This window comes from Chroicocephalus ridibundus, chromosome 1, assembly GCF_963924245.1.
Source record: "Chroicocephalus ridibundus chromosome 1, bChrRid1.1, whole genome shotgun sequence".
NCBI lineage: Eukaryota > Metazoa > Chordata > Aves > Charadriiformes > Laridae > Chroicocephalus > Chroicocephalus ridibundus.
This window is the reverse complement of record NC_086284.1, coordinates 34,123,275-34,251,683: the sequence shown is the minus strand read 5'-3', so window position 1 is coordinate 34,251,683 and position 128,409 is coordinate 34,123,275. Positions and strand designations below refer to the sequence as shown.

General features: G+C 42.2%; 1 protein-coding gene and 2 long non-coding RNA genes across 4 annotated transcripts; 2 read left to right on the top strand and 1 right to left on the bottom strand.

The window, feature by feature from the left end:
- Positions 1-6,713: 6,713 nt before the first annotated feature.
- Positions 6,714-43,415, bottom strand: HTR2A (5-hydroxytryptamine receptor 2A). 2 transcript variants are annotated; one of them, XM_063334471.1, is made up of 4 exons: positions 42,979-43,415; positions 41,836-42,509; positions 36,406-36,606; positions 6,714-11,922 (listed from the first exon to the last, which is right to left on the bottom strand). In XM_063334471.1, exons 2-4 carry the CDS (start codon positions 42,248-42,250, stop codon positions 11,123-11,125), a joined length of 1,416 nt encoding a protein of 471 aa, XP_063190541.1. In that variant the 5' UTR covers positions 42,251-42,509; positions 42,979-43,415; the 3' UTR covers positions 6,714-11,122. The 2 variants fall into 2 exon arrangements, with proteins under 2 accessions (XP_063190541.1, XP_063190532.1); XM_063334462.1 differs by having other exon boundaries at positions 41,836-42,491.
- Positions 43,416-45,451: 2,036 nt separating this feature from the next.
- Positions 45,452-55,641, top strand: LOC134515474 (uncharacterized). Its single transcript, XR_010071021.1, has 5 exons — positions 45,452-45,605; positions 46,290-46,603; positions 47,030-47,225; positions 50,009-50,129; positions 53,959-55,641. It is a non-coding gene; the product is annotated as an uncharacterized LOC134515474 (long non-coding RNA).
- Positions 55,642-66,868: 11,227 nt separating this feature from the next.
- LOC134518827 (uncharacterized) lies at positions 66,869-94,214 on the top strand. The gene is made up of 5 exons (XR_010072071.1): positions 66,869-67,051; positions 84,949-85,329; positions 89,494-89,585; positions 91,734-91,964; positions 93,206-94,214. It is a non-coding gene; the product is annotated as an uncharacterized LOC134518827 (long non-coding RNA).
- The last annotated feature ends 34,195 nt before the right edge of the window (positions 94,215-128,409 follow it).

Below are 128,409 nucleotides of genomic sequence, written 5' to 3'. Positions count from 1 at the left end.
GAGCTAGGCTTTTCTGTAGGTCTGAGGGAATAAGTTATGATCAGCAACATCAGCTGGCATTCTTAGGATTTCTCAATCCCTATATGAGCCTTGAAGTAATACAAGTACAGTGGACTTTCCTTCTTGGTCTTGGGGTGCAATTCAGGCCACAGGCTTGAAGTCATTTGTGAAATTTAGGATCAAAATAGTAGAAAGAATCTTTAAGTTGTGTATCATAAACTATTCTTGTGAGGACTGTTTAAATCTGTTGTCTGTAATGATGCAAGATGAAGAGTCATGCAAAATTACGATACATGAGGTTGCCTCTGCTCTGTATTTAAAAGATTAACTTTATTTAAAAGATTAAACAGTGTGGCTTTTAAAAATGCTGAGGAAAAAGCAGTATTTTATTGCTGTCAAAGATTGGGTATGATAACATGCGTGGATGGCTTTTGGAAAAACTGATGAGATCTCCATCAGGAAGAACATTTATTTCGATAATATATATGGTTCCTAGAGGAAGTACAAGTAGTGAAAGAGCCAGAAGATTCCAAACGTCATTTAAGATGAAAAAGTAAAAGTAGATGCTCACGTTGCCCAAAGAGAAATGGCAAGACACTTGATTGATCGGAATTTTAACAGAAGATAGTGGTATTCTGAATGTCCTCATTTAATTTGATTCAGGCCGAGTAACTGAAATCACAGAAAAGAATAAACCTTGAAGGGAACACATTTTCACTCAATAATATGTAGGATTATTTACTTATAATTTTGCCTAAAAGTGAGCAAAAGAAATGATGTCGCAACCCTGGGCTTCAGGAGGGGATATAGAGGTTATCCAATGGGAGACTGCCCTGGCAGGCAAAGGAGAGCCCAGGAGAGCTGGTTGTTCTTCAAGGATAACCTCCTCAGAGTACAAGAAGAGTCCATTCATTTTGCAGAAAATTGAGCACGGGCCAGCATGGATGACGAAGACTCCTGACTGGGCCAAATGCAAAAAGGAAGCCTACAGAAAGTGGAAGTGGGGATGGGCTACCTCAGAAGAATATAGAAACATCTCTAAAGCATGCAAGGATGGAGGTAGGAAAGCCAAAGCTCAGCTGGGACTAAAACTAGACGTGTTGTGAAGAGCAACACAAAAGCTTTCTTTATGAACGTTGACAGCAAAAGGAAAGCTGATGAGAATGTGAGCCCACTGCGCAATGAGACAGGGCAGCTACTGACAAGGAACATGGAAAAGAACAAGGTACTCAGTGCCTTTATTTTGCCTCAATTTTCACTGATAAAGTTGGCCTGTCAGGTGAGTATTAGCCAGAAGAGAGGACAATGGTTGGGAGCGCTTAACTCATGCGGATATGTACAAGTCTATGGAACCAGATGGGATGCATTAAGTGGTGCTGAGAGAACAGGTCGATGTCATTGCAAGGCCATTTTCTATCATGTTTAGAAGGTCAGGACAAACCAGAAGGTCTTACTGATGTTTGGGAAAAGGTAGATGTGACAACCACATTCAAGAAGGGCATGAAGGAGGATCAAGCAAACTAAAGGCAGGTCAGCCTTACCACTACATCTGGTAATGGAACAAATCCTCCTGGAAGCCATTTCCAGGTACAGAAAGAACAAGAAGGTGATTTGAAATAGCCACCATGGATTTACCAAGAGCACAGCACACCTGGCCAGTCTGATTGCCTTCTGATGAGAAGTCTGCCTCAATGGACGAGACAAGAGCAGTGAAGTTGTATAGCTTGGCTTTAGCAAGGGCTTTGCAACAACTTCTCTCAGTCTCCTTGTCTCCTGTTAGTGAGATTGGTGAAACACGGGCTCGATTAATGGACAATAAGGTGGGTGGAAAATTGGCTGGATTATTGCTGGCCTAGGGGGTATGGATCAGCAGTACAGAGTCCAGCTGGCAGAGTGACACTCCTCAGGGATCGATACGAGGGACAAGACTGTTTAGTGTCTTTATTAATGACCTGGATGATGGGATGGAGTGCTATCCGAGATATATAGTTTAAGGAAAAAACAGATTATTATATTTCCTGCAGAGAGAAAGAATAATAGATCTTTGTGAAAAGAGCTTCAGTTCAGAAACATATTTTGGAGTTTAGAAAAAAATCTAAGTTGCAGTAAAGAAGGGAGATGCTATTCTGCACTATTGATAATATAGGTCGTTGAGAAAAAAGGAAAAAGCTTACTGCCATTGACAGTGACCAGATCCACAATGCAAAGCACTGTACAAAATCCTATTGAAGCAAACCTTGTGACTTGAAGGGTTCACTGTCTACAAGAGAAAAAGGAGAAAAAAAAGTATTTTCTACACTGCACATGTGGAGAATGGAGATACAGATTTCCTGAGTTCAGCCATGATGAGTATTGCTTCAGTGGAAACTTCATCCATGACTTTATGCATAGTTATATGCAGCAATTCAAAATACTTTGGTGGAGTATCTGTTGGACTAGTCTGCTTCTAAATCCTGACGTTTTCTACCTTCATTTGACCCTGAATAGTTCCATCTCTTTCACAAGCCAATTTCTGAAGCAGATATCCTGCCTTGGATTAATTTTCAGGGCCCTGTGTGCTGCTTCCCAGATGACTACCATTTCTTTCTCATGGGAGGTATCAAGGAGAAACTTGGGGATAATCTGCCTTTTTTTGGGTCAATCAGGGTCTGACGACTGCTGTAATTCAGCTCAGAAAGTGCGTTTATAAACTGCTTTTGCTTCCTAGTTTTTTCGTTCCTCAAACTTAAAGTAGGTAGACCTGACGCATTTCAAACATGCAAATCTCAGCTGCATTGCTAGAGATTTTTTCATGTGTCAGTAGGAAGTGCAGATTCCCAAATGTCCGCTGGAAATCTCTGTTCCCTCAGTACTGGGAAGTAGAGGCTTAGAGGGATGGGACCCTCACCCACATGGGTTTAAGTTCTGGGTTCCACTCCTGGCTCACTGAGTGGCTTCTTTTGCTGATTTTATCTCACTGTACTTCAGTTGCCCATCGGCAAATAGGTCCCAGCAGTAATTGCCTTTTTCTCAAAAGAATTGTAAGGATAAATAAATATGAATGTAGCCTGACAATGACTGCAGTGATCTGTTTAACATGTTTCTTTTTCCCCCTTTTTTTCCTTTAGATGTAAGTCTGTAAGGTGAAATGTCACTTCAAATGGCACCTCTTTCATCAGACACCCGCTTCTGGGGCAGATCAGAAGGTCGCACAGTTCAATCTTTTCACCTTCTCCCAGGTGATTTTTGCTTAAAAAACCCATTGAGCGAATAATCTGTGTTCTCCCTCAAGGACCCCAAATGTAACTGTTAATAGTTCTCTTACTGTGGGAAGTTTATCCCCTATACCCCATCTCCAGGCTTAGAGTTAGCCCCATCAGCCCCAAGTATTTCGTTTTGAAAAGCAATGTTATGTGGCTACATTATAGCTGCTGTTCCTTGTGAATAAAGCTATTTTATACTCATGGGGTTTGAAGGCTGGGATTTTCTTCAGTAGGCAGTTCCAAAGGGTGATTCTTTCCACTTGCCTTAAATAGTCATTTGAGGCAGCCTCTCTTTCTTCATTGCCTCTAGGAAGTGGGTCATCTGGACCCTTAGACCTGGACACTTAACCAGCAGACCCCTAGCAGTTCCCAGACTAAATGACTCAATGAAAAATGAGTTTTTCAACCCATAGTCCTTTTGTTTTGCTTTTTTTCTGCGAAGAGACAGGGATCATTCAGACATCTTTGCCATGTCAAATTATTCGCTGCAGAGACTTTACAAAACAAGCATGTCATAAATTTGCTTGGAAACTCAGCAACCATCATTTGAACTATTGTTTTCTTCGCTTCCATTTCCTGTGGCAATTGTGTGGTTGCAAGATCATAATTTTTATTACTGGGTTCCTGAGAGCAGTGAAGAAGTGTTTAAGGATTTTCAGACTATCAATCTTTTATATTGCTACAGAACACTTATCCTATAACAGGAAGAATAACAGTGAACTCACAAAATACTAATATTTGTGTTGTCACTGAATTGTGACCTAAGAATTTACAAATTAACTCCTTGAGATTTTTTAGCTTAATTGCAAATGCACTTGCAGAAATATTTATGGAAGAGCAGGAACAGAAAAATGGGGAATTGCTTCATTAAATTCATATACAGATCACTTTTTCATTTGCAATCTAACAGAAGAGCAGCTGTACTTGTGCAGATCAAAGGTCCCAACACCTCATTTGGAAGATGAACTGTAGCAGAAACTGGTAGAAGGAAGAGCACAAGCATTTGGCAGCAGCTCCAGAGAGCACTCGCTAACATCTAGCAGCCCGAGATCCCTTCAGTTCTCTGGCTAGAAATGCCTATTAAGTCTATCTTAAAGAGCTCTCTTTGGCTTCATGAATTTGCCCACTCTTTTGAGAGTCCTAATCTATTTAGATATTTACCTGTATCGAAAACATCCTATAATTTTGATTGTCCTTGTTGCCTTTCTCTGCACAATTACCCTCAAATGCGTTCTTAACTACTGCTGACCATTTTTTTCACAGTACCATAACACAAAGATCTCATTCCCACGTAGTAACGGTCAGTTTAGAACATATTATTCTGTATGTAAAGCTAGGGTTGATTTTTTTCCCTCCAAAATGCATCACCTTACGTTTTCTACTTTGAATTTCATCTACCGTTTCCAGAGCCATCACAGAGTATCATGTGGTCTTTGCAATCAGTTCTCCACTATGCACGCTGTGACTTTTGATACCTTTTTTTTTTTCTTTCTAGAGGCCCCTGTAGGACTTGCTGGTGTCCTGCCTTGAAGGTGAAGACTGATTATTCTGTCTTGCCTGTTTCCTACCTCCAGGGGTTCTTTCACCATGCAAGAACCTTCTGCCTTAACTTGGGGTTAGTTTCTCTTGAGCCTTTGACGAGGGACCGTGGTGATGCACATACATGCTGACGCCCTTCGGAGAATACATCCACAGATTGGTTTATGTTGTTTACAGAAACTCTGTATGATTTTCTCTTTTGTTTCATTATCTTTTTACTGACAATTTGATTTGAGGCAAATCTTCTGACACTTCCTTATGACCATAAGGAAGCCTGCTGACAAAGGACCATCCCCAAGTGTCCTCAGTGTGAACACAGATTTTAAAAAAAAAAGCTTTTCTGCTAAATTTTTCCCAAGGAAAGGTCCCAGGTCTGATTCTCTGCACACTCTGTTCACACCCAGGGTGGCAAAGTAGTGATATTTAAAATATATTACCTTGCACATTTTAGCTAAAACCCAGAAAAATCCAGCACTTGAAAAATTACAGTGCCTGGCCACAATGAACTCTAATTGTTTTCCAGAACCACCTGAAATTCTTTGTTTGCATTAGGTTTTGATTTTCCATTCTGATAGGAATTTGATAGTTAAAATGTTAACACAACTAGAACCATCACCTATTTTGCATGGCTTTGTAGTGGTTACACAGTGATATAACCCAAAGCAACTGAGATACAGTCACTCGCAACTGATGTTCTGCCAACACTAAGAATATGAGTAACTTTACACATGTAAACTAACACACTGAATTTGAATAAAAATATTGAGTTTGTCAGCCTTTCTTTATCCTACAATGAAGATTTCAATCCGACTGAAAAATGTTAAGCTTTTATATAGTCAAATAACTTTGGAAATAATTAATTACGGTTTGCAGAACCATTGTTAGAACTGTTTTCAGGGCCAGATAACGTGGTATGTCTGCGATTAAATTACATCAAACATAGTAAGATTCAGTCAAGGAATTTGAATTGCTGTGCCTATTTGCGAGGTCTCACATGTCAAAGCTGCAGTTATAGCAAAGAACTGAACTGCATTATATAAAATTTACGAAGACCCTTTTGCCATATTTCAAGGAGTATCCTCAGAAGATTATACTATCAATCTGAAGACCAAATACCTTCTTTTCCAAATATCTTCACTTTTATGGCTTGAAGTGCCAGATGGATAAGCTAAATGTATTCTCTTTCAATGGTCAGTGCAAAGTTATGTCAAAACAGGTTAATCTGGCAAGGAGTTTTCCAAAGAACATAAGAAATTATGATACCCTGGAGCCTACATACAGTAGTCTAGTACTACTACAGAGGTAAAACTGAATGGATTTTCAATTCAGGGGTCTTACCTGGCACATTTCACCCTGTGGTGCCTCACAGGTTTTTAGCTAAAACAAACCATTTCCCTTCGTTTGATAACTTCTGAAAAATATTCCTTTGTACGCTTTTCTCTACACATTATAAAGCCTGATGAAATCTTAAGATTAGAGCAAAGTTTTGAGGGGACTTCTTATTAACAGCCGTGCTATAATATGCATTGCAATTGTAAACAAGAGCATGTATGCTGTAAGATCAGTTGGAGGAATAAATTTATTTTGATTTTAAGAGAGAGAAAGCAAAAAGGTAACAAAATCCATTTTGGTTTCTTATTCGAACACTCTTTGTGAAAGGAAACACTGCCCATAGATGGCACTGTGGTTCTGTGACTCGAGAGTTATTTATGTCAGTGCAACTGTGCAATGCTATTTATTTATGCTGCTTATTAATTTTAATCTTATAGTGCGACTTCTTAGTGAAATTAATGTAATTGGCTTATTACTATTGCAAATATGTTGTTCCTGAGACTGAAATGTTTTAAGCTATATGTACTTATCCAAAGAGTTTACCTTTTCAGTAGAAGAATGTCTGTCCTTAGAAAAAGAGAATGATTGCAACGGCTCATTTTGGACCAGTTTACTGTGATAGTTGAATTCTGCAATACGCTCTTTCTCTTTGGCCAGCAAGATATTTAAAATTACTTTAGCCTTCAGCAGACGTGGTACTGTGGGTACGTATGGGAGAAATTAAACTAAACGAAAACAGGTACTTAAGACGAACCTCTGGTTTATAAAACAACGGATGGCATTTAAATATTTTAATCTGCTTTACTAGCAGTGGGATCTGACAAAACAATAAAGCGTTGGAACACCATTTTACATTAACATTTACAAAATACAGCAAACTTTTCTCTATGTACTTACATAAGCAAACATATAGGTATTCAAAATAGAATGCATCTCAGCGTTTGGCAATAATTACAGGAGTACAGTGCATGGTTGGCTGGATGGGATAGATACATAGGATTTTTTTTACCCTGAAGTGTATAAAGTATGCACACCAGCTTAGGAGATACATGGTGAGCTTCATGTCTTTGGACATTTCTCAGATGCAGTCTTAACAGTAATAAAACATTGGTCTGCTTGAAAAATTGTTGATTGAAACATTTTTTCAGACAAAGTGGGTGTTTTGGATGCGGATATGACAGACTGACTCAGCATGCTTTTCCTGTAAGGCAGGGGAAGGCCCTAACTTCTGAGCTAGTCTCTGTGAATGTCTTCTCTTTTTTTTTTTTTGCCTGGAAAATTACAAAAGTTTCCATTCCAGCCTGATGCATAATGAGAACACTCACATTTTTTTGCGAGATGAAAACACATTTTTTTGCGAGATGGAAGCTAGTCATACTGAACTGTAGTGTTCGTCCCAAGCATAGGCCCAATGCTATAAATTCTGGTTTAAAATGGCTGAACTTTGTCATCTGACAGCAGTATAGTGACTCTTTTAATTGCTATCTACTGACAAACGACCTCCTGCAGATCTGGCATGGTGGGTAGAACAAATTCAGGCGCTGACTCTGTCATCCTCACTAAGGCAAACCACACAAAAATCTACTAACGTTTCGGTGCAAGGTGGCAGAATCAGGCCCTGCTAAACTGTCAAGGATGTCCATAAAAAGCTGGAGATATTGGTCTTTATCTGCTGTGCATTCTTGGCTTTGAGAGGCTTCTTAGGCAAAAGCTGCTGATCGCTCAAAAAACCACCTATCTGAGTGCTCACAGAATTAAAATGTCAGGCATCAGATATCCCTGGTTCTAAGCAAAAAATAAGTGCTACGTTACCTCCAGCTGTCAATTAAAGAGACGCTGTCAAGTCTCTTAGGTCCAAAACATAGGTTTTATTTTAATAAGCTGGAGAAAAAAAAATCATTGTTCAGTCATCTTCTAATGAAACATCAAGCAAGTAATTGAAACCCTCTCTGTTTGTAGTGAAACATTCCCCGTCAGTATTTGCGACCTGAGCAATTTGACATTGTGAGAGAGGAACAGAAGGTGAAATGAAAGAGAAATGAGGCGGGGTGGGGGGGCTGATTTGCTCTGCCACGTGGGCGAAAAGCAGACAGTAGGCAGAGAGCACAAGCAGTGAACGTTAAATGCTCAGTACCAGTTTGTCAAGTGGGAGCTAGTGAAGGAGACCAGAAACTCAGGAGTTTTGGGAGGAATTGAGCTTTGGAGAATACGTCATACATGTATACGTTGTACGGTATGCTCTGCTCCCTGGCACACATGGGCAATAGGACCCGAGCTGTCCACCGCGTCTGCTTCTTTCTCTTGCAAGGCTAGAGACGCTTGCATCAAGATGGGCACAAATTACACAAAACATGTCAATTCCCTCCACTTGTGGAAGCACCTGTGTTCCCTTTCCCCTTACACACAGGGTTAGAGATCTTCGATCCCGTGTCAGTATTCATCATATGAAGGCAATCTGGTTTGGTGGCAGATCCTGAGCCTCAGGCCTCTACTTATGAAAGACTTTTGCTTTTATTACTGCCTATTTCTTCCCTGGGGTGCCTGTTCCCAAGGGTGAATCCTGAAAACCACTCCAGTCATGAAGGGGAGACATCTGAAGACAGGGAGGTACCTGAATACCCTGTTTCATGGGATGCCCTGGACCACTTGTGCTCCATCAGTGCTCCATCCCTTGCCTGGCTGGCCTGTGTGATACAAGTTGGCTGTTGTCCTTAGCTCAAACCCCCTGATTCAGGGTCTATATCAAACACGTCAGGAAACAGTGGGAAGTCACTGCTCCCACCTACTATTATGGTGGTCCTCATGCTCAGCTGCATTTAGCAGGTTCCCCCTGAAATCCCTTCCGTATGGCACTCCTCACACAGTGCAGTGTGGGAGCAGGGTGTGCATAAGGAGGCAGGAGTAACGAGTTCATTTTTCCTTCTGCTGAAGCTGTTCAGTTTGGTTGTGGTGATCAGGTGTACCCAGAGACAGAGAGACCATATAAACCACCTCGGTCAGTACAGCATTTATACCGCTTGATCTATCAGGTGATCCTAAATTCCCAGTTTTGGGGAGAAAACCATTAATGGTCACAAGCTGATGGATGACAGCATGACACTTTGAGCCAAGCGTGGAGACTGAGGGCTGTGGTGAGTCAATGTCACCATGTGGACACAGAGCTCCTATGTGACCTGTGCATGGTGGCTCTGACCTACCCCATGTTGGAGGAAACAGCTCATAAAACTGCCAGATTTAGTTATCAGGCTGCCAAGAGAACAATAAAAGCAGTTTCTTGGAAATCAGCCAAATACTCAGCCAAGTTTTAAGTCTTCTTCTACCATAGATCTGTATTTTAAGCTAAAAGTCTTCCCCTTTCAAAAATCCTCAGCTGATAGGCTTGAATCAGATTCAGGTTCCCTCTGTCTCTCTCCTTCTTTCTTTGCCTTAGCCGAAATGTAATTGTTCTGTGAAAATCGAACAACTTCAAGAGAAGGACTGATGAAGGCATTGGAGTTTGGCTTCTGGGTAGGCAGTGTTTATTTCAGAGCGGACAGGATCTGAAACTGGAATGCATCCTGCTTCTGATAATTATGGCTGCAAAATTCATGGAACGAGTCAAATGCTTGGATTTAGGTTTTGCAGGTGGATGCAACATTTGTATTTCTGCTCTCCAGCAGACACCCACTGGCTTCAGTGAAATTGTCTGTGGTGCCCGAAAGGAAATAGTTTCATGACGAGGCGTTTCTGTCAAGCAATATATTTGATGTTCTTTATGTAATGTATTCTGCCCTTGGAGCTATGCAGGTGAAATACAGTGCCGCTTATAAGTCCTGTTATTTTTCAAGTGGGCCCCGTTTGCCCATACATATTTCATTAAGGCTGAGTCCCAATAGTGCAAGCTACCTACCGTTCCTGAGCAATCTATCATAACAGCAAAACGGTGAAACCAGGGAAAACAATTATGAACAAGTAATAGTTTTCTAATAATTCTGGCTCTACCAGCCCTAAAACGAAACCAGAAGGACATCTTCGTAATGGCCTTTTTAACCAAAGAGAAATGGTGAGAGAGGATCCGCTGCAACCTTTTACTGCAGGCTTTACTCATGCAAAATTTCCACAGTTTTGGCATGGATGTGGAATCGTTCCTGAAATTATTTAGCAATGTTGTGCCTGATTTTCCTCTCTTCTCTCTTCGCATTTCTGTCAACACCAGTGGGAAGGAGCAGGGAATCAAGCCCAATAATTACTTTTGAAAAAATTACTTTCAAGTTTTAAGCTGAACAGATGAAACTTTTTGAATGGAAATAAAGTACAAGACATGAAATAAAGATTATGAGCGGTGGTAGAAACAAAGGATCATTCAAGTATAATTTACCTTTGAAGACTGCTAATTTGAACTATAGAACAAATGGCAGAAAAGCCCGGTAACATTTCAGAACGGTCACTCAGAAGAAAAAAATAGCCATAAAAACACTGTTACCAAAATGTCCATATAATTCATCTATACAGGTTTAAATAGATTTTTCTTTAATACTTCAAAATTTATTTTAAATATATATTAGCAAATTAAGCATCATTTTATTTAAAATTCCATAAAGTGCTCATTCAGTTAATGATAAAATTCCATTGTTGCAAGACAAACTAGCTGGAGCCTATTCTGCGAGGACATCAAAGGACAGCTTAGCTTTCATTTGCAAAGAGAAAAGAAATGCGTAGGTTTCTTCACAGCCCATGTTATAATACCAGAAATTGCATTTTTTTTTCTTTAAGAAATATATCCTTTAGAAGATTAAAAAAATAAGTTTAATAAAGCCTGTGCTTAAAACAGCCAAAGTACTGTATGAAAAAAAATTGCACATTTGATATCATTTCCACCCTGCTTTTCCTCTACAGGATAATATGAGGAGTATGTGATGTTATTGGAGGGTCTCTTGAACAGGGCTGATTTTCCTAAGCTATCAGAGCTTCTCGCCGCCAGGTGAAATTTTCAGTGTGCACACGGTGGTTGTCATGGCAGCTGCCAACTGTCACACACCGCTAACCTTTTCGTTCGCTGGGCTGATACTTCCCTTAGAGGTACCATCCAAATGATGTATTCCTATCGTGACCATCGAATAATCCTTAGCCATCATTTTTGCCTCTTTTTTTAAACTCTTCATTTGTGCTAGCTGGAGCTGGCTGGAGTTATACGCAAGTGCTGGGATAGTGTTCACTAAAATCAGCTGGAAAGGTTTCTTCTCCTCCTTGTAGCGACACTGAATGTAACGAGAGAAAGCTGAGCGGTAGGTTTTGTTGAACAACGTATATACGAGTGGGTTGACAGCCGAAGAAAGGTAGCCAATCCAAACGAATACGTTAAGTAGTCCTCCAATGACTTCTTGATTGCATGACTCCTTGCAAATTACAGCCATCACATTGGTGATGAAAAACGGGCACCACATCACAACAAACAGAAAGAAGACAATGCCAAGAACCTTGGAAGCCTTCTGTTCGTTGCTGATGGATTGCATGGTTCTCCTCCCAGAAGTCCCCACCTCTCTGTTCAAAGAGCGCTGAAAGAGTTTCTCTGAGGACAGGGAACTCTGAGGGAGGAAGCTAAATGAAGCAAATTTGGTTTTTGGGCCAATGTCATTCACGCATAGCATAGCTTCCTTCTGCAGTGACTTGATAGTTAAAAAGTAGGTGACCACCATGATGGTTAGAGGGATGAAGAATGCCACAAAAGAGCCTACTAGGACAAAATTGTCATCCACAAGTAAGCAGCTGTCTTTCTTAAACACTTTGGAGTCATCTTGTAGTCCAAAGACAGGTATAGGCATGGAGATACCTGAAGGTGGATTAGAGAAAAAACAGGTTAAACACAGTAATAAACCCCACCATTTCCAATCTCCAAGAAAAAATAAACAAAACGCTCTTAGCTTTACAGAGATCATTTCTCAAAGAATAAATGGATACCACTTCCCTGGAAGTGTTCAAGGCCAGGCTGGACGGGGCTTTGAGCAGCCTGGTCTAGTGGGAGGTGTCCCTGCCCATGGCAGGGGGGGTGGAACTGGATGATTTTTAAGGTCCCTTCCAACCCAAACCATTCTAGGACACAAATGAACACTAACAGATAGAGCCACAATTGATAGACATCCCAAAGCAAACTGAATTTACACAGAGGAAGGAAAAATATTGCATCTCATGTTTCAGCAGCAGCATGAAGATAGTCCTGTTTTTGTGATATTTTACTGGGGCTACACTAAGAAAAGGTGCTGTGTGAAACATTGGTCTTGCAGATGATAAATTTCAGGGCCTGAGCTGTGGTCTGCCAGGCATTTGTGCTGCCACCACCTTTACAGGATCCCAGCAAAGAAGGGCAGGGGAAGAGCAGCACTGGTGTTACACGGCATTTTGCAGTTGCTCTAATCTGAATTCCCTTTCTCCTTCAAAGAAAACTCAGCCACAGGTAGAACACATTTGCTTCCACCCAACTGTCCCATGACACAAAAACATGACTCCTTACATTCTTGGATCTTGGACCCCCTGTAAAGATGTCCAGACCTGCCCCTTGGTTCCTGACACCTTGGCAAAGGCTTTTATTAATTATGATAAGGATGATACCGTGTCTTTCTATTCTGCGGTGGCTTAAGATTGGTCTCAGGCTAGTTTTTATAAGAGGATTAAAAGTTTAACTTTTAATCTAACTTAGAAACCTAGGTACTGGTTTCTAACTAGGCTGTGAAATACTGATTTGAGGAGGAAAGATAATTTTTTATCGTAGATCTGAGAGTAATCTTTCATTGGGTCTTTTTCTTTTCTTTCTGCAATCTCCATACGGTTGACACAGTCTAAATGCTAAAAAAACTTTCCATGGCAACGACCAGAGGAATGATGGGGACAAATTAAGCACTGAGAGACACCGGTATGAGGCAGACTGAGATGTGGTTCACCCTGAGGGACTGTAAAGGTCCCTTTCACGGTATTGCCAACTGCTACAGGTGCCCTCTCAATACACAGCCTTGAAGGCAATGTCAGACGTGCAATTTTTATCTTCCCCTGGAGCATGTGCTGCATCCTTGCCCTGTCATGAATGGTGAGGCCAGGTGATGAAGTCCTTTCTCCTTGGACTGCTCTGTCTGATTCAAGCCCACTCAGCCATTTCCTCAGGGACTTCTGCAAACGCTGCTAGTGTCTGGGGAAAATCAAACAGCTGCTGTTTCTTTGGTTGTTTGGGTTTTTTTCAGTATTTGTCCCCTCCCCCTAAATGCATGCTGTCTCTCCAAGAGAGGCAATGTGCAGCCAGCGAAAGGGATGATGTGCTGTGAAGACAGCAAAAGTGGTGTTGTGAAGCAGGGAGCGACAATGCAGCCCTGTTTGGATAAAAGCAGCTGGGAGTCTGACTCCTGTGGAAAGTTAACATAATCTGGGAGCTTCAGTCCCCTTTGCATCTTTGAACAGAAATCCCAGATGCTGTATTTGGCTTCTGAGGAAGAAAAGATTAATTACAGAAGAATTTCTTATGATGTGAGGATGATGCTGTGCACTACCTTGTCCCCTGTGTGCCCAAGAATCTCCTTAGTGCTTCACAGATGAGTCTTGAAACTCATCTTCTCAACATCAGCATTTCAATGGTACCTCCCTCTACCTCCCTTCCTTTCCCTTCTTCCCACTCTGGCACTTAGACTGGGAGCCCTCTGAAAGCACCGGCTGTCTCTTCATTTCACACATTGCCAGTGGCCAGTATAACAGCTCTCGTCCTAGAGGGAGACTCTGGAGTCCAGGCACAGTACAAAACAGTAATGATAACAATAATAATAAAATTAGACTATTATTCTCTTCAAATGTTCCATTCTTTTCATGCTTCTGGAGCTTTTACGAAGCTCTTTATTTTTCTAACATTGTAGCTCATTTTATCTGCACAGCTTTGAACTGAGTCATGGCAATGCCTCAGGCCAATTTACAAAAGTGGTGTTCTTATCTGCCCAAGGCAGAAGCTGGTGGAGAGCCTGTGGTATTGTCCTTTCTGTTTCTGGCGCATGAACCCTAAATGCTTGAACTTGGGCTATGAGAAGCCAGTGGGTGAAGTGCGAACTCATGCAGTGTGTGGCGGCTCCTGGGTCCAGCTGATGGGAACCTCCAGTGACTCCAGGAAAGCTGCTGCCTAAAAACGTCTGAGTCAGTCCGACTGACAGCGCGGAGGATGAGGATGCCTGCAGGAGCCACATTGCCTAGCCACAGCTGAGCAATCTGGGGTGCCGAACACCTCCAGGCAAATGGGGAGTGCTTTGAAGTTCCTTTTCTTTTTTTTTTTTTTTTTTGGATGAGTTTGGATGATACTGAGGGCACCCAGTACTTCCCAGCATTACACTTCAGCTGCAGGAAGACACAGCACTAGTCAGAGCAATACCACATTTCCCGTCCGGTTCTGCCCTGTACCGATAACAGCAGGGCTGTTTTTTCGTTTAATTCAAAGACCTAGTGTGAGCTGCAGAGATAAAATAAACAATGCTGTTGACAGAGTAAAAAGATGCCTTTCATTACGACAGACCTCATGGCTCAGCTGCATCAGGAGGCATGGGAGGAGAGGCAGCAGCACTAGAAAGAGGAAAATTTTAGCGTAATTGCAAGCTTTTTCAAGTAAAAGGCCAAAGTCAGTTGCAACTCCTCAGCCGAAATACAAGGGCAGCAAATTCCCCACCTGCTTTGTTTTGTTGTTAGCAGCTTCTGTAGACTGGCAGCTGGATCCAGATTTCTGGCTTTAAAAAATGGAAGTGAGCTTCATAGCTGGAGTTTCCACATTTCCTTGTCATTCTTTTATCTAAGTGCTGTTCACAGCAGAGCTGTAGCAGGCACTGCTGGTCGTGTAAGTTTTTCTGAACGACCGTTTAATACATCTTTCCCCTACAGCCGGGGGTAACTGGCCTGTATACAATTTGAAAATACCAGAGGTACCACGGTTTGGTAGTAGAGAATATGGACAGCTGTAACCTGATTTTGTGTACGCCCCAGTTCAGCTGACACAGGGGATCCCACAAATGATATTGTGGTATTCCTGCATGGAATAAGTTAACTTCCAGGACAGTTCCCTCTTTTCATATCTCTGCAGGGACTAAACTTGTTGCTCCCCTCCCCAAAGGAACAGAGTTTGTCCCTCTTCAACAGGTAGCTTCTGTAGCATGAGGATAGCAAATCCCAGCAAGGGCACAGGGACTAAATTCAAAGGCAGTCATGCTTAAACTGTAAGTAAAGGAGCTTCCATGTGCAACCCACATCTGCTATTTTGATGGGATTTTTAGGAAGCATCACACATGGCCAAGAATGTCACCCACAGGTCACTCGGGTTTGGTCAAGATCAAGCTTGTCCTGTAGACACATAACAAAAAGCCCTGGCCTAAGCTGTGTTAGCGTTATCGCAGCTGACTGAATTCACGGAATCACGGAATCTTCAGAGCTGGAAGGGACCTCTAGAGATCATCTAGTCCAACTCCCCTGCTAGAGCAGGATTGCCTAAAGCACATCCCTCAGGGCTGCATTCAGGCGGGTCTTGAAAGTCTCCAGAGTAGGGGACTCCACAACCTCCCTGGGCAGCCTGTTCCAGTGCTCTGTCACCCTCACCGTAAAGAAGTTTTTCCGTGTATTTGAACGGAACTTCCTATGTTCCAACTTGTGCCCATTGCCCCTTGTCCTGTCGCTGGGAACCATTGAAAAGAGCCTGGCTCCGTCCTCCTTAAACCCACCCTTTAGATACTTGTAAACATTAATCAGGTCCCCCCTCAACCTTCTCTTCTCCAGGCTAAAGAGTCCCAGCTCTCTCAGCCTTTCCTCATAAGGGAGGTGCTCCAGTCCCTCAATCATCTTAGTTGCCCTACGCTGGACTCGCTCCAGCAGTTCCCTGTCCCTCTTGAACTGGGGAGCCCAAAACTGGACACAGTACTCCAGTTGTGGCCTCACCAGTGCAGAGTAGAGGGGGAGAATGACCTCCCTCGACCTACTGGCCACAGTCTTCCCTATGCAGCCCAGGATGCCATTGGCCTTCTTGGCGACAAGGGCACACTGCTGGCTCATGGATAATTTGCTGTCTACTAGGACCCCCAGGTCCTTCTCCTCAGAGCTGCTTCCCAGCAGGTCCGCCCCTGACCTATACTGGTGCTTAGCATTCTTCCTTCCCAGGTGCAGGACCTTACACTTGCTTTTGTTGAACCTCATTTGGTTCTTCTCTGCCCAGCTCTCCAGCCTGTCCAGGTCACGCTGGATGGCAGCACGGCCCTCTGGAGCGTTGGCCACCCCTCCCAGCTTGGTATCATCAGCAAACTTGCTGAGGATACACTCTGTCCCCTCATCTAAGTCATTAATGAATATATTGAACAAAATTGGACCAAGTATTGACCCCTGAGGGACACCACTGGTTACAGGCCTCCAACTGGACTCTGTGCTGCTGATCACAACCCTCTGAGTTCTGTCACTCAGCCAGCTCTCGATCCACCTCACTGTCACCTCATCTAGCCCATACTTCCTCAGCTTCCTAATGAGGATGTTATGGGAGACAGTGTCAAAAGCCTTGCTAAGGTCAAGGTAGATGACATCTACGGCCCTCCCCTCATCCAGCCAACCCAATTCATTCTTTAAAGATCAAAGCTGACCGATCTATTTCTCCTTGATGATTGAGATGTGTAATTTCTTGCTGATTGTGGTGGGTTGACCCTGGCTGGACACCAGGTGCCCACCAAAGTCACTCTGTCTCTCCCCCTCCTCAGCTGCACAGGGGAGAAAAAATACAACGAAAAGCTCGTGGGTCAAGATAAGGACAGGGAGATCGCTCAGCAATTACTGTGGCAGGCAAGACAGACTCAACTCGGGGAAATTAATTTAATTTATTACCAATTAAATCAGAGTAGGATAATGAGAAAATAAAACCAAATTTTAAAAACTTCTTCCCCCCGCCCCTCCCTTCTTCCCAGGCTTAACTTCAGTCCCGATTTCTCTACCTCCTCCCCGTGAGCGGCGCAGGGGGACGGGGAATGGGGGTTGTGGTCAGTTCATCACACGTTGTCTCTGCTGCTCCTTCCTCCTCAGGGGAAGGACTCCTCACACTCTTCCTCTGCTCCAGCCTGGGGTCCCTCCCACAGGAGACAGTCCTCCACAACCTTCTTTAATGTGAGTCCTTCCCATGGGCTGCAGTTCAAAAACTGCTCCAGCATAGGCCCCTTCCACTGGGTGCAGTCCTTCAGGAACAGACTGCTCCAACATGGGTCCCCCACAGAGTCACAAGTCCTGCCAGCAAACCTGCTCCAGCGTGGGCTTCCCACAGGGTCACAGCCTCCTTCAGGCATCCACCTGCTACAGCAGGGCTGCAGGTGGATATCTGCTCCACCATTAACCTCGATGGGCTGCAGGTGGATATCTGCTCCACTGTTAACCTCCATTATTTGCAGGGGGATATCCTGCCTCACCATGTTCTTCACCATGGGCTGCAGGGGAATCTGCTTGGGTGCCTGGAGCACCTCCTCCTACCCCTCCTCCCCTTCCTTCCCTTCCTTCCCTTCCTTGTTCACTGACCTTGGTGAGTTGTTACTCTCACATATTCTCAATCCTCTCTCTGGCTGCAGTTGCCCTTGTATGGTTTTTTTCCCCCCTTCTTAAATATGTTATCCCAGAAGCGCAACCACTGTTGCTGATGGGCTTGGCCTTGGCCAGTTGTAAGTTCATCTTGAAGCCAGTTGGCATTGGCTCTATTGAACATAGGGGAAGTTTCTGGCAGCTTCTTATGAAGCCACCCCTGTAGCCACCCTGCTACCAAAACCTTTCCACGCAAACCAAATACACTGATTTTATTTTCCTTGCTTTCCAGCTCCCTGCTTTTGCTGGCTGTGGGTGTTTAGAGAAGACACAGGCTGTGCCTGTGTATTCAAACATCAAGAGAAGAAAATCCGCTTCCCAAGAAAATCAGCTTCACATGCAGAGGTACCAGTAAGGACGAGAAGGTATTTGGGAAATGGACCATGTGCAAACAGTGGATCTGGAGGAAACAACCTGGCCAGGGCTGCAACAGAAGAGCTCTTCCACACCCTCCCCGTTCCACATCCCTGGCTCCCACTGGCTCAGGCTTAGTCTGGAAAAAGTCTTGATATCCCCTGAGTGCTTTTTTATCTTAATCTGCTTCCAAGTCAAACTAAGCTGAGACATGAGGAAGCGCTCAGCACAGAATGGGAGCATCCATTCAAACACTGGAGGTACGTCAGCCACTATGTTTCCAGTTGACATTCACACTTATATCAGAACATTTTCCCTTGTGGACAAACCCTAGATACTATGTTCCTCTGGTAGAAGGTGGTTTATTTGTATAGCTTGATTTATACACAGGTGACTGTTTCAAACTCAATGGACTTTAATAAACCACAAAACAGAATCCGAACAATAAAGAGGAGTAATAAATCCTGCATTAGATCTCAAGCATTTGGGCACAACTTCAGAATGACAGAAGGCTCTTGAAAACACCAAAGGTTAGGAAGTAAAGCAATAGTATCCTCCTTGTTATTCTCTCAAAAAGCCTGGTAAAACTGACAAAGGTTGATTTAGTGGTACACATTGCTGGCTCGCAAATCTTCAGAGGTATACAGCAACCATAAAACCACTTTAACTGGGCAGGTAAACTGGGTTTGCAGCTGCCTTGAGCTGCTGAGACTATCAATGAATCAAAGCCAGAATTTACAATATGCCTTGCAGAGTGGCACACTTGGGCTGCTTAGGGTGAAGAGAAGGAGGGGGGAGTGAATTGGTAAAGTCAAGGCTCCGTCTGTGAAGTCTCCTTCAAGCAGAAACTTTCAGTCACATGCTTTCACCTCACATATATCCACTTCAATCCGTTTGAATACAAATGAGTATTACTATGTGCCTTCATAAATGTCCAAGGGATATGAAATACCTTTTAGAAATGTCAATACAGTTTCTCAACAAAATTCGGCACCTTTGTTCTCCTTCACACGAAAAAGGAAAAAAACCTCTCCTGCTCAAGTTTTTGCAGTCACATTGATTCAGACATACTTGAGTTATGGGCCAGATCACGGGCCACTGCACAGAGATGCGCTGTGATGCTGGGGACCTCTGAAAAGATTGCTGCTTGGAGAAGGCCAGTCTTTCCTTCCAGCAGCTCAATGTGGCGATATTGTCTGATTTCTTTAGAAAAGCCCATGCCTGCTATCTGGTGCCTTTCTGTACTCAGAGAATAATACCAGTACTACCAATACAATATACCAATACAATACCAATACAATAATACCAAAGAATACCAACTCCTTTGGTACCTCTACACGTTCAAACAACAAACAGCCATCCATGTATGCTCACATGCATGCTACATCCCAAGGCATACGATGCATAGCCTCAGTTTCATGTTGTATAAAAATTGCCTTGGTGCAACATGGCCATCACATTATTTTCAATATCTTGGTCTGAAGTAACCACCCAAAATAGTATTTAATCCTTTGGGCTACAATGGTGCCCTGTGTGGATGTTTGCTTGCCCTAGGAACACAAGCCACAGTGAGCCACTTGTGGGGAGGTTGTGGACCATGTCCTCTGGGTGTCAAGGGTGCAAATGTGTCTGCACCCTGTATCAGGAAGGGGAATTTAGCGACAACTACTTATGCACTTTCACTTAAACAGTCGCAGAAGAGCCGTTCAGTCTGGCTCCATGTCTCTGCTTGGCATGTGGCACTCACCACAGTTAGAGGAGTCATCTTTTCCCCAGACCTGCAAACACTTAGCTGATTTCTGCGTCCACCTGAAAATGTTATTTCCCAACTGACTCATTTCCAGTCATGACAAACCTTTCAATGTTATAATTTTGTTGCTGATCAAATAGTGCCAGCCACATTGCCAATAGCAAGGCTGTATGGTTTGCTGATGGTTGGCAATGCAGAAGCAGAAATATCCATCTGGGGAGAGGGGATGTTGAAAAGCTCTGGGTGGACTGGGAATCACCATCTGAGGCTGTATCTAGTTAACATGAATTATAGAATCATAAAATAATTTAGATTGGAAAAGACCTTTAAGAGCATCAAGTCCAACTGTTAACCTAGCACTGTCAAGTCCACCACTAAACCATGTCCCTAAGTGCCACGTCTGCACGTCTTTTAAGTACCTCCAGGGATGGTGACTCAACCACTTCCCTGGGCAACCTGTTCCAACGCTTGATAACCCTTTCAGGGAAGAAATTTTTCCTAATATCCGATCTAAACCTCCCCTGGTGCAACTTGAGGCCATTTCCTCTTGTCCTATCACTTGTTACATGGGAGAAGAGATGAACACCAGCCTTGCTCCAACCTCCTTTCAGGTAGTTGTAAAGAGTGATAAGGTCTCCCCTCAGCCTCCTTTTCTTCAGGCTGAACAACCCCAGCTCCCTCAGATGCTCCTCATAAGACTTGTGCTCTAGACCCCCCACCAGCTTCATTGCCCTTCTCTGAACATGCTCTAGTACCTCAATGTCCTTCCTGTAGTGAGGAGCCCAAAACTGGACACAGTACTCAAGGTGAGGCCTCATCAGTGCCAAGTACATGGGGACGATCACTTCCCTAGTCCTGCTGGCCACACTATTCCTGATACAGGCCAGGATGCTGTTGACCTTCTTGGCCACCTTGGCACACTGCTGGCTTATATTCAGCCATCAGTTGACCGATACCCCCATGTCCTTTTCCGCCGGGCAGTTCTCCAGCCACTCTTCCTCAAGCCTGTAGCGCTGCATGGGGTTGTTGTGACCCAAGTGCAGGACCTGGCACTTGGCCTTGTTGAACCTCATACAGCTGGCCCCAGCCCATCGATCCAGCCTGTCCAGATTCCTCTGTAAAGCCATCCTACCTTCAAGCAGGTCAACACTTCCACCCAACTTGGTGTTACCTGCAAACTTACTGAGGGTGCGCTCAATCCTCTCGTCCAGATCATTGATAAAGATATTAAACACAACCAGCCCTGGGGAACACCACTTGTGACGGGCAACCAAATGGATTTAACTCCATTCACCAAAACTCTTTGGACCTGGCCTTCCAGCCAGTTTTTTACCCAGTGAAGAGTACACCTGTCCAAGTTATAAGCAGCCAGTTTCTCCAGGGGAATGCTGTGGGAAACAGTATTAATGTTAAAAAGAATGTTAAAAAACTTCTGCCTTTCCTAGACAGTGTGACAGTGTCCACAAAGTCCTGGGCTAGAATTTCTCCTCGCATGTGAGACAAGAATGAACCTCTTCCCTAGTGGCAGGTACATGGGTTGGTGGGGGCAGGAGTGGGTGAGGAGCTTTCTCTCACAAATCCCCACGTAATATTTGCTTTCAGATGGATTTCCTCAAGAGATAAGTGAGTCACAGTGCTGGTGGAGCATCGTCTCCTTTCTGCATCCCAAGAGGCCATGCTCAGCGGACTGAAGTCAGAGCAGGTCCAGGAATTTTCCTTGTAGCTGTCTATAGGCAAAACTAGATTTTTATTCAAGGGCACACACACAGCTGGTTTTCTGTAGCTTTCCCATGGAACACCGTATTTGGTCACACATATTTTATTTAATACAACTGAAAGGAAAACTACTTTATATTTAACTTCACATAGGGGGTGCCAGGTAATACTTGGATTATTCTATAAATTTTGAAATGGCTTTGTTCTTGGAAGCTCAGAAAATCTCTAAGGAAACATATTTTTTAGCCTAGTAGGAGACACATTCAGTTCTTTTTATGTGAGAAAATTATTGTAGATGGTCATTTATAATAATATAATACCATAAATCATCTATTTCATTTTAGAAAAACAAAATCAGGAAAGTCTCAGTGTCTTCCTGATATGTTTCTCATTTGTGTCCTCAGTCCTGAAGCCTATTTTTCACAAGAACAGAGATGCATCTCTCCAAATTAATTTGCAGGACTGTGATAATAAATTAAATAGAAACAGAGGAGCATTGCAGGGAGGACAGAGCAAGAAATGAAGGACGGGTGCCCCTTTTTTGACGCAATTGATTAGAAACCCAGGGCTCCAGAGCGGGCTGAGTTATGAGAAAGGAAACTGCTGAGGGAGTCACTTGCTGCTTTGGTATAATCCTGTTCACTTACAAGATGTGCATGCAGCCCTATTTCCTAAAGGCAGCGAGAATCCATCAGCAGGAAGCAATTCCTTTGCTCTCAGCTTCAAGTGCTATTCCTGCCTATAGTTTAGTGTTGGGTTTTTGTCAGTGTTAGGTTGATGGTTGGACTCAGTAGTCTGAAAGGTCCCTTCCAACCTAGGCAATTCCATGATTCTATGATTCTACACACACCTCAAATCCCTTTTCTTAGCTGTGCTGCAGGACACTTGCTTGCAGCAGTTCCGTGTCCTTCTTGTCTGGTCCTTCTTATTTCCTGGTTGGATTTTCCAAACCTTCTGAGTATTTGAGGAAGACACCACCTTTTGTATAGCAATTTCCAGTGGAGCCTCTTCACCAACAGTCTTTGCATTTCAGCTAATGACACTATCTTTGGTTTGGGCGGAGGCTTGGGCCAAGGTGCTTATTGGCTTCTCACGGCTCTCTCAAATCAAGAGAAGTTGCTATCCCTCTGTGTAATATGATTACCCAGTCACTAAAGGGACTAGCAGAGGCATATAGAAGTCTACACTTATCAAATAGCTAGAAATAAAAAAAAGAAAGATTTATAAATGTCCTGGAGAAATTTATTTTGAAAAAGGATTTGGGGACTGGGGATTTCAGATTATGCCATTCACGTATGCAGCAAAGAGCAACAGTGAACAGACCCCAGTGGTTTCAACTGAAGAAAATGAAATAGAGAGTGTTGCTATTGCAACCAAACCCTCTTAGTTTAGTGCCAGCACAGGTTTGCTTTCACCCTCCGCTGACTGCAGTGGGCAGAGGGGAGGCCCTCATGGGGTAAGAAATTGCTGGGCAAAGCGATGCTGCCTGGTCTGGTCTTTCATAAGCAGGGAGGCAGTTACACTTCACAAAGCTAGCCTTGCTACCTCAATTTGAATATTGAATTTTTTTTTTTAGTTATTTCCTAATGTGCTTGTAGTTATTCCCCGGTAATGACCTCCTTGGCCCTTGACTGCACGTTGCCTCATTTTAAGTAAGTGAAGCTCTGCAGTGCTTCTGTCTTTGTAGAGTAAAAGCCTTTCTGCTTGCAGTTAGCACACTGGTGACTTGCCGTACAGGACACCCGCAGGTAAAACCTTCACCTCTAGGGCCAGCAAATAGAAAGAGTATGTTCTTGATCAGTGGAAACCTCATAAAATTGAAAGGCTTTATGAATTTATACTGAAATTTTATTTTAGATGACACATGCTTGCATTCCTTTTGTTTGTTTACTATAGCATTTTGTCCACTGAGGCACAGAACCTTTGCTAAATAAGTAAGAAACACCAAACTGCCCAGTAAATAAATTTTGGCACAATATGGCTAAAGAGCAAAATAATGTGTACCATATCCCAGATTCTTGCACATGGATTTGATGAATCTCCCTTTTACTGTGCTTGGTTAGACCTCATTGTCTGATTCTGAATATTTTAGTGATGTTATGTGTGGAGAAAGATGTCAAAAGACTCCAGCCCTAGACTTGGTAAGTGTGTCAACTTTCAGATAAAAAGTAAATCTCTGCGCAAATACAAGTCATTATAAATGCATCTACAAGGAAGACGAGGGAGGCAAGAAGGTATCTGGGCTTGCTTTTGCAGCAGAGGGCCGGACAGAGCTGTTTAGCTCCAGGATGTCCAGGATGTTAAAAAACAATAATAGAGAGAGCCTAAAAATCCTTTTCCTCTTTACTGATCCAGAAGAACCCACTCAACCTGATCTCCGCTAAGGAGCGTGCCGTCATGCCATGTAGACCAAATTTTCCACCTGAGAAAGCACCATCCCTGTGAAAACTTAGCCCATCCTTGGAGATGGGACAAATAAAGGTTTATGGAAGTGATTCAGCAGTGTATTGGCACCACATTGCCGTGTCCCATCTGAGATGAAATTGCTCCTGTTTTGCCCTGCTTGGTCCTGTGGTTCCCAGATGATGCTGAGAGCACATGGACAACTCGTGTCAGAGTAGCAGTGCTGAAGGAGCACTGAGAGAAGGGCAAACCCCACTCTGTCCCAGCCGTCTGTATGGATGTCGTCACTTTCTTCTGCTGGGAGCTGGGCTAGGTTAGATTTGCATCTGGCCAGAGGCTTCTCTTTCTCATATCTCTCCCTCAGGCGGCCAGCTATTCCTGCCACATTCTCATGGGGAAGTGCCCAAAGAAAGGAAGGTCAGGGAGACCTGCCCACAACCTCAGGTGCATTTTAAAATCTGAGAATATGAAATACGACAAGGAGTGGAAAGGCATGGGCACTCTCTATCCTACTCGGTTCAGAGGCATGTGGATACCACAACGTGTCATGTTAAAAGAAGCAGGGCTGAAAATAAGCACTAATTTCACACGGACACACACCCATCTGCAGACGACCACATACCTGCTCAACTAAGATTGCCGACTTTTCTAAATAACTGAGTTACAAGCTGTCTTTTCATGATCTGAAGTCATCACTGCTTACATCAGCCTTGTTTTGATAACAATGTGTGAAGGTCGTTGCAAACATGGGCAATCCACTGAAGACCAGCAAGGCCAGTGCTGTGAAACCCTTAGCCTGCAGTTTGGCAACACATCGGTGCTGCTGTATCTGTTAGCTCAAAGGAGACGTCCTGCCAGCCCTCAAGTGCGTAAGGTAGAAAGGGTATAGGGTAGCAGTGAAGATTTCTGCCAGTTTTGTAGCCCTGGAGTTTGTCAATAGCATTTATATTTTCATATGGGGCTGGTGAAGTCTGCTGGAAGGATTCCTTTGCCTGCCCATCACCCTGGTCCCAGCACAGCATCCCAGCACTCCCAGCTGGGATGGTGGCGTTGTATCTCAAGTGAGGTTGACAGGGAACATGACCCCATGTGCCAGCCCTTCTACATGGACTCCAGCTTGCTCTGCATGTCTGCCTGCATTTCGGTCCCTGCCTCCCACCAGGGAAGGCCTGCCAGGAGGGAGAGAGGATGATGTCTTGCATGTGCAGTGCCTGAAGGAAATCAAAGAGCAGCTGCAAAAATCTAGGGGTGGGGGCAGGTTTCTAACATAATAATAAAAGGCTTTTAAGACCTCCTACCTTGTAATTTAATTCATAGAATCATAGAATTGCCTGGGTTGGAAGGGACCTTTCAGATCATTGAGCCCAACCATCAACCTAACACTGACAAAACCCATCCCTAAACCATATCTCTAAGCACTACGTCTCCCCGTCTTTTAAATATCTCCAGGGATGGTGCCTCAACCACTTCCCTGGGCAGCCTGTGCCAATGCTTGATAACCCTTTCAAGGTAAAAATTTTTCCTAATATATAGTCTAATATGCAGTCTAAACCTCCCTTGGAGCAACTTGAGGCCATTTGCTCTTGTCCTATCACCTGTTATCTGGGAGAAGAGACCAACCCCCACTTCTCTACAACCTCCTTTCAGGTGGTTGTACAGAGCAATAAGGTCTCCTCAGCTTCCTTTTCTCTAGCGTTGTTCTTTACAATACCAATTTATTTGCAGTCTGACCTTTGGTGAGATTGAGATTTACTACCGTCCCCAAGTCCGGAGAGTCGAGAGTAAGGCGGTGTCTGGCTAAGCCTGGACAGGAGGCCGAGGAAGCAGCTCGCTGGGGGGATGCTGGCGAGCGGAGCCCAAGTCCAAGGGTAGCCAGACGGCAGCTATAATCCTGCTCTCAGCTGGGAGTCGGGAGGGAGCTGGGCATAACGCTCTCCTCCAGGGGACGTAGGCTGATGATGGCCGTGTAGCTACTTCATCCGTGGTGATTAGAAGTGACTGACCTTAAGATAACGAGCTGAATATTCAGTGTGAAAAATTGCAAGAAGTGCCACAGGTCTCCAGCCTAGCTCTGCACAGAGGGACGAGATGCTACTCATTCTTATTTAAGGCTCCTGGATGGACAAACCTGCTGCTCCTGTGGCTCAGCGACATGCATCAGAGCAGGTCAAACACCCCGCTTCCTTTCTGTGTACTCAGTTCATGTTGTTTAAATTGCATTGGTGTTTTTATGTTCCCTGTAACAATGGTTTGATTTCCACTCCAGTTACAAATTTATGCCTGTCACTGGCTTAGGTAAATGTGTTAATTTGAAAAGGAAAAGAGCCTCTAAGTGGGATCAACTCCAGCTGCTTGTGATATCCCTCCTTTTTAGCACAGCACCTTTTTGTATTCCATGTCAGATGGCTTTGCAATGTTCACTGTTCAGGCCCTTAGGAGAATAGATTTGGGGCTCACTTTGCTTTGAGAAAGAAAAAAATACCATACGTTTCTAGCAGGATCTTCCCAGATCACACATTATCAGTCTGCCTTTTTAGCTATGAAGCTCCTGAAGGCTCCTCAGGCCTAACTTATTATATGCTATACATGCTACGTACACAGTAATGCTTAAAAAAACCTATATAGTAGCAATAAGATAGAAATTATGGAAAGATCTTAGATATTTCACTATCATAAGCAACTAATGTGATGGCTCCTGGAGCAGCCTAAGTGACTATCCCAGTTTTTTACTTGTGGGCTTTTAATTATTACGTGGTATGATTTGTTGAATGCTGATAATTTACTTAACTCTGCCTTAATCCTCCACAGAATTGAATAGAGATTTCTGTTGGTATCTCTCTGAGATTTCTCTGGCATTGCTCTTTGACCTCGTTGTGCAGTTTAAAGGGAGACTGAATGTAACTGTCAGGTAAGTTGTTTATTATTAATTTTTAGCAACAATTTTGTACTGAGTCTGGAAGGGCACAGACAACCAAAACTGTAATTATTCTGTATTTTCCAGACCTCAGACCAGGTCCCACTTTAATCCAGATCTTTGTCTTGTCTCTCCCTGCCTCCTTTTTCTGGTTGCTTGCAGAGGCTGCTGATGAAGTAAATGGTCAGCTTCTTACTAGTTATACAAAGAGACTGTACCAATGGCTGGGCAGGTTTTGGGGCAGATGTCCTGATGTGGTGGAAAATTTGGAAGGAAAAACAGGATGAGAAGCCAGCTTAGAGACCCGCACCAGTCTGAACATCATAATTCAGGATCCTGTGGTTTATGCTTCACTGCCCACCCAGGAGATAATGCCCCTCACCCTGGCGGAACTGCTCTTCTGTTGAATCAGTCAGCACCCTGGTTACATGTAGAAGATGGCAGGGTTGAAGAAGAGATGAAAAAGTGATAGATCATATCTGCCCATATTTCCCATCTGTTGGTGTCTATGTAGGTGCTATAGCATAATCCCTAGGCTTATCTTTCTGCTAAATGTCACAAACCACCTTGAAAATGAAAAATAAATGCATGAACTGCCCTCGCAACAAGAAATGTCTATTCTGAATGCTGGACTGGTATGCAAGGACATTCCTCATGTCCTGGACTGGTATGCAAGGCAGGGCTGGTTTTACCCTGGGAACATTCAACCTAAAACTTTTGGACACTTTTATGCTTATAAGGAGAAAGTTACGACGCTCACTCAGTGCACCTGAGACCTAAAACCACACAGTGTTTATCTCGGGATGTCTATGATCCTAGCAATAGCGGTCAATTTGACATTTCAAAACTCAGATCGAATACAAAATCATAATGAGGGTTATGTTCTGCCAAAAAGAAAAAAGTCTTCCCAGTGGGTGTGATTTACTTGCAACATAAATGCGGGGTTGAATACTGTGAAACACACAGCTCCAATTTTGATCAGCCACAAAAGAGAGCCTTTATGGCCATGCCTGAGCCTGCCTTCAGGACATCACAGGAGTTCGACAGGCTGTTTTCCAGCAATGACTCTGGAGGACATCATAGGAAAAATCAGCTGACAGGTATTTCTAAATTTGTTGTAGGTAATTAGGAATATTGTTGTCTCAGCTCTGACAAACCCCCTGACTTTTATTAGCTGGGCTTCTGCTTGGAAATGATGCCAATGGCATGGGCCAGGAAATGCATGGGGAAAGTTAATTGCAGCCTGGGTGTGCGACAGTTTGCAATGTTCCTGCTAATTGGGGTAAATGTAAGCCTTTCATTTTAAAGCAGAATTCTGGGATAAGTTTATCTTTCTTAACATTACAAAATGCAAAATCTGGCTTAAACAAAATTTAATTCTTTAAGATACATAAAAGAAGCTGTGAAATTGCTCTGTATAATTTTAAAATGAATGAAAATTTCTTTGTTCTTGAGATTTTCTTTTATGCAATACATTTCCACTTTAAAAACACTATTTTTAATATAGAAGGTGATTAAATGCAATTACAGTGTACAGATGACAGAGTTTATAAATCCCAACATGATTCCTTGTGCACTCCTTTTCTGCTCGTTTACATTGCATGGGGCTTCTGCTATGCAGAAATCCCAGTTCCTCTGATTGGAGATGGTCAAGTAATTTCTTGGTCAATATAGGATCCCCTTTTGAGCGCGTGCTGTTATAGAGACCTACAGCAAAAAGACTGGAGCAAGTCTGTGAACACGTCCTTTCTGCATTTTGCAACACCTCACATAGCACTTTCTGCAGAAAAGGGTATCCTGCGGTAGGACCCAGGCTCATCCTGCCCCCTCTGGATGAGGAATCCATTCTGGATTCTTGTCTGTATTCCACACTGTGCTGGGTACAAGACTGGCTGAAAAATATAGCCTTTCAGAGAAGGAGGAATAACTTATAATAGGCACTGAACTGCCTTTTTTCTTAAAACATTCCATTTACTCTGACGTATCCTACAAAGAGAGACTGGCTGATTATAGGTCATATTGCCAACCACGAACAGTTACTTACTCCTTCAAAGAAACCTGATAATAGGACCAGCCTGGTCCAATTGAACTCAATGCTTTTTTTCTGGTAGCTTCAAGGGAGAAGAACATGGTCCTTATGGTCTTCAAAGCAGAGACAAGTTTAAAAAAAAAAAAAGGCAATGAACAAGTTCTGTCATCAGTACCTTGACTAACCAGGTTCTTTCCACACAAATCCGCTATTAAAAATATAGCTCTGTCATTTAAAACTTGCCCTTAAAAATAAAACCAAAGCAGAAAGAAAAGCCACACATTAATGTTGTGATCTATCCTCATTCTTTTTTCACTTGCAAAGGAGAGTGTTTCTTGCAAAAGGGGTGCTCACAAAATGGGTGTGTGCCTTTTTCATAGGCAAAAACCTTCACCTCCTCCTGTTGATCAGGTAATTACACAAAGAAAATTGTCAATGTATACATAATAATTACTCTTTATTTTACAGTACATATGTGCTGGTATAGTGTGTTCTTCCCTGCCCAGACGTATGCCAGGTTGCTCAATGTCTCTGGTTTGAAAATGCGGCCCTATGGATTTTTATGTTGTTTCTTTATCTCTGTATTTCCAAATTTGGAGAATTTAGAAAGCAGTTCAATCATTACCATTCCTTTGAGCATTTTTTTTCATAAAGAAAAGTACAAGGTTAGTAACACCTCCCTGTCAGATAATGAAAAAAAAACATATACATGTTCAAAATGCAAGCTTTTTTAACCTTCACAGTTATGAGAGGGAGATATGTGTGGTAAGCTGTTGGTCTGGTGGATGAGATGTGTTCTCTCTTCTGGGAAGAACAAATCAAGCAAAGGATTCTGTTACATGGGGAATACGGGAACAATTTCCATCAAAGAGGAAAGTAAATATGATATTTCTGTCTCTTTCTCAGAATCATCTTAAGTAATGTCTCATAACCAGAATACATGTGCTAGCCAACTCAGAAACATGCATCACAGCATTGAATGTTAACTTCCCTTGGAAAACCTGGGCATGGAGTGCTCCTTTACTCATTAGTTGTCACTGCTGGTGGAGTCATTAGTATGGCAATGAACTTTCTACTGGCATAATTGCTACTACCTACTAAGCCTCATACACTGTGTCTCTATAAAATAATAAGATGAAGATCCTCATTCTGTGAGATGGTTATAGAGCTCTAAAGCCTCATTTATGAAATTTTGTGCCATGGTCCTTCATTACAGTTAGTGCAAATTTCTCTACATGTTGTGTCACAATTTTTAACATCTTTATGGCATTGTGTTTTTACGGTGGCATCTACATCCACAAATGGAAAATGCTGCAGGGGATTGGCCAAACACAAAACCTACAATGTTTGCCTTTGAGATCCTCGAGCTGGAAGACCAAACAGTATGTTCACTCTCTGGGAGATGATTTCATGAGTATGATTAAAAAAAGACGTTAACTAAGGAAATGATTATAAATACTGCTAAGAATGCAAAGCCAAGTTTTGAAAAGAAGAAATGGAAGCGAAGTGAATGACTACACGGTAAAGAGAGTAGTGGAACAAGTTTAGCTCCAGCACTTCCAAATTTAGGTGCTCAACTTTAACTCTACATTGTTGGAGTACAGTGCTGTGTGCAATTACTTTCAATTTTATGTATTTTGGCAGTATATTCCATGTTATAACAAGTGGTCTTTTCCTATGCCAAGCCATCCTCAAATTAGACTTGAATGAACTGGCAAATTATAAATCTGTCATCTGGAAGAAATGGAGGATGCAGTGGATCCAGAACAGGGATTCCCAACCTGCAGCGCCTTGGCTATTTGTGCCTTTTGAAAACAGTAAAGGCACTTTCAAACGAAAGCTGTCCTTGGCAGAAGGAGGAGTGAGCTGGAGCAGGCCAAAGCTGTCAGCAAACCACAATCCAGAGACACTGGTAGTTGTACTCTCCCAATCCCAGCTGCTTCCCTGGCCCTTCGTACTCTGCAGGACAGCAAGAAGTTACGCAGAGGAATTGCAGGCTGCCCAGGAAGGAGGTGTAAGCCTTTACTTCAGCATAAAGCTTCACATTGCCCAATTATAAGAGGGCTCAGTTACACTGGGCTTGCACTTGTTTCATACACCTGGAGATAACTTTTTGCACCCTACACTTTGGAGAATGTTGCTTCACATGCTACAGTATTTCTGTATTTTTGAAGCCTCGAAAGCAATGGCAAAATTTTAAGAGACTTAGGCGATGGGAGATATTTCACCAGCTTCATTCAGCTCCACTTTGGGCTTTTTTTTCTGCATGAAAAGTACTGAATAAATCTAAGTTGTTAGTGACTGGAGAGAGCAGAAACTGCCTGAAGGCAGTGAGCAGATGTGTAGGCTGAGTGAGAAATGATAAGAGAAGAGAGAGAAGAGAAAACTCAGCTAAGAGGATTTGGGCTTCATCAAACTTCACATTACTTAGACCATTAACAGAGGAATAGAGAGAAATAAGGACTGAAGAATGACATATATAAGGGCTTAACATTCATGACTAATTCTTTTATGTGGCCCTTTCAAGGATTTTTAAAGGAGATAATGATGGCTTCTTGCAGAGCAATATGTTTCTTAGGCCCACGTAGGATTCAAAGGTGCTTTACCTGTATTTTTCAGCACAGCCTCTATTTACAATTCTATAGATTCCACTTAAATGCTATTCAAAATTCAAGTCTAATTTTTCTAGGAAGGGGAAGTGCTTGGGCCTTTTACACCTGTTCTCAGTAATGACCTCTGTGCTTTAAAACAAATGGAATAATTTTCAGGGTTTAATGGGCTTTTGCCTTCAACAGCTAAAAATAATCTAATTATCTAGCCACTGTGGGTACTGGATGATTTAAGAATTAAAGACACGATTAGAATCTGTTACAGTAATTAGAATCCATTTTAAACCAATTGCCTGTGGCATTACATGGTCTAGTGAAAGAAAGGCTGCTGGCTAAATGCTCTTCTTCCACTAAATGCAAAAACAAATGTTAGTACAATTTTTTCTTTTTTCTCTAAGAAAGTCAAGATTTGAGAATTCAAGTAAATAAAATTATCTGTCCCTTTTTATGCTGTTTTTTAAATAATTCTGATATTGCTGAAGCCAACAGAGGGAAGAGCACTGATTGACTGGTCTTTGGATCAAATTTACTGAATAAATTTGTGAATTTAGTGAATAAAAGGAAAATTACAAATTTACTGAATGAAAGTGTTGTTACTTACGTAAATTAGAAGTCATAATGAAGGAGATGTGGGTAGATTGGAAAGCACTAGGAGAACTTCTGCACAAATCATCTAGAAGTATTTGCAGAAGTCAGAGAGCATGTGGATAAGGGTGATCCAGCTGATATAATGTTCCTGGATTTCCAGCTCTGACAATACTGTTTTGTCAAAGGCTGTTAAAGAAATTAAACTCTAACGGCGGAAGAAAGGTCCTCTTATAGAAAAAAGATGGGTTGAAAGAAAACAAGGCGTAGGATTAAGTGGTTTGTTTCCACTGTAAGGATGGTAGAAGGTGTCCAACAGCCCTCTATGTTCATCAGTGCTGTTCAGCCCAACCATGACCTGTCTGCATGGACACTGGAACTGTGTAAATGTGCTGGCGACGTGCAGCTCTTGGCTGTAGAGAATTGCAGAATGTCCTCATAAATCTCAGCTAATGGACACCAAAGTAGCAGACAGAATTCAGTGCTAAGAAACAAAGACTTGTACATTAGTTGACGGAGAGGCAGGGGGAACCCTATATAAATATGCAAAACTATTTGTCATTACTCAGGAAAGAGAGGAGTGTCATGAAAATGGTCAGAGCACCGGAGCACCTCTCCTATGAAGAAAGGTTGAGAGAGGTGGAGTTGTTCAGCCTGGAGAAGAGAAGGCTCCACGGAAGACCTTATTTTGCCATTTCAATGTATGAAGGAGGCTTATAAGAAAGATGGAGAGAAACTTTTTATCAAGTCCTGTAATGATAGGACAAGGGCCAATAGAATCTACTCTCTTTTCAATGGAGACACTAGATTTAGGTTGGACATAAGGAGGAAGTTTTTTTACAATGAGGGTGGCTAGAACAGGTTGCCCAGAGAAGTTGTGGATGCCCCATCATTGGTAGTGTTCAAGGTCAGGTTGGATGGGGCTTTGAGCAACCTGGTCTACTGGAATACATCTCTGCCCGTGGCAGGGGGGTTGGACTAGATGACCTTTAAAGGTCCCTTCCAACCCAAACTATTCTCTGATTCCGTGATTTTTGAGTCACTGAGCTCCGTGTGCAGGGGTGGTCCTAAAGACTAACAGAAAGGCTGGACTTATTAAAGCAGGAACTGAGAACAAGGCAGAAAACATTACTACACCACATGAATTCATAGTCTGTCCATATCTTGAATATTTACGTCTGGCCACCTATTTCTCAAAGAGGATGTAGGAGCACTAGAAAAGATTCAGAGAAAGGTACAGAGATGACCTGGGCATGGGATACTGCCACACAAACAGAGCCTAGAGAGATTGGGACTTAGCCTGTTAAAACAACTGTTGAAGGAGGATATGCAAGAGGATGGACTAAGGATTTTGACAGTAGGGAAGTTACTGAGGGTCTCCGATCAGCAGGTTCTCCCCTCTTCCTCAGGTAAAACAAGCCTTTCTGCAGGGGAACATGACATCTTTCATTTCTTTCTCTTGCTTTTTACCCTCCATCTCACACATCATGAAAATTCACAGGGCACCGGCTCAGATTCAAACTGCAGGAGCAAGGGGAAGCCAAAGGAAGCTGGGGGACACAACCTTAAGAAACTCTTCCCTCTGAATTTGTCAGCTGAGCTGCAGAGACCGTGTTGTGCCCGACACTGGTTCTGCCTCTGCCAGCTGTAGATACGTGAAAATACAAAGAGCTAAATAATTTATAGCTCTGCCACTCTAAGTAGCACTGAGAGCCTGAAGACTGGTAAATGACACATAGAGCCCCTCTTTGTTCAGAAACCATTTCCTATTAGTAAATGATACAGAAAACACCTCGCTCTTCAGAAACCATTTCCATTCTGAGTTGGATCGTGGCAGATCAGGAGGACAGGGTCAACGACCGACTGACAGCAAGTTGCATGGGTGATGTGGGATCCATCAAGGTTCCTTATAATACTGGCATTTTTCTGTATAGTATAGCATTATGCCATGGTGCAATCTCAGTCCAGCCTGGCAGTGACTAACTGACCAGCTTCTTTGCAGCTTGCCGTGTCTTTGCTTCCCCTGCCTGTCCTCTGAAGCACATGACATTTGCTGGAGTTCATTCATGAAACCGCTGCCAGGCTGGGAACTGACCCGTCTTCCTTTAAATTGTCTCCCCATGCCCCTTGCTTCCACAGGACTAGCAAACTAGCTCAGCGGCGCTTCATTCCTGCACACCTCAGCGTGCGTGCCTGCATTCATTTATATCTATTTAAGCCACTCACTGTTTTGATGGCAGGTGGTGTGTGAATGAGATGGATTGTACCCTATCAGCCCAACTATTTTCCCGACGTCCCCTGTTCCCTTACGTGTGTCCTTATCCAGCTGCAGCAAAGCAGGACTCTGTCCCCTTCACTCATGCCACACTTGAGTGCTTTCCAATAAAATAAGTTGTATTTTTGAGAGTTATATAAATAGGGACCACATTGCTACCACTTGCCATAGTAATAACACATAACATCCATGGCTCGTCTGATCACTGTTAGAAGAAAATTCTCTAGAGAGCAGAAAAGGTGTTTTTTACAGTGGGTAAAAGTTGTTATCAGTTATTACAGCAAAGAACAGTCCTAACTTTTGAAATTAAATATCAAGATATCAAAGAACTAAGCCCTCCCGCTGCAGGACGTAAAGCATGTTCTAACTAATAGGGCTTAAATAATAACTTTTTCTGGATTCATTTTAATAGTGAGATAATTCAGATACTCCGGCGGTGAGCCCCTGTCTGAGGCAAGATGCTGAGCAGCGTGGACCACTGGTTTTGCCCCTGGAATGGGCATTCTGATCATTCTGTGAATTAATTTGTGTTAGAAAAGGGTGGTAATTTCACACACACGAGGCATAGGCACCACACACAAATGCAGTGTGGTTACACAGAACGTATAAATTTAAGGAATGCCCGTATTTTTTATGCTATATGGAGAATGCACTGAAAATGCTTGCACTTAGCAGTCTCCAAAGTTGGAAAATCTAGGGAGTAATGTTTTCTACTGGATTAATAAAAAAAGTGACTGTAGAGATATATGATATAATTCATCTAATCTAAATTAAGACTTCTACATCTGCTCTAGGCTTCCTTTATAGTTGAGAGCTAGGTGTTTTTAGGGTGGAGTTCACCTGGCCTGTGCTAGACATCTACATCTGACCAGCTGAATGCACCCCAGCACCACACGTGATGCTGTTGAACTCCACCACATCTTGGAGGATGCAGAACTGTCCTCCTGTTGAGAGAGGGCTCCCACTATTTCTTACTGTGCAGCAGAAGATACAACTATTTTAAGCCATAAATATCCTAGACTGCTTTTTCTCAGACTCCGAGCCAGGATCAAGAGGGACCCAGGAGACAATTCAGAGCGGCGGGCAGGCAGCAGTGTTAGGCATCATCTCCTTTCCTCCCCCTCGGAAGAACAGTAACAAATTACAGTTACCACTTGCAATATAATTTGTATTAGCCAGGGAAGCAGCTAATTACCTTTGATTGCTGGCAACACCCATCTCTTCCAGGGCAAGAGAGTGAATTTCTCCTGCTTCAGACTAAGTGAGCTGCCAATGGGAGGGTCTACAAAACCAGATGAGCTGAAAGGGATCTGCGCTTTCAACACATTTGAGAACCACTGCCCCAGGTGTGTGAGGAAATTCCTGGTGGCATCAGACACCAAACTCTACCCAACTCCCACCCTGCAAGGCTGCTCTGGACCAAGGGTGCTGCCACTACAAGAATGGAAGAGCAACGCTCCCATGCCTAGTTTCGAGCCTCTGGGTTTTGCCAGTGCAAAGAGAGATTCATCTAGGGAGTCATTCGGGGCACCTATTTTAGGCTGCAACTCTCAACTGTCCTGTGGAGAAACTTCTCTCACTTACAGTGTACACAGAGTACCTAATGCCTCCTATATAGGATGCATGAATACTCTACCCTGTGCACCACTAAAGGCAGGAAAGATCTGCCTGTAAGAAACATCTGTAAGCAAATTACACTGATAAGGAGTTGGGAACAACTGACTTACATAAAACAAAGAGATCTTTTTTTCAGTTGAGATATTTTTTTTTTCTTTTTAAATGTTAAGGTAATGATGGATAATCAATACGGGAAATAAACACACCTTTGAAACAAACTTGAACCCAGTAGTCCTATCACTGATTTATATTCTTCCAGTGACAGTGGTGCTCAGTTCTCCTCCATTTCCCGTTGTCATTGTTGATTTCCATTGCATAATTACTACATTACAGCACTTCTTAGACTGTGGCAAGCAAAATATTGCAGGCAGAGAACACAGTTTTAGACTGCCCTATATATCTCAAATCCTCTCAAAGGCTAGGAATCTGCAATTACATGCTGAAATATTGTCTCACTCACCAACTGATATGGTCCAAACAGCAATTATTTTTGCAAAAGCCTTAGTTCTTGAGTTAAACCGGCTGTGATGGATGGGGTTTCGGATGGCAATGTAGCGATCCAGTGAGATGGCACAGAGGTGCATGATGGAGGCAGTGGAGAAAAGCACGTCCAGGTAGATCCAAATAGCACAGAGCTTCGTAGGTAGAGGCCACGTGTAACCTGCACAAGACAAAGTTGACATCAGCTGAGAATGTGACATACTCACATCTTTTGTTGTGACACATAAATCTCAGTGCATATATCCTTCTATCCCACTGCTAGCTGGTAGTGAGTGATGCCTTCAACAGAAGCTGCCTGACACTGTTTTAAGAAACCTTTTTCTTTTGTTTGCAACCTTCTAACTGTAGCTTTTGGGATTAATTCTGCTTCTTTCCCAGGCTACAAGTAGCATTTTTTTTTTCTTTTTAATTCTATTTCCATAATGCTAATGCTTGTTGTTATAATTAACCATTTCTGCCAGCAGATCTATGGAAAGAGAAGCGATTTTGCCATTGTAAACCTGCAAGTTCGCCATTTTGTTTTAGGACTTTTATCCACATAATTACTGCATTATTAACACCTGCTGATATGCAAAGCTGCCCAAATTATGAAACTAAAACTTTAGATTTAGTGGGAGCTGAAGGAAGAAAAATATTTTGTTGCACACCTGTGATATTTGTCTCACCCGTCTTCAGGCACCTACCACTAACTTGAATAAGGATATTCCCTGTATATTGATAGGCTCCTCCAGAGAGAGCAATCCAAAGCAAATGCATTAGTGTTTACCAATATCCAACCTACATCTTATTTGCTGCAAATTGAGCCTTCCCTTTTTCCTTGTTCTTTCCACCCTCCATGAAGAATAATTGATTGCTGTTCTTTCTGGAAGCTATTGGAAGATGGCTATCGTGTCTTGCCTATTTTTGTCTTTTTCTCTTCCAGGCTAAGCAACGCCAATTCCTTTATCTTTTGCTTACAGATAATGGTTTTAAAACTTTTGTGCTTCTTGTTTCTCTGCCCTGGAATCTATTTAATTTATCCACATCTTGCTTATCATTCAGTGACCAAAACAGGGCTCAGTACTCTTGCAAAGGCCTCCCGACTGCTAAGTGAAATACAAGATTGCTTCACGGGTCTCGCAGGGAATGTCCTTACACAACCTGGAATGATGAGTGCCTTTTGTATAAAAATATCATACCAGTGACACATGCTTAGTTTATGATCCATTTTGACAGACAGAACTTGTTCAGCATTCATAGAATCATAGAATGGTTAGAATTGGAAGGGACCTTAAAGATCATCTACTTCCAACCCCCTGCCATGGGCAAGGGACACCTCCCACTAGACCAGGCTGCCCAAAGCCCCATCCAGCCTGGCCTTGAACACTTCCAGGGATGGGGCATCCACGGCTTCCCTGAGCAACCCGTTCCAGTGTCTCACTACTCTCACAGTTAAGAATTTCTTCCTGATATCCAATCTGAATCTCCCCTCTTTCAGTTTAAAACTGTTACCCCTCCTCCTATTGCTCCACTCCCTGATAAAGAGTCCCTCCCCATCTTTCCTGTAGGCCCCATTTCGGTACTGGACAGCTGCTATAAGGTCTCCCCGGAGCCTTCTCTTCTCCAGGCTCTTCTCCATTCCTTAAGCCTGGACAAATTTCCCCAGCAGTAGTTGGTTTCCTATCTTTTTCCTAAGTGGCTATCTTTGCATTTATCCTCAGTGAATGTTAGTTGTTCATTTCAGACTTCCTTTCCAGGGGTCCAGATGATTGTTGATGATTCTGATCCTGTCCCTCTGAGTGCTTGTAACCTCTCCCAGCTTGGTGCTTTTGGAAAGCTGTGTAAGCTCACACTCCATACACCGTCCAGGTCGTTAGGAGCAGCACTGAGCAGACCCAGGTTAAGCAGAGCCCTGCAGGAGCCCCATTCAAAGGCCCTTCTAGTCCGGCAGGGAACCACTAATCGCTCTCCATGGAGCAAGTTTTGCAGTTATCCATGTCCTTATTTTGTGGTGATTTAATTTACAGCATATTACCTGAGCTGCCCATGACAGTGCGGTATGGGGCAATGCCAGAGCCGGCATTGTGATAAAAAGGTAGTGTTTTGGGGGCTGCCCGTCTCCTTTGTAGGTACAGAACAACAGGATTTGCAACAGCAGGAACAGAGGGAGGGACAGAGGAGCTGCGCCTGTGCCTAATTAAACTTAGTAAGTCTCAGTAAGCACTGGGGAGACCTATTTCTTGATGCTCTTGGACTGCTGTAATATGGGCTGACCCTGACAAGTCATAGAGCATTTATGGATATGTTTTATCTTGTTTTCTGGTCTTCCAGTGGGGAATCCAGTCTCTGGAGTGCGTTACGTGTGGGCTGGCTTTCAGGAGCATGTCTTCCCAGCAGCATCTCTCTGTCAGGACAGGGCAGTTTACACAGGGAAAAGCGATAAAGTATTTTTACACTTGACAACATGAATTTGTTCTCTTGCATTAGTGGCCTTTGGGAACAGATTTGTCATATCCTTCTGACCTCTTGTCCTTGCTTTAAACCCGGATGGGGCAGGGATAAAACAACATGCATCAGATAAGCTACTTTGGAGACTACAGGGCCAAGAAAAGGGAAAGTGCACGAGAGGAATCAGCTGTGGATGCAATAGGAGTTAGGAAGCATGTAGATAGCACCCTCCAGGCAGGCCTTGGGACATTTTATGGCAGCTTTGCCTTGTGCTGTGCTTTGGTCACTGTCCAATTCACACCCCCACATATCCAAAGGAAAATAAACCGAACCAAAAAACAAACCATGGCTGCAATTTAAAGATTGTGTGGGCAGGGCAAATTTTACAAGGTTCAGGATTTCACGTGGTCCATGAGAGCTCATGAGGTGCAGGAACTCATATCAGGGAGTCCCATCCAAGGGACAGGCAAGTGATGCTTGTGCATCTGTGCATTTGAGGTTGAGAGGCTGAGAGGGAGGGCAGGTAGGTGAGATAGGATTTTCTTCCTGAGGTTGCCAGATAGTAGTATCCAGGAGATGAGAAATGCTTTCTCACAAGGTCTTTGAGGTGAGGAGGCAAACAAGGGAAGCTGGCCAGGATGGGTGGGCTGCTGCTTGTTGGTAACAGGAGATACAGGGAAAGGCTAAGGAAATGCTGTAAGGAGGGGAGAGGACAGGAGAGGAGAGGAGAATCTATAGGCATGGGCAGTTACTGAGGAGGCCCTGTGCACCATCCTGCCTTGACAGAAGCACATCAGCTGAGGCCATGTCTAAGGTCAGCACTCGACTGGTCAGGAGCCCTCTGAAATGCCTGGTTCTTCCACTGCAGCAGGGAGTTACGCAGCATCTGCCAATAATCCCAACAGCTTCTCCATGCTGGCATGGGGGAAGTCACTGCAGCAGGAGCAACAGGCATCAGGGACCTGATGCATGTTTGGGTGGGATCCAGTGCTGTTGTTGAACTCTTTGAATTTTCTGCTCTGTGGGCACGTCCACCTTGGTGGGTGTCTTTTTGCAGCAGAGGTTTCTGCTGTTGGGTGGATGGAGAAGCCTGCCTGGCCCAAAGGGTGCAAGCTGGGCAGACAGGTTGCCAGCACACTTGAACAGAATTTGTCCACAGTAGCTGTAAAGCTCTTGAGAAGGAATTCATCTCTCCTTTGAGCAAAACAGTCACAACTCCCCTTCAAGGGGCTGCGGAGCGGGTGGTGGAGCACCCTTGTTCAACAGCCTTGGAGGGACGCCGGCAGAGCAAGGTGGATGCAAAGGCCCCTGCTTTGGGCTCAGGACTGTCAACATAGGTGATGTGGCTGATGCTGGCTGCATCCCGACCTTCCTCTGGGCGGCTGAGGCCGAGAAAATGTTCCTGCATAAGGGGAGGTTTCTCTCTGCTCCGTCACTGGTCGTCCTGGAGGGTGACAGTGCACCATGCCAAGATGGCTCTTCTGCTACCTGTGTGCACCACCAGATGATTTTTCACCCCAAGTTACTCTCCTTCTTGACATTGCAAGGGAAAAAGCAGGGAGAGAGGAGACAGAGCCTGCGCACTCCCTCTCCAGTGGCTTTTGGTGCCCTGATGCTGCTCCAAGCCAGCGATTGCAAAGGAGGGTGACGCAGCCTTTTCCCGGCGACGAGGGTTTCGGCTTCGCTGCATGCAGGAAATCCCACGTCCCGACCTCCAAATCACTTCCGAGCAGCGGATTTTGGGCGCCTCTTTCCTCAGCAGCGGAGCCTGGCCAGCAGGAGTCCCTGTTGCATGTCTCAGGGAATCACGCAGGATTTAAAAGGGTTTTGCTAATCTCACGCATCGGACGATTTCTGCTCCCGTGGCTCCGTTTTGCGCTGTGTCTTCACCAAAGGTAATTGCACCACTAATACAATAAATCACAACGTTACACCACCACTGATGCCACATACAGTTTGCAAATTCTACTGAGGGCAATCTGCGTAGACATACTGAAACTGGGAAATAAATTTCCAGTTTTCTGGATGAAATCTCTCTTAAGTCACAGGCTTATGCTTTGACAGTAAATAGTGAAGCAATAGAAATCTTTGCAAACAATCTCACTTTCATCCTGACGTTGCTTGGCTTCTCCTTGAACTGTAGCAATTCAGTTGTGGCACTGGAAAACTCATTTCTCGAAGTTTAGGGGTTATAACAGCCTGACAATATTGGTACTGAACACATAGGCTGCTGCTTTTTGCTATGTGAGCTGTGCTGGAAGTGATTTTGGTGAAAATGAGGAGAAAGATCTGCTATTAATCACCTACAAGGGTATGAACTGTGAGTCATTATTCACTTAATTCTTAAATAACTTCTTTTAAGAAATCATAGCTTTGCATTTGTAAATGTTACTAAAAATTAGGCAGAATTAATTCCCATCCATTTTTTAACTCTCACAGTATTTATGCCAGCATTTGTTGGGAAGTAGATGTCTAAGCAGGGTGTTGGTATTAAGAAAATTATTTACCTTTGTATTACTTCATCTAAAAAAAAATGAAGGGATTGCCTACTTTGAATCTAAAGGTAGTCATTAGGGCATATTTGCTGAGCAAAGTAACTGTCAGGACGCTACATTCTCATAAGGATTATTGAAAATTATGAGCCAGGGAAAAAAAAAATGAAAGAATAGAGAGAACAAAGCATCTACATATATACTTTGAGACAATTCATCCAGCAACTCAGTAATAAACTAATGTTCTGGACCGTGTTTAAAATGCCTGTAACTAGAAATATAAAGTAGGAAAAGATTCAAGTACTTCACCTATTCTTACATCCATTATCCAACTACATATATTTCAACTCATATGGAGTGATTATAATTTTTTTTTGTGGTAAGAGAATGAAATAATGACAACAACAACATGTGCATGCAATGTTTAAAGCCTCTCGATACATGCAGTAGGTTACACAGCTAATACTCACCGTACAGTATGGTTAACATTGAGACAGGCATGACAAGGAAACCCAGCAGCATATCAGCTATTGCAAGTGACATTAGAAAATAGTTAGTGGCATTCTGTAGTTTTTTCTCCAGTGACACAGCCATGATGACAAGAATATTTCCAGCAATGGTTAAAACAATCACTATCACTGTCAGCAAAGCTGGCCAGTTTTTCTGTGAAAGCTGAAACAGGGAAGAGTAGCACGGTGGACTCATGTTACTTTCACACGAAAGGTTGGTTAGGTTTTCAGAGTCCATGGTCAGGTTAAAGAGATGTGATATATTAATCTCTCCAGCTCCATAAACATTTCTGTAGAGTCTTCTCTCGTGATTTATTTGTATTAAGGAGTTTGCAGTTGGGTTCGCAGAGCTCTCCTCATCACAAAGAATATCCATTGCTGAGTCCAAAAACGGTGAGATAAATAGTGAAAAATAAGAAATTACCACCCTTCGTCACCATCAGGCTTTATATTCCTCAGCTGTCCATGCCAGAAGTTGGGGGAGCACAATCTTTTGTCGACTGTATTTTTCCCACTAGTGTGATGTAGAAAAACATGCCAGAATTACTCCGAAAGCTGAAATGTTTTGTTTTCAGTTCCATAGGAAGTCCAGCGTTGGCATACATTTGAAAATCCAGCTGAAAAGCAAAACCAAGCTGTAGGATAGAGAGTGTGGACTTGAGGCTTCAGAGAGCAAAAATGTTGGAGAAATAAAAGAGAAAAAACTTTTGCAACCACTAGGACTCCCCTCTGGAGCTACATCTTATTGCTATTGGTAACTGTGATCACACAATTTTAAACACAGCAGTATTAAAATAGCTTGCCATACAAAACAGCAGAGCTCTCGCTTCCCTATTAAGAAAGTTGATTAAAGATTCCATCCAGCATCTTTCTCTTGAAATAATTAGATATGGTCTTATTTATAGTTCATCTTCCATAATATGGCTGATAGTCTCTGACTTCTGTTGTATTTCAGCATCATTTTCAGCCTCATATCAGAGATTACACATTCTGTTCCACGCTTATTTTTATAGTTAATTGTACCTTTTGGCCCAGCCTGGCTTCAGAATGGAAATTAAACAACTAGATACTATGATAGAAAAATACAATTTAAGGAAGACTTACATTGTACTTCAGAGCCCACTCTCAAACTTCCATTAGGTGCACTTTGTACCGTGATTTACCATGTTCTTCACTGTGTTTAGCCAGTTTTGTGTCCTTTTTCTTCGGCCTCCTCCAAAATGGTGGTATTTGAAACAGTTTTTGTTGACTTCTAAACTGCACACTTGAGTGAAGCCAGTTCCTGTGCTGCGAGGCTTGCTCTTTCCTTCTGAGAGATAGGCTGCTCGCCGGCTCTTTCCTCGTGCATTTCCCCGCCCCAGGGCAAGCTATATTTAAAATAATAATAATATCAGAGCCGTCCTCGAAGTGACACAAAAGAAAGAGCGCACACGCACACACACACGTGCGCACGCACACACACAGAGAAAAGCAGCCTGCACGGAGGAATTACTGGTTTCAACAGGAACGGAATTTCTTGCTCACTGCCTTGTTCGGTTTGTCAGACCTCCCACTATCTGGATGTCATAAACTGCAAGGCAGCAGCAGCAGAGGAGGGCAGGGGAGGGCAGACCAAAGAAGGTCTTTTGGGTAAACCGGCAGCTTTTGCAGCGTGTATTTCGCAGGTCCTCTGCTTGGGTGCTTTGTCAGCGCAGGCTTTCCGTTTGCAGAGGATGGCTTGCAAGCACAGCTGCGCGCAATTACAGTGGTTTACAGGACGCAGGCTTAAAAGAGACAAAATCTAAGGCTCGTGCAGGCAGATACCAGTGAAAAATGTAAGTGCGAAGCTTTTTCCGTGTAGAGGGGAAATTATGCAAGCCTTAAAAGGAAGGAGTAACATTCAGTCCCCTTCAGTTTTAACTCCAGGTCTGGGCTGACATGTGAATCAAATTGGCAATAGATATTTATAAAAAATTGGAGTCACTCTGGTGTCACACTCGTTTGTCAGGAGGTGGATGTAATGATTAACCCCAGCAGCCTGTCCCAAGGAAGCGTCCCAAATAAGGCAGCTGAGTAAAACCTTATCAAAGTGAGTGTCAGAGCACCCACCGAAGTCCGTCTGAACCCACGAGTCACCGTTACAGAAAGTCTTTCCCAATAAAGTTCCTTCAGGGCTGGTTTTGCTCCCAGCTGAGCCCAGACCAACAGCCGTCACAGCAGGACGGAGCAGCCAGGCAGTAGCTCCTAGTGATGCCCACTGGGGAGTCAGAAACGGCTCCCCAGCACTTAAGCTGGGGACTTAAGTCCCAGCACTTAAATTTCCCAATCCCATAGGTGAGGCCAGAAGACTATCAGGCAACACAAGCTTGTTAAAAAAGGCTGATAATGCTGAGTTTAGCAAGAAATGTTTCAGCAGTCCTGTCCAGGAGCCAGAAGAGGCCCTTTCCCTCTCTCCTTTAACACAATAACCGAATGGGTTACTATGTTCACCAAGTGAATTTGGCCTCTGTGCTCCAGAGTGTTTGGTAGCCGTCCCCATGAAGGTGCCCTCAACATCAGAGTGCAGAATTGCTGCAGAGCTTGATCTCCACTTCTGTTGAACATGGCTACTGTTCAAAATAGGGCAAAAAAAAAGACCCCTTGGCCAGGGTTAGATATGATCCTTTGTGAGGAAACCAGGTGTCCTGTTTCTTAAATGTCTCCCTCTGGGCTCTAATGACTCTTTAATGTAACAGTCATGGGTGGGAGGTGCTGTTTTGCAGGTGAATACCCAAACTGTGAGTCACCGGCTGGCGTTGTCAGCAAAGCCCAGTTTCATGAGGTAGAGCTGTGCACCTTTCTCCCACTCGAAGCATGGGATGGAGGTTTAGGGCCTGGTCTTCTGCTTTCCTGGAAGAATACACTCTGTGTAAAAGCCTTGGAAATCCTGATTTCACATCTGCAGCTCCAGGTAGACCTGAAGTAGATGCCTAAAAGACCTTCCTGTTCCTTACAGAGTAGCTTCATCTCCCCATCACTACGGTGGTGTGACTTTCATTCAGATACTTCACCTTTCCTCTGCTCCAGTGACTCATTTAAGGCTGCAGCTCTACTCTGGATGTCAGCAACATAAAAGGTATGTAAGTGCAAACAGGCTGAATGTTGCCTTGTCTAAGACCTTTGCAGGTACAGTCGTAAGGTCTTCAGATAGACACTGCACTGTTTCCTTTGGTCTAGCTGTAGACACATCACCGCAAGGTCTGAGTGCCTTCTGGGCACTACTTTGTTCCTCCAAAAAACTATTTGATATATGTGAAACTGAGGCACAGGTAGATGGAACGTCTTTTTTAGGTTTGCACATGAAACATGGGTGAATCAGAAACTGCGTAGCCCAGTATGTCAGCAACAAATCTGTGATCTTACGATGTCTTCTAGCACAGTATGTTGGATGTGCTACTGAGCACGAGTATATTGTATTATTTATGGCAGGATTTTTTTTGCCTGCAATAACCACCCCACCCGTCTCCCCCCAGGAACCTGAAAATTACTCCCCTTCCGTATAGTATCATTACAGGGGTCAAGCAACAAAAAAGTATCCAACTTTTTTTTTTATCTGTGCTGCCCGGAGAGAAAGGAGGGTACCAGGGCTTTCACGGATGCTCTCGTCTCCGTGCAGAACTGAGCATGCGCTTTGCCTGGAAAAAACACTGACGTACAACTCCTAGATGTTTTGTCATATCTCAAGCCAGCCTTGAACGTTGCTTTTCCTAAAGGTGAGTAGCTCTGGAAAACTCTAGGTCCCATTTTTAAACAAAGAAGCTTGCGCTCCCAGAGCAGCAGAGCGTCACACGCTGCGATCTGCGCTCCCAGGCAGCGCGTCTGCACTAAAACCAGACACAGCTGCAATCTGTCCCAGTCTATGTAAATTAAGTGAAATCTTAGCTTAAAATGGTGATAATGTGGTCTGCATCAGACATAAAGCATTCTTTAGAAACACAGCTAGCACTGGAACAGTCTGCATATTGCTTTTTGATTTTTGGAAGGCACCAATGTATCAGATTCATGAGAGTCCCTCCTCTGTTCCCTAGCTCTGCTTGCGAATGTTGTAGGACATTAATCTGTCCTCTCGGGCAGGGTTTTGACGCTTGGCATGGTGCACGTAACTGCTTCCTAGAAATGCTGCTTTTCAACAATTTCCTCTGAAAAAGAAGTAGAAAACCTGGTTTGTATAACTCAAACTTAGTGTTCTCAGGATTATTTCAGGTATAAAAATCCCTGATTCCTAAGTTAGCCGTTGCCCTCCTTGAGGTTTTGAGTGGATTGTGTAATCAGTAAATGTATAAACTGCAGAGGTTAATCGTTCACTCTGACATCTGAAAGTGAGGCAAGTGGAACGTGAATAATTTGTGTTGTGGTCGGGACTACTACTATTGGGTATCTCTGTTTACGTTTGTCAGGGGCTATTGGAGCAATTAATACTGCGGTGCTTGTCGTGGATCAAAGCCTAGTTATCACAAACCAGAGCAAATAGCTAAACAGCTTTACGACACACGCTCCCCAGTCAAGATCAATCTGGATCTCTCGACCTTCTCGACCCACGCCGTTGCGGTGGGGTGAGAAGAGGTTGCCGTGGCCTTTCTGAAATCCACAGAGGAGCAGCGTCTCTCACCCTTGCTGTCCACAGGGGATGATGCCAAGTAAGCTGAGTGCTGTGGCACCAGCACCCCGTGTCCTTCTTAGGACCGTGAGTCCTGATGACTGAAAACGTGTGGTGAGTAACTGGTGTGCTGTTGTGGGGTCTCTGCCGTGAAACTGGCTGTCAGTATTGATTTGGTCTGGACTGCTTTTGAATGAGAACTGAATATTAGGAGTTGAGGCTGAAGGGGAAGCGGGAATAACTCAGTTTAACTATAATTTCTAGGTCTAATATATACTAAGCAATCTGTAATAAGCAAAAATATATATATATTTCATATATATATATATATAAAAAATAACTGAAACTCTCTAAACTTGCATGTCTATCCCACATGCAAACGCTAGTTTCGGTCACTGTTCAATCCCAGCTGAAGCTGTGCTTTATCTCTTACTTTTAAAAGCTTAATTGTGTCATTCATCTAGGAGTTTTGGAAAGATGTACAGCATTCCTGGTGATTTGTAGGGTGACCTCCTTTCTAACCACATGTTATTCTTTCAGGATTCGCAAGCTCCTTCACACACTTAGAGCCCCCACAAGGAGGTAACTGTGAGAAAGAACCTGGAGCACCTTAAGGCGCATCTTTTATCTGATCAGTATCATTGCACCTGCAACCACTTTTATGGTTAATGGGATTCCAGTGATTCCAGCGTGATTCCAGTGGTGCTGAATGGAATTGCCGTGGCATAAAACCAATGTAATGATTAGTTGGCTGGAAATTAAATTTGGAATTATTTTTTCTCTCATGTGCAATTTTGACTATTTAAACATTTCTTTTCCCATATCAGAATTTTTCCATGGGAGCAAAATTTCTGACGAACTTCAGTTTGGAAGTATCCAAGCATTTTGCTTCAGTCTTGTTGATCTAAATGTAAATTTTAATATTGCTGAATTAAAAATGTTTTCTTGTGAGCCAGCTAACTGGCTGAGATGCAAATTGTCTTACTCCCTTATTCTCCTGGGCAATTTAAATCCACCATAACAGCAAGCCCAGAGGCAGTTTGAAGTTGAACTGAGTTGAAATAAAATATTCTTGTTCAGTTAAAAAATAAACTGAAACATTTGATTTGGGTCAAGCCAATGTAGTAAAGGAAATATTTTGTTTTGATTTTCCCAAAGGAAATCTGAATGCTTTGGGCAAAATTAAGTTTTTCTTGCATAAAAAGTTGATTCTGTGGAAAATTAATTTCCCACTAGAGGCCAGATTGCTGAGAAGTGTCCGTTAAGCCTTTGTGCTGAAGCAATGAATCGCCTGTGATGCTTTAAGGAGGAACTCTGCAGTCTTATTTAAGGAAACGTCTCTAAAAATCTGTGCTTTATTTTAGAGAAACCTGAAGGGACACGTTCTTCTTCATGTCTTTCTCTCAGCCATAAATTAACTATTTATATATCTGACAATGGCTTTTATATTCAGACATTTGATTTACTGAAACACATTTGGCTTTAGGTATTTTCATTTCTGCTCAGCTAGGAAGAAGCTGGCAGGTTGGCTTGTTCTGAGACAATATTGTGCTGTATTCAGATAATGACCATGACCATATGACCTGCCTTTCTGTGGCCATGTGACCCACCTTCTGAATGCGGGGAAGGCTGTGGACGTTGTCTGTCAGGACTTTGGTAAGGCCTTTGACACCATCCCCCACAGCATTCTCCTGGAGAAGCTGGCAAATCATGGCATAGACAAGTGCACTCTTCACTGGGTTAAAAACTGGCTGGATGGCCGTGCCCAGAGAGTTGTGATTAATGGGGTGAAATCCTCTTGTAGGCCCGTCACCAGTGGTGTCCCTCAGGGCTCAGTTTTGGGGCCGGTTTTGTTTTAATATCTTTACCAATGATCTGGATGAGGGGATTGAGTGCACCCTCAGTAAGTTTGCAGATGACACCAAACTAGGAGGGAGTGTTGATCTGCTTGAGGGTAGGAAGGCTCTACAGAGGGACCTGGACAGGCTGGATCGATGGGCCAAGGCCAACTCTATGAGGTTTAATAAGGCCAAGTGCCGCGTCCTGCATTTCAGTCACAACAACCCCAAGCAACGCTACAGGCTTGGGGAAGAGTGGCTGGAAAGCTGCCCAGCAGAAAAGGACCTGGGGGTGCTGGTGGCCGGCCAGCTTAACATGAGCCAGCAGTGTGCCCAGGTGGCCAAGAAGGCCAACAGCATTCTGGCTTGTATCAGGAATAGTGTGGCCAGCGGGAGCAGGGAAGTGATGGTGCCTCTGTACTCGGCACTGGGGAGGCCTCACCTCGAGTCCTGTGTTCAGTTCTGGGCCCCTCTGTACAAGAGGGACATTGAAGTGCTGGAGCGTGTCCAGAGGAGAGCTACCAGGCTGGTGAGGGGTCTGGAGACCAGGTCATATGAGGAGAGGCTGAGGGAGCTGGGCATGTTTAGCTTGGAGAAGAGGAGGCTGAGGGGAGACCTCATTGCCCTCTACAACTACCCGAAAGGAGGTTGGAGAGAGGTGGGTGTTGGCCTCTTCTCCCAAGTGAATAATGACAGGACCAGAGGAAATGGTCTGAAGCTGCGGCAGGGGAGGTTTAGATTAGATATTAGGAAGAATTACTTTACTGAAAGAGTGGTCAGGCACTGGAACAGCCTGCCCAGGGAGGTGGTTGAGTCACCATCCCTAGAGGTGTTTAAGAAACGTCTAGATGTGGCACTTCAGGGCATGCTCTAATGACAGAGATTGTAGGGGGGGTTTTTTGTGTGTGCATGGTTGGACTCGATGATCTCAAAGGTCCCTTCCAACCATGAAGATTCTATGATTCTATGATCATCTGAGTTACAAATTGGCCAGTTCCTCTGTAGGTAAAATTTTATTTCATCCAGACATACATCAATGCAAGTCCCATGGCATAAAACTCTATATTCCAGCATTAGTACCAGAATCTCTTCCACTATTTTTTTCCTCAGTTTAAACTGCCAAGTGGTAGTGAGCATTTTCCACTTGATTTGCTTCAGTCTACTGCCTAAAGATGCACTGCCTCCTCTTGCTGCCACAATTAACACTGGTCATCATCCAAAACCTGTATCACCTCAGCTGTTATCCGGTGACATACCGTCTTTTTAATGGGGTGATCAAAACCATACACCATATTGCAGAGGTGGCATTGTGGGAACTTTCTACCAAGACAGTATCATCTGTGGGGAGTCTTACAGGCCTGTTAAAAGCTGTTTTATCCTTTCATCAGGCGCTAGACACTGCAGAAGGCTGCGGGTGCACTTCATCCTTCCTTCCTTTTCCCCCCTCCAATAACTTCCATCGCTTTGTGAAAGATGACAAAGTTTTTATTTTTTTTTCCTATATTCACAACTGATGCTTACTTGTAATTTTCGATTCTGCAGTATTCAAATTAGACTGTTTTCCCTCTCAAGGTCAGGACAATACTACAAAAGGAAAACAAAAGCTGTTTCAATTTCTTATGTTCCAGGCACTGATTTGTTAGTATTTCTCTGGGCTTTTTTTTTCTTGTTTCTCTCGTAGCACGTAAGAAGAAAAGCAAAAGTAAGCTGAATCCATGAGGACCTTGCTACATTACTACTTGGACATTGATGGATGGAGAAGCATTTAAAACTAAAAAAAAATCAATATTGAATCTGAAGAGGTGGGTCACCTCTGTTGGTTTAAGCAGCATTACGCGGTGGCAGGGAGTAACCCAAACATATTTGTACTTTCCATCTCCCCAGAAGCTCATGGGTTCACCAGCTTATGGCAGACAGTACCAGAGACCTGTGAAATTGGTGGGGACCTGCCAGACCAGTAGGAGTTAAGACTGCAAATATTTTTTAACTCTGCATACCTTTCTTGCTCTTCAAATATGGCAGAACAAAACAGCTGCAGCCCTGAAGTGATGGTCTTAAAAAAATAAATATAGCTGCCATTTGTTACAGCTCTCTGTTAAAACTGGCAGGTGACTGCTGTTATGTTTTCCCTCTCTTATTCCTGGGATAGCACATTTTCCAACTTGTTAAGTTACAGTATGTAATTTATAACCATCAAAGTGGAAAATATTATGCAGCACATGAATTAGCATATGAATGTCTGTTATTGAATGTGTGCTGTATTTCTAGAAATAAGCAGTTATTCCTTCCTGGCAAGCCTAAGATTTTTGCTATCAGGTTTTGTTTAATTATACTTGACTGATTAGAACCGCTTCAATGGATGCATGCAAGAGTTCTGTAAAGGACAGTCCCCAGCAGGACTAATTTTGTGGGAAATTAGGCAAAGTTGTTGTCTTTTTACAAACGTAGCCCAACACTAAATCAAAGTTGTTTGGGCAAGGTGGACTGGCAAGAAGTTGCAAACTTGTAACAGAGACACACTGGCTGATTGAGTCCTTAAATATTAGTCGTGATATTGTGACTGTGGCTTGTCAACTGTGTTAGCGTTATAAGCTAGGATCCTGTTTAAGACAGATATCTACCTAAATTGTACATGCTTAGAAAGACAGTTGCCGTAATGGAAAGGCAATTGAGTCTCTTCCATTGACAGTCAATGGAAAAGTTTCCACTGATTCTGTATCAGTAAATCTACGAGCGCTCATTCACTGGGCTCATGTGCTGGATCCCACCCTTTCATCATTTCACGTGAGATGGTGATTCACATATCAAGCTAGAAAATGTATCTTCATAACATCTGGTTCTTAAAAGAGTGAAAGCCGAGACAGATCTGCAAAATATATTAAAAGAACTGTGTTAATACCAGATATGTAAATAGTTTTGTAAATCTAGACGCAGCGCTGTCTGAACTAGTTAACTCAGCTCCACTGACTGTGCTGAGACTTTGCTGCTTACTTCCAGTGTTTTGAATGATGCATTTCTTGAAGAATAATTTTCCTATATTTTAAGGTGTTCCAGAGGAAATGTGGCATCCTTTTGGCTTAGTGGTACAACTAGTTCCCACCTTCTTTTTTAGACTCAGTTTGTGAACAGGCACTCTTTACAGAACCTGCAAAGTTCTGCTGGGAGTGTCCTGGGGAGATCATAAAAACTTATAACTCAATTTGTAAAAGAAGCTGTTATTATTTACCTAGCTTAATAGACACCGCTTTGTCTGTGCTCTAGTTCCTGAATATCATTGGAATCCAAATGTTTTTCTTTAGAACACTTAAGGCAATCAAAACTATTTATTTAAAGCACAAAATCACTTAAGGAAACAAGTGGAATACTACTGAAAGCTAAAGTATTTTCCAGTGGGGCTTGATATCTCTGTAAACATTTTGGCTTTGATTTCCTTCCTGCTCATTTTTGAGTCCACCAAGAATACAGATATCAAGTTTTCTATCAGTTTCCACAGGGGTGAAAGTACTGTAAGTCTGAGTATAAGTGGAAAACCTGATCACTTTATTTAGTGTAATTTATACCCTCCCGCACTCTGACATATTGCTGAACACCGCTATACTGTGGAGCCCAATAAAAGACTGACTTCTTATGTTACAGTCTTCTAGGAAAATCCAAGCTCACTGGGCATCTCCATGCTTTACACATCAGAATCTTTCAAACATGGGCCGCAGCTGAGCATCAGGGCTGTGCGGGGCAGGCACAGGAATCCCTGAGCACACCTTTGATCTCAATGTTAAATTAGCTTTATTGAAAAGTTTCTTTTAAATGAACTGAGCCTGATGTCTCTTTTGTACTGGAATATGCTTTCTTAATGATGTTTCCTTGAAAGCTGTTGATGAGAGGCAGGGATGAGGGAACAGTCATTACCATTAAGAGTATTAAATTGTTGAATGGTAAAAGTTATTGCCTTTCTTCCAGCCACAAGTTTTTGTAAAGTCTATTAGTACGATACAGGGCGCTGCAGCTTTCTGTGGCACATGCGGAGTCACTGAACTAATTCATAGATTACCCCCTTGCACACAAATCAATCCCAGTCAGCTGCTGGTCTGCTCTTGTCATCCCTGAGGAAGTCCTAAGAGACATGTTGGCATGACCCACTGCAAGGAAGATGTACGTGTCTAGGCATAGGACTAGGAGTAGGGCAGATCAGAGTACTTCCCACAGCATACATGCCCATCATGAGGATGGCTGCTAACATATTATATAGCCTTGGTAGCTATCCCATACGTGTCCTTGTGAGATACCAGCGAGGAAAGACTTCCTGAAGATGGCCAGTGCTACTGCAGCAAGGGCAGGGAGGACGCATGAGCACCCTTGGGCTGCCCACAGGATGGACGGGTGGCATCCAGGAGAGCCCTCTGGGCTGACAGCATTCCCTGGGATGTGCTGGCAGATACAGGGTGGCGATAGCCCCAGTGGTCCAGTGACTAATTGGGCCCTGCACCACAGCTCTCAGGTGGTGAGCAGAGGCATGGGCTAAAAGGAAGGCACTTTTAATGCAGATGTGAAAGCAGTTGTTCGGGGTGATAAGGAGGAGAGACACCAGGAGCAGGCGCTGCTGCAAAGTGGCAGGACTTGCAGAACAGAAAGTGGGGGCTGTATAGGAGGATGGAGAAGGATTTGGTGTTTGATAGGTAAAGGGGAGAAAGGGGAGGGAAGGAAGATCTATCTATCGGTTAGGATCACTTCCCAAGAGTCAAGTATCGGGTATGCAAAGTCAGATGACTCTTTGACAAAAACTCCCTTCCATCTCCTGTGGCCAGCTAGATTCCTTCGTAAGCCCAGGAATGACACTTTCCCACATCCATGGTTTGAAGTTTGTTACTTCAAATGCAAAAAACTCACAAAGTAAAAAAACCCAAGATTATGTCTCTGTCCAAAAGAGTCTTTAGGGTCCTTGGAGGGCTCTCTTTAAACTTTTAATCCTTTCTTGGCTTTCATACACTGTCAGGTCCTTATTTTAATGCTCTTTTTGTCCTTCAGTATTTCTTAGACTACTTTATCTCCACGTGTTTGTCAGGCCTGCTGTAGAAAGAAAAACTTCTCCAAGTAACTGAGACCCATGTCCCTGTTTGGACTAAGAAAAGGAGAGCTTGGCAGGGCATTACAGTATCTTTCGAACTGCTGGTAAATCAATGTAAATGGAAAATCTGTCTTCACTCCAGTGTTTCCAGGTGTGGGAGGGAAACAGCTTATCTGAGCGAGGTTCTGCAGTGGGTCAGAATCTCGTCCATAGGGATCTACTAACTGCCATTTCCCAAGGTGCCGTGCCAGTACGCTTTCCTGTCTGAGAGAACTGACTTTTAATACCTCTGACACTGGAAATCCAGTGACAGCCTGAGAGAAAAGAGCAGAGAACCTGCCTTTGTAAAGGAAGGCTTGGAACAGACATGTAAGCTTTCAGTAGAAACTATGTGTCGGCAAGAAGACATAATTGGTCGTGCGAGTTATAACAGGCAGCAAATTCAGAATAGGGGTTCGTGATCTTCTGTTTGCAGGGGCAGGTTCCTGGTGCTACTGGAAGTCTCACTGTGGGCTGCTTCGCAGAGTTTAGAGGCTGCGTGTTTTATATGTGTCTGGTTTTATTTATAGGGCGCTTTTGGATTGCACAATCCACAGGAGAAAAGGCAGTAGGAAAAGTGCATTGCCTTTCCTGGTTGCCTTGTGGGAAGATTTATTGTGAACACAACTCATTTATCAGCAGTGTATTGTTTATCACAGTCAGGAGTTGTGCGTAGTTTGGAAGTGAAAAGGACAGAAGAGCCTACAGCATGATGACTTTGGAGAGACACTTCTGCTACAAGGAGGTCATTTCTGCCTGTTGTGCCTTATACCAGGGAACACACCGGGAGGGGAACAGAAATCAAACTGTTCTGTGGTGCTGGAAAATCTCAAGGCTACGAGACATACCTGGCACACGCTGTATGGAATCAAAATATCACACGGGAGAGCTGCAAGCATTGTCCCGAATTGCTGCTTTGATGTTCCGTGTGTGGTGTTTAGTGTAACGCGTGGCATTAAAATGCAAGATTCAAGCCAGAAGTTTGCCTCTAAAAGTAAATCGGGCATCCACCCAAATGCCTGACAGGAGATGAGCCTCGTATTGTTTTCTAATGTCTGAAAACCCTGGGCCCTGCCAGCCTGGCAGAATCTGAGTCCCAAGTCAAGGGCTGCGCAGTGAATGCCCTTTTTCTGTAAATACGTGCTTAAATATCAGGCCACTGTAATGGTGCGTCCGGCTTGAATTATTCTGTGCTGGTGATAGGTGAACAAAGAAAAGAGCATGATCCAAGACAAATAAAGCAATACTTCGTAAAGCCAAGAAGTTCTTTTTCCTAACAGCGAATTCTCTGAAACCAATAGTGTTCCCACCAATGTAAACTGAATGGAGAGTCAGGCTCCCACAAAATGTAAGCTGGAGAATATGGGGCTGAATTTCCTGCATCATGATGGATGAACTATCTCCGTGACTACTAAAAAGAAGTGATCCAGGCCTATTTTATGGGCTGCACTCTGCAAAGTGCTTTCTGGCATGGGGACACAATACTTACCGGGACTTCTAGGTGGTTCTCCAAAAGAAACAAATCAGTGCTACCCACCTCACTGTCCAGACTATGGAAAATTAAATATTATAGAGAGTCATAGAAACTAGAAATCAGCCTAGTGCTTTAGAAAGGCCATCCCAGGAGGCCCTGAGCTCCAGGAATGGCAAACATGAAACTGGAGAACGGTGCAGCCCTCCTGCCTGCAGCTGTCTGGGATGGGACTCCCCATTTCCCCATCCTGCTGCTGCCGTTTAGATGTTTAGACACTTTGTTCCAAGTTCCCGTAACGTCCCTGGCATCCGTGTGTGCTGGCAAGCCAGAGCAGTTAGTTCTGCAATGTCCAAATCAACCAGCAAATTACCGCCTGAAGTCTGCTTTCTGCGTCCCCCCCACAGCTTCTGGGATGAGCTGCTGCTCTGGGTTCACATACACCGCGTAGCTGCTGACTTTTACGAGATAAATTGCTCAGTGCTTGCACCCCATGTCTCTGTCTTGCGCATGCTCCCTGGCGAAGAGCAGGAATGAGCCATTAGATTGAAAATTTGAAAATCAAAAATGCTCCGGGGTGTATCATCAGCCCGAGAAAAATCCCATCATTACGCCGCTCCTACAGCATCCACCTTATTTGTGCCTCCAACTCAAATGTATTAAACTTAATTACACAGTAATACAACTCCAAGACAGATTTACCATATTGGGATAGGAAAAGCTTTTGAAAAAGCACTCCTTCATTAATAATTGAAGCGGCACTTGTGCTGGCAGCAGAGGAAAGCAAAGTGATGCCAGCCTGTGGGACACAGTACAAAGAAGCAATGTTAAGCTCTTTTAATAAACACTTACAAACCTTGAGTTTGTGGTCATTTAATCCAGAACGTGGAGTCAACAGATGGAAAAACCCATTAGGTCATCTGTTGCGTGTTTCTGGCAGCACAGGACAGCTGCAATCAGTGTGCTTTTGTTGAATCAGTCTAGTTCTCCACACCCCAAGCAATGGGAAACCCACTTGCTAGAGTACCTTCCTATGTAAAGACTTCTTGGTCTTTCCCCTCCACAATGGGAAGTTTAAATTCACCTTGTGATTTGATCCACCGTGCCTAATTGCATCCCTTCTGCTGAAGAAGGTAACTCCTTTTGGTGTTCAGACCCTTCAAATAGTGGTAAGAAAATTGCTGTGTCCCTTTTCTTTTGCAGATGTTTAAGCCAAGCTGTATGCATATTTAGCCTTTCAATTCTTTCTTCCTGCAGCCCCCGCATCCTTTTCGATGCTCTGCTTTTACGATTTCTCACTGTGCATACGTCTTAACATTTCAGCTTTGATGGTAATACAGCAGTCAGGACAGGTTTGCCAAACCCATGCATCCAAATGGAAGATAATTAATCCTATTGTTCTGCCATTTTACCATCGGGGATAGACAATGTGCTTTTGCTTGGACTCCCTTCCCACCACCCTCTGGGCTGGAACAGATTGTCCCCTCCAGTGCAATTTCAGCCACAGTCAGTCCTTGAAATTGTGTTTGCAGCTTTCCCCCTTAAAAATGGGGGAGGGAGGGAAGGAAAAAAAAGGAGGAAGTGAATTAGGAGCTTTTGCTGTTTCATTCCATCATTAACCCTGTCAGTGCTAAAAGGGTTTGGGAAAAGTCAGGCATGGGGGGAGACAGGCAAAGGGGATAAAGCAAGGCAAATGCTTTGGAGGAGGGGTGAGCTTCAGCAGGAAAAAGGCACTTTTGAGGAGGATGGCTGCGGACGGTATAGTGAGGATTACGCTCGCTGGGAGGCTGAACTGGGGAGGCCAAGTAGGCAGGAGGTGGCAGGAGGAAGAGATATGGCAGTGGCGGCTGATGGGAGAGAGGGAAGTGGTGTAGTACTGCTGTCAGCTAAATTTATCGCCTGCTGGATGTGTGGCGTGAGAAAAGCAGACTTCATGGTGCAGCAGAGAATGTGGGAAAGCTGGATTTGTAACCTCGAAAAAGAGCTAATGCTCTGGGAAAACCTTCTGAAGTAGGTCTCGATATAGGATGGTGTGGCACTGTAAGATGGAACAGAGTGAATAGGCATTAAAGCAGAAAAGTCTTCCACCAACATATGCTTGACATAGCAGGGAACCGTAACAAAGAAGATTGGCGGAGAGCTTTAATGACAAAACTCCTCTCAGGGAAGCAAGAGGATCACAAACTCCAAGAGGAATCTCTATTCGAGGATTCCTCTTTTAGTTTATGGCAGTAGAAGGGGAATATGCTGCTATTACAGAAACATCCCTCCAGAGGAGAAGCCCAGGGGTGTGCACCTAATGTGGTAGGATCTACAATATTTGGATAAAGTTGTGAAAACAACCTCATCTTCATGGATCCTGCCTGTTCCTCCGGGATGACAGGTATTCTGAAAAATATTCACAGTTGCAATTAGCATAAGGAAGCCTTGTATATCACTTGGTTGGGGTTGTAGCTCCAAGATGCTTAATGGTCACAGGAATTTTCCAGGGGGTGACAGCCGGAGAAGTATCAAGCAGCCTACTGGGGTTTGCAAGCAACCTACTGCAACAGATTAGCATGTAAAAATAATGAGTGGTTTGCTTTGCTTTGCTTTGCTTTGTTTCCGAGCAATTTTTACATGTTTCTTCACCTGCCTTCTTATTGATAGGATTTTAGCCACATTTCTGCTTTTTTCTTCTTTAAATATGCAATCCACATTTTCCTGCTGGAAATAGTGTCCAGCAAACAAGTATTTAAGTGTTAAGCAAGCTCGACCCTTCCTATTTTAAGTCTTTGGCACTGCCAGACCCATAAGCATCCAGCGCAAAAAGTGGATATAATTTCCCAAAACGTAATGATAGAATTTCCCAAACAGTAAGTGAGTCTGACGTAGGAAGTTCCTTTTTTGATTATTCAATGGCCTGCATTCGTTAGTCACCATCCCTTGTTCCAGCTGCATGTGCTTGGGCAGGGTTTTGGACAGTGCGAGCAATCTCATTTCGCAAGGTGCTTTGTGTTCACAGTCCAGCTGGAGGTTCCATGGTATATGGATGGGCATTTTCGTATGTGTTAACTGCATGTCTGCTTGAGCGCAGGAGCAAGGGGCTGGGCAGTTCCTCCATGTGAAGCAATTCAGCAGTCAAATTTGAAGGTCTGAGAATGATTGCTGTGAACCAGCAAATATCCCCTTTCCTGTTCCAGGCAGGAAAATATTTGTAGGTGCTTACCCTGTTCTATACGTGCAAATAAATGAGCAAAACAAAGCAGGACTGCCGCTGAATGTAATTCTGACAGCTTGCTTATACCCAAGAACCTCAAGAAATGTTGAATTGTTCTTGCCTTGCGGGAAGAAGAATGAACCTGTGCTTGGGCAGACTTACAGGGCAGTTTTTGACCAAGGGCTGCCTGGACAGTGGCATGTTCTTACTTATATTTGACGCACCTGCCAATCTCAGCCCTATCAGTATGTTTTATAAGTTATTGAATGTGTTTTTCTTGCAAAAGTCTGTGGCCACCCTAACTTTGACTTCATTCATTCACGCGCCATGCTGGGTTTCTGACTGCATGTACTCCCTGCCATGAAAGGGTCCTCAGAAATTGCTTCCGAAAACTGATCTGAAATTGCAAGGAGTCCCAAGTCTCTGCTTCCAGGATTTCTTTACAAAATATTATATTTGATCTAGTAAAATATAGTTTACAAACCACACCGGAACAGCTTAATAGTTTAAGCTTTGTCTTAAATACAATTTAAGAAATCCTCTTTTGGTTTGAAAAAAAATCTCTTTTCTCACTTAAGATGAGGAGTAAATCTTCTGTCTGCAGTGGCAACTGTTCAAGCTACAGGGCTCTGATTGTAACAGAGAATATTATTCTGCCTAAAGTTTTATTTGGGCGGTAATCACTTTAACTGGTGTCTGCTTAAGCATTTAAAAATCCCAGTATCTTTATTCTAGCATAGCCTGATCTGAAGGATGGCAGATCAGCAGACGGAAGCCAGGCTAGGAAGAGGAAAGACCTTCAGCTGTGACGTGTTTTGGCTGCAGCATTGTTGGAAGGAGACGTACCACCTCCTTCTCTCCCCATAGTGGCATTAGCCAAGCAGTGGCCCACCCTGGAAGCCATGTAGGGATGGCAGTGCTGCCGTTGAAGAAGCATGGAGGAAGACACAAGGCATTAAGAGACAGCGGTGATGAAGCACCAAACATGGCCTGAGAGGAGACAGGTTGGGTGGATGCAATCTGAGGAGGACTCACTGTGAGAAGAGAGGTGTTGACTAGTTTATCCTTGCTGGATATTTGATGCAAAAGCACGGTGAGGCATTTTTCACTAAGCAAATCCAGCATTAAAGTGGTTGGGAATGAAGGGCCTTGACAGGACTGATTTAATTTTCATCTGTGTAAAAGGCTGGTCCTCCAAAGCTTCATCTTCCTGAAAGTGAGAGCAGGGTGGGAATCATATATAGATTTGAGGGCTGGTAGAGTTTTTTCACCCTGGTTTGGTTGAAATAGTTGGGGGTTCCATGTCTGGCTTCCATTCCTACCTGGTGAAGCGGTGTAGAGTGAAGATGGGGTATCCCTGTGCAGACATATACTACTTTGGTGTTACTGTACAACGAAAACACAAGATATCAGGACTCCAAAAAAGCAACAAGTGTAGGGGCTTAACAGGAAAGACTGAATTTAGTTGATTATTAGCGGAGGTATACAAGCAGGGACGATAGAGGCAGGAAGTATTGCAGAACTCTACACAGAAGAAATGGAAGTACCAAAGTCTAAGCAAGGAAAAGGGTAGAACAGAAACAGGTTGAAGCCAAAAGACAATTTTTCTCTCACTGTCTTATCTCCTTGCCTTTCTGGAGAAATCCACTACAGTGAACCTTGTGACTGAGGATTTTAGAAAATACACAGACGTCAGCAAATTTTTTGCATTAAATTAGACTAAATATCTGGAGAGGTTTTTTTCCTCATTTCTAGCATCCAGCTCTAACTGTGACAGTCTAGAAGGTGGCAACAAAACCCTAGATCCTGCTGCAATTTTTACTTGTACAGTCACAGTGAAACTTGTTCAGAACAATATTGGTCTGAGGACACACAGGGAATACCAATTTCTGACATTTCTTCTTCCATCAAAATCAGATGAAATGCTGAATTCAAAATAAATGTACCAATTACAGTATTAAGGTATGATTTATAAAAGCCACAGTACAGTCAGTGTAATTTCATACTGGTTTGGTAATGTACATGCCTAAATCAGATGTGTTTTGTACAACTCCTTATCCTTATTTTCAGATTAAGTTCTTCACAGTTTGTAGCATTTCCAGCTGAAATATCAACGTCTGGTTTAGAAGATTAAACTAATCAACTCATGGCAACAGCTCTGGTTGGCATCCCAACACTGCTGTTGACAAATGACTTTGTGATGTCATACGTTCATATTAAGCTAAATTAGCAGTAGGAGTTACGCACTGACGTTACAGCACATATCATCATCACAGAGTGGGAAATTGTTTGATTGAAACAACTTCCTATTTAGCCACAGTGGGCAGCTCATAAGCTGTTCAGGGCTTTGCACGTGGGAAACATGCAAAGGAATTTAGGACTGAAAAAGGAATACACTGATGACCATGCCCTCATCCAGCATATAATGGCATTGTCACTGGGGCTGATCTGAATCTGCTCTGATCTGAATGGGGAAGGAGATGTATAAGACTCTATGCATTAATCATAGCAGGTTCGCTTACAGGCTGCCCAGAGAGGTGGTGGAGTCTCCATCTCTGGAGACATTCCAAACCCGCCTGGACACGTTCCAGTGCAATGTGCTGTAGGTGACCCTGCTCTGGCAGGGGGGGTGGACGAGATGATCTCCAGAGGTCCCTTCCAACCCCTACCACTCTGTGATTCTGTGTGATTCTGTGGTAGAGAGGGAATGGTGTGGTGCAGTGGTACAGACTTCACAGCGTCTTGGAAAATTCGCTGCCTGGCCATAACTCTTCGGACTTCAGCAGAACCAACCTGAATTACACAAGGACATATCTTGACCTTAAATGATAATCAATTACATAATTAGTCATTGACATAAGATAGCTACTACAGCTCTTTGGAAAAGAAAACATTATTTAGAAAAATATTGATACTTTGTTGGAAAAAAAAGGAATATGTAATTGATCAAGAAAAAGAAAGGATTTTTCCTCAGAATCTGAAAGTGTTTGAAAGAGAGCAAAGCTTTCTGCAGAAAGATTTTGTTTAATAAATGCCCTAATTTTCCCATTACTGCAAAATGTGAATGGAAAACACTATATGAGTCCCAGAGCTTGGGAGTGGATGATCTTATCAGACTTCCATGCAAGCAGAAACCATGAGCTCCCTTCCCTCCATGGTCTTTCCTCAGGAACAGGCAATGAGAAGATCACAGCTGAGGACTTTAGACGCAACAGCACACACATATTTCCACCCACCCACGAACACATAAATGCGCTTTTGTGCATGTGGCTTAAAACAGCATTTACCTCTTCTTCCTTTTTCCTTTTTCCCCACCTCTGAAGCCATTTTGTTTGCGCACATTCACATCTAGACTGCTTTTTGTTTTAGAGGAGAGGCTTTATAATCGTAATCCACAGGGGCTCAAGACCTCACAAGAGGTATTAAAAACATTTTTTTGACCTGTTTACTGTTATACCAAATGCTGCTAAGCAATTAAGGCAATAAATCTGTGTAAACTGAATGTATAATTCCTCTTAGGAATATAAATGTGAGAAAATTAAATGTCAACATCTACCTTAGTGTTTACAAGTGCAGCCATAGAATGTGATTTCATTACCTTACCTGGATTCCAATTTTGTATATATTGCTGTTAGAGGGACTTTTTTTTTTAGTGAGTTCAGACACATATTCTCTTTGGTAGCACTGAGCGTCCCACTTGTGAGGGACTTTCTCTGACACTGTTTACTGCTGATCCTGTAGCAGCAGGTGCAAAACCAACTTGCATGGTTTTAAGGGAAGCACAGTGTCAAAGACAGGGTGAGATGTGTCAGGCACGTGAGAGTTGATGGCAGTTGCCAGCTCTGGCTGTTGGTAGCCTGGACCACATCATTTCAACTCTTTGTGTTCTGCTTCTTTTTCCAGTATTTCTTGTCTCATTGGATTTAGAAAACTCTGGAGGCAAGAACTGTATCCTGCTCTGGTTTTATGCCATCCCTGGTGCCAACAGGGGACCACATGCTCAGCGCCAGACTCAGCTGAGGCTTATACATGGTGCATAAACACAATCACTAATAATACACGCTGCCCACTCCTGTCTGCCCGTGCATTGGGAAGAAAAGGGGAGAGGAAGCAGGACCATTTTTTGCATTAAGGCACCATCTAGAAACTCTTACTGTTTGGAGCTGAGATCATGGTAGCTATGTGCTTACTAATGACCCAACAATTCACTGCAACTAAAAAAGATAAAGAAAAATCCTTCCCTTGATGTATCTTGTTGATAGAGTGCTGATTCCATCTCAAGACACAGTGGTTTTGGCTTAAAAGGTTGTTATTGAGAGTTTTATAATTTATTATGTCTCCTCAACTAGCTAGTCCTGCCAGAATACAGGAGGAGCCTCCTGTTATTTTAGTGTAGACTAGTCTAGTTGTTCTTCGCTGTTTTACTGAATTTCCTTCACTTAGCACAGCAAAGGGAACTGACAGCACTTTTGTGGAGATCACTTCTGTCTCATCTACCAGCCTGTGGAACAGTTGCATGATGAGGCTGAGAACGGTTCCTCACCAAGATGTGAATCTTTTCCCCTTTCATTGATTTTTTGTTCTTGACAGTTGATGATCAAGTTGGTGTAAGCCTAATTTCCATTTCCATCATTTAAAAATGTGTGAAGAAGGGGAGAGTTTGATTTTAACATGCCCTTTTCTTGCATTTTTATGTTACTAAAATAATAAAAATGCAGTGGATGCCACTGTCTCAGACTGACATCCTCAGAGAGAAATAACCTTGCTTCTGGTGCCTGCTGAAATGGAAGCAGGAATAGCATCTGTGAAGCCAAGCCAATAACCCCTCTTTCTTGAGTTTCAGAAGTTGATTCACTCAAATCCAATTAAAAGAATAACTCTGTGAATTAATTAAATTGCCCTTCCACTAAAGTTGAAGCTGAAATAGTTTGCTGCATTTGACAGAAAAGCAAAATAACTTTTATTGGATAAAGGGTGAACTGAAACAGAGTTTCTGCCTCTGAGGTAAGCTGTGAATTGCGTGCTCAGCTCAGATTAAACAGTAAACTTGACTATTTCCATGTAGTTCCTTGATGGGTTCATCTGTACTTGCAAGTACTTGCATGATTGCCTTTGTCATCACCTACAGGGATGAACTGCTTCTGAGCACATTGATAATGACCTTGCACACTTTTGAGAGGAGACAGTCTCTTTCCAGCAGAATTTCTGTTGGCCACATGTCAGGTTCCCCAAGTCCAGCAGTGCAATGCTGTGGTGGGTTGACCTTGGCTAAGGGCCAAACACCCACCCAGCTGCTCGCTCGCTCCCCCTCCTGAACAGGACAGGGAGAGAAACTTGTGTGAAAAAGCTCATGGGTCAGGATAATATTGCTTACTAATTACTGTCATGGGCAAAAAAGACATGACTTGGGGAAAATCCATTTAATTTATTGCCAATTAAAAATGGAATGGGATGGTAAAAAACAAAGACAAAGACTATAACACCTTCCCCGCACCCTCTCCTTCTTCCCAGGCTCAACTTCACTCTTTCATTCCCAACTCCTCTACCTCCTGCTCCTTCAAGTGGCACAGGGAAAATGAGGAAGGCAGGGGGTTATGGTCAGTCCATAACATCTGCTCTCTACTGCTCCTTCCTCCTCACACTTTTCCCCTGCTCCACCATGAGTTCTTCCCACAGGCTGCGGTCCTTTAGGACAAACCAGCATGGGCTTTCCATGGATAGCAACTTCCTTTAGGGCACATCTACCTGCTGTGGTGTGGCATCCTCCATGGGCTGCAGATTGGATATCTCCTCTGGCATGGGGTCCTCCATGGGCTGCAGTGTGGATATCTGCTCCAGTGTGGATATTTGGTTATTTGGATATTTGCTCCAGCACCTGGAGTACCTCCTCCCTTCTTTCTTCTGACCTTGGTGTTCACGCAACAGTTTCTCGCTTTTTTTTTTTCCTCTCCTCCTCTCTCTGCCTAGCATTTTTTGCCCTTTCTTAAATACTTTTTCCCAGAGGTGCCACCATCTTGGCTGCAGGGCTCAACTGTGCCCTGCAGTGGGTTGGTTGTGTCCAGCTTGGAGCAACTCCAGCCTCTCCTCACAGAAGCCACCATGCATCTTCCCTGTCAAAGCCAGAGTATGGACACTCTGTACAAAAGCTCAGTGAAAACCTGCAATTCCAGCAATTTTTCTAGCAATATTCCTGACTTCACATTGGACAAAGTTCACTAGATGCCTTCCCAGGTTGATGTGGGCATCAGGTTAGGTTGGTATCACATTTTCCTCACTCACAGAACATACCCCCTTCCCCTTGCACAGTCCCATGAAACTGGGGACACCCCAGTCTTGGATCTCTCTCCATTAAGGTATATTGTTTCTCTTCAGAGAAGATGAAGAGTTCTGAGTTTACTGTTGGCAGTCCCTCCTCCCAGGCATAAGGTGCCCTGTGAAGGCTACCAACAGGGAGAAACGATAAGGATTTCACACTGGGATAAAAGAGATACTCTCTTAGAGTTTTAATATTCTTCTACTAGAAACTAGCAAACATTTTATAAGCAGACTTTTTAAACCTCTGTCAAGAGTTGATAATTTATAGAGGCACTCCTGTGCACTGATATGTTGTTCCCTGTTCAAAGAACTATACTATAAACAGCTGCACTCAACACAATTTAGAGCTTCAAGTGTTGGTGAAAACAAAAATAATTCTTACCTACTTTATGCTGATTCACTCTTTGCATAATGCCGGGCAATTGCAATGACCCTTAAAGTTAAGAGTACACTTACTCTGTATCTAATCTTTCCATACTTTCTGCAATATTTACTTCTAACAGTTGTTTACACACCAATTGGGCTGTAATGAATACTCTCTGAATCATACTCAGAGCCATAGCAAAGGTCATAACCAAGGTATGGTGTTTTATTAGCGAAATCAAAGAATATCAGGGAAGTTGGGTTGACTTGGGTTTGGTTTTTCTCTTCCCCCTCACTCCCAAAACACTCCTTGAGAATAAGTTTTACAAAATAACCTGCATAGGTATATAGAACATGACTGAGAATAGTATCTGAGAGCAGGCAGTTTTGGTAAAGCTGGGAAATTGCAGCGGCAACAAAAGAAATGCTTCCTTATCTAATCACTATGTACACTTTGCTTAAAGAAAAAAAAAGAAGATAAATGAAGTCTAACAAAAAGGCTGGACTAGAATTTAATTCATAAGTAAGTCAAATCTCTTCAAACATTGAATTTAATTTGACATTTCCTAACTGCATATCAAATTAGTACCCTATTTATATTATTACTACATCCTATGTATAGTACTACATATCTATTTGTGCATGCTTCATATATATATGCAAAATATTTCTCAGTGGTTAACTTTGGAATTAGTGGCTCTAGGGAGTTTTCCTTTGTAAAGGATTTCTTCATTTTTCTGCGGAATTGCGGTAGTCTTCTCTCTTAAGAGATAATACCCTAAAAATATAAGACTCCAATATACATTCTGTGAGAAAGTTAATTTAGGAATTCATGCAGACAAAAGAGAACTACTAGAGATGCACTATGCAGACACTGGTCAATGCCAGGGCACTTAGGATGATGCCATGAAATCTCCGTTTCTACGATTGAAGTCTTTATTTTAGAGCTCAGCTGAAAGATGACCATACCAGCTTCTGTACCTGCTTCTGTAAGGCGGTTGATCAGTTCTGACTCACAAAGAAAAGCCACCCACTGGATCACCAGGTCACAGGTCCAGGTGAGAATCAAAGCTGTGCTAGAGGCAGTTTGGAAGAGCTGGCTGTTAATTGCAGCCAGTTCTCAGACTGACTGGCACCAGGCTCCAAGAGGACCTCAGTACTCCCTGCTGCTGCTGCTGCTTCACTCCCAAGAAATGCAACGCTAGTGTCCAGCTCAGTGGGTGGATGTTCCCATCTGACCTGCTCAACCTTAGACCCCAAATCCCTCATCCTGGCTGTAATCTTGTATCCTAGCATCTGTAACCAGACAACATTTACTGGGCAGAAGATACTCCTGTTGGCAGTGGTCTGAGGTAGGTTGTTGGAAAAATGTTTAAGAAATGAATAGAGTTGAAAATAAAAGTGAATCAAAAGCTGACCCTGCAGACATGCAGTCCCACCAGCTCTTGGAAACCACAGACAATTTGACTGGCACATAGAAGCTTTGGGACCAAATTGCTTATTATTAACTCATCGCAACAAGTGCTAACAGCAGCTCATGGGAGGTGTAGGTGTTTGCTCTTTTCTTTCCCTGCCAGCAAAGATTTCTGAATATAGGAAGGAATATATTTCTGCATATGTCTCTGGTACCAGGAGAGAGATAGCTGAAATCTTGTTGTATCTAGGACAGAAAAAGTTCTTGGAGTGCTGTTGTCTTCTCCTGGGAGGAATTACTGTTCTTTATTACATGGTAAGCAGAAACAGTTACCTTATATTTTCACTGTAAAATTTTTAGTTTGAGAAGGTTTGGTGCAATGTTGCGAAAAAGGAAAACCTCTCAGCTTCCAAATTTTCTCAGTTCTGTTATCTGTCACAGCTAAAGAAATAACATTAGTTTTCTATCTTTTTTCCCCGGAGTAAGAAGACAAATAGAAACTAAGATCTAATTCTTCACAGGGGCCGAACCCATGCATGACACTTTTTAGGTTTAGCACTGTAGTCATTTACTGTGACAGTGTCTTCTGCTTGTGTAAGGAGAAATGTAGCCATCATCACGCAGTTTGCTGACACTGGCTAACAGAACATATGCCTGTGTTTTGGCAGGGAGATGGCAGATGTCATTCTGCGGGAAGCCCAGGGGAAAAGTGAAGACGTGACCTCAAACTGCCTTCAGCCTGGCAGCGCCAACCTCCCTCTGTCATCCACCGCACTACGTGTTGTGTCCAACACCTGCATCACCGAACACTAAAGATGCTGCAGTCAATGGGGAACATAAAATAGCCAGAGCTCATTTTGGGTTTGTTCATTTCATTTTATTCATTTTGGGCTTTTGTGCTCCCAGTCTTCATTGTACGCTTGTCTGGTATTGTGAGCAACGGGCAGAGATGCAGGGAAAAGGGCATCAGGGACTGTGTGTGGCCATGTCGACAGGCCATTCCCTGCTTTGTGATGTGGCCACAAGCAGGTGGCTGCGTTAGCCACCTGCGGTCACTGGGTCACTGGGGTTAAATTTCTGCCTTGCTCTTCTGCAGATGGACTCTTTGTTGACCCTCACTCTTCCATGGCTTCGGAAGCTTTCATAGTGCAACCACTGAATGCACAGCAAATCCAGTCTCACACACAGATGTGAGCATCTTCTGATTCAGCAGAGCAGGTGCAATTTCTGTGCATGTAGGGAAGCCAAATATCCCTCTGAAATACGGAGGCGAACTCCTCGGGGAGATGTGTCGTGCTGCAAAGAGCTGAGGGCAAATTGAATTTGAGAAGAGAGACAGGCAGAGGGTAAAAGCTGCACGAATATGTAAGGCAGGGGGATTTCTGCAGAAGACATTACTGCAAACTCAGCAGTAATTAAACTGCCCACAGCTGCCGTTTCTCTGTCACCTTTGGACGTGGAAGATGCTTTAACCAGCAGCAAAGTCAAAGGAAAACTTTAGGTATAACTTAAGATCTCAAGTTGCTCACTGAGACCTAAGAGAAAATAATTTTGTTTTATCTTGTCACCTTGCAGACATCCATGATCAGAAATCGATGAACTGCTTTACTTTGGGAAGGCTTTTGAATAGATTGCCTTGAAAACGTGGAAGACCCCTTAATAACCCCCAATATGCATCTTGGTGGTTTATTCCCCTTCCCAGTGGGGAGAGGAAAGATTAAAAAGAAAAGGAAATGTTTCAGGAGATTTCAGAGTTTCTTTTACTTTCTTGCTTTCTATTTAAAAAGTGTGCTTGTGAAAGAGAGAGGAAGGGAGAGGAATAAAACAGAAAATGAGACTCTTTAGAAGGAGGAAAATTTGAGGAATTCTCCCATTCTTCCTATTCAGTCTTTTCGCTACTTCTTTCCAGTAGGAGGAAAGAGAGAAGGAGGGAAGGAAAACAACTGAGTGAGGAAGGTGATGGCAAGGAATTCAAATATTACAGGTTTTGCTTTTAACAAGCAACTATATTTGCTCTTAAATTTTTGGTCAACATTTCCTATAGGAAGAAAATTTTTAAAACCAGCTTTGCTTGTTACGCATCATTATTTGTGTATATGGCACTCCACATGTCTGCAAGAAGACAGAATCATTCTGAAGTGTTTGCCTCAGCGCAGGCAGATGTGGCAAGAAGTCTCGCTTTACGGTACATTAGTGGAAATAGATGCTATTCTTGCTGACACCAGATAGGTCTCTCTTTGAGGTAGGAAGATAGGCAGGGCACTGTAATGCTGCAAAAACTGTTTGGGAATATGCGGTCAGTGAGTGAAGTAAAACTGGGGTTAAGTCAGGGAAGCTCAAATCGAATTTCCAAGGTAGCACTCAAAAAGCATATCTGAAGAACAGAGTAAGCCTGCATATGTGCAAAAAAGGAACAAGGAATGTGGGTTTGTGGGCAGGAAATAAAAAGCAAATTGATAGCCATGCCGTAAGGGCTGGGTGTATAAAGGACAAGCCTAGAACAGAAGGGAAGAACTTCAAAGAAAAGAATCGCAGAGTGTGAGAAGCAGCTGGCTTTTGTGTCCTTTAAGGAATAATTCGATATAGGAAGACAAAACAATAACCCAAGGGAAAGTGGGCTCCCAGGTTGCAGGCAACATTTCACACAGGCAACAAGCCCTTCAGCACTCTTCCAGTTACAAACCAGTAAGGGTGTAGTTCAGGTGCAAGCTCCCAAATTGCTCTCTGGTAAATGACACTGGTATAAAATACATCTGTGATATGAATATTTCTTAGAGGCAGTTACAAGAACGGCATTGCTAAATTGGCAGTCTCCTCTTGTAAATGTTGTCCTTTTATCTGTCCTATTCTTTATTATGAACTTCCAATTGGAACAACAGGCATTTTATTAATTAAAGATATCAGTTCTGAATGTGATGCTTGTAGGTTATTAATTTTGTATCACACTATGCTTCAAATGCAGTACTGTACTCTTGAGGGATCCTGCTGCAAACTGAGATACCATGATCTCCTTAATCAGAGACTCTAAGGCATCAGAGTTAAAGCTAATTAGGATTTATGGGACTTTGGAGGGAATATAATTTGTATGCGAACACTATAGGTGATAAGGGGTTTCAAGATGATGACTGCAGATCTCAGCTGAGCTTGGGTACCACGGTTTGACAGGATAAAGCATTAGGAGCACATTACACAATATTTTTCCATTTCATCTTATTTTCAGTCAGAAGGCTAAGGCAGAGAAAACACCGTGCATGTGACACAATTTTGTGGCCCACCTTTTGTTAAAATCTAGGCTGGGACTGAAGCAGCAATCAACACCTCCTGCTTAAAAAGCATTTCATTTCAGTAAAGCCTCAGCAGCCGAAACAGCACCTTGCTGTTCAGATGTCCATCCCGCTCTCCTCTTAACGCCTGGGTCGTATCACATCATGCGTAGGCATGTGCTTGCTGAGCCTTCGCTGGGGACTCTGTCAGAGGAATACAAATCTGCTCCAGTGATTTTAGAGCAAGTGCTCTTGAGAGCTCTTTTAGCCATCCCACTAAATCCAAGACAGCTGTTCCATTGTAAAAATCAGCTTAACATATGGCTTATAGTGATCGTATATTTATATTATATACAGTATAAAATAAAACAAAAGGTGCTTGAATTCTATGAAGACAGCAAATTGCTATAAGCAGAAATGGAGGGAGAACAGTGATTATAGACAATCTGTACTAGACTAGCAGGAAACATTACCAATAACAGGAGAGGAACCATGAAAGGGAGGACTTCACTACTAGGACAGCTGTCTACTTGGCAGCTAATACCAACAGATATTTGATGAATGAAATCTCTCTAGGAGCCTCTGGTGATGACAGTAACATTATTTTGCATTGAAGTGCTGTTTCCGTGTTGGGTCAGCTTGGAGGGAGACTCTGGAAGTAGACTGTATAGGATTTCTGTGTGCATATTTATGAGTTTACTAGTTACGGAAATTATTAATCCTGGAAGGCACTTGAAGAATTCCTTTTAGATATCTCCCTTCTCTGGGGAAGGATAAGTGGATGTCCTTGGCATTGCTTGTAGCCATGTTAAAAGTGCCAAGTATTTCTAAGATCCATCTTTCTACATATCACTACCTTTAGAAGTTTTTATTTTCCTTATATTTGGATTATTTATCTCTTGTGGCAGAGAGCTTCCTGTTCCACACCTGGTGCAAAATTAAACCGTTGATTTCAGTCCTCTTTATGAAAACTCTGTTTATATTGGAAGACACCTGGTAGATACGGAAAACATTTGAGCCCCTGTTTCTCTTTTAATAGCATTTTCATTATTGAAAGGTATGTTGTCATGTCCTTCTTCAAGTCTCTTTATTCTAGATGGAAGAAAGAAAATTCTTGACAACCTTTTCTCATCAGTCTGTTTTCTAAAGCTCTCAGAAACAGTGTTACTCTCTTCTGGGATTTTCCCATTATTTTTACATTTTCGTATTCCACACAGGTTCTCAATAGTCCTGAGCGGAGAGAAAAATTACATTCTTTGCCACTTAGGAAACCTCTGTTTGTACATCCCACAATTGCATTAAAGTTTCTTGCAGCAGCATGTTCTTGCCTCACATTCAGCTTCTAATCTACTATAACCTTCAGATGCATTTTTTTTTTCTTTTTCTGTAATGTCTTTCCTCTGTTAGCAGAGACAGTGACAGCTAGCAGAGGTACAGCCTAGAGGTACCAACCAACAAGTGGTCTGGTTACAAGCTGCTCCCTAGTCTACATGGCTATCTATCCTCGTGCAACCTCCAGTCAGGATCTTAAAAGGCAAAGCTATAACAAAATCCCTAGCCTGGGAATGGGGATTCATGCCACAGGAAACTTGAAAAGCTGCAAAGCAGCAAACAGAGGGAAATAATTCTGGAGTCAATTTTAAAAATATAAGGCTCACCAAGTCTCCTAATCATACTTCTCATAGAAGAAAACAAGTTATATTTAGGACACGTACGGTCAAAAGCGGCAGCGATGATTTTGGAGACTGGATTTTGGAGCTGTTAACAGCATTTCAATCATCTGTAAATTACTTGAAAAATCAAAGTCGTCAGTTCAACAGTAGTAGGTACTGGCAGTGTTCTTGCCTTGTTTCTGTGCTATTTTGGGATAGGTGTGGGGAAGAGGGGATATCACATACAGAGTCAATGCTAATACCCTGTCTCCCATATGGAGCTCTGTGTCTTTCTCCTTGATGATCTTGCATGAACCTCAAACTGATTCCAGAAAACTAGAACTGCGACTCATCAGTTTAACTCGGTTTCCTGCCATGACAAGGAACTGAACAGTCATGACCAAAGGAAGAAAATTCTGAGTTATTTTGAGACAAGAACAAGACTATGTGACTTTTTTAATGAGAAAGGCATCTTCCAGTGAAGGAAACAGACTTCTGTGACAGAGCTGTGGAACTGTTGTTTCTTCTGCAGAGAGTTTCAGGCTGCATTTCTATTTAATTGGCGTCAAGCCTAGCATCAAGCCCACTTTCAGAGTTACACTTTCTTCTGAGCTTTAATTTGCACTTAAAACTACACTCCACTGCCTGAACACTGTCTTACTATTACTATTTTCTCACCTACAACTTTTCCTTTTAGAAAGAAACTCTTCCATCACATAAGCCATTCCTCTCCTAGTCCCTCTGCTTCACTGCCACCGCTGTAGCTGAAGGGATAAACCCAGACAGCAAGCAATCAGTTGGCAGGGAAGGTAAGGATGGTACAAGTCTAATGGAGAAACTTACTGGGAACAAACAAAATTGTACAAAACTAAGCAGTGATATATAGTCCTTTTTAATGTCACCTGACCACTCTGTTGTCCAAGGAGCAGAAGGTACTTGGGGTACAAAAGGTGCCAAGGGGTACATGGGTAGAGAGCCACAGGCTGTGCGTGTATTCAGCGCTCTGTTCCAGGTATCACAGGTTCTTTGTGCTGATCACTTTTATAATTTTTTCGTTTTTTCCTTTGAGGCTGGTAGCGCTTACCTCAGCAGCTGCTTTTCCTCTGCCAACTTTTACATTCCTTTTTTTCCTCCTCTACTGTCTTGTTTAGGGAATGGTAAATCATGCTATGGCAGGTACTCTTCTCTTTGTTTTCCTTTTGAGGGTGAGGTTGAGAATAGTAACGTTGCTGTTGATGTTGATGTTGGATAATAACTGGGTTTCTCACATCAGCTACAGGCTGTTGGCCTACACCATTGCTTTCTTGACTGTCTGTTGTCCTTTGTCTTACCTCTTAATTGATCTTCAGCTGAGCATCGTTTCCCAGATTATCATTAAGGGGTACAACCAACTAGGATCTTTAAAGGAAACAACTCTTTAAATTCAAATGAAGCATACACAGACAGTGACATACATCCCAAGGCCTGGGAGGTATTGTTTTTTCCAAAACATGGCTATACAAGAAAATGTGTGTTAAACAGAATCAGTCCTTAACTTGAAGTGAAGTCACAGACCTGCTCTCTGCCTCTCTAGGTACCTGGGTAAGTCCGAGATATCTTTACTGTCAGTTTTTGGGAATGAATTTCTCATTTTCCTTCTAGTTTTTCTGGGGGGGTGGGGGGGAACCCAACTGCAAATAGAAAAGTCTTCACTGCATATATGAAGTAAGAGAGCTTTGAAATCTCAGTTCTTAATGACTTTCCTCCGTGCATATACCTGAATTCTTCCTGGGGAGCTTGCTCTGTCAAGGATTTGGATGATGAAGTTGCTGTCTGTCAGGGGTCTCACTAACTAAAGCCCAGCTAAAAGAAGAGGAGGAGTACCAGAAAAGGTAAAGTGTGATGGAAACCCTGCTACCATGAGGCTGTCATCAAGTTAAGCCTCTCATAAAGGACGATTAAAGGGTGCTACTTGCTTTTCTTGCCAGTTTTGCTAGAATCAGTGGTATTTGCAGAGAGGCAGGCAGAAAAGCCTCCCCACACCACTTTGGACGTTCTCCCAGGACCCAACGCACAGCTCTGGACTCTGTCCTGAGCAGTCAGCACTGGAGTATTGCTGTTAGATGAAAGACATTTGCTAACACCTTAGGAGGAACTAAAATTTGAAATCCAAGGTCAGGTCCTTTCTTTTATTTATTTTTATTCCTGAGAAATATATACTTGTATGCTTATGTATATATACAAGGAGTGTGCTAACGTGTGTGAGAGGCAGAAGGAGGAGGGAGAGAGGAGAGAATGAATGAAAGTTATCCTATTCTTTGTTTTTACTCAATTTCCTACAACAGAAGTTGCTCCTTTCTCCTCTTCTTGCTGCAGCTGCGTGGCCATTATAGTGTCTATGGTAATAATACGATAGTGTTACTGGCAACTATAAAGCTCAATTGGTGTAAACAATGATTAAAAGATTATTGCACAGAAACAGGTGATTTTGTGCACAGCTAGTTAAAATGAATGCACATTTTTCCCAACCAAGTGCTAGCAAAATAAGCACGCGTGTTTAGGAGCCATTTTCTATTAACAATAGTTTGCTTTTGTGCCTGCACATTTCACACTCCATTAGCTGTCGGTACCTTGTATGGAATCTGACAACTTAAAAGCTCCTCTTTTTCCCCATATGCAATGAAAAGCTAACGAGGATGCTTTCAGAGAGAAATAAATAAATAGGTTTTCTTCAAAAAATTGTTGACTGTAGAGACAGTATTTCTAATTGAGAAACTGGCATCTTAGTGAACAAGTTACTGACGGTAATAATGAAAAAGAGTAGGATAGACAGCTTTATGAAATGGATATCTAAGAACCAGAAAGAAACTAGCTTATTGAAACAACCCCATCAAAACTGGGACACCTAGCCTAGGTACAGCTTAAGCTATGTGTGATCATGAGTGAGTGGTAGGTGGTCAACAAGTGCAAACTCATGGTTTCTCAAGAATAGTATCTGTCAGAGCCCAACAAATACGACAGCAGCTGTGCTAGTGATGAGATGCTTGGCTGGACCTCCTGGTGTGGCATGTAGCTTGAGAATGTAGGTACCTACATTTGGGTGTTTAACATGTGCCCCATCCTACGCTACCTTTGTGCTCCATCCTTGTAGTCGATATGATCTGAAAACCTAATCGTCTCTCCCTAACAGACACCTATGTTTGGTCAGCTGAATTTCCCTGTAGTCTCCACTGACTATACTGACCAGGGACTCGAAGAAGCAGCCCACACATAGGTCAACTGCCAGTAAGGATGCCCTAGGATATCTTGGCTTATCTCCAGCTGCAGATCTGATGCCCTATCTACCAGTCCTATGTGGATACCTTGGATATACCAGACTATTTTAAGTGATAATAAATGGTTGCATAGAGGCAATTAATTGAAGTCCTAGTGAACAAAAACAGCAGTTCTGTGTCATTTACTTGTGCCCATACAAGATTTTCTTGTTGTCCTCATTTTTTCAGTGCCTCACTTAGCATAATATTTTCAGATCCTTTTCAGGCAGGGAAAGTCTTCTGTGCTTAGTTCACCAGCTCTTGAGATCTGGTAACTTCATCTAGAACTACCCTGTTGGAGTATACTGGCACTGCACGATGGTGCTCCCCCAGCTGAATTGCATCTAGATCACTTGTCCTGTTTCCCGTGCATTGGGTCAGAACTTGGGAATGGGAGCAAGGAAACAGCAGACATCACCAAAAAAAAAGGAATGGGTCTGAAGGTAGTTACGTTTAAACTTTAGATTCCCTCAAACCCTGCCTGATTTGGAAAGTGCTTGGCCCAGCAGGAGTTTCTTTGGACCCACACCCGCAGACTGGCATTCTTTCTAGAAGAGAGCAGATGTACATACCTAGTGGTCAGAACACTTGCTAGGTGAGAGAGGCTTATGGTAACTGCTAAAGGCTTTCATAGGTCTGTGCTTTCAGATTCAGATTTAAGGACTTCCTACTTCCAGAAAAACCTACTCTTCTTGTAGATTGGCTCCTGAAGCACAGCGATTCTTCAGCCCTGTGAACTAGTGCAAAGTGCTGAGCTAGGCAGCAAAGTAGTACAGCTCACACATGGATACACCAGCAGTTCCTTCATTTCTGCCCCAGGAACAGGACTGCCAGCCACTAGGGTTGCAGGTCCTCCACTGCATATTTATCAAGGCCTTAATACTACTTTAATACTAAGTAGTATTAAATAGTAGGCACCACTACTACAACATCACCCTCAGTTAGGCCTACCTCCCTTCTAGTAGATCTAATATAAAAGCAGTAATTGCCTGCAAACAAAGGTTCCCTGAGAACATACTGAGAGAAAGGGAATGTTATGGGCATGAGTAGTCTTGCACAATAAAAATATTCTCTCTATAACAAATAAAGCTGATTATATATACAGCAACACAGATCTGTTGCATCGCTATCCATCACTTTGGAGTCCTCTCACCAGTTTGTTACCCTGCTCTACTAACCATTGTCTTTAGTCTTTTTCAGCCTCAACCTTGATTCGTTCATTTGAATTCGATTCATCTGATCAGTACTATGAAAGGAAGAGGCACACTGGGAGGTTCACACTGATAAGTTAGGTCTCATGGGGGCAGTGGCTGAGACGTTTCAGTACAGTGATCTGTTCCAAAAAGCCAACATCTCCACCACTTGATGACCTCGGCAATCCTGGTCCTTCATCTCTATCCTCCATATCATATCCACAGTCCCAGCTTACTTAAATTTTACATATTTAGGACTCTACACACATGTCACTATCTGTTGTATTTACAAGAATATATCTGTTGTGGTTTGGGCTGGGCTGGCCACTAAACTGAACGACAGGTAGATGCCTCTACTCAATTTGCCTGCGCACACTTAAATCTTTAAATCAAGCAAGGAATTGCTATTGCTTGCAAAACTTAGATTTACACCTCAGCTTTTGAAAAGAGAGAAAAAAATAAGTAGGACTGGCAGGGATGCAGAGAAACCCGGATGATAAGAGAGTGGGTTTTCCTTTAAGGAAAATAGAAGCAATAGTGTCAAGTTCCGTTTGATATTGCGAATGCAGAAATCCTATCAGAGGGCTAAACAAATGAAATAGGATTTGAGGGTCTCAGTAAACAACTTCAGATACAAACAAACTTGAGTAATGGTTTTTGGAGGTTAGGGAATTACACAGGATGGCACAGATGGGCACAGAGTAGAACACTTTTATTTGGTCACCATCCTTGGCCTTGTTGCGCTTGTTGAAAACTTCAACTCAACCAGACTGCTGTTGGGTATTATCTGCCTAGTCCTGGGGATTTGAGGGCAGGTGTGATAGATAAACACCATTTCTTTACTCTCTGTCCTTTCAATAACAATTATGCAGGGTTCCAGTATATACCAACTACCACCTTTGAGGGAAATAAGGAGAGATGGCATGAAAAACAAGGGTAATTTATTATTTAAAGAAACCTTACAGAAATACTATTTTCCTTTAGCTAGTCATGTATTTTTCACATATCTTAGCAGGATTCTGCAATTTTCTCAGTCTTTTTTAATGAAGAAAATACTATTTCCAGGGTTGCATGTGAGTTAAGACTGGACATAGTAATGATTCTTAATCCATATGGTTTAATAAACTGAAATAACCAAGGTTTTAAGGTAGAATATTACCTATTTCCTAATATAAAACTCCTGAAATAAGCATAAATAGCTATTGAATTGCTCAGTACACAAAATTTTTATACATACATGTTTTGTGATTTAGCCTTTTGTCAGGTTTCAACATTTCAGTAATGCTTACGATTTCCTTAAAAAGTGAATCTATTTTTTTTTTTTAAAGGGAGCTAGATCAAATTAAATTATTGCTGTTCCTCAATTCAAACAAATTCATATGAATATTATGTCTCTGAATAATGTCCACTCTTACCTGCTTTGTCATGTCATGCTTTTATGTAAGAATGGCATTCTTGACCAACAAACTAATTTTGAGAGGGTTGTAAAAAGTCTTCCACTTATTAGAGGAATAAAAGTCTCTAAAAATATCTCCATCTCTCCAAAATTTATCATTTTAAAGAAATTCAAAGTTTCAGTGGGGATTGCTCAATCATTCTGTAGGAACTTCTCATAACAGAAAAGCATTTCAAGAATCTTTCAATCACGCGACGTGGAAAGAGCCATGATGCAGGCTACCCTACCCCCTGGCTTCAGACTGACAGAATTTAGGATCTTCAGTAATTTTGAAACCTGGAAGATACAGAAAAATTATCAAAATTATTACTATGCAGCCCCCAAGTTTATCTGTTGATTTAACTTTGGAATGCTTTGCTGTATTACCTAGACAAAGACAATTAGCAAGAAGCAGCTATTCATTATCCCTCTCCATTTATCTGTGGGTAGAAAGGCGTATCCCAAAGTCACCATTAGCATTGCAGTGATGTGTTGTCACAAATGATGCATTGCCAAATTCACGCAAATTGACCATAGTACACACTTTACATTTTCAAATATTTCTTACAGCTTTATTGGTGTCTTGAAAATAATGGTTTATTCACCAAGCAGTATCAGTTTATCAAAAACTTTTTTGTGTCTCCATGGTTTGCATCATCAGTGGCTACAGAAAAAAAGTTTGTCACTTTCTACATTGATTTTTAAAGTCTCTCTCAATTGAAAGGGAACTTAATATTTTGTGAATGATGCCTGAAGCTGTTGTCTTAAGAAGAGAAAACATTTTAGCTATTGGAAATCTTGGAATAATACTATTCATTTTGCTGTCAAACTAGAGTGATTTGCATTAAAAAATCATGTGTAATGTATGGTAAAGTGCTGTAGTGGTCTTTTTCTTTTTTTTTTTTTTTTAGGAAGAAATGTTTCAAAGGATTTTTTTTTTGTCTCACGTTAGGAATTATGATGATTATTTATATGCTTCCAAGCAATTGAGGAAAAACGTGTCTCTGTAAAGTACAGTAAGTCTTATGGGAACTATTGCTTTCTCTACTGAACCATGAAAAGTCATTTCTGTACTCATTCCAGGAATGCTCGTTCCTCTGTTTCATCTTAAGGACTGTGTCTTGATTTGTTAATAAAATGCTATTGTCATGATCTCTACTCTATCATCAGCCACATGCAGATGTACATATCAACTACTTCTAAATCAATTACACGTAGATTGCCACTTGGATATAATCATTCACTCCAGCCCACAAAGTGCTGGGCTAATAAACACTTCTTGTGATATAGCCAGTAGTTAGCTCTGCTTTGATAAACATTTTGGGTAAAGTCCGCTTCAGATTTTAAAATGTACCATGTGTAGTGTAATCCCAGCTGTGGTTCTTTGCCTTTGCATTGCTATGGCAGGTGGAATAATTTTTGTAAACAATTTATGAGGAAATTTTACATCCTTTGGTTTTAAGTGTGCTCTGTTGATGTAAACCGATGCCTGAGATCCTGTCCACAGGCCCTCCCCTTAGACACCAGTGCGGCTTGGGGGAATGAGAGCCGTCTGCAGGCAAAAATAGTTCCGCTCCAGTTGTACAAAGTCCCTGTGGTGCAACATTTCCTTCAGCTCTTCCCAACTCTTTGACAGGTTTCTTGATTTGCCAGCAAGATCCTGAGGCAGTTTCCAACTCTTTTATTCTTCATGACACCTTCCATCCCAGTTCTCTCTGAAACGCTTTGCTTTGATGTTGAACGTGAAGGGAGCCCATCTCTTTTCCTAGCTCCAAGTTCCTCATCAGCAAAGGACGGTCTGACACCCAGTGTACAGAGCCTGACGCGATGGGAGTCCTTCTCTCCTCATAAGCTGAAGAAGTTGGATGAAAACATCCAGAGATTTCTTGTAAGACATCTGCCAAGGACCTCTAGTTTCTACAAGTAAGAGGACTTATTCCCAGGTTCAAAGCTCTACCTTGCACACACTACGTACTGAATCTTTGCAATAAAATGTTCTAGAATCTACGTAGGGCAACTGTTGATCTTTTATATAACCATTCATTGACCTTTCTAGAATCTACCTGAGCTGTAAGTGAAGGGATGATATACATCTAAATGCCATACAATGTCCTAAAGGTTCTCAAACATGAAGTCTTGTCTATGACTTTTTAATTTCAAGTGTGTATTTCAGAGCAGTATTAGAAAGACACAGATTTCCATTTTGGAGGCTCTGTGGTTATTTTCATTAAAAAGATACATTTTACGATGCTGAATTCTATTTTGAAACCAGTATTTAATCAATAGTTACATGACTCTGACTTGGTCTGGCCAGGTTTCATTGCTGATTGATTCAGTCTTCCTTTCACTCAAATAAGAAACAACAGGGGAAAAAAATTCTCATAAAATAACGGCTCACTAACCGTCTTAAATTGGCTGTAATAATCTTGTATCTGCCTTTACATTTTTAACAGTTGCAGCCTGTTGCAGTGGTAATCAGCTGTAGATTAATTCAGATTTCTGTATGCTCTGAAACCAAATTATACAGCTCAGATTGATCGTTCATCAGGACCCAGCAGTGTCTGAGCCCCTGCAACATCACTGTCAAAATGCCTGATACTTGGGAGAGAAAATTAGGGGAGATAAATGTTTTCAACTTGTGTATGTGCTGACTAACAGAAAACTTTACTGCCTGCAAATATTTGATTATAAGCAGTGAAGCTGGTGAAGGTGTTTAAAAAAGACATACTTAGGAACAAAGGCAGGGAATTATAAGCCCTAAATGTGATGGGTGATTTTTTTTTTTTTTTAAAGCAACTATTTTTGTCAGGTAAAAATTTCCATCAGTAAAATCTGAGAGAGGGGAGTGATCTCATGATATAAATTCTGTTAGCTCATCACCTAAGATAGCCGCAACAATTCTACGTCTGCTAGTAGAGAGAAAAATGTAGTAATAATAACATTTTTATGGTGATAGGGGTATTTATTAAATCACACAATAGGTTTTCTGACCGAAATTAAGTTTATAGACAAAACTAAATTAAACAAAATAGCTCTGTGGCATCATCACAAACAGGAATTTAGAAAAAAGGTCAGAAAGTAAAAAAGAATAGTTATCAAATCTACATCAGTTTATCAATATTTCACATATGTCATATGTGGGAAAAAACCTGATCAGCATTACATGGCCACAAAAATGAAGGAAAAATCGTGTAATGGTTGCATGTGCAACCACCATTCTCTCCCCTCTGCAAGGAATATCGTTACACTGTGTGGGATGAATCGGATCACAACAGGGGAGAAAATAGCACAGAGGAATAGAAGTAGACTGTATCATGATGGATATGGAGAATTAATCAGAGAACCAAGATTATTCAGGCAGTTATAAATTTAACTTTTTTCTTTTAAGGAAAAAGCTTGAAGTAAATCTTTGTCTCTATAACCTTAGTAATCTCCTCCTCAGGAGCAGGTTATCATGTGGGACTTACAGCCTTGCTGGCCCAGTGGTCCAGCACTCCAGTTGCTGCATTGACTGTTGGCCAGAGAAGACTGTCATCCCAGACAGGAGATGGACAGCTGGTGTGCGATGCCATATCTTTAGAGGCTGGTTGAAGGTGCCTGACCCTGTTGGACAGAGCAAATTTTGCTTTATGTGCCAGAATCTGATGGGACTGTGTATAGGTGCAAGAAGTATGGCCAGATCAACCAGAGCCGGCTCAGTCTGACATTCTCTAGGATCTTCCAGAACTCACTGGTGCTGCTTGGCAGTGCAATAAACCAAGGTGTAAATCCTCTTCCTTCTTTTTTTAAACTTGTTTTGGCACTTTGCCAGCAATATTTTTTTCTTGAGGATTTTGATTTTTAGTGGAGAGCTTGTGGTTTTTAACAGTTTATAACTCAGCCAAAGTGAAACAGAATTTGATGGGACGAAGTACTTCTTTAGCCTGAGGGCTTTCTCCCTGCTGAATTTTAAAGGTTTTTCTGCAAACTGCAGGGATGAATTAGAGCAGCTTTAAAAAGCGATGAGAGTCTAGCTAGAATGGGATGTGTTAGCCTCTCTTAAGGGGGTGACTATCAGCTCCCTTGCAAAGGGACCTGTGGCCATGTTAAGGGCCTCCTGTGGTCTATGAGCATTTTTATGCAACCTCGTATATGGAATACCGAAGTAAAAAGAGCACTTATTGGTGACAGTAAAACCTGTGTTCCCAGCCTGTGTACTCACCTCCCAGAAGTTATGTCACACACCAGAAAAGTATATCAGCTGTACAGGCCACAAAGAAAGCAACGAGATGTTATTCTAGAGCCTGGTGGTTGGGGAGAGAAGTGAAGTAGGCTCTTTGCCTCGTTTCAGGAAAAAAAAATAAAAATCTTTACTTCATCGAGTGTTAATGCAACAATAGATTTGTCCCATCTACATTTTAGCTTCTTCTAGATGTGTAGCGTGAGTCATCTTACATGATTAATATGTCTGAATGCTCTAGGTTCTCCTTCCAGTCAACGGAGAGAAACAGGCACTTTTAGGGCACAATACACAGAATCATAGAATCTTACAGTGTGTCTGCATACGCTATGGTGAGATGCATCACACCACAATGTGCTGTTTCTCTCTTTAATTATGAAGAAGGAAGCTGTTTTGAGGTGGTCATCTACAAATTAAGCATCAACACTAGGTCAGAGAACTTCCCTCAGGGTGTGAACCACTGTGAATTAAGGTGAGGAGGTTGCTGGGGACACCCCCCCACTTTAGTCAAGGTGGCTTACGATGCCCAGAGCCTGGAGGGACCTCCATGAAGATGAGGAACCTGATGGCTTCCAGTAGCCCCAGCTCCTTAGCAACATGAAGGCCTGGGATCCATCTTCCCCCCCGCCTCCCTGCTGAAACTGCTTCAGGGCTTCCTTGGACTGCCCATCTGCTATCTGCTAGGCTGACTGGGGGCCTAGGAAATACTTTGAAAAGACAGAAACCCTGACAAAACTTAAACATTTCAGGGTGTGTGTTTCTTGGGGATATTGAAAAACTTCAGTTATGTGATTTTTCTTCAAGATACTTGTCTAAAGTCTCAGGGTATTCTGCAGAACAGAAATCCTAGCTGTTGGCCATCTCTGTTCAGTGTATTATTTTCATGGAGAAGAGAAGGCTTCATAACTACCTTGATTATTTAGCTCAGTTCTCAATAAAGTGACCTATTTCATTGTCTTTCCTTGCTCTCAGGCAAAGGGCTGTCACACTTGTGCAAAGATGAAGCTCAGGGCTTGTCAACAAAGGGCAGGTAAGGCATGCTGGACAGATATCTCCTTATGTTGCAATTGTGTCTAGTGAAGTCTGAAGTACCTGCCTCATCTGCCTCTCACCTCTTCCCTGTCCCATTGATACTTTATATGTGACAACAGAATTGCTGGCAGGGATATTTCAGCTGGGATAGAGTTAATTTTCTTTGGTTTGGATTTACTATGAAAAGAATGTTGATAACACATTATTTTAGTTGTTGCTAAGTGATGTTTACATTAGTCAAGGACTTTTTGAGCTTCTTATAGAAGCTGAGGGGGAGCATAGACAGGACAAGCTGGCCAAAAGAATATTCCATACCATAGACGTCATGCTCAGTACATAAATGGGGGTTGGTTGAGGCACAAGAATCCATGATCATTGCTCGGGATGGGCTGGGCAAACCATCACTGGGTTGTGAGAGCAAATTGTGTTGTATCATTTTATTTTGTATATTCTTTTACCATTATTATTTTCCTTTTCCACTACTGTTCTATTAAGGAGTCTTTATCTCAACCTACAAGTTTTTTTACTTTCCCCTCCTTTTGTCCCTCGTCTCCCTACCCTACTGGGGTAGTCCTAGTTGCTGGCTAGGGCTAAACCACAGCAACATGCCAAAAGAGTCCGATGTGCAGAGAATAAAAGTACAGACCTTTGTTAAATCCAGTGGGATGAGCTGGGAGCAGCTCTGCTGGCAGATGCAATGCAGCAGGAGGAGGGTTGTGAACAGCTGCAGAAAAGATCCTGAGCAGTCTTACATGCCACTGACACAGCTGTTTGCTGAATGCACATCTGTCTATGTCTCACTGACAAAGAAATATTGGCAAAATCATATCACTATTGCTCCAAGTCAGAGCAGTTTGATTACAGAGTATACAGTTGGGGATTTATATTCATGTCTTGTTTTTATAGAACTTCTAAAATTCTTGTACAATGAATTGAATATGCCACACACAGACAGATGTTGGAAAATAATGATTCAAAATGCACATAGACGTTTGTGCCCTATGCTTGATCTCTTTCTTTTATTGGGGAGGGTAAGAGAAGCTTGTCCTTTTAGGTAGCATCTGACCATCTCTGCTTTCTCATGCCTATTATTACTGACTGAACCATCTGTAATTTCATAATACTCTATATTAAATAATTTTTCTTTATCCACTGTTTCTATTAGCTGTTTAACAATTCATCTTGTATGGTATTTCTTCCACATAATTATAATATATCTGGCAGTGCTTAATTGAAGATTAATAATCTCTCATTTTGTTTACTTAAAGGATATGAATGACACTAGATCTCCGGCAATGAATAGACTTGTCTAAGATAGCTTTTATTTACCTTTGAATGCCCTTTTCTGAACAAGTGTGTATGAAAGGCTTTTCAGTATTAAGGGTGTGCTATAGTGTCTCATGTCTCATAATATTTCCAAGATATGATTAGTAGCTTCTTTCCAGGAAATTGCAGTTACTTACATCAGCACCATTATGCCCATTACACATGGTCATTTCATCTGGTTGCTCTTTTACCTTAGGATAAAGGTGAGTATCAGGTTTTTATACCCGTAAGGCAAGGCTCCCTCTTAGAAAAATTCCAGGCACTGCTTGGGAATCTCTTGGTTAAGTTATCAGTCCCTACCTATCTACCTTCTGTTTTAAGCTCCACAATGACATATAATGTTGGAGAGATCTCTTTAACTTCTCGTTAGCAGGAAGCTAACTAGGAATATGCCTGAGTCTTCCTCAGCTACGTGAGTAGACTGTGTTGCTTGAGGATGTGAGTTGCCTGATACTGTATAGATACTCAGAAAAACTGTGTTCAGTTCTAATGTGGAGATTAGTTATCTATCTTCCTGTGGTTTACAGTGGTACGAAGCGTACCTCCTTTATCTGGTCAATAATCAGAACCCTCTACTCTTCTGACCTGGTGAAAACCAGTAAAATCTGATGTCTTGTCTTTTGATCAAGATTAAAATGCTAAGTACATTGATCTACTCCTGGCTAAAATGAAACCGTCTTGACACTAGTTTCCCAGCTTTCTGTTATTTATGATGTTACTTGCAGTATATCATGGTCCTTTAGTGTAGACAAACACTTACTGGAATTAGTTTGTTCCATAGTACAGAAAGATCATGAACTTCCATTGTAAATTCGTGCCCTGTGGTCTCAAAAATGTTATACATGCCAAAAGAGAGACGATACCTAAGGATTTTGTAGCAACTATCTCTGTGTGCTAGATTTTGTAGAATACAGAAGACTGAATGTTTTTGGAGATACTGTTGGTAACAGGATGTAAATTGTCAGGGACCATCTGCTGTGAAATTGATTGACCATGATTCAGACAAATATCATTCAGAGATTTAACAACATTTAGGAAATCATGTAGAAGTTTTGCTTTCTTTTTGCTCTGCTTTCCTTTCCCAGTGGTAACTTTTTGTACTAAATTTTAAGTGGACTTATATTTAAATTCCTGTTTATGCAAAAAGGTCGGCGATACAACATTGACCTTTCAGTTTCATGATAATAATATAATGGTATTCAGTATAAGATTTACTTCTGACATAAATAACCTCAAAGTATTTATTCCAAACATATAATGTTGCAAAAATAAATTTAATTATTTATAATTATAAATATGGGGGTTTAATGTTTATTAAAATGTATCCTATCTTTGTGAACTGCAGAGATGTTTTGATGAACCTGATTTTTAAGATGGTTACCTACTACGTACTCAGCACTGGTGAGACACATCTGGAATGCTGGATCTGGTCCTGGAATCCCCAGTGCAAGACAGGCTTGAACATACAGGACTGAGTCCAGTGCATGGCCAGAAATTTGATTAAGGGAATCTTATCCATGTGGATAAATACCTGATGGGAGAGAATCAATGAAGAAGACAGACCCAGGCTCTTCCCAGTGTTAACACACATTGAACATGAGGCAATGGGCACAAACTGAAACATGGAAAATTCGATTTTAACATAGGACAAAACTTTTCGATCATGAGAGTGGTGGAACACCAGCATAGGCTGCGCTGAGAAGGTGTGAAGTCTCCATCCTTGGAGGTATTCAAACAGCAAGTCATGACAGTCATGAACAACCTGTTCTAGCTCACCCTTCTTTAACCAGAGGGTTGCACTCAACAATCTCCACAGGTGCCTTCCAACCTCAGCTGTTCTGTGATTCTGCAATACTTAAATTCCTCTATTTCTTAGTTTTTATCCAATCATACTAATATTGTTTATCACCCTTAGAAATAAATTAACAGAACAAGCTCCCTGAAAAATGTCAATTATTTTGTCTAATTATTTGGAGAGAATCCAGGAGAGCATTTTCCAAGTAATTTCCGTTTTGGAGCTGTGATACTCTTTGGTAAACTCAGCCACGCTCAGTAGTCTGTGTGCATGGTTAAGGCTTTCCATGCCATATGTTGATGTGTAGTTGCAGAGGTACCAAAAAGGCACACACAACTTGATAACTAAGGGTTTGCAGCTGATCCTATTTGATGCCTGTGCTCTATAGGCAATCTCGGAGGATTTCCTATACGCAAACTTGCACATGCTGTTCAAGGGCTAGACACATTTGCTAGCCCAAAGACAGCAAGTGGGTCTGAGCTCCAAACAGTACCACTACCACTGTGTCTGGGCTGACTCCACGAGCTCGTGTCTTATCTGTACCTTTAGAAAGTTAGGCACTAGTTCCCTTGGCATCTCCAGTAATTACGCATTGAAACCCCAAATCTCACTTGTCTGTGACTCGGCTTCTCCACCTTGAAAGTGACACGACTGGCCATGTAAAACACTTGTTTGTGATTAAATCTTACAAAGACAAATATGGGAAGATCTTTTACCAAATTGTGGTTCAATTTTTGTGATCACTTCCCAAACTGGTGTGATTCATCATTGTGGTACTTTCTTTAAATCCTTACTTCCTATTTTTTTCAAAATGCAAGAACAGTCATTTGAATTAAAAATTATGCATAATTTGATTCATTATTCTTGCTGTCATATTACAAATGGTTTTAAATTTATTTTACCTAATGAGACAAGTACAAGGAATTTGTGTCTAATATTAAGGTGAGTAACTATCACACTGGCAGTGAATAGGTTTCCTATTTGTTTTTGTGTTTGTGCACTAGGCTACAGCCCGACTCCTGCTCACCTTAGCTGATCAAGGTTCACTACTGAACAGTAGTGATGCAAAGCATCCTTAGAAAAGTCACTACAGTGTAAACGGTAGTGCAGTATACGCCTAATGTCCCAGATATAGGAGCTACCTGAGCCATCCAGGGAAAAACAATCACATTAAGGATCGTATCCTCCCCCTACTCTCCTCTCATCATTTATTTTCCTCTATTATTGGGCATTTAGCCTTTGCAAGGGCTGAAAGGAGAACTCCTTCCTTGGACAGAAGCTTCTCTCTCCTGTGTGCCCACAAAGTCTATTTAGATGTCCTCCCCTCACCAGCAATCCTATTCCAACCAGAGAAGGAAAACCTCTCTGCCTTCCTGGGGTTAGAATAGGATCAGGCTCAGAGACCTGTAGGTGGGCTCACAATAATCATCAGCCATCCAGACTGGTCTCAGACGGTCAATGTACTGAAGGACGGACCATAGGCCATCCTTGACGCCCATGCCATCCTGTGGCAGGTGTGTTGAACTTATCTCCCTGTGGTAGCATTTAGCACAAGGAGTCTGTCAGCATCGCCTTTCCAACGCCCTCTTGGTTCCGTTCCTGTCCAGAGGAGAGAAAAGGCATCTGCGATAAAACCGTATTAAAGCTCCACTTTGATGAGGAGTATTGTGTACATATCTGTAAAGTGGGTAAAAAGTTTAATATGTACCTAAGAGTCCTTGCAGATAACTTCAAAGCTGACCCTAATAATCAGTGTAGATATATGTCCAATGATCACTCTGTGAGTTGTTGTTGTTTTTTAAAATCAAGGAGCAAAAAAAAAAGCAGAAGCCAAATTCAGATCACACAATTTTAAGCTGCGTGTAAAATTTGTGGCTGTTGAGTTGTGAGCAGGCAGCTAAGTCCAATTTGAATGAAACTGGAATGCATAAGAATTGAAAACATCATTTATATTCCCTGTCACTTTGGTAGGGTTACCTCTAAATACAAATACATATGCAAATACTTTAAAGTGGGACTTAGGTATATGATTGAAATCTCTGAGAGAGAATGCAAAAAATTACATAATTTGTGCACAAAATCAAGTTATGCACCTGATGTTTTTGCAAATACCTGTGCTGCTAGCATTTCAATATGGGCTCCTTAAAACGATTTCCTCCTAGTCTCCCCCATCAGCTTCCCCTGTGCATAGAGAAAAACTTGACCAGACAATTTGACGTTAAAAGCTTTACTTGAGAACATTTGTGCTTGCCCTTTAGAAACAACCATTTAGTGACTGCACTGAGAACCATGGCTGTAGTGACAATACCAAACATAGCTGCCTATTCTCAAATCTAAGCCAGAGAGACATATTAAGCTATTTTTTCCCCAGGGCTGAAGAGCTGTGGCCTCCGACAGCACAGGACTGACGAGAAGGTGGTGGTGTTGTTGTTATGTTCAGATCTTTGTTTTGTGTGCCTTGCTTTGGTGCCCCAACAACCATTTCTCAACAACTGTGTAGGGAGACCAGATTCTGGAGAGAAAGAGCTGTGAAGCTTTTTTCCTGGCTTAACAAGCTGGAGTATATAGTGTCTATAAAGTCCTGCGCCACGTGAAAGAGAGTGAGGGGACAGGACCTTATAGACCTAGAGGAGGAGCCATGAGTGCTCTTCTGTGATAAACATGTACATTCCCACCTCTTGTCCCGCAAATATGGCACGACAACACTGCAAAACAGTTTTGCCCTCCAGAGATTCTAATACTTAAACCAATTTCTGCCAATGATTTAGCACTATTTGTGGATGAAGTGAAGTCAGCTGAAGCTAGGGGAAATCAGTTCAACTTTTCATTAGTTTTGGTGACTTACTTTCACCAAAAAGAAAGAGCAGCTGAAGGCTCTCAGTGCATGCAACTCAGTGTGTTTTTCCTTATTATGAGCCCTACCAGGTGAACTCATTTAAAGCATGGGGAAATATTGTTCTGTCTGGACTAGCCTGGACTGTAGGAAGTGCTTAGGTTACGCATGAGACCGGTGAGTAAGGTAGGAAGGAAGATGAGCACTCATCAGTGAAAGGAGATTGGTGTGATTGATTGAAAAGTGTATCACTACCTGTCTGATGGCAAGAAAGGTGGGCTTTGGCATGCTGAGATTGTGATGTTTCTGGTTCACCTTGGTGGCACACTGGGACTAGCCACACTGCACTGAAAAAGAGGAAAGCCCAGGATATGTCCTGGCATACAGGGTTATCGTGCTGTTGGGACTAGAATGCATGAAAGAGTAAATGAAAAGCTGTGCCCATACTAAAGAGACCTGTATAGCTAGGCTCCTCTCATCCATACAGAACAACTTTGGAATCAAAGTCTGTTTTATCAATTTCCTCTATTTTTACAAGCCCTTTGCACTGTTGGTGAGACAGCAATTCTGAAAAAACAGGCACAAATACTCAATTGTAATAGTCTATTTGCCAAACTATATCAACACCCCCATGCGGTATAATGAACTACAGTGTGTGCAGATATGTCACTACAGCCAGGGAAAGAAGCCAAAGTGAGCAGGAAGAAAAGCTGGTCTCTATTGATGGAACAGCTAGTTACAGTGCGTAAGTAACAGTAATGAAATCAGCTATTTGACATCAGCTCTAGAGAAGTACAAGTTCTCAGTGTGCCATGATCTGCAATGCTGATGCAAACCTCCGCTTCAGCTAGATGTGAAGATCCAGGAGGACAGGTCTTTCCAATAATTGAACAGCATTGCTGCAAGCCACGAAATGAGTGTGGTCTAGTGGATCAGGCTTTTCCACTGTGTTCCCAAGCAAGAAAAAGGACTGAAGGAGACCATTTTCCCGGTGATGCTCCTACTGCCTTTGGGCACAACAGCCCACCCTACTTTCTGGTACTTTAGTCTGAAGCTTCTTGTTCTTCCCACTCACGTGTCTTTGAGTGACTTCTGCTTCATGGCTACCTTCTCCTGTCTCTCATGTTTGCCTAAGTTTCCTCTCCTCTGCTGATGCCTATTTTGAAGCTACAGTACTTTGCTTTTTTCCAGAGCTCTTTGCATTTTCACACAAATTCCCTCCTTCCTTCAACTTACATTTATTCTACTTTTTTTACCCTCAGATTCCACCTTGGGAGCCAATTCTCCTGTAATGGCTACACAGCATCGTACTGCAAATGACCACATTCATCAGGAGAGTTGCAGCCACTGGGAGGTACAGTAGCCAAGCTGTACTCCGTAATCTCAGGATGTTTTTCTTCTTCCACTGCTGGCAGTCATAGTTTTCTCATGCACATTAGACAGTAATGTAAGAAAGGTAAAATTATAAACCTGCTAGTATTGGTAGTAAATGCTGGAGGTCTGCATTTAAGCAACTATCATGACTTAAAGGGTTACTGTGACACTGGGTTTGCATGATTTCATAATATCCAAGGACACAGAAGCTTTATTTGCTAAGTCTTTATTAGAGATTACTGCAAATTACCAGCAGTAAAGTCTACTTATGATTAATAAGGCAAATATATGTATATAAAGCTATTGCAAATTCAGTACCAGAAAAGCAGGATTATATATATAAAAATATATATGTTTTTCAATAGAAACAGCAATCAATAGTAGCAGATAGTCTATATTTAAATATTACAAGTTACTAGGAAATTATCACTGGTAAAGCAGCAGATACAGTTATCATTATTTACACGTATGCCCCTATATATTAGACAAAATAGTACCAGTACAGCACACATCAAACTGCTACCAGGAGCAGGACCTCAAAATCGATGATGGACAGTCTCACTTCAAAAATGATCCACATCACAGAGCTTGTAGTCAGCCAGATGTTCCCACCAATGGTCCAACTTGTCCAGGAGGCCTCATAGAAACGTTCATGCAGGGGGAGTTCTCAGAGGAAAAGGCTCCATTTTGGGTAGAAAGCAAGTCAAATTTGTATCACAGGGATATAAGGGGTGTAGGATACCAGCACATGGAGCAGCCAATACATGCCGCTAATTTCTATTTTTCACCTGGGCCAGCCAATAGACAACGATGCTTTCTGTTCTCGCAGACCAATTTTTGTTTTTGCAGATGGTTTTCCTGTTATTTCAGCTAGAATAGCCAATAGCTAGCAGTTGCCAATTCCTACTTCTTCAGGGTCTTTTCCCTCTTTTCCAGTCTAATTTTCATGTTTTCAGATGATAAGTTGCTGTTATGGTTTCTTGGTTTTGCACTTATCAAAAGTATCTCAGAATATCCCTGTATTTTAGGCACCGGGCTGCATTTCAAAGGTGCCAGCTGCACTTCTCAAGTATGCTTGCACAGGTCTAGTTCTCAGACTAGCAGTTTCCAGCCTGGCAAGCATTTTCTTTGTCAGTATTTTCCTCCTTATAACCAGGTCGCCTTTATGGCTGCTCCCATCAGCAACCCAAGCTCTCTGATCTAGAAAGGCACTCGGTAATTTCCTGGGGTGCTTTAATGCTCACCCTGAAGAAGAAGAGGTAGAAAAGATGTCCTAAGTTTGCCTCCCTTCATATGCCGGACAAGATCAGCCACTACCGCAAGCAGAAGTAAGAGCTGAGGACCCTATTCACTGGCGTGTTTGGAACATCCTTGAACTAATGGGCAACCCAGGAGAAGTGGCCAAAGTAAAGACCAGCACTAATCACCAGGGTGCAAATCTGCCAGGGAATTGGTAATGCTTTGATCCCTGAAACTCACCTGAAGAAGGAGGAAATGCATTTGGCTTCGTCTTTTCTGTTGAGAGCAAGTCACTTGAAATCTTCATCTTGCATTAAGGTGTATGGGCTTCGCAGTGAGAAAATTAACATATAAACAATGAGCAGAAGGGTTCTGGAATTAGACTGTTGCCTCTTGGTATTTAAAATGTAGTCATATCAATCAAAAAAATTGAAAAAGCTTGAGAACAATTTTGGCTTCATTATCTGGTACATAATAACGTCATTCAGATGCTATGTGCAGCCATCAACACCCCCAGAGAATGCCCCATGTAAGTACAGAATAGGTCAAGAAAGAAACTTTATGCGGGGCCGGAATTACACAATACAATGGAAGGAATATTCATCACCAGTAGGCACTGGCAGGGTAGTGTACCCTAGCCGAATATAGCAGCTGGGGAGATTCACAATCATTTTCTGAGTCATGTACATTGCTCAATTTTCCAACCCAAATTCCAGTCTGCAAAAAGATATAATGCTTTCCTCCCTCACGAGCTGGGGCAATTTAAAGACAGGTACTGAAAGTATAAAATATAGTAAACCCCCTGAGTTGCTGAAATACCACAGCAATGAGGTCTGTGCAAGTATTTAAATTACATCTTCACTGTAAAGAGCTTTTTTTTCCCCGGCAGTTTCTCGCTCTCTGTGCTACCTCCAAAATCATAACTAATTGTTGATGAACTAGAACAATGAGATACATGTTTATACAGTCTCGAAGTTGACGGAAGCCACGTTCCCAAGGCTACTCAGCAACAAACTCTTATTCAACCAACGTGGAAACCTTTTGACAAGAACGTGCCCTTTTTCTGAGGCCACTTTAGGATCTGCAAAAGAATTCTGCAGGAGGAGTACCAGAGCACGTGGTGAGTACTTGGGTGAGGGGAAAGGAGTTAGACAGTCTAAATTATGCAATTCCCAGAAATATAAAATATGTCCTGGGGCTGATGCACCATGTTGGTGTGAGGTATCAAATGGAGAAGGATTTAAATAGAGCCAGTAGCATCGATCTGAGCAGGGCTTTCTGGCAATATTTCTTTGCCCTCAGGCCCTCAGTTTTAATTGCTTCATTCACACTGATCTCACACAATTATCCACAAAACCGGCTAAGGGATTTCAGAGAGGATTAACAAGATAACTCCTTAGAACATACTACGGTTGTGTCCGACTCATTGTACTCTAGAAGGGTAGAAGAGGGATATCTAAAGATATCATGCAGTCCATCCATCTGTGTTGGCGAGGAATCAGATCTTCTCAAATCTTCTTCAGTAGCTGTTTGGTGGAGACACGGCAAACTGTACGGTGAATCATCACCATCCCTACAGCAATCGTTTGCATAATCAGAGACTCCTGCAACAAACCCAATTCTTTCCTCCTAAATCATGTTTTCTAAGTCTCTTATCCCTCTTGTAAGCTCCAATGATTTTACGTTTCTTCAGTGTGTAAAGACCACAACTGAACCCACTATTCCAGCTGTGGCCAAATAGAGCAGAATAATTACTTCCTGTGTCTTATACATAACTCCCCTGTTAATAAGGATCTAGAGTTGTCTCTTTTACCCTGCAGATTCACACAGTTGACTTTTATTTTCTTACTGATCCTTTATATCCTGTAATATTGCTACCTGCTACATCATTTCCCATTTTGGATTCATTCATTTAATGTCTCCCTGAATGGACCACTTTGCTCTCTCCTCTTCATGAAATTCTACCTTTCAGATTTCAGACTATTTTTTTCAGTTTGTCAAGATTAATTTTAGTTTTGAACCTGTCCTCCGGAGTGCTTACACATTTTTCTGCTTCATGTCATCTGTAAATTTATATGTACTTTCAGTTCATTAGCAGTCCATAAAAAATACATAATCAGTGGGGTCAGGGCAGGTTTCTGCAGAACTACATCCTCTTCAGTGTGACAAAAAGGCACTGATAACTACTCTTTCAACTCAGTTTAAATGTATATTCTTCCGGCTTGCTGTTGCAGCTACCTTCTTTCTGCAAGCCTCACAGTCATTTTATTTTCCATTCTCATCTCATACGCAGGTATAAGGGACAGTGGGAAGGGGACTGAACTAACAGTGAAGTTCAATATATTTTTTTTCCTAAACAAGCAAATCTGCAGCAAGAAGAAAGCAGTTGTACATCCTCACTGAAGTGAAGTCACCACAGCACTGGGAAAGGAAAAGATCGTCACTGAAATCTAAAAGGACACAGCAATTCAACGAGATCGCTGTTCTTTGCTTGAAAGCATTAGCCCAGCTTTGTGAGGTTTGGATGGACAACATGTGATCAGTGCTTCAGTAGCTCCAATTCTGGTACAAATAAGAGGGTGGAAAAAGGAGGTGTTGGCTACTTATGGGGCGCTTATGGGACATTTCACAGAACCATAGAAATATGGTAGATGGCCTCAGGAGGCCATATTGCCCTGTCTCCCACTCAAAACATGACCTGAACCAATGCAAAATTAGCATTTCTGGCTTCATCCAGACAAATCATGAAAACCTCCAATTGTGGAGATTGCACATTTGTTTCAGCAATCTGTTCCAGTGCTGTGACATCTTCCCAGTAACAGAGTACTCCCTAATGTCCAGTCGCATTTGTTTAGTCCCATGATGTTGATCTCTCCACTTTAGATACACAGCACAAGGAAACCATGATGGAGGTGGATGTTGGTCTCTCAACAAAAGCAGCAGATTCACAGATGTTAAAAGCTTGTGAGGTCAAAGATGTAATGGCAGCTGTTACAACAAAGGCAAGTTGCTTCATAGGACTGTGATGAAAGGTGGCAATTGAGCACTGCTCCATCCTATCTATCATCTCCATAGCCCTTGAGTCAACTCATTAGACCTACTGTCACACTGTTATCTTTGACTGCAGGAAGCCCATGACACTATGAAGATGAGATCTGGTCGTTGTCTGATGGGTGGAAATGCATGGCGACATCTTATAAGTGAAAGCTGCAGTGAAGGTGGCTGTAATGTTGTGCTCGGGACGGTGACAACCCTGTTGCCTTGCTGACTTGAGCATATTTTTTTTCTAGAAGCAAAATTCTCCTTAAAGACAGAGTGGCTTAATAAACAAGATATATTTGTGTATGTGCCCTCCAGCACTATTTGACATTTGTCTATAGTATCTTACAGTGGCATCACTGATATCCATGGAATTGACAGTACATTGAGGTCTTTACTCTAGAATTCCCATAACCTTTTACTGCAAGTTCATCCTGAGATTAAATGGTTAACAAGTGATCAGCTTCTTTTATCACAAAAAAAAAACAACAAACAAACCAAAAAAAATCAGCCCCTTCCATTTACCTTCTTTGGTTTTCTTCCACAAGGCTGAGAAAAACAGTGATACTGGAAATAATATGAATAATTCAATCCAAAGGTAAGATAATAATTGTAAAATATAAATATTGCATTTAAAAAGTTTCATAAAACTACCAAGAAATTCATGTGGCTTTTAGGTTTTTTGTAGATAATATATAGCCGAAAAGAAGGTATAGATTGATCTTCCAGAATTTAAAAAAAAAAATTAATTTTCAAAGCATCCAGTACAGATACTTATATCTATAGGTACCTCCTTTTTTCATTTTCTCCAAGAAAAGGAAAAAGTTATAAAGAAAATCAGCCCAAATATTTAAAGATATTGGCTTTTTCTTGCGAAGTGTGTAATGCCCTCAAATATGACTTTTGACAGTATGTATTCATGGGAGCTTTGCGCCTTATAGAAGCTGGACATGGGCCAACAAAGTGCGCGCACAGGCCAGAAGGCCAACTGTACCCTGGGCTGCATCAAAAGAAGGGTGGCCAGCAGGTTGAGGGTGATTCTCCCCCTCTACTCTGCTCTGGTGAGACCCCACCTGGAGTACTGTGTCCAGCTCCAGGGTCCTCAGCACAGGAAAGACTGTTGGAGTGGGTCCAGAGGAGGGTCACAAAAATGATCAGAGGGCTGGAGCAGCTCTCCTGTGAGGACAGGCTGGGAGAGTTGTTCAGCCTGGAGAAGAGAAGGCTCCAGGGAGACCTTTATTGCAGACTTTCAGTACTTAAAGGGGGCCTACAGGAAAAACGGGGACAAAATTTTTAGCAGGGACAGTTGCAATAGAACAAGGGGTAATGGCTTTAAACTAATAGACAGAAGATTTAGACTAGATAGAAGGAAGAAATTTTTTACAATGAGGGTGGTGAAACATTGGCACAGGTTGCCCAGAGAGGTGGTAGATGCCCCATCCCTGGAAACTTCCAAGGTCAGGTTGGATGGGGCTCTGAGCAGCCTGATGTAGCTGAAGATGTCCCTGCTCATTGCATGGGAGGTTGGACTAGATGACCTTTAGAGGTCCCTTCCAACCCAAACTTTTCTATGTTTCTGTGATTATAGATTCTATATGAAATTTGCTGTTCACATCTCAGGATTTTCCTAACATTTCCCAGATTGAAAATGGCATTGTTTCTGATGAAATCTGTAGAGCCTGGTAGAGGCTTGCTTTGAGGGAGTAGGAAACGAACATTCCCCAGACCCAGGGAGAAGGTGGGGGTAAAAAAATCCAGATTGAACAGAACGAAAGGTTTACTCTTCCCAACAAAATTATTTCCTATTAAAATTGGTAACATGTCAAGACTGGTGAATTTAATTCTCTCGTGTTTTGGGAGGCAGAAGGAATTATGAAATGCACAGGTTAAAGCTGCAAAAATTATGGCTTTTCTGGCAAATAGCTAATACTAGCACCAGCCTTGCTTCTCCTCTGCCACTTGCGCTGACAAGACTGGGCGTAGCTCTGTCAAAATCGAGAAAATGACAGTCACGCCATAGTGCAGGAGATCAAGGAGACAAGGGATCTATTCCTTGATTTTAATTTTAAAATCCTCATGCAGTGCAGATCTGTCTTCTGGTTGTTCCTCTCCACTAAAAGAGCTAACGTTAGGAGTGAAAATTCAGCCCTCACCGTGTTTTTCAGAATACTGTCATTGCAATTGGTATAAGTGTGGCAGATATTTAAACTCTGTGAAGAAATGCACTGATTCTTCTTGTGTATGCTGTTCGTTAACATTTAGAAAATGAGCAAGGCTTTTTCCCAGTAAATGCCAAGAAAAAATATGTATTTGGTTTTTCCTCTACAACACACACCTCCCATCCTAGTATTTTGTGCTATAATTAACACTTCAGATGAAAGCATGGAACAGGTCACCATATTGAAAACGCCTCCTCAAAAATCAATGAGTGTTTCCTATTCTGGATTGCATTACAGATAAGAATGCTGCAGTAATCCTTTTCATGAGGGAAAAATATAGAGACCTTTATATAGCACTATAAATGATGTCTCTCCAGAGTGAGCAGCAGCGTTTCTCAAATAGCTGCTAATAAGACTAAATATGGTAGAGCATTGCAGTGAATCACAGTGTTGTATTGGGTTATGCAACCCTCTAAGGTCACTTACATAAAGAAGCGAACAAACGAAGTGCAAGCAGGCTCCTCTGTTAATTAATTTGTAAAGCACGCAAGTGGTATTTAAAGAGAAAACTTCTTACGCCTGGCTGTTGCAATGGGATGCAAGACTCTGACAACTAGTGTTTCCTGAACTCATCTGAAACAACCATGGGCTCCATACACTGCTGGGAATCATGCTGGTAGAACCCACCCTGCCCTCCCTTGGATCCCCACTAGCCTTGGGCAGAAGGGAGATTGCTGGTATGGCTCTAATTATTTAGCTGATTGTAAAATTTATTTGGTGGAGGGGACAGCAAAAAGGAGGAAGTAAATACTCCGAGAAATGTCATACTGTGAAAAATGGGATCAAGAGCCTCTTTGGGTAAGTTTAGAAAGTCTTGCCCCTTCCTGTCCCTGAATATTACTGACCTAGTTGCGCCTCTATAAATCATATTGGTACCCATTTGTGCTGTTTCATAAGAGGAGCCAAATTCTGGGTTGTTCATGACTGAATTGCCTTTCTGTGTTTTCTGTGTTTCAAATCCATTCAGAATTTTCCACTGGAATAGGAAAAGAGGATCCGTAACATTCAATAATAGATATAACTTGAAAATTGAGATGTAGTAGAAACACATCCAAGATTATGAAAAGTGGGAATATCTGTGTGTGTAACACCTCATTTTTGTCCTTTCAGGAATTTATATACATAGGCGTTACTGTAAAATGATTCAGATTCTGTGCAAGAAGGAAGCGTATCAAAGACCAGCCGATTATTTAACAAGGACAAGTTTCATCTTGCATCCATTAGTTGCAGCTAAGCTTATAACAAATTAGCCAGTGAGTTAATTACGGGCATTGTGGATGACAATGCCAATTGAATGTTTGGTTTACAAGCACTGTGGTACTTCCCCACATGATCAAAAGAGAACTACTGTCCAGAGTTTTTTCAGCTGAGGCTCCGTACTCACAATCTGTCTAGTCACCGTTACATTTCAGAGGCATAACGAATGCCCAGAAGGACAGAGATTTTTTATTCTGTGGCAACAATTAGCAGTTACAGACCTTCTCTGAAGAGGTGGTGTTGGGGGGATGCAGCTCACTGCAGAAGAGCTAGATAACCTTTAAATTAAGAAATGTGAATTGCTGAAGTGTTTTCAAGGTGGTGTTTCCATGCTGGACCAGGGAAAAGGATCTGTAGATCCTAGCTCAGCCCTTCAGAGGGATGTGGACAGCTGCTACTATTGATCCAAGCCACAAGTGAAGGGATAACACAAACAGCTCACGGGCCATTATCTCATAGACATCCTTAGGACAGAGGAGGAAGGCATGAGATGCTTTTCTGCTAAGCATCCTCAAAGGATCAGGATATAATTGCTGTTTTACACAGCATGTTCTGTTGCATTTTCCTTAGTTTCCGACTGTGCTATCTTTTACTTGTTTTGCAGAAAGCTTCAAATGCTTGTGAGCGGAGGGACTCTACCTGCTAAGGGTGCCCAGAGATAACGCTTTTTTTTTTCTCAGATACTGAGAGCTGGGACAGGGACCCTCTGTGATGGTTGTGCTGTTTTCAGGAGACATGCTGGATACTCATTCCTCAGTCCTTTTTGTTGCAGTCAGCCACAGCAGAAGGTTTCAACGTGATTTATTCACTGACTGCAATTTAGGTGGATCAAAATTACTGCGAGCAAACTCGCAGCACTTTCCTCTCTCTAGTAAGCACTGTGGTGCTTTCCTTTTACCTTTGGAAAGAGTTTTTTTCTTGCTTGGAGAGCTTATGGCTTGCTCTTTTGATAGTAGAGGGTCCCTCTGATTCCTTCAACAGCACAGGGATTTCCCTGAGAAATTTAAGCAGGTTTTCACACATTATTTTCACCACCACAGGAAAAGCTAATCACTCAGCAGTTCAGAGAAGCAGTAGGAAAGCCAAATTTCTAGATTTTTTTCTTGATGCCAAATGTGTACAATTTATAATAAATTTTAATTTTGCATGAGAAAACCAAAAATAATGAGAGCACGGTGTACAGGTCTCATTCCACCCAACAGGATCTCCTATTTGTCTATAAGAAGCTGTGGCTTGTCACATCTCTCCGCTCTGTTCAAAGGATTTTATTACAAAGAAGACAGAGACTGTGTCTCTGATCATGATACAGTCCAGAACCACAGTATGAGTTTTAAAAAAGAAAGAGTTTATAATAAAATGCGTCAGTAGCATGAGGAAGCCTAAGAATAGGTCAAAAATATTACAACGTAGTAATGGACTATGACAAAATGCTTATGTCTGTCATAGTTCATCACCGTACAATGATTAACACAATATCATCATGGGGCAAGAAATGCTTTTTTAGTATTTCTGCCTGGAAGGGTTTGGAGAGGGAGGTCTTCTGTCTGTGAGTCTCTAGGGAGGGAATGCCATAAGGAAATCATCTCAGGCAGGATGACAGAGATGCTGCTGGAGGTACCTGTTTTCCAAATTTCTCTTTTACTGGAGTTTACTTAAAAGAGAGGATCTATCTGACTACTTTCTTATAAACATTCTGCTGGCTCTTGGCCAGGCCTTGAAATATGGTTTGACTCATTTATATTCTGAAAGGACTGAAAAAAAGTTTGTTTTGGCAAAGTCATCACCATGAACAAGCCCAACAGCTTGGGTAATTTGTCTTCCTAAGTTTTAAATATAAGGTAGTACAGATAGAAAGGAGAAATTCAAGAGAGGGAGCTAAAGAGAAGAGAAGGAACCTGCATGAGCAACAAAAAGACAAGACAAGAAGAAATTTAATTAGTTTACTTAGCTCTTTTTCTCCTGAAAAAGAGGTTTTGTTTTGATTTTCTGTTGTTTAAAAACTCTGCTGAAAGGTGCAAAACAGCATGAATCCATTTTTCACAATTTCATGTTGCCTGAGAAGTGTTACAGCAGCAGCTCTGGATGAAGGGTGGAAAGAGAGAAGTTAGTGCAAACAGCAAAATATGAGCAGAGGGTGATCTAAAGAGAAACAACTGCCAACAGTTTTGCAGCACAAAAGAGAAGAAGGGGAGGTGAAGAATGGGCTGGACACAAGGATGTGTCCCTTCCTCCCCTCAGGCACCACAGTTGAGGTGTAAGAAATCGTGATTGTTACATTTGAACCATTCATTATTAACCTTAAATCCATGAAAAAATCTTGTAGGATCACTTGTAGGCATGTGTCAACACTAGCAATCAGAATTTCCTTCTTTTTTTAGCATCCTCAAAGAATGATATGACTCAAGTGAGAAAAATTCAGTATTATTCTCAAGCTCTGTGAGAAATACAGAGGAAAAGTCTGCTTTTTCCCCTGGAAAGTAAAGGGAAAACTCTAAGGTCAGATTTACCAGCGTCCTGCAAATAATGAATAAAAGATTAAAAAGTGCTTGGCAGAGAGTTTGTGTTAATCAGTATCTTCTCATGTAGGCATATTTCCTCCAGCACGTCTGTAAACTTTGATTTTGTGTAATTGGGAGGTTAAAAGTTCTCCTAATTAACATCCACTTCTATGGGGAATGTAGCACCTAGTTTGCAATCATAAAGGTGATGGTTTTTTGAAGTGCTGCTAATTATGAAGTAAGTTTGCCATTTGAAGCAAAATTCAAGTGTGGAGCCAAATGAAGCCTCAGAATCACCATTTTCATCAATGTAAAAGGGAAGGTTAGATGGCTACATTTTGTAACCTTTTATTTTATAACTATGGGGATAGTAAAATGGAAATTAAGATGTGGTTTTGGCTGGGCTGGCCACTAAAACAAATGACAGATGCTTTCTTTTACCTCTGTCCCCTTCAGAGAAGGGAGAGCGTCTCCCTTCAGAGGAGAAGAGTGAAAATGAGAGAGAGAGACTTATGAGTTGAAAAGAAACTAAACTAATGAAATATTAATAATAAAATAATAATAAAAATATAATAATATTAATAAGAAAATAATGAAATACATACAATATATACGAAACCAGTTACGAGCTCCCAGGATGACAATCACATCACCAGCAGGCACTAGGAAAGTCCCAGACTGGACTCAGTGACTGACAGGAACTGGATTCCAGATCTGGATTCAGGAACACACGTATTGGGATCAAAAGCAGATGAAAAGACAGAGTCCTCCTTGGACACCAGCCATTGAAGAAAGAGCCTGATCTCTTTGATCCCTCACCTTTTATACCAAGCATGATTCAGATGGGACGGAATACCCAGTTGGTCAGTTTTAGGTCACCTCTCCTGTCCCCTCCTCCCCACAGGTGCGACCCCTCTATGCTCTTCCGCTTCTGACCCTCCAATGGGGCAAATAACCCATTTGGGGTTATTTGGGGTCTGGAGACTGAGGAGAGGCTGAGGGAGCTGGGCATGTTTAGTTTGGAGAAGAGGAGGCTGAGGGGAGACCTCATTGCCCTCTACAACTACCTGAAAGGGGGTTGGAGAGAGGTGGGGGTTGGCCTCTTCTCCCAGGTGAATAATGACAGGACCAGAGGAAATGGTCTGAAGTTGCGGCAGGGGAGGTTTAGATTAGACACCAGGAAGAATTACTTTACTGAAAGAGTGGTCAGGCACTGGAACAGCCTGCCCAGGGAGGTGGTTGAGTCACCATCCCTAGAGGTGTTTAAGAAACGTCTAGATGTGGCACTTCAGGGCATGCTCTAGTGGCAGAGACTGTAGGTTGTTTGGTTGGACTCGATGATCTCAAAGGTCCTTTCCAACCATGAAGATTCTATGATTCTATAACAAAGTGAGCTGACCTTGGCTGTTATAGCACTAAGTATAAGCAGGAGCCTCTCTGCATACCATGCCTTGGTATTCACTATAAACATCAGACCTTATCACTATGGAAGCGGAGACTCTCTGAAGAAGTTGCTGTTAATTTCAGAGAGTTAGAAGAGGCTTAACTGAAAAGTAAAATTACTGAGAAGAAAACAAGTTCTGTTTTACCTCAAACCAGGACATGCCACCCCTTATTCCGTACCATTTACGTCATGTTCAAGGTCGCTACTGCTTGTTGTCTTCAAACTAGGGCAGAAAAATGAGGGGTCAAATGTGTCTATTTAACAAATCATTTAATGATTGTGATCAAAGTTTTTCCTCATGTGGTGTTAGTTGCTTTAGTTGCGATACAAAGTCACTAGAGAAACCCTTAAAATCAAATCATTTTCCTTAAAATGTAGGGGAATAAAGATGACATTGCAGTCACTTCTGGAAGAGACAGCTAGAATGCTGATAAAATGTGTGATTAAAGATGATCACCTGAAATACATTTTCTGACTTGTACTCTGACTCTGGCTCCTAGGGGCAGAGAAACAGGCACTTCTCCGTGGGACTCCAGAAGATCAACCTGCTGAATAAATATTAGGGTTAGTGAGGTTCACTAGAAATAGTCCTCAACAGACATTTATCAGCTTTTATTTCATATATTCAGTGCCTCACTGGAGACCTCTATCTTCTTCACATTAAAATTGATCATACTGAGCTTTTTCCTTTTCGCATGTTTCTCCTATCTGGAGTACAGATGTAGGTGAAGGTGTTATACTTGTAAATCAATGAGAGGCATAATTATTTTCCCTTTCATATATTATATGGACTTCTCTAGAGTCATACATCATCGAGAAGAGCACTTTGCTGCAGAGTAGTATATACCAGTACTGTGGTTTACCTACGGAGTGGTGGATCTGACATGGAATTAAAATATGATTTCAGAGCTGCACAACTGAAATCTGAACACAAAATTATGGAATAAACTCTGCCAATCACAAGTCTTACTGATTCTGAGGGATGCAGGGTTAGACAATTCAAATAGCTTCATTTTTTGTTCAAAATAGAAGCTATATTGCCAAAGCATATTTTCCAGAGGTAGAGAGTCTGGGAGAAAAACTAGAAACTGGTGCCATCTTGCAGTCACAGGGTCTCGTGCTGAAGTTTCTTTCATGTGTAGATGACAAATTCAATGTAAATGACCAAGCGATCTGACCGTCAATGAAAAGTTAGTGTTACACCTTGTTTTATGAAAATGCACTAAGACAAAATGTTCCACATTGCATCTGAATGGTCACAGCCTGCCTTTTATACACGGCTGTATTACATGCAATCCCAGTATAGCAGCATATTTTGGTGGATCACAAAACCTCTGGCCCTCATACTAAATGCAAAAACACATCTTGCCCGCAACATAGGCTATCACATTCCGACCAAACTTATTCTGTCTCCCATTATATTCAAAGTCTCAAATCCTGACCTTCCACGAGCTCAGTCCCCTGTGCCGGGGGAGATCTGAACACAAAATGCTCCAAAAAAGATACTGCGTGATTGGTATCTTCATTCTCATGGCTCAGTGGAGGTGACTAGAGCAAGATATTCTGTTGTACTGGAGACATAACTTGTGAGGGATTGGGTAAAGGCAGTCTCGAGGCACCAAGATCAAAGTCTGCAGGAAATAGGAGCGACGGCACAGGACACCTCACTCCAAGTGCAAAGTTCAATTCTTTGTTCTTGTCTTACTAGTGGGAACAAACAGCGCACAAAAAGGGGGAGTAGCAAGAGCAAAAAAGAAACTGCACTGCCTAACAGCTTATTAGTAGACCATCACACATGCGATTGATGTCTGGCATAAGAACCAAGAAGACCAAATGGACTTAGATTTAACCCTCCTCCAATGCATTATGTTGTTATAGGAGATAATTTGAAAATTATGGTCTGACAATTGAAGAATTGTCAAAGATCGTGTTGGAGAAAGCTTCATTAAATCCGTGGCCCTACAGACAGAAGACCAAACTTCTCTTTTAATGACAGTTGTCTTTTTGAGCTACATCTGCTGTCATGGTACAAAGATGGAACTGAATTTTTAAAGTCACGGGACTTTGCCTCAGTCTCTGAAGTGCCACTGCTTGACTGAGCGGAGCTGGAGAAGGGTAAAATTAACACTGCTTTAATCTTGGGGGTAAAAGTAAGTAGCTAAAATGCTTCAAAGCATATTGGGAAGGAGAAGTTTTAGTGAAAGGAAAAAACATACCATTACCGTGAGATGGAAGAGTTTCAAGGGACTACAGAGATCTGTCAACCGAAGTTTCTAAATCCTTCCTACACAGTTAAAAAGCACAACTTCTGCCTCAGAGGACTAGCACATCTTGGCAATTAACTCAGTATGAGAGGACAAGATTCTAAAATAAATATAAGAAAATAAAAAGCCTCAGTTCCAGGCCACCATGAAGGAACTAGAAGGGTGGGATTCAGCTCAAAATCAAGACACTTTAATTCAGCTGTCCATGTCCAAAACACCTTAATTCAGATGTCTACACATAAGTCTGTTGTCTAAACTCCTGTTATAGCCAGTGGAAAGCTTTACAGTTGTTGAAGCCTAGAGAGTGACTCCTCTCACCTGAGAGGACTCAATTGCCTGAACTATTGCCATTTGAGATGCCCCAAGGTATCCAAGATAACCCTATGGGGCTGGCAGATATCGCATGGGACCTATGGGAGACCTTTGGGACTGGTAGATGGATACCAGATAGGACACACAAGAGCATTTCAAATGGCATTAGACACCCCTGTTCAGATACCTGAGTCTGCCCAGGAGAGATATCCTGCCCTGTGAGCTGGGTCTTGTCCTCACCTCTGCTGGCAGTACTAAACAGATGTGGCTCACGTGCAGTTAGCTGAACTAAGGCACCTGGTGCCTTTTGGGAAGGCTGGAATGAACTGGCAGCCTCTGGCCCCTGGTGTTGGAGGGCTGAGTCTCCCCGAGGTCCCTGTGTCAAGTCTGTGGAGGTGTCTCAGCTACTGCATGTGAAACGGCACTTGATATTAATGCACAGGCAGCCTCTGTTGTGCTGGGAGCCTTGATGCCTCACTCACATTCAGGCACCTCTGCGTGGACACGTGCATTAGAGTATCATGCCTGCCAGCTGAATCCTCCCTGGCTGTGAGTTCAGTTCAGGCCCTTGGTCAATGTGTCATGGTGTGATGAGTGAGCTAGAAATTTTGTGTGGTAATATGTTGCAAGTGTCACAAGGTGGTAAACTAAGTTAAATACTCACCATTTGTTATAGTTCCTTGCACAAAACATACACAGGTAGCACATTTTAGTGGTTATACGATAGCTTTAGTATGCATTTGAAGCCGATGTGCCATCATTCATCCCCTTGTTGAAAGAACGTGCCCAATCATGAGGTTCTGTGGGGTCCTGAAATTTGCTTTCATGTGTGACACTGATAAACTACGCAATATCCGGCAAGAATAGGTGACCAGTAAAAAGCGGTAGGCCTTGGAGAAAATCTACATCTGTCTGAATTAGAGGACAGTATCAAGGAACTAATATTTTTGGAATAAAAAAAGCCCTGGCACGGGTATAGATTACATACTAGATAGGAATTTTAATAGTAGTGCTGAAAATGCAAAGATGCTAAAAAAATTTTATAGACTCTGTTCAGAAGGAACAGAGTGAGGTCTTTGAATTATGAAGTATGTTGCTGAAGTATGTCGCTGAAGTATGTCGCATTCCCTTATTTAATGGCTGATAGATGACAAATATTTCTATAACTGTCAGTCCTGCACTACTTGCAATCAAGAGACAGTAACTGTATTTCACGTTCGTCAGCAGTGTAATTTCCCAATAAAGCTTGCGATATCAGCCGGAATGTGCAAGATCCTGAAAGTGCTGCTTCTGTGCCAATATTCAAAGGTGCAGTGGGCTGACCTGAAGGTTGTACTGCCATTTAAGTACCTCTGCTACAGGCAAAGTAACAGATCATCCGACCTAGGAATGCATACATACAGAATTTAGATATAGGAATGTAATTAATGACAGTCGATATGTGTTAAGGATCTAGCTGCTATCAAACAACTCTGATTTCATTTTTTTATGAGATTACAAGTTCTGATGGCAATGGTTATTGCAAAGACGTGGTATTATTCAGACGTCTACAAAGTGTTTGGTTTAGTATCACAAAATATGGTGATCAATGAAGGAGTTCTCTAGGGTATCAATAAAGTACATATCGAGTAGCTCAATACCTGGCTGTCTCAAAGATCTCCAAAAAAATTATTGTCATCATGGGTCTTTATCAGACAGTGTTACTTCTAGGAGCTTCTGTAGAATTTTGTAAGAAATTCCATGATGTTCAACGGTCTCACCTGTTTAGGAAGCTAGTATAAAATCGTTAGTGATACAGTACTATATACTATTGAAAATAACAGGACTGCCAAAACCAGAGAGAGATTAACCTCATGGTATGGTACGCTAAAACCTAGCCAAACCAAATTACCAATTTAAAAGCAAGCAGCACAGACCATTCTTACAGAAAGGAGCTCTGTACCCTGGAAAGCACTGACTGAAAATAGCATTGGCTTCTAAAGGAAAATGAACATGAGCTCCTGTATGATACAGAGGCAAAAAGTGCTAATTCAATTCTTGTGAGTATAAACAACGGAATAGTGAGTAGGAGGAGGAAATTGACTTTTCTTTCTGTGTGACATTATTGGGACTGATGTAGAATACTGTATACAGCCCTGATGTCAACATTTTAAAAGGGATGTTGAAATACTACAGAGGATAGGGAAATAAGCCACAGATATGTTTTGATGGCTGGAAGGGGAAAAAAGGAGAGAGAACAGTGAGAGCTCAATCTGTTTATCTTATCAGACAGATCAAAAGACAGCTTGATTATAGCATGTAGGAACCTTCATGGGGAGTAAATACTGGTTACTGAATGGCTCTTTAATCTAGCAGAGAAAGGCACATCAAGAACTAGTGGCTAGAAGTGAAGCCAAATTCCAATGAGAAATTAGACACAAACATCTAACAGGGAGGGTGATTAGCGCCTGGGTACAAAGGAGCTGATAAATTCTTTGTCACCTCATTTTTTGCACTCCAGGACAGATGCCCTTCTCCAAGCGTATGTTTAATCAGACCCAAGTGATCTGGTTTAGTATGGAGGTAACGGTGTTAAAGCTACTGGCTCAGGAAACAGATCATGGTGGATGATCAGATGGTCTCTTCCAACCTCCATCACTGTGAATCTCAGGAGTACATCTTCCAGTACTGAGTCCAATCCTACTCTTAATTTTTCCATGATTTCCTCTAGAAACCATGGTGAGGTTCATTCTAGTACTGTTCACAGGTACCTGGGGTTAACACATCCCTCTAGGAAAACAGCAGAGAGGTGACGCAGAAGAAAAAATGGAGGAACAATTAACCTAGGCTTTCCTCCTGGGGAAATAGGAGAGCAAGTAGATAGGACGTGACAGAGGTCTGACTGCTTTTCAGTGGTCCCCAGTACAACAGTCACACTGCAGAAAGGCCTGTAGCAGGTTACTAGTTAAATACCGAGCTCAGTACAAAAGGGGAGAGGAAGACTGTCTTAGAGCTGCTGGAACTCAGGGATACACAGAATGGCACTCTTGATCCAGGAAGGAGGGTTTATTGCCTATTTATTAACAGACTGTTCGTTTCCCTATACCCCAGGACACAGGTTTTACAAGCCCACAGTGAGGAATATAAACATGTGGATTTGAAAAGCTGGCATTAGTAAAACGAACATGTTAATTGTGTTGTGACAGTTATCTAGCACTCAATTGCAAGAGAATTCCAGAGCTCTTTATATTATCTCATGACCAATAATAGAGGAATTAGTTCTAGGTCAGGTTCTGACATTTTTACCAACATTCAGTGTACTTTCCTCTGTACATAGTTCAACCAAATGAAAGGGAATATTTGCATAATGTGATAGGTTCCATGCAGTTATAGCAACACTAGGCTTTAAAATCCTTTGCTTGTGCTGTCTCGAGCTATTTCCGTGCCCTGTAAGCGTTGAAGAAGATAAAAGGTTGACAAGAAAGCAACTTTTAAAGTACCTTTCATAACCCTGAAATCCCTGCTCAGCATAGGAGTTCTTTCTCTCCACTTAATGGGGTGCCTGAGTTCCTTGGGCAGAAGGAGAGGAAGCACGGATGAGTTATAGGCATAGTTTGCCCTCTTGAAACAAATAAAGATATCCTTCCTCCAAGAAAGAAAACTCCTGTGAATATGGCTGTGTGATACCCCTCCAACACAAAATCCCAATCTGGAATGTGTATCACTGAAAGAATAAACTGTTTTGATTTCCTGGGGCAACAGTTTTTTAATCTGTTTATTCAGAATAAAAACTTTCTAAATTAACATTCGACAGATGTTACTCTCAAAAATGTTTCATTAAGTCCTAGTACCTCAAAAACGTTCCCACTGAGCCTTCCTCACAGCAACACAAGCTTTGACACCTTGTTGGGTAAAATGCCTACAGCAAGAGGAAAGCAGATGTGCCAAGTCAGCTAAAGCTCAGTGCACAAAGCGAAAGGGCAACAGTTGGCAGGTATGCAAATACGATATCTGGTAAATATACCCTCTTAGGATTGCTTGTATGCAAGGTGATACACCTGCAGGAGCGCCTTCATGATTAGAAGCCCTCACCAGCATTATTTTAGACTACAAAATCTCTTTTTTATGCAACACTGAGCCTTAATGTGGTGGCTTTTTGGTTTTAACACCTTTGGATATTTATGACTAACATACAATGCAAAAGCAGATTATTTACCTCAGGGCACATTTAAAAGATTTCTTGCTAATATGGTCTGAATAAGTACCATAGCACAAATCAGAGCGAATCTCAAAGTAGTAAAAAACTCCCACACTTACAGTATTGCAAGGGTTATTTAGTATTAGTGAAGAGAAGTAGGATAGATCGTGGTACTTTCTTGGGCTCCATATTGAATATTCATGGAATTGGATAGACACATATCCAACTCAACTTTTAGCCATATGCTTAATTTACAAGTATTTTACTGGACAAGAGTATCATAGGATTTAGGGATTAAAAGGATTTACTAGTTCATCATGTTCACACAGTTCTCTTTTCTTTTGGAGTATGAGGGTAAGGAACTCACAATTATGGTCTGCATTTTTCCATTGTTCTGTCTATATTTCTATATCTCTAAACAGTAAAACTCACACTACTTTTTCTAGGACATTATTCCTCAGTCTAATGAACTTCACCATGAAAACGTTTTTTCCCCACTTGTCTCGAATTATGTTTTTCTAGTTCCAGGGTATCAAGTGCTGAATGCCAACAAAATAATAATGAACACCATATAAAAATTAATAAGGATTAAGTTACAATATTTCTGCAATGCATGTGGCTCCATTTTAACTACCAGTTGTTACCAACACCATTGGGAATCATGTAATTATATTTCTGCCCACTTTTACTTAGAAGTTTCCTCCGTTGCCGTCTAGTTGGGGTGATGATTTATTGACGGGTGAAAGAGAGAATAACCCAACCAGTTCAGCTAGCAGATTCCAGTGGGAGGAGGTCAGTAGAACATCTGCTTTGTAATTTTCAGTTGTCTACTTATTCATGTGCAGAGTTCTGTTGTCCTGGGAATAGTTCAATCATATAATATGCAGACTTCTAATAAAAGGAAAAAATCTGATTTTATTGAGCTGTCAGAAAGTTATTTTTTGCTTCACTTAAGCTGAGAATTCTTAATTTTCCTCTACAGTATAGAAGTGAGATTATAATGTTAGATTTACTGAAAGCATTCCTGTGTACCTAAAGAATTATCTCCTGTTATTGCATGGGTATGGATTTGTTTGGGGTTTTGTTACTTTTCTGTTAATTACTCATTGAAATTAATTGGTTGACAGCTGTTACTCAAGTTGTGGTTATGAATGGGCCTGAATCAAAACCTAGATCAGAGCATCCTTAAAGGGCAAGAAATGCTGGATGCACATGTAAGCCTCACAAATACCCCTTCTCTGTATAGTAAGGTAATACAGTAAACAACGGCTCATTTTCTCCCAGCTCCAAAAGCCTCCAGATGCCTGAGCAAGCCCTATCTGAACCTGCATTTTCCAGTTCATGACTCTTTGCAGCTCTAATAATAGGGTGTAGATATATATTACAGCTGTAGTAATAGGGCTATACAATGTAACATTTGCCATTTTGAATTAGGCAAATCAGGTTTCTCATTCTGGATACTGTCTGTGGCACTGACAAATATTAGATGCTTTAGTGAAAAGTAGGGAAAAAAATAACAGTACGTCAGAGAAAATTCATTGTTTGTTAAATGCTTTTTATGCCCTGACTACTGAGAATTTATTTCCCAACTTTATTTGTGCTTTATAAAAGTTAAGTTCAAACTGAAATCCCAGAATAAGCCTGCACAGAACAGCTCACTCATACCTGAGCTCCCAGGTGCAGCAACAGGGATTGAGTGTGAGAATGACACCTACATGGAGGTGCCTATGCATGTCGCCAGCTCTGTGTGTAAGCTCCCTTACAGTCTGTGAAGATGTGAATACCATTTTGATGTTGAAATTCAGGCACCTGAGTGGTATCTCAGATAGCTGATGTATCCACAACCATTTGAGATGCCCTGGTGGGTATTTCAGATACCTAAGGTATTCCCAGGGGGCTGACAGATATCACACAGGACCTACGGGAGACCTTTGGGATTGGCAGATGGATGTCCGTCAGGACAGGAAGAAAAGGAGGCTCAGGGGACACCTTGTCACTCTCAACAACTACCTGAAAGGAGGTTGGAGCGAGGTGGGAGTCAGTCTCTTCTCCTAAGTAACAGGTGATAGGACAAGAGGAAACAGCCTCAAGTTGCACCAGAGGAGGTTTAGATTGGATATTAGGAAAAATTTTGACACTGAAAGGGTTATTAAGCATGGGAACAGGCTGCTCAGGGAAGTGGTTGAGTCACCATCCCTGGAGGTATTTAAAAGATGTGTAGATGTGGTGCTGAGGGACATGGTTTAGTAGTAACTTGGCAGTGATATGTTAACGTTTGGCTTGATGATCTTAAAGGTCTCTTTCAACCATATGACACCAAACTGAGTAGTGCAGTCGACGTGCCAGAGGGATGGGATGTCATCCAGAGGGACCTGGACAAGCTAGAGGGGTGCGCCCAAGCAAATTTTATGAAGTTCAACAAGGCCAAGTGCAAGGTCCTACACTTGGATTGGGACAATCCTCATTATCAATACAGGCTGGTGGATGATGTGATAGAGAGCAGCCCTGCAGAAGAGGACTTAGGGGTACTCATGGATGAAAAGCTGGACATAAGCCAACAATGCGTGCTTGCAGCCCAGAAGGCCATTCGCATCCTGGGCTGCATCAAAAGAACCGTGGCCAGCAGATCCAGAGAGGTGATTCTCCCCCTCTACTCTGCTCTCGTGAGACCCCCTCAGCACAAGAAGGACATGGACCTGTTGGAGTGGATCCAGAGGAGGGCCACGAAAATGACACAAGGGCTGGAGCACCTCTCCTGTGAGGACAGGCTGAGTGAGTTGGGGTTGTTCAGCCTGGAGAAGAGAAGGCTCCGGGGAGAACTTAAATCAGCCTTCCAGTACCTGAAGGGGGCCTATAAGAAAGCAGAGGAGGGGCTGTTTGCAAGTGCATGTAGCGATAGGATGAGGGGCGATGGTTTTAAACTAGAGCAGGGTAGGTTTAGATTGGACATTAGGAAGAAGTTCTTTACAATGAGGGTGGTGAGACACTGGCACAGGTTGCCCAGAGAGGTGGTGGAGGCCCCATCCCTGGAGACATTCAAGGCCAGGCTTGATGAGGCTCTAAGTAACCTGATCTAGTTGAAGATGTCCCTGCTTACTGCAGGGGGGTTGGACTAGATGACCTTTAAGGTCCCTTCCAACACAACACATTCTATGATTCTATGATTCTGTGATTCTATGATTTGGTGACACACAAGGACATTTCAAAAGGCAGCAGACACTTGTGTTAGGAAAACGGTCCCTCCAGGAGAGATCTCTTGCTGTGTGAGCTGGGTCTCACCCTTGGCTCTGCTGATGGTACTGATTGCCTGTGGTGTGCAGTTGCCTGAACAGAGAGTGGTTGAACATTAGCACAGGTGGGCCAGAGAGGTTGTCCCATCTTCACCTTTGGAGTTACTCACAATCTGACTGTCTGCAGCGCTGAGGAACCTGCTGTAGCTGACTGTGCTCTGAGTAGGAGGTTGGTCTGATGATCTCCAGGGTGCCTGCTAGTCTCAGCAGTGCTGTGATTCTGTAACTCTCTGAGCTAAATGTTTACAATCCCATTAGAGTCAATGAAGATCTAGGTAACAATTGAGTTGCCTAAAACACAGGAGTCTGTGGTGTTTTGACATGCTCTAGGGCACCTTCCCTGGCCTCCAGCTGCCTGTTTTGAAAGCTGTGGGTTGTATGAAGGTCTTCTACCATATCTGCCACAGGGAGGCAGGTCCAGCTGAGATACCTGAGGGCATCCCAAGTGGTACTGAAAATGTCACTTTTAGGTTTAGGCTAGTGAATTGAGCCCATAGTCAATGAATATGAGAGAATGATTTGGCTCAGCCAAGGCAGGCTAATTGCATGGAAGCCTTACTCTCCAGTGGCTCTTGGATATCTACCTATCAAAACTACAGTTGTATATCTTATTTTTGAAGTGAGTCCCAAGCAAAGTAATTGCAAATTAAAAACTGAGCAGAACGGGAGAGACAAACAGCTGCCTACGTGTCCTACTGCAAGTGATCCTGTGAAGAGCTTTTGTCCCCTTGAGCATTTCATGCTTCTCTCCCTGTTGTATTTACTTCCATGGACACTGAGCAGCTCCTCTGCAGGTGGAAACTTGCAGCTCCACTGAGCATGAATGACCAGCACCAGCACATGCCTCACATAAAGCCACCCTGCTGGTTGCCTGGGGTCTCCGAGAAGAGGGACTTCTATGGGACCCCTCTTCCTGTAGGTTTTCTGTGTTTTATGAGATCAGCTCAGGGCACAGGCAGGATTAGGGGACCAGATAACAGAACACCCTGGAATAAAATGGACTCTGATAACTTGCCTAAAAACGTTCAGGTTTTTGTCTCTTGGCTGGCTCTCTGTGTCATCCTGAGCTGGAATTTAATTACAGCTATCTCCCCTGCCTGGCTGCCCGTGCATTATTATCCTGTATATCATCCACTATTTGACATTTATTTGTTCAAAATGAAAATGACCTTTGGTCTTGGAAGATAATAAATTATTTTTAGAATTATAGTAATTCCCTGTCACTTGAAATAATGCTCATCCAGAAAGGGATGTTAACACCAAAGGCAGGAGAAGTAAAAGCAAGAGCTTCAGATATGTGGGCAATCAAGATTGATAGATGATATGTGTTGGTGGCTTGCCATTATTTCTTTTACTGTGCAAATATATTTAATATTTGCAATATCTTTTAGTAAAAAATATTCATATTTATTATATTTGAAAGCTCTCCTCATGAATCTTCAGGAGATAAATAACACAGGGCTCACAGTTTTATCCTAACAAGGAGTGTTTACTAACTTTCACGTTCAAGATACTGGGTCCCTTTCTTTTCTTCCAGAAGCTCTGTAGCTCACTTTTTGCAAGAGTGTCTTTGGGCAGGACATGGGGCCAGGAGGAAACCTTATTTCACTTACTCACATGATGCGTTTTCTGAAGGTCTCTATCTCATTTCAAGACTGAATGCCAGAGCCAGCCTGCATAGACGCAGGAGCTTTATAGATTTTTTTTTCCCCCTCCCTGTTTGAGAAGCAAAATTCCCCTAATGCTCCACAAAGTTCCTTAATATTCAGTATCTGCCCAGTTCCTATTGCTGTTCTTTTACGAGCTGTGTCACAGACTACCCACACCTGACCTGCAGACCAGTTGGCCAGCTTGCAGAAATTCAGGTGGGCTGAGAAGACTTGCTAAGGCACACAACCAGGTGCCCTGAACTGCTGTAATTTCATTGCCAAGTAACGCAGGTTAATGTAAGTGGGACATTTCATTGTAATGAACGCTCTTCCAACATGCCTGAGGTGACTAGAAATATGAAAATAACCCAAATCAGAGCTGAGTTATTAGAGCCTTTCATTTCCTATTCATCACTAAGTATAGGCACACAGCCTTTAAGACCAACTTTCCTTTGTCCCTGGCTGGGAATCAAACTTTTCACAATGGTCTGACAGAGCAGTGAAGTACTTGCATCCCACCTGTTAAAATGGCATAATGCCAGCACAAAATGTATTCATTACACTGAATGGGAGTTCTAGTTTAGAAGAACATCCAAGTTTTTTTCTCCTGTCTAAGTGAGGAAACCAAGCCTCAAAAATGTTTGATTTTCAGAGTGCTGAAAAACTTATAAGGTAGATCGGTGATAAATCCTCTCTTTGCATGCTATAAGGGGTCCCAAGATAAATAGTAAAGGCTGAAGCCAAGTGGCTCAGCTGTTTCTGAGCCTTTCTGGATCATGTTCAGAGGCAAGTCAGGAAGAAATGAAAAGGGAAAACCTGCATATAGAAACTCTTAAAAAATGCAGGCGTAATACTGCATGCCCTTGGAGGGGTTTAAGCACAGGCTCCTAAGCACTTACTGCAGGACATATATAAGGTGAATATTTGGAGATTGTTACTCAGAATATCCCTGGTGTAAGAAGGAAGGCTTTTTCTTGATGGAGCAAAAATAAGTCAGACGGGGCTGAGAAAAGAGAAGCGGACGAGGAAGCTCAGCAGTCCGCAAACCTTAAGCTGAACAGAGCTGAGGCCAGCTTTCCACCTGTGCGAAATCCAGAGGGGAATAAGGTCCAGCAGCAGCTTTAGACAGCTTTAAACTTCTGTTCCGGCTTTGGCACAGCGCAGGTCATTTTGACTTATGTACACAACAGAGACTGTACGGATGGAGAGATTATTTTCCTAATGCCATCCAACAAATATTTTTCCTTTCATCCAGAAGTTGTTTCTGACCACTCCCAAGACACTTTGAGCTGCGTATGCAGGTGACAGAGAAGTGGAGCACTCTTGGTGAACTTCCCTGGTGCTGAGGAGCAGCTCAAAGCTTTTATTCCACCGAAGTCCCACTTCAACATGCAAAATAGGATTTACACAGCGCTCAAGAGCTATCTGCAATTAACATTTTTTTTTCCCCTTTTCTCTGTTTCAGTACCAACTGGTGTACCCAGTTCTTCTCTTTTTAATTGAGAAGACAATAGCTTTAACAAAAAAGGTAGAAAATTAATGCCATGGCTCCCACAGAAGCAAGAGCTAGCAGTCTCAGTGAGGTACGCTGGACTAAAATTTTAGCCGATGTCAGGCTCACAGGGCTGCTACGGTCAGATAGGGCCAGACCCAGGGGCTCTGAGGTAGGCAGAGCTCTGGGGAATGGCAAAGGCAGACCCTGGGAGAGTGCAGAAGCACACAGAAAACAGCTGAAGCCTGGACAAAACCCAAAAGAATGGTTTTCTTTTAGTCTGGTCCCAAGTGCAGCGGCATAGGGCTGAGAGCCCTCTCTGTTTTCTCAGCCTGTCCGGAAAACTGGGGTAAGCTCACAGATAGCCAAATCCTTCATTCATAATTGGGGGAGACAGTTCTAGGAAGGCAGCTCTGGAGTAGGTTTTTTTCCCACGCTGAAGGGAATGCGCTGGGATCATTCCAGCCTTGCCTCAAAACTCACCAAGGGCACTGGCAAATAAACATTCCACAGAGACCCCTGAGAAGTAAAGGGTATATTTCTTGTGGACAAGTTTCCTTCAAATTTTCTTTATTTGAAACAATTTTGGATGAGAATAATTTAAAGGTCTAGCTATGAGAAACCGGCTCTAGATTGTTGCCTGCCAGCAGGTTCAGACAGTCCATTATTACACAACTGTGGCGAGGAATCACTTTCTGTGGCTATCCTTTACTCCTCCTCTTCCCCTATGTTTCTATAAGCTGTATTTTAGTTCCCGTTACTACCAATGAACAGATTCCCAAGTACAAGATCCTGGAGAAACTGTTAGATGACGGAATTATGTGGATCCATATAAAGAGTTTGTTTGTGAGAAACACAATTATTCAGGAACAGTGATCATATTACTAAAAGGGCACTATAGACATCTAATATTTGATGTGACAGGTTATAGTTAGTCTAAAATATTGTTTCTGTGTTCCGTGTTTACTCATTATGTTTTTCCAGACACTGTTTATTTCTACTAAATCTTTTTAATAATCTTCTGAGCGTTTCTGGTTCAAAACCTCTTCTGGGAAGCTTTTTATTTCCTAAATCAACAGTATCTTAAAAATCTGACTTGCGTCTGTTTTTTAAAATGGCACTGTAACCCCATCACTCAGAATACCTAAAAATCTTCTGAATACTGAAAAAGCTTCTGATATGTTACACTGGAAACACTTCATGCTTGCATAAATTGCCAGTTTTATACAGAGAGTTTCCTGTGAGAATCTCACAAGCAAGGATTAGCCTGGCTCTAATTTTGCATTGTACTTCCACAATATGCTCTCTTCTTTGTCTTGAAAATATTTCCACTCCTGTTTTTTGGTATATTGGTGTGTGTTAACAATAACAGATGATAAATTACTGCTTTATTGACTGGCAAGCACATAATTCAATGAAGCACTACAGTACCAAAATTATGTGAAAGTCATCATTCCTGGATCAGCCATGGTAGCTAACCTGAGTAGGCTAGACATCCATAGCAGCTGAATTGCCACTTTAAAAGGAAAGACAATGCTTCAGAGAGATTGGTTCTTTAAGAAATGAAGATTTCAGGATCTGTTCCACACATCGTCAAACTTTGCCTCCTGGAAAGGCAGATTTAAGGGAAGAATCAGATTAGCAGCATGAATAAGGCTTCCATCTTCATTTTACAAGTGCCCTTCCACAACAATAACCTCAATCTTCCCCAAATCCTTTATCAGACCCAGCATAATAGATATCATTCTCATCTTTCCAACTTCCAGCCAGCCCCTACAATACTTCTATATTCTCACCCCTCTTATTGCACTTTCATCTCCCATTTCTTCTTTCTCTCCCTGCTTCAGCACTCCCAAACCCACCTGTATTTCTTCCAGTCCCCACTTCATTCGCCCCACACAATTCTTCAATTTTACCTGTTCCTGGATGAGTTGAGGTGAGTAAAAAACCAATGACTACTGTGATGGTGCTGGAGGTACCATGCACTGGTGGGTTGGTTGGTTCCAGGCAGAAGGGATCACATGTGACTTCTTCATCTTGTACCCTGAGAGTGGACATTACTAAATGGTGACCCTCATTTATCCAGCCATCAATGTCCGTGAAGACCTGAAAAACTTTACAGCTTTGACATGTGAAACTTGCTGTCAAATTAGGTAGAAATTCGCCAGTGGGTTCACTACATGTGAATTGATGGAAACAGAAGCAGAGAAACAAGGTAAGCATGTACACTTTTATCATCAGAAAATCGGGGTAAAAGAGATGTAGACGAGTCCATCTTTAAGAGCACTGCTTTCCTTGTGAAAATGATCAGCTGCACCCACAGCAGGCTGAAGGAGTGGACATCAGATATTCTAACTTCCAGAAGTAGTACCCTATTACCAGTGACAAAACTGACAGCCATAAAATAGCCATAAAGTAAATCAGACAACTATTAAGGTGAAAATCACTGCCTACCAAATAAACCTGACTGTTATTAATGTAGAAACACCACATCAAAATATTTATACCTTTTTTTACCATCTTCTTGATCCTTTAGAACATTGTTTTAAATACAGATTAGGAATACCAGACGTTTATTAGGAGTGTCATCACTGAGTTCAGTGGTCACTTGTAAGTTTTATTATTCAGATCTATTCCGTTTTTTTTTACGGCTACCTGCTGTGTATCACAAAACACTTCTGTAAATGCAGAGCAGCAGATTTGCTGTTACTTGTGCAAAGGAAAGTAAGTCACTTCCTCACATGGCTTCTCTGCCTAAAAAACTGCATGGAAATGGAGGAAGTAGCGTATTGCGGGGAAGAAGCCATGAACTGTGGATGTGAGTTATATTAAGAGCTCACAGACTACCATTAATCATTTTACATCACGCATTCTCCATTAAAGCCAGGGGCATAAGGAGACCTGAGCGCACCCTCCTTTCAAGATATATAATGCTGTGACTTCACATGAATTAGCCCCAGCAGGTACCTACCAAAGTGATGGAGAATCAAGTCTCAAGGCAGCAACCTTATTTCATGTGTAATGACAGAAAAGCACAAAGAAAAGTACTTAGTAGAAAATCTGTGCTGATCTTCAGCGTCGTCCTGGCTTTACACTGGAAGGGCTGCTTTGTGCCTGAGGGATGAGTCCGGCACCTAGCAGTGACATTTATGGAAATTGTTTGTATGTGTTAGCATCAGAATATCCACCTGGAGGTTAGTTGTGCTGTTCAGAGTGGAGAATTGTGCATGCCGGGGTTGTGTTTCTTCCTAAATGCATGCGGGTATTTCTCTGCTTTGTTGTGGGAATTGCAAGAAACATTAGTAGATGCAAGAGCCTTGAGAGAAAGCTAACAAGACAGACAGTAGGACAAGACGCTGAGGGAGAAAAACAGCACAGATGCACTGAAATCATTAAAGCTACTCTGGTTTATACTAGCTGAAGGCCTTACCTGGAGATGAACAACACATTTAAACAACACTGAAAGAGCAAAATTCTAACCTCAGCTAAACTAAGGACTGAAACTTTGGCCTGTTCGTGTTGCACGAATTTCAAGGAATTAATAGTTAGTGGTATTCAATGCTGCTGAAGCATAGTCTATCTGCAACTGTCAAAATGTTGATGGTAGTAAAACATGTGGTGGAAGATATGAAAATATCCCTCTTCGGTACTCAATATGTTTCACTTCCAAAATGAAACACAGAATTATTTAAAATTAACTGAATACAAAGTGTATTTTGCAGGGGATCTGACTCTGCTTGCTCTATCGAGGATGAATAGAAGGTGGCTCTTGGAGGGAACTACTATGTTCTGCTACTTCTTTTGAAACAATTTTAAGGAACATCAGGTGCTGCTCATAGCTGTGACAATATCTGACTACCCATTCCAGGCAGGCAATAAGGAGCCACAAGAGGCATTTGCTGGCTCTCCGCCTCCCAGGGCCGAGCAGCGACTGAGATTCTCTGTGCATTTTGCTCTGAGAAAGTAAAAGAAACTTTGGGTGGCTGCCTGTGATGCTGCAAGGGGTGGCATTAGCCCCACTTACTTGTTACTATGGAGATCCATTCTGTCATCCCACCATAATCATTTTGACAATGACATTTTGTTATTTGCTTATGAGCCTGCTGCTAGGAGAAAGCATTTTTGTCAGAGATTAAGAAGAGCTGATTGAGACTCCTGCTTGCACATCGTGCAGACGAGGGTTGAACCAGGGAGCGCAGAAGTGCATCAGCAGTGATCTTCCTCCACCAGAGCCGAGCAGGGCTGCAGTGTGGCTGATCTGGAAGATCCCATTACAAGATCCAAGATTACAATAGCACTCACAGTATCAACCAAGGGCAAATTATCTGAATAGCTGTACCCATGTTAAAATTGAATAATGTGTTATGTGAGCTCAAAGGCATGGGATTCTTCTTTGTATTTTGCTCACGTTTGATATTTTTATATAATTCTTGAACAAAAAAAAAAGGGCAGTGGCTTTCTGCCCTGTTCTCACCATATGAACTGGGTATTCCTGGGGAATGTAACGAGTTGTCCGTTCTGATGTCCCAAGTTAGGAGTGACCTCACGAGCACTGCAGAAATTTGTAATAGGAATATGAAGATTGGTATGAATGGAGTAAGAACGGAAATGTGTGCAAAAGCACCAGAGGAAGCAGCAGAACAAAGGTTAAAAGGTGAGGCGTATGTTTATTACCACAGAGCTCAGTATCTATGACTTCATTCTAATAAAAAGGAGAAACAAACTGAGCTAAAGTTAAAGTTGTCAAGGGGATGAAGAACAGGACTAGAGCTTATCAGGCAAGGAAAATAAAAATTGTGAAATTCAGGAATTTTGCCTAACTTACAAGGGGTGAGTCAAAATCACAAGGCTAGCAATCTAAAATAGCAACCATTCCTAAAAGGTACAAAAAGCCAAACCCAAAACCCAAGATACATGTTGAGGCCTCAGCTGCTGATATCGTTTGTTCTCCACGTTGCATACGAGCGGTCCAAGACTGCTTGGGCACAAGTGTCTTAGTTCTTGTGAGTATATGGGTCAGAGGAAAGTGTGTGAACGAAACCTACGAGAGCCTGAGAAGGAGTGCGTAAAAGTGAATTGCTTAGAGATTTTTGTATTGCAAAAATCATCTTTCTTTCCATAATATCTCTTGCAGAGTTCTGTTACAGTAATTTCTTACAAAGCCCATAGAATAATATGAGTACAAAGGTCTGAAACAAGCTTAAACATTTTCTGAAGATTAGGATTCCTGGGATGTTTTCATAATTCTGTCACTTTTCTATTGAGCAGGAAAACCTTTTATTAGACTAAGCAGTGTAATTGGGAAAAGGTATACAAGCTTTTTTGTAGACCGTGTCTTTTCTTGGCATTGGAAAAGGAAAAAAGAAAGAAGTTAAGCTTTTTGCAGGTAGGGAACTACTGCTCTGAATTTATCTTAATTTTGTTAATTGCTTAGACAACTTCAAGGTACAGTTAGATGAATATTTGCCCACTGGCAAATTTATTTGATGTAGGTCCGACCCCAACCCCTTCACAGCAGTGTTGTGTGAGGGCTGTGCCATAAACCAGATCAGCAAAATGAGCTGGGGTTAAAATAAACAACGAGCAAAAAAACCACCTTCTTTTTTTTAAATCTTTTTTATTTGCCAGAACGTTTCCTTGGTTTAATTTAGAGGACCTGGGCCCTCAAGGCAGTCAGTGTGGGCAATGGAGGAGACAGCAAAGAGGAGCATGAGGAGGAGCGACGGGGTTTCTGAAGAGCACTGAGAACTACCCCGCTTTCCCTTCCTGCCTTTGAAGCAGAACCATCCTGCTCAGCAGTCCATGCCTTGCTTCTCTTTTCCCTTGGGCTTGTCTTTACTTAGGGGTGCTAGAGAAAAGAAAGGAGAGGCCAGAGGGCCAGGAACAGCTAATCTGGGGCATGATGCTGGTGGATTTTCTGCCCATGGTCTACCAGGCACAGATAAGCTCTGAACACTGCAGGCAGGAACCAAGCACAGCTGAGCTGCTTTGGAGACCAAATGGTTAGACATTGGCTCAAGGGTGACCTTAAAGCTGTCATAAGTACTGCCACAATGGAGCTGTGTTTGCCACGTGGCAAATTACAAACCTACTGGATGTACTGTCTCCCACAGCGGACCTTCTTCACAGGGTTATTAGCAGGCCTAATATTAGCAGGCCAAATAACCAGTCACCTTGACTTATTCTCAGGGACTTTGATGAAAAGACAGCAAGTATTGTGTTCCTTCTGAATTTGTCACAGGTCTTTGAAAATCCTTAGAATGGCAAAGAATCAAAGAGCAGCCTCAGGAACTGCACACGCAGACACTGGGCGAGACCAAGGGAAACCAGGGCTGTGCATATTCTGCCTGGCTGACATGGCGTGCTCTTCATATTGGGTTTTTTAGGACAGCCACAACTCTTTCCTTGAAGTAATTGATTTTTTTAAATGACAGTGTAGTGTTGAGGGAGTGTTGAGGACTGGAATTATTTCTCTGCACAATCACTGACAACTACACAAGGACATTTTAACAGCTGCAAAGTGAAAGCAGACAGGCTGTGAGAAGAACTGCATGGTATGATAAAGACATGACTTTTGCCCTGACTACTTTTTAGGTGACAGTTACGTCAAATTTCTCTTTTCTGGTCACTGAAGGTCCTCTAAGATTTATTGGTAGGCTAAAAGGTCTGACCAGTCTCAGCTTTCTCTTTACATTTAAGTATTCTCCTTTATAAAGGAAAATAGCCTTTGTTTTGTCAAATTAAGCATGACAGGCTTTTTCAGACTTAGAAACGCTACTTGAAGTACAGCTAACACAAGGGGTGTTCCTTGCCCTAAGCTTTGCACACTTACCATGACAACGTAGGATGTATGTAGCTCCGCTTTACATGAAACCTATAGCCCTTTGTGGCAAATAAGATCACCACCTTCTGGGAAAGAGCCCATTGACTGAAGTACCTGATGTCAGCCATGACATGATTGACCAGTCTCTTCTGCAGGTTAGGACACACTGAAGTCTATATTAATCAGTACAGTGGGATGAAAATCTAAGTCCAGCACTCATCCTACATGAACTGTGGCTCATTTGCATGGATGTGATGATACAGATGCTTTAATTGTAAAGTACCTTTAGAACCATCCCAGTCTGCCACTTCCCCTCAGAAGTCTGTAGGTGGACAATTTCCAACATCTGCTCTGCTTTTGTTCTCTTAAGCATGGATGCTCTCCTTATATTCAAGATTCAAGAGGGGCGTCGCTGTCGCCTGAAACTGTGGAAGTGATACTTTTCTATCCTTTTCTGGCCACACCGCACTTGATTCCAGCTTAGCTTTGAAGTTGTCTTTCAGGGGCTGTCTCACAAAGGGCCAGAGAGTCACCCTGGGGCTGGGCACTGCGCTCTCATCACACTGTTATTTCTGGCTGGCTCCTGAGGACCTCTGCCGGTATCCCCATCCAGCCAAAATTTCCTCTTGCAGGATCCCTCCCATCATGTCCCACGTAGCTCTTTCCTGTCAATCCGTGAATTAATCTCCAGTCTCCAGTTTAACTACAGTATCCAGTGCTTTGCGGAAGTTCAGATGCATGAGATGTATTGCTTGTGCCTTTTAAACTGAATTAGGGATTAAGATAACATGTCACAGGAAAAGTTTTCATTTAGAGTGGCTTTGCTACATCAGCAGTATCAAATGTTTTACTGCTTAAATTTACAACTAAACAGTTGTTGCCAAAGCTTTACATTGGAAAATTACTTTTAGTGTAAATGAATTTTAGAAAACCCAGATGCCTATACTTAATGATTCTTGAAAGACTTTAATTTCCCACCATGTTTCTTTGCCCACACTTTGCAGCAGGCTCATTAACTTTCAGCCCAAATAAAGAAATTGCTTCCCTCTGACTGTAGCCTCTAGTTTGTTGAAAACATTATTTTTTGTGTGTGTGTGTCAGCTCTATCATACAAATCACGTGACTTTCTGTTATTAGTATACCAGTTGCATGGTTTGTAATCAGGCGTGATTTTCTGACTTCATCGCGCTCCCATTAGCTGCGCGAGCGTATGTAACCCAGGAAGAGACTGCAACAAATAAACCAAAATAAAACAAAACTGCCAGCATATTTTGTAGCTATTCGGAGTGTGATCCAGTGCTGTACCTGTCCAACTTTATGACACTGTACTACAGGGCAGTAATAGCCTCATACCAGTAAAAGCCTGCAGGAATGCAGTGCTAACGAGCGCCTGTAGGAAAGGAGCACTTACTTGTAACTCCAGGATCCCAGAGAAGACTCTCATCTCCATGAAAGGTTTCAGGTGAGACCCTGTGAAGTTACTGAGATCTGGGTTCACAGAGCGACATGTGCAATATCTACATTCAGGTGCCTCTCTTGCGAGTGGGATGGCTGCTGGTTTGATTTAGGACCCCCTGCTCCCTATCCATGGCTGGGAGAGCTGATCTCCTTGGGACCGGACACCCACCTAGAAGCAGAGAAGCTCAAACCTGCCAGCAGCAGGGACTGCAGTGGAGGTTTCATCAGCCCTTCTGGTTGGTGTGCCATGCAGGAGGGCTGGATCTGGGTCGTCCTCAGGGTTAAAGGCAGCCTTGACCATGAGGCTCCAGCATGGGAGCAGGAGGCAGCACGCTGCTTCCCGCTGAGCTTATTCCCCAAAGAAAGCATGGCCGAACCACTGGGATCAGGCACTTAAATTACTTCAAGTTCTTCTCAATTTCTTTTTAATCTGAGCTTTGGTCTCACTGCCTCTACTCTGCAGTCTAATGAAATCTGCCTTTTATGAAACAGAAAAGAGTTTGGAAACTCAGATGTAGAAAATGATTTTAGGTCCAGACTTGCAAGCTTCAAGGGTGTGAGGTCCTTCACCAGCAAGTGACAGCCATCAGTGGAGAGTCCTCAACACCCTGGACATCATTTTTAAAGAAGATTCCTGTAGGCTTTGCTGTGCTGTGTAGTGTATTGCAGAGCTGACACGTTTTGTAGGCAGTTTGGTACCCCCCTAGACACCAAAGGTTTGGACAGGAATGGTAGCTGCACATTATATTTTTGTTCAAATATGAAAAATAAGGGAGAGAGCAGGAGTCTGTCAACTGGAAAAGCTGCCTTCTCCGTGATGCTGCTCACTCTCTCTCTGTGTCTTTCTAAGAATAACCCTTTCTCTACGTTATGAATTTTTCATGAAGAGAAGAGATTCTGCATGTTTCAAAACTCACTATGTGGACTGATGTTCATAAGAGGTTGACAAAAAGTTTCAATAAAAAAGAAATGTTTTTAAGCTTAATATTTTTGCAAAATATTGTTTGTATAGTCAACATTGCAGTCCTGCCAAAAAAAGCAGATTAACTTTGTTCAGTGTTATTAATATTGTTTACTTGCTAGACATAAGGCTTTGATCACTTCACTAACTCTTTTTATGAAATTATGGATACTGATTTCAAAAAAATTGTGAAATTACTTTTGAAAACACCTTAAGTTCTTAGAAGAAACAAACAAAAATCTTACAGAAAAAATACATGAAATTTTTTTTTTATGTTTTGGTTGGCTCTTCACTGTAATATCTGCAAAGTTATGGCTATAATCTTTTTTTATTGAAGATCCCAGTTTGTTATCCAATCACCTTTTTCCCTTTGATCCTTTCACAGTTTATTAAGTTCCCATGTCCCAAGATATGTAGTAAATACTCTGTGCAGATGAATTCTATAGATTTCATAGGTGGGTAAAATGAGTATTAAGGAAACAATAACCTTCCCAAAGTCACAAAACAAGGTCAGAGTAAAGCAGCAGAAGTGTGGTGGCTTGTCTCTGTGAAGAAGATTGTCACAGTAATTGTTTGAAAGATTAATCTTTGTCACAAATGATTGTCACACAAATTAATCTAGAGCAGAAAGAATTAATCAGAGATCTGCTCCTTATGACAACAATTGTCACTCATGAGCCTCAAAATGTACTCCTTGCAATAGTAAAGTTAGTGAAAATGAGTCTAGGAAACACAACATAAAATTAATTATTGGCAATTTGATGGCAACTTCGTGTCAAATGTTCTGCTGAGAAGCAGGAGGAGGGTCATGGCATCTGTAGGAAAAGTTTGGGACCACAAACCTTCTTTGAGCTAGGAAAATCTGCTCTGATAGCCTCACAACCCACTTTGTCCCTGAATCCGGCTGATGGAAGAGTATTTGTTTAGGCTGAACCAGGTCATATAAGAGAAGTGTATATTCCTTGCCTGGTTTGCACTGCAGCACTGTGCACGTTTTACTTGGGCTGGAGGCTACTGAGGGTGCGGGATCGCTGCTGCTGGCCAGATGCAGTGCGACCCTGGTGTGGACCTGTATGCAAGTATCACCACATCTCCATCTCCAACGGGGATATACAGCTTTATAGTTCTTCCCACCCATCAGACACTCTGCATAGGAGAGTCTGTTGGTCTCTTCCGAGCCCTCTGTGGTATATCCCGTTTCCCTCGTGACACCTCCTCCTCTCAAAGCATAAGCAAGAAGGGAGATACCTGGCTTTCTTGGAGTAAGAATTAAAACTTGAAAACTCCCTCATATGTGACAAAGCGAATTTGAACTATGACTCTTGATCCCGTCGCTTCTAGTGCAGATAAAAAGATTGAATGAGAGGCCTTCCAGATCCTATACACCTTTAAGCAAAACCCTGCAAATCTTACTCTGGCAACATTTCATTCCAGATACCTGTGGATTTAGCTGAGCAAAGGCTGATAATTTAATAGAAGAGACTGAAAGGCCCTTGCGGTCTCCGGCTACCCCAATTAGCCACGTTACAAGATCCCCAGGGCATGCACATCATGCTTCTTCATGAAGGGTTCATGTTGCCTGTGCCTGTCTTCCCTGGTCCTCTGGGCCTAGGAGTTTCCCTTGCAGGGAGTGCCTTATAGCCTTTTTTTGCCAAGGGCAGCAGAGAGAGATCTTTTGCAAATCTCTTCAGCATTTTATAATCTTTGAACCTCACTTGTCTCCAGCCTGAATTTCCATGTCCCCTTTTTGCCTCTTTCTTCTTTGGCCAACAAGTTCTTTCTGTTTAGATCCTCTTATCCCATTGATATTTATAGTGAGTGACCATATAAAATATAAGTGGCTGGGTTTGTGTCATATGCCAGGTATCATCCTCTTCGATTTACCATTCTCATCTGTCCCTGTCTACTGGAAATATCATTCCTGATACATCCTACAATTGCATCAATCTTTGTGTGGCTGAATCATGTTGATGACTCATGGCTATACTGTGAATGATTATTTCCAGTCTGGGCTTTCTCCTCTCCTCATATTACCACAGTTCAGCCCCCAGCTTACAGCAAATCTTTTTACTAGTCTCTATGTGCCTGACCTGGCACTTAAGGCTGTTAAGTTTAATCTGATTTTTATTGCATCATTGCTGAAGATTATCAGGTTCCTTCTGTATGATATTCTAACCTTCCTCTCTATTAGCATTGTCTTCCAAATTTGTGTCATTAACTATTTTTATTAGTTATCTTTGTGCCCTGTTATTGTGAACTACTGACTTAATGGCTGATCCTGGACATAGTCCTCTTAAAACCTGCTTTTTGCTGGCTTGATCTTCCTTCAGTGTTAACTGTTGTTACCTACCCTGGAGCCAGACCTTTTCATAAAACTAACTAAATAATCCCCTTTGGTTTTGCCTTAAGCATTAATAATTTCTCCTTGGAATGTATGTAAGGTTTAGCAGAAGGTCAGGTGGGTTGTATTTATCGCATTCTTTCATCTAAACATAGACCAATATTTCACAGAAAGATACCAAGTTTATCAGTCAAAATCTATTGCTGTAAATTCAGGTTGTGTTGTATCCCATTTTCTGCTTATCTCCATTTTGTTACGTAGTCTTTCTTTTGAAATTTGTTCCAACACATTGCACACACTGGAAACCAGCCTAATAGTTTTGTAACTGCACAGGTCATTTTTTTCTTTTCAAAATGCAACCACTGTGTTTGCTAATTTCAGATGCAAATTCACTAACCACAGATGAACAGGTTCATTTGGAAAAGCTTTGCTGCAAGACTTGCTGTTTCACATACTTGTACTTCCTGGATGAAGATTAACCTCCTCCAGAAGTTTCAGCATGCTGAACTTAGATTTATTTTTTTTTCATCTTTTTCTGCTGGAATTTTCCTTTTTGAATATTCATTCCCATTAAGCCTCCTCTCATCTTTCCCGTTATTAAAGACAAGGGTAAACAAGCCATATAAATAAGCCTAGTTGTCTTCTACCTCAAGCATGTGCTTTCTATACAGATCCTCCCAGCTTTAGTCTTTTTCTTTTTCCATAGGCTGATGTAGCAGTAGATTTTTATTGCTACAATTTTAGATTTATAGCCATAAAAATCTAGATACTTATCTTAGACTCTAGCAAAATTTTCATGTAGAACTTATGTCTTCCATTTGTATGACCTAGTCCACAAAGCTTTAGGCATATATAGTGTCATCAAGATCTATCAGGACGCATCCATACTGATCCACCTTGCAATGGACCAGTAAAGCCTGTTTCTTGATTCACCTAATATTTCTCCTGAATCCTATATGTTGATGTGTTTGCATTTTTGTTCTGAACAGACCCCAGTTTTTAATCAACTGTTCAGGAGGAAAACCCATTATCTTCCATTTAATTAAGTCTGTAATCTCAAATTGTTTCTTATCTTAAACTGTTCCTTAGTTCAGCTTAATTTTTGCCTTACCCATTAACAGATACAGATCTAAGTTTGTAATATTGGTTTGCATAACAGATGTCATTGTACAGTCAAACATATCTCTGCATCTGGACACTTTCCCCCTAAGGTGAACTACATTTTAACAGTTTTCAGTGCCAGCTGTTGTGTCTGATTTGGTTAAACTGGAGGCCTCTTTTCTGTATAGTGTTGCCATTCCTTTAAAATTTTCAATGACCAATTTTTGTCAGAAAATTCTGATTTGGCAAAAGCAACTTTGTTCGAGAAACAAGGTCAAGATCTATTAATCTCCCCTTTGAAAGAAGATTTTACATAGTCCCAATGTCAGATATTTCTGACGTAAAAAGGAAAAAAAAATCCAGACTTTTTTTTGTCAGAAGTTTAATTAATTGTAATAATGACATAAGTAACAATTATAAAGTCAATTTTATCTGAAAAATAATGTCATGAATTCTCAAATTTTTGTCAGGGCTCTTCTTCTTTATTTTGACTTATTTTTTAATGTCAATTTCTGACAGAAGGGAGAAAACTTTTCCACCCCAGTCCTGTTTCCTAAAAAAAAAACCAAACAATCTTTGTATTCATGCAAAAACCTCCTCATGTTCCCTCTGCTCCAGCTTGTACAAGGAGTCAGAAGCAACATGCAATACTCTGTGTGGATTCTGAACTGCATCAGTGTTGCCTTGCAGATGATACTAATGCAGTCTGTTATTGTAGGCTGCCACGGAAAGTGGCCTGAATGTTGTGACCTGTCATTTCTGTATATGCCTGACACCTGCTGAGATCCTCCCAAGGGCCATTTTGTAACCAAAATAATAAGAAATCTGCATTTTATGGTTAACTCTTCCCAGAATTTATTTGGTTTCAACCGATAATAGCAGGTAGCTTCTCTCTGAGATGGTTTTTGGGGCCACAGCTTTAGTCTTGTTACTGAAGGGCAAATTGAAGTAGTCCTTTGGTTGCATCTGCTTGGAAAAGGTAAACAAATAGGAGGAGTAAATAAACTCCTCACGGTAAACTTCAAGGTGCTGAAGACAGGTAACTACAGGCATGCATTAAGGTATGAAAGAATAACCTGTAGTTTTGATGGAGAGACTAAAATGATTTTTTTTTATTCCTGTATCATACATATGTATAAGAGGAAATGTTCTTTCAAGCTCAGTCTCTCCCCCAGAGTTCGTTGACTTTTTCTTGTCCTTTTCTTTGCTCTTGCACAGCTCAGTGCCCAGCTCTCTAAGC

Coding starts and splice junctions, on each gene's coding strand:
- HTR2A (XM_063334471.1), bottom strand. CDS start 42,250: ATGGATATTCTTTGTGATGAGGAGAGCTCTGCGAACCCAACTGCAAAC. Junction 36,607..41,835: donor AATGTTAACCATACTGTACG/GTGAGTATTAGC, acceptor TGTCTTGTGCAG/GTTACACGTGGCCTCTACCT. Junction 11,923..36,405: donor TGTTTGGACCATATCAGTTG/GTGAGTGAGACA, acceptor ATCCACCTTCAG/GTATCTCCATGCCTATACCT.